The 144,179-nt window shown below is 28.3% G+C and overlaps 4 protein-coding genes across 14 annotated transcripts in view; 2 read left to right on the top strand and 2 right to left on the bottom strand.

Moving 5' to 3' along the window:
• LOC129968648 (monocarboxylate transporter 10-like) overlaps positions 1 to 52,882 on the top strand; it is a 61,243-nt gene extending 8,361 nt beyond the window's left edge. Inside the window, exons 2-9 of one of the 2 annotated variants that reach the window (XM_056082747.1) lie at positions 27,588 to 27,949; positions 38,686 to 38,805; positions 40,833 to 40,937; positions 41,268 to 41,408; positions 43,828 to 44,053; positions 46,203 to 46,309; positions 47,690 to 47,768; positions 50,549 to 52,882. In XM_056082747.1, the coding sequence (XP_055938722.1) occupies positions 27,588 to 27,949; positions 38,686 to 38,805; positions 40,833 to 40,937; positions 41,268 to 41,408; positions 43,828 to 44,053; positions 46,203 to 46,309; positions 47,690 to 47,768; positions 50,549 to 50,706 (1,298 nt within the window). In that variant the 3' untranslated portion in view covers positions 50,707 to 52,882. The remainder of the gene's footprint in view (positions 1 to 27,587; positions 27,950 to 38,685; positions 38,806 to 40,832; positions 40,938 to 41,267; positions 41,409 to 43,827; positions 44,054 to 46,202; positions 46,310 to 47,689; positions 47,769 to 50,548) is intronic. The other variant, XM_056082749.1, reaches the window with a different exon arrangement.
• Positions 52,883 to 54,730: 1,848 nt separating this feature from the next.
• Positions 54,731 to 70,901, bottom strand: LOC129968709 (heterogeneous nuclear ribonucleoprotein Q-like). 4 transcript variants are annotated; one of them, XR_008784442.1, is made up of 12 exons: positions 70,547 to 70,662; positions 68,093 to 68,241; positions 67,792 to 68,015; positions 66,424 to 66,534; positions 66,078 to 66,254; positions 64,412 to 64,547; positions 60,265 to 60,470; positions 59,592 to 59,887; positions 59,426 to 59,505; positions 59,131 to 59,333; positions 55,568 to 57,380; positions 54,731 to 54,927 (listed from the first exon to the last, which is right to left on the bottom strand). XR_008784442.1 is itself a non-coding variant. In XM_056082884.1 (12 exons), the coding sequence occupies exons 2-12, from the start codon at positions 68,238 to 68,240 to the stop codon at positions 54,902 to 54,904; spliced, it is 1,776 nt and encodes a 591-aa protein (XP_055938859.1). In that variant the 5' UTR covers position 68,241; positions 70,547 to 70,662; the 3' UTR covers positions 54,731 to 54,901. The 4 variants fall into 4 exon arrangements, 3 of the variants coding, with proteins under 3 accessions (XP_055938859.1, XP_055938858.1, XP_055938857.1); XM_056082884.1 differs by having other exon boundaries at positions 57,212 to 57,380; XM_056082883.1 differs by lacking the exon at positions 70,547 to 70,662 and adding an exon at positions 70,789 to 70,901 and having other exon boundaries at positions 54,731 to 57,380.
• A 226-nt stretch (positions 70,902 to 71,127) lies between these two features.
• On the top strand, positions 71,128 to 130,374 carry LOC129968868 (leucine--tRNA ligase, cytoplasmic-like). Of its 2 annotated transcripts, XM_056083178.1 has the most exons (28): positions 71,128 to 71,144; positions 85,594 to 85,645; positions 91,686 to 91,907; positions 93,661 to 93,741; positions 95,785 to 95,919; positions 100,253 to 100,414; positions 103,382 to 103,494; positions 103,603 to 103,666; positions 106,212 to 106,279; positions 108,124 to 108,349; positions 108,434 to 108,521; positions 109,724 to 109,854; positions 110,223 to 110,363; positions 110,577 to 110,654; positions 114,363 to 114,448; positions 117,470 to 117,618; positions 117,895 to 118,042; positions 118,617 to 118,887; positions 119,866 to 119,929; positions 122,537 to 122,717; positions 123,253 to 123,487; positions 123,641 to 123,769; positions 124,505 to 124,609; positions 125,673 to 125,780; positions 127,922 to 128,026; positions 128,132 to 128,227; positions 129,293 to 129,422; positions 130,128 to 130,374. In XM_056083178.1, exons 3-28 carry the CDS (start codon positions 91,695 to 91,697, stop codon positions 130,331 to 130,333), a joined length of 3,513 nt encoding a protein of 1,170 aa, XP_055939153.1. In that variant the 5' UTR covers positions 71,128 to 71,144; positions 85,594 to 85,645; positions 91,686 to 91,694; the 3' UTR covers positions 130,334 to 130,374. The 2 variants fall into 2 exon arrangements, with proteins under 2 accessions (XP_055939153.1, XP_055939152.1); XM_056083177.1 differs by lacking the exon at positions 71,128 to 71,144 and having other exon boundaries at positions 85,524 to 85,645.
• A 7,554-nt stretch (positions 130,375 to 137,928) lies between these two features.
• Positions 137,929 to 144,179, bottom strand: part of LOC129969323 (surfeit locus protein 4 homolog) — a 7,763-nt gene continuing 1,512 nt past the window's right edge. For 4 of the 6 annotated variants that reach the window (XM_056083845.1, XM_056083846.1, XM_056083849.1 and 1 more), the window contains exons 2-6: positions 144,024 to 144,097; positions 143,103 to 143,126; positions 140,940 to 141,203; positions 139,738 to 139,781; positions 137,929 to 138,602 (exon numbers count right to left, since the gene is read on the bottom strand). In XM_056083845.1, the coding sequence (XP_055939820.1) occupies positions 138,149 to 138,602; positions 139,738 to 139,781; positions 140,940 to 141,203; positions 143,103 to 143,126; positions 144,024 to 144,080 (843 nt within the window). In that variant the 5' untranslated portion in view covers positions 144,081 to 144,097 and the 3' untranslated portion in view covers positions 137,929 to 138,148. The remainder of the gene's footprint in view (positions 138,603 to 139,737; positions 139,782 to 140,939; positions 141,204 to 143,102; positions 143,127 to 144,023; positions 144,098 to 144,179) is intronic. The other 2 variants (XM_056083850.1, XM_056083851.1) reach the window with 1 other exon arrangement.

Below are 144,179 nucleotides of genomic sequence, written 5' to 3'. Positions count from 1 at the left end.
CATAAATCAGAATAAATCATGTCAAATAAAACACATTTAGAATTAATTATTTGTTATTAAGAATTCATTTGAATATTTATTTCACATTTTATAACACAAAACATGTTCTCCACGTGAAATCTGCTTGAAAACTGCAAGAGTTTTTTTTTATTTTAAATAATTGCTCAAAAATATTAAATGAATATATATTTAACATATGTAGCTAAATTCACTACGAAATAATGTTTTCATCCGTGCGCAGAATTTAAAAAAAGAAAATGAACGGGCGTGACCGTGTTTTTAACTCTTTAAAAGGTGACATCAAAGTGTTGTTGTACTTCTCCTTTTCTTTTTACTTCAAGGTCGTTTCAGAAAGAAGTTTGTGTTTCACTTTGATATATCATTCAAGCATGTTAAATTAAATTTATTTTGTTACCCAATATCTTTGCAGGTAAATACTGCTAAATTTCTTTTTTTTTAAAAAAAAGAAAAAAATCTACTTTAAAACATCGTTCCAATTTCAGGCTTGAATCGTCTGCCTTTATTTTCATTTAATAATAAAGCAGCAAATTTTATAATATTTTATTATTGTTGTAATGTATGGAAGTATAAATTCAGTAACGAAAAAGTATTACTGTTGCCAAATAAAATTAAAAATATTTTCAAAAATTCCTTTAAGTCAAAGAAAAGAATAGTACGGGAATAAAATTGGCATCACTGAAAAAGATTATTTTTTGAATTTTAAAGTGATGCTAAAATGATTTGTGAATTAAAACGCAGGGAAGTTATTAAAGGAAAAAATGTTAACTTTTTTATTAATCGCTTTCACATATGCGCAGTATAGAGAAAATATAGTAAATGTCAAAAAATAAGCTAACACGATGACAACAAATCGAAGAGAGCTAGTAGGAAAAAATACGGTACACAAATTTAACTACTATACTATAGGCACGTATCAAATTTTGAATCAAATCCAACTACGGGTTGACTGTCTGTCCGTCAGTACAGACGGACAGACAGTCAACCCGTTTATTTGAAAATCTAAATAAAAATTTGAAATCTTCTATCTTAACTACATATCAAATTTAGTAGCTTTAGGTTCAAAAAGTCTGTCCTGTAGAGAACTTTGAAAATTTTTGGTATCATATATAATATCTTCGTATAATATCTCGTATATCCTAATTTCCAGATGATAATCAGCTTATAAATATTACATCTTTAAAAAAATATTCCATGTATCTTTTATAGATGCGTTATTTTTATTAAATGGACTTTTTCATTCATAACAATTTAACGCTAACATTAATGTTAACATCTAATTCATAACATTCTTTCATCTGCTCGAGTTGGTTCAGTGAAATTACAAGGCCGTACGTGAGATAAAAGGCGATCTCTACAGCTGCAGAACTTAATTTCCGAGAAGTTCTGCCGAGATTACTGCTTTATCAGATCGCTCAGACTAGCTTGCAGATGGATGAGGAAGACACAAGGAAAAAATGACTTCTCTCTCCTTATTATTAATGCAGCATGAAATTGAAGTCTTTTTTTCAACAAATCACAGATAAAAGAAATGCTGTTTATTTTTTCAACCGTTATGTTTTATTTATTTATTGTCCAGAGTTGAGATTACGATGTTAATTCAGAAATGTGCACCTGCAAATATTTTTTTTTATCTGTTACTATACCAAGCATGAACAGATGTTCATTAAGAGGCTTTCATGTGAAGAATTTTTCCTCGCTCTTTTTAACTTGGCAAGTCGGGCTTTTTAGAGTGTAACGAATGTTAACTCTTTAAAGTAATTAACTTAGTTCTGGCATAGATAATCCCAGTGTTATACTTTAACAAAACCATCTGTTATTTTAAAACAAGTGAAATGCCATTTAAATAATCAGTGGGATAATATATTAAATAGTAAATCTGACAAAAAAAAAAGATAAGTTTTTCTTATTTGAACTATTTTGAAAATTTTGAACTAAATTGAAATTTGAGTTTGGCTTTTAAATAAGAGTTTAGAAATATTGCTATTTCCACGAAAAATTACAGAAAAAGTTCTAATTCTACATATTCTCTGTTCTAATTTTTTATTTCTATGCTTAATCTTTCGTTACATAATCATACATGTAATTGATTATAGTTGCTTCAACATAATTCTATAATGTTTGCATATTTGAAGTATCATTCGTATTAGAGAACTAGTAGCAATGCATAAAATGGTAAATGATTGTCGATACTGTAACTGCTTCTAGCTGAAAATGAAGATCACAGATAATTTTTATTTGAACTAAAAATAGTACCGTAACGTTCTTTTCGCCAAATGTCTTGAGGAAAGGATTAGTTTAATTTTTTTATGTAGATTAAGAAAATCGGATTGAATTTTTCAACGGGTTATACAGTGTAAACTTTCTGCAAAAAAAAAAAAAAAAAAAATCAAGGTAAAAAAATATAAATATTTTTTATATGAATTTCGCCAACTTTACAGTTTTTATTGTCATAGAAAATGTACAGATTATTTCATGATTATGGAATATACTCTGTTTATTTTTTTAATTTCTCGTATGCGAAGTATAAAAAGAACAAGAACTGGTAAGTCCGATTTCGAAATCTTGATAAATATCAAAGTATTAGATATCCTTGAGTCAAAAATAGTTTTGTTTTTGGAATTACTTGTTCTGTACTTCATAAGTTGATTCTGAATAAGAGAACTTGAAAATAGTTCGAGCTGGATTAATGATTTTCAGTGTGCAATCTGAAAGATGTCACAAGGACATATATCTGTTTATCAGTATTTACGTGTATATTTGAGAAAAATAACTCTAATATGTAGCATTAATAAATTGGAATTGCAAATTTTTAATTGGTCCTTTAGTAAAAATGTAATCAAAATTTCCAATGTTTTCTTCGATAACTACCGAATATATTATTGCACTAAAATTATTTTTACTCCAATTTAAAATTTTAAAACTAACTTCTTCAATGGTATCCGTTTTATTTTCCTTACATTTTTTTTTCATGAAATTTCAATAATTTTTTTTAAAATATATTTTTTAACCTGCCCTGCGCTTTACAACAATATGAAATACATATTTTTTGCACTATTTATTTAAATATAAATTTTAAAAATAAAATAAAGATAAATGAATCAAGCTTAGAATAACATCCTGCTATGATGTTTCTAACAAGAGGTTCGAAACTGTTTTAAATATTAGTTTTTACCGATATTGAAACATTTGACATACTCGTACATTTTCAGTTTCTGAGAATGAAAACTTCTTGTTTATGATCCGCAGTATAAAAAGCTACGGTATGAGGTATTTAAAGAGGGGGAAAAAGAATTAAAATATTTCGAAACTGTTGACGCATAAATATTCTTAAATTTTGTAAATATTTTGTACATCTAACGTCATTTAAATATTTCACATTTAGAAAGAGCTGAACAATACGGAAAAGAAAAAAGGATAGTACAACATGAAAGGTTTTAGCTTTTTTTCTTATGAAATATAATTTTATATTCATTATATCACACATTCAGTTTTTTATGAACATGCTATATAAATTGTCAAACTTTAATGAAAATTTTCTAAATGATATAAAATCAATTGTTTTTATTTTGATGTAAATTTTTGATCCTGTATTACCAAAAAGCGAATGTTATTAATAATATTTATATGATTGTAAGAATTGAAAAACCATTTTCCAACTATTTATTCTTTCTTATTCCATTTTTAAATTTAACAAATTCAATTTTAGCTATCCTAATTTTATAAAAAATATTTTTTTTCGCTTGAATTAAATATTATTTCATTAAATTTTAAAAATGTTTAATACAGCATTCTTCTCATGCAAACGTTATTTGAAAAAAGTTAATATAAAAATAAAAATAATGAACGTGACACAAAATCGTTTTTCTCGCACGTTCAGCCGAGATAAAACTGCTGAGCTGTCTAAATATAGACCTGAATGGGGAAAACAAGCAGTGACGCAACGGTCTAGTCTTCGAGCTGGGATTGGAAAACTCGCTGCAGTGCACGCAGTGAACACTTTCCGTTCGTCATATGCAGCGATTTGTATGAGATAATCACAGCCACGAGGTTGTAACTCCGCTCTTAACTCTTTGAGAGCACACAATTTCATTTAAAAAATAAAAATAAATTTATTTTTTGCTTTGTCATGTCTTAAGAGCTTGCCAAAGTAATCAACTGCTATAGAAATTGCATGATACAGAAACATCTCCAATATTCTACGGATTTTTTTAGCTGAATCGGAAAAATTCCAAATAGAAAATGTCATTTAATGAGTTGGTAGAGTTTGATCATTCAAATATTTAATTTCTTATTTATTTCTTAATCGATATTTTTTCCCTTTCATATGTGGTGGACGCTCCAATACATTTTGATCATCAAATGATATTTTAATATAATAATATTTACAAGCAGAATTTATTATCTATCAATTTCATGACACTTCATAGGGCTGACCACTGGAACTATAACCGTCAAATTTGACATTTCATGACTTCTTACTAACTAGATGCTCATTAAGAAAAAAAATAGAAGCTGACCTAAATGAAATCTAACCACCGGATATGTCTCCCAGAAACTTTCTCGCGTATTCTCAAATTAAGATCTTACCCCCCCCCCCTCTCTTCCTGTATAAAATTATGGACCTAGGGTAAGGTTAAAAATGTCTTACACAGTGTTAACGAACAATAGTTACAAAATATAGATCTTTGGTATATATTTAATATTTTTACTGTGTATTTTTTGATGCTTTTTGCCAACCAATTGGAACCAAAACTTGACATGGAATTACTGTTGTAATCACAAGGTAATATAGCGAATTTCAATGATTTAAGTCATTGTGTATTGCGTTTACATGCTTGTGAAAGCATAAAATTACAAACGGCCAACCCTATGATAGATTTGATTTAAAATTTGATAAGAATCCATATTTTATATGTTAAACTTGTGTATCAAATTCCATCTATCTAGCTTTTTGCGTTTTGGAATTATCGAATTCACTTGTAATCGAATAGCTGGACAGACAGACATCCTGCGAATGAATTTCGTTCCTAATTTGATTAGAATTTACAAATTTGTTCGTTATTCCATATACCAAATTTCATCCGTCTAGCTCAAAGCATTTCTTAGTTATAGTGTTCACAGACAGACTGACAGACAGATAGATATAATGCCAAAATTGTATTTTTCAAAATAAAGGAGTTCTGAAACGGGGAAATTTGTTAAAATCTAGAGCTCGAATTTTTTTACGATGACAATACGTCTTCTATACACTGTATAAGAGAAAGTAAAAAAAAAAAAAAATGTAAATCATTCATTTAATATATTGAATGCTATGGACTAATGGGTAATAAATTTTCTCCGTGCCCTTTTTTTTTTTGTAATTTGCATTTATTTGATTTTAAATATATTTTAAAATGTAGAATTCGGTTAAATTGATTTAATTTTATCAGTTTTTTAGTTCATATATGAAGATCATATATTTTATTATTTTACATCTGCGAAAACAACGCTTAAGAGGTATTTCTTTACAGGCCAAAATATCAGACATCCATATAAAATACATTATAATGTCAATCAGTTCAATGCTATGCAGTGGCAGTCAGTGATTAAGAAGATGAAATGTCCGTTGCACACATGTGTGCAATGTAGTCCTCTGGATAATGTTATCGTATGTGCGATATGCACACTATATGTTAAGTTAAATTTAGCTCTCTAAATTAGACACTTCCAATCCTAACTGGCTCGTTTTGAAGTGATTCCTATTACAGACTGTTGTTGCTAACCGATTTTTTTTATTGGTTTCTATGTCCTTGCAGACGTTAATTGGATGATAATTAATCTGTCTCCAACAAACATGGGTAACGCCTTCCAAAAAAAGTGTCATTTAAACATTTACTGTTCATTATAAGGGAAAGTATATGAATAAGAAAATCGTGTTCCTGCATTAATTAGGAGTTATGCAACTTCTCAACATGTGGTTTGTTAGCAAAATATTTTTTTTTGTTGGAATTTTCTTAGATTTATTTTTGGAAGTTCTGTTAAAAATAAAACTCAGGAGTTGTTATTCTGATATTCCGTTAATTTAGTATTACTTACTTTAATGAATTGTTAAATATATAAAAAGTTATATATTTAACAATTGAAGAGATATTAAACTATTAAAATATTCAAAGTTTGAAATAGAAATTAAAAAGACTAACGTTTTATTTAATTTTATGTTATGTATCAATTAATTAATAAATGTTGAATGGCACACATCACAGAAAATATTAAAAATTTTATTGCCATGTTTATTTATACGAAAAGCAATAAATTTTTCACATACAGTGGCTCAAAAAATTGAGAGTACACCTTGCGTTTACTTGATAAATGCGACTTTCAATATAAATAACACATTAACGGGAAGTGTAAACTTGTTTTTATTTTTACACATAACAAATGGTTTAATTTAGAGTAAAAATAAAGAAAAATCAACGAAAAATTTCTAAATTGAAAATTTTCAGAAGCATTTTAAATAAACTTACGCAGAATTTTGCCTCAAAAAATTGAGAATACACCAATGAAATTTTTGCAATATCACGCATAGAAACAAAGTGTCACTATTAAATTACATGTCATTTGGCTCTTATAATGGCCTCTAAACGTCATGGTACCGATTCGACCCATTTTTGGTGGTATCTGAAGATATTTTACCCCATTCTTCTTGCACCAATTGTTTTAAATGGGTTTTGTTTTTAATTTTGTATTTTTGAACCATTTTTTCGAGTATCCCCCAAGAATATTCAATGGCAGTAATGTCAGGGTACTGTGGTGGTGTGTGTAATTGTTGTTTACAATGAAAAAGACATCATATTTTGACGTTACGTGCATTCTGTTTGGGGTCGTTGTCCTGCTGGAAAATGGAATTTCCATCTAAACCCAAATTTTTAACACTTTCCTTTAGATTGTTTCTACCATATGGTTCATCCAACTTGTTGCAGAAACTTTTCAAATCATAGGCAGAAGTGTAAGTGCTGAAACTGTGCTAAATGCCATTAAACAAGCTGGATATAAAAGTAGCATTGTTAGAGAGAAACCGTTCACCACCTTGCAAATTCAGAAAAAGCATTTGAAGTTTACAAAAACTCATAAATTGAAGACCAATAACCTTTGGAAGAAATCTATATTTAGTAATGAAAGAAACCTCAACATTTTTCGCAGTGACAACCATCTTACTGCGTGATGATTTGAGGTTACATGGCTTCATTCGGGGTAGGAAATTTAATTTTTATAGATGGCATTATAAATGATACGGTTTACTTGGATATACTTGGCAGCAATCTAAAGGAAAGTACTAAAAATTTGGGTTTAGATGTAAATTTCATTTTCCAGTAAGACAACGACCCCAAACAGAATACACGTAACTTCAAAATATGGTGTCTTTTTCATTGTAAATAGCAGTTACACACACCACCACAGTACCCCGACATCAATGCCATTGAATATTCGTGGGCCATACCCAAAAAAGGGGTTCAAAGACACAAAATTAGAAACAAAACCCATTTAAAACAAGTGGTGCAAGAAGAATGGGGTAAAATATCTTCAAATACCACCAAAAATGGGTCAAATCGGTACCATGACTTTTAGAGGCCATTATAAGAGCCAAATGACATACAACTTAGCAGTGACACTTTGTTTCTATGCGAGATAATGCAAAAATTTCATTGGTGTATTCTCAATTTTTTGAGGCAAAAATCTGAGTATGTTTATTTAAAATGCTTCTGAAAATTTTCAATTTAGAAATTTTTCGTTGATTTTTCTTTATTTTTACTCTAAATTAAACCATTTGTTATGTGTAAAAATAAAATCATGTTTGCACTTCCCGTTAATGTGTTATTTATATTGAAAGTCGGATTTATGAAGTAAAAGTAAGGTGTACTCTCAATTTTTTGAGCCACTGTAATTATTTTGAGTGTGATTTTTTCGCTGTTTGGTGAACTGTCTGAATAATGCCTCTATTTCCTATGTTTGATATAAAGCAATTTGTCCATAACTCCGAATTCCTTCTCTAATTCTTGTAATTGTCAAACATAGACAGCATTTTTGAATGACAGACACGGTAAATATTAGAAACGAAAAAAAATATCGTTGTTGTTTTAAACATGTTTTTGAAATATTTGTTCTCTATCTTAAAATATTATCATTATTACTTGTTTCTTTAATGGTGCAAAGCATCACATATAAGAGAGTGTATCAAATATGTATAAGATTATGAATTAAACTTCCAATTTTTTTACCTGCCATTTTTTAATACTGTGTACCATTTGCATACTTGTACTCGATAGTCTGTCATTAAAAAAACTAAGAATTTAATCTGTGCAAAAATTCAATTTATTTGATATTTTCATTCGTTAAAAATTAATTAATCATCCATTGCACATTGCACTAGGTAATTCGTATTCATTCATTTTGTTTAAGAATAATTAATTGAGCCTATGAAAAATAAAACGACGCCAAACGATAATTTGAGCTTTAAACAACATATCATGGTCGCTATGACAACATATATTGAAATCGTTTGACGCCATTTAAAAGGCCTCGTTTATAATTGATTTGTCGTCGTATATACATTTCAGTATTAAATATTATAGGCGAAAATTTATGCATTTTAACTACTTATTGAAATGGAATTAAATATTTCATCTATATTTGCTTACTAATAACAAAATTTCGAGATAATTCTACGTAATACAAATTATAACGATATATCAATTTGAATTAGAAAGTTCCACAAATGTTAAAATAAATGTTGCATTTTCAAATTGAAATATAGTTTTAATCTATAAACTTTATAATTTTTATTGGTAATTACTACAGGGATTGGGGCAAAATCTTGGCTTCAAGATCTTATTACATCTAAAATCCGTTTTGTGTTCAAAGTTTATTTCCTAGAAAATTTATAATGTTCCAGCTTCTTACTGCTTTTGTGTATCGACTCGTCCCTCCCCCCCTTCATTTTGTGTATCGTTTGGATTTTTGTTGTATTTTTTATCCGAACACGTGTCATACCTCGCATCGTTTGAAAATGGGACAATATCTTAATCAAGAAATTAATTTTGATTTAATTAATTTTTGCATCTTGGTTATTAAAGTGAAAGAGGCTTAAGATATATGATACGTATTGCTATTAGTTCATTCCTAATTAAATTCGTTATTCCTTCATAAGAACATTTTTAATTAAAAATACATTTTAAATTTTTTTTATTATTAATGTTCTTATCTAACTTATTAAAAACATTATAAAGTTGCTATAAAATTTATAAATTGGCATCAGCTGATTTTTATTTTTTTTTATATATTTCAAAATAACAAAATTAGCCCTTAATAAATTTTGTATAAGCTGTAAGGTCTCATTTAGAAAAATAAATTTCCAAAATAATTATTTGAATTACGGAATAAATATTTATTCTACTCTCTGTTACAACTACTCAAAATGCTGTTTTATTCTAAAAAGAACGTCAACAATTAAAAAACATATTTTGTTCGATTTTAATAATGATAAAGCTCATGATCGCTATGAATATTTAAAATGATGCATTGGTTTCTTATGGCACATGAGATTTCTACTTGCTGTTGCCATTTTAGTGGACGATAAAAAGTAGTTATTGAATATAAACCTTCAATAATACGTTATTTGTAAGAAGAATAAGATATCCTGCTCTATTCTACACTGAATTCGTCAACAACAGTTATTACCACGTTTCAAGCAACAAAGAATAACAAAACATTTCTGCTTAACGCGCGAACAAAGAGTTTTTCCCGAGAGTAAAAATTCATCTTCATTTCTTGGCATCATCTCCTGACGTCTGCCAAGAGAAGAGGAAATGAGCGCGAGACGGCGCAAGGATGTTCGAATTCTGCGGAAAGAGGGTTAAGGACTCAGGCGACGACTCGTTCGGGGAACACCCTCGGAAATGATTTTCGCTTACAACTACCTACTCGTTTTCCCCTTTACCTGTACACGCGACATCATCTTCATGAAGAATCCCCCCCCCCCCTCTCAATTTGTACTAATCCGTGCACAGTTGGTTATGGTTGAAGATGCAGGTTGAATAGATAAGATCGTAATTGCCTCTGAGGAAGCAGTTATGACGCGGATCGAACTAACTGCCTTATTGTATGTAAATGTATTGCAGCTGTTTTTAAGTGATAACAGCTGAAATTATGAGTTGTGCGTGAGAAGAAAGAATTCGGGAAACGATATTCTTTTTGTCTTTTTAAAAATTTCTTTCTTTTTTTTATTGCAGATTATTAGTTATTACTGACCAACATATCTCACTGAGATCAATGGAATGCTATGTTTTTTGTAAGATTATACAGAATGCGGATGCTTCAATATTCATATAATGTTCTATTATTTCAATTGTTCTGAATGTCTTGGATGGAGATTCTGATTTCTTTTGATGCTGCAACTTCTCGGAACCTTAAAGTGTGTTGCTGTTAAGGTTTAAAAAGAATATCAAAAATAACAAATTTTTTTATGTATTATTTTGCAAATGATAAATTTTTTGTCCTTCTCGATGAAGGTTTAAAATGATGCATTAGCTTATATATTTTCATTCAAAAGAAATATGCACGTGTTGTAGTCAAAGAAATATATTAATTCAATTAAAGAAACTTGGCTCCTTATATTTTTACTCATTTGCATAAATTTACACTAAATGAAACCAGTTTGATATAAATCGTGTAACTAGATTTTCTAAAGCTATATCCGGGTTGAAGTCTACTCCAGAACACCTCTTGGATGTCAACAAAATCTATAAGATATATAAACAAATAAAAATAAAAATTTGTTACCTGTAACTTTTATTGGCTAGACTGTCTACTGACTGTGGTCTAATGCTCTATTGCAATTTTGCGATTGGAGAGTCATGCGTTAGTATTCTTACAAGCTGTGTATATAGACCCGATGTACTTGAAGTCAACCATCTAACTCTCCGACCCGCCACGAAGGCACACGGATTTAAACCATAAAACTGAATGACCGGACCGCCGCAACAGCAACATTGGCGGGAACTGTGGTTGAGTCCTAAGGGCCGTCACCGGCCACGGTACAACCCTCCCCGAAGGAAGTACGTGCCGTCATCGATGGGAGGAGTCAGATCCCCCACCTATTAGTGTGCCCCTCCAGGGTGGCGAGATCCAACCACCATGCCGGAAGCATCTCATCCTAATTTCGAGGTGGCCCCCGGGGGGGGGTCCCAATGTACTTGAAATCTGCTGACAGTCTAACATGTTAAGGCTATTGTGGATCCAAAGTGGCTGTTCAGGCCTCGTAATCCGACATACTACATTGGCGCGCAATACAATCAGACATTCCAGTACAGCCAACCTGAGTATAAACTTATTCCTTGATTCTTTGTCTCGGCTAAGTACAAATCCTTCTCAATATTTAGAGATACTGTTTGCACTGATTTAGAAATGAAAGGTAGAGTATAGAGCATAGTACCTGCCCCCTCTGTAAATTTGGTGCTATAAAAATGAAATAAATCCATTAGTATTTTTTTTTCGAGCCTATCTTTCTTATAACTGTCACTTGAAACATGTAAATCTTTTTTGTTTCTTCATCTTTATGGCGTCACTTCAATTAATATATATTAGCTTACTTTTGAATACTTTAAAAGTAAATACACATCTTGAAAAGATTTTTGTAAGCAGTTTGGCATTTGAGAATTGTATCAGAATCATTGAGGAGTCGAATGCTCTTAATTCAAAATAACTGTCACTTGATAAAGAATAAATATGACTTTCTCGGATTACCAAGCAGTAATTTGGGGATTGGGAGACGATATTGAATTCCTTGCCTCAGGCAACGTCGTGTCTCAAATGTTCGTATAGTCTGGAAGGCAGTGATGCAGTGGCGCATTAAATTCATATACTGTCATTAATGACGACCCGAGATCTTAATGAGTGAAAACATGTTTTCTTAGATGATCCCACTTCTTTTGTATTGCGTGTTGTTGATGAGAATTTCTACGCACTTATATTGTAGACTGCTTTTTGTTGAATAATGGAGTTTCAAAATTTAGAAGTAAAAATTTAAATCATAACAAAATAAACCATTTCAGTTTTTCTATAATCTTAATCTTCTTAATCAGTTCTATTATGAGAAAAAAAACATTTCTATTTACAAGTTTACAAAAAAAAAAAAAAAAAAAAAAAAGAATATTTTTATGTAAATTTGAGGATTTTAGTTTTTTATGAAGTTGGCAGTTTTTACTTTTTTCTCCTACATTTTAAATGGTATTTTGATTGTAAATTTTTAAAATTTGTTTTAAAATTCATGTTTAAATTTAAATGTTAATGTTATTAAAGAAAATTAAAAGTTCTTTTTGTTTCTGACAAGGCAAGGTTAAAAACAGAAGGATCTCGAAACAAGATTTTAATCTGACGTTTTCACCTTTCTTATAACCTCGTTCTGATTTTTAGTTCCAGTTTTACTTTTTTAAAGTGTAAATGCTTGCTCGAAGCCTTGATTCATAAGTTGTTTTTAAGGATTTCTTAGCCATTAATTCACTAGTAGAATTTAACTTGATTCTTAAGTAAGCGTAATTTTGTAAGTTTGAACTTTAATTTTTGAAATTCATGTCAAGTAGCAACAACTTTTTTTTAAAAACAGTTTTTAGAATATATTATGTAGAGAATAATTAATAGATAAGAATAGAGATAGAGAGAATAATAGAATTTATCGATTTAAGTTGTAATTGTAGAAAATGTTTATTGCTTAATTGCTTGGAAAATCAATCTATAAACGACATATCTATATTTGGGATAAAAAGTGTTTTGAAACAGAAGAGATTGTATTATTTTTCAGTTTATTAATTTATCAAATCTGAGCATTTCTGTATGCATTTAATGAGTTAAATCTTATAATAAGATAAATTTCTAATTATTATAAATTATATTAATTCTTTATTTATTATTCATTTATCTTTTCCCTGCTTCTAAAAAAAGTCAACGCATTAATGTTTTAAGTAAATTCGGTTATGTTCTGGCATATATGTATAATTTGCGGTTACGGTAAACATTTTTGAAAATTTTGAATAAAGGTATTAGAAATAAATTTATTTATTGAAAAAAATATCATTTTTGTTTCATATGTTCAGCAAATATATCTAATTTATAGAGATTCGGTTATTATGATTATTATTTCGTGACTAAGGCTTCTATAAATCAGTTAGAATTTTTTCTTCTAAGCTAACTAGTAAAAAAAAGCCTGTAATTAATCAAGTCAAATGTCCCTAACCTAGGTTCGCCTAAAAAGAAACCTGCAAGAAAATTTTTAACAAAAAGTTTCGCATAAGAACTAAAGCTTAGTTGGAAAACGGATGTACATTCCTTTTGTTCTGAAGATATAAGGAAAAGAAAATTTCACTCTTATTCATTATTAACCTCTTCACCTACGTATTTATTTATTCCTCTATTTGCTATTATTTCAAAATTAAATATATCTTTATTTTATCTTTATAGTTTATTGAAACAATGGCTTGTGGTTCCATAAATCTAAATATTTTTTTCAGGGAATTTTCCTACTGATTATGGCATATCCTATTTGGGGTATTTATTATTATTCCAATCCCTATAATAACATGAAGGGCACTTGAGATAGTGAAGCTTTACCAAGTGAATTTTGCGTTTTAAATGACTGAATATTTTCATTTAATTTCGGATTTAAATACTAAAAATTCAATAATTCTATACACGTGTCAGACATGACATTACAACGAAAGAGGTCAATAACTCTAATTTAATAAAGTTTGGAGCTGTATGGATAAAATAGTTGGAAGAGTGAGTAAGAAGTAAATGACGAGGTTCTGCCAAAAAAGTGTAAGCCTAAAAAAAGCAGCCAGTGTTAAGAGTTGAATTTCTTCTTTTTTTTCAATTCCTGACTTCTAATGCGATTACAGCTATTTAAAACTTCGTGTTATAATGAAGCGATGGTTGGCCTTATTTAATATTTTTTTTCTATCTTCATTGTTAAGAGAGCTATGGGGAAAGGAAAATTTCAAACATCTTACCATTTCCACAATATTTGAGTTGAGCGATTCAACTACGAACTCGATAGAGATTTTCACTCTTTCAAAAATGTATCTCTTGTCTGCTGTAATCTATCAAAATTACTCTGAATATCGCGTTCACCACATAACACACATTATGAACTTCTGGTAGAAAACCAACCCACAAGTTTTTTAAAGGACAGTTTAATTTTTCTTCAGAAGATAAAACTTATTTGTTTTTAAAAAATACTTGGTCAAACCTGAGACGAGTTTAGAAACGACATTCCGCACAATAAGGCAGAATGCAAGGGAAGACACCAATAAAATGTTTTCAGAAATTTTAGCGGACGAAATATTAAAATCTACATAAAAAAGAGTCTATTTTAGCCGCTTGATTTTCACTTGAAATTTCAACTTAATGTTGGATGGACAGTTACAAAAATAAGGAAAAGGAAATCGAAAACCTCACTCATTTCAGAAACTGAAGTGAAGTTTAAACTCAAGTGTAATTATTTCTCCAATGTAGTTAGTTTTTGCCAGATACATTGCAGAAACTGTTCAGAAATGTCTTACAGTGTATATCATCTAAAATCATTGCACTTTGTAGTCTTCATATGGAATTGATATCATATGGAAATACCCATAAAAAAATTGGGACTTCTCGATTAGCTTGTTGATTCCGGCTCGCAAAAAGTAACTCACAATTCATATTAGCAACTAAATTCCATTGATGTGCCTTCAGATGGAACGAAACGGAAAATGCTTTATTAAGTCAACCTATTAAGATAATTAATTAATCAAAATTCATTGAGTGTCCATTAAATGATTTTATTTGCTGATCACGTGATTTAGATGACATTATTATGCAATTTATTACAGAATGTTTATTTGTGACGTAAAGAGCTGAAAATAAGACTTCTTGCCCTTGATTTATTTGAACAGCCTTTATTACGTAACACTGAATAGCTATGATGAAATGATTTCGTCAGAAAGTGTTTTTTCAATTACTTCGAAAAGGTGGGTAACGTTCTAATTTTACTGCAGTTTTGACAACATGATGAAAAAATAGGTTTCTTGTTTTTTGGAAAGTATCCATTAAATTCACCGTCAAGCTCATAATGAAAACATTGAAGCATTTGGAGCATTTTAGGAACGAGAACGATTTCTTTTGCTGCTAAAGATTAATTTGCATCAATTAAATTTGTTTATATATGTAAAGAAGAATTACGGTGGATATTTTTTTCTTTTTATTTTCTGCATTGTTTTGCATTGCGTAATTTTGGAGCATTTTTTACTTTCTCTTATACATAGTATAGTGAAAGTATAAGAATCGTCAAAAATTTGAACTCCAGATTTTGACGAGATTATTCGTTTTAAGACCTCCCTGGGTTCGAAAAACGCATTTTTGGAAAATGTCCGCCTGTCTGTCTGTGACAAAGATAACTCAAAAACGCGTTGAGCTAGAAGTTTAAAATTTGGTATACGGTATTTACACCAAATTTGCAGATTTCCATTAAATTTTGAGCAAAATCCATTCAGAGAAAATCTGCCCGTTCGAATATAAGTTAACACTATAACTACAAAACGATGAGAGCTAGATAGATAAAGTTTGGTACACAGATTTGACATTTATAGTATAGACACCTGTCAAATTTTGAGCCAAAATCAACAAAGGATTGACTGTCTGTGGATTTGTACTTTGAGAAACATGTAAACGCGATAATTCAAAAATGCAGTGACTTAAATATATCAAATAAGGTATGTGATTTTGTGACTACGAGCGCAGTTTTGTACCAAATTAGTGTTTCAGTCAGTTGAGAAAAACGTGTCTAAAGCATAAATTTGATTCTCGGATATTATTAACCGCATGCCATGAATTAATCGCCAAATAACTCGCCAAGGATAACACGATAGATTCGATATACTAAATTCACGCCAAAAGCTAATATTTAGTAACGATTGAAAGCCAGTGCCATGCAAAGCGTTCTCTGGCGTGACAAATTTTTTTTAGAGAGCATGCGAGAAAGTTTGGTGAGTTTCAGTTATCTGGTAGAGTTGATTCGTGAAAGGTATTTTGGATAAGCATTAAACATATGCATTTACTTAGAAAGAAATGGAAAAATAAAAGAATGTCAATAAGGACTCGCTGTCAGAATTTCAGATCATCCTTTTTTTAATTCATTTCATGGCTTTTACATTTCCATTATCTGTTGCAAATGTATTTTAATTTATTTAGCAATCATATTATAATAAAATTTATTGCGGAAATAAATTACCTTTCCTAGAATTTCAACGCCAGTGTGAAAATAAATAAATGAAAAGTCTTGAAATTCCAAATTCATGGCAGAACAGGAAATGGGCAATTGTGCGCTCGTTTTGCAAAGCATGGATTCTTTTGATGCAAAACTAATTGGTCATCTCATATCCCAAACTGCACTTTTTTTTCTCCTTTTATCACTGACTGTTTAATTTCTCATAAAGGAGTATAAAGACCGTATTGTGTCGGCTTCCTAGCATAGGGGTAGCGGTAGCGCGTCTTCCCCGTGATCTGGGAGTCCTGGATTCGAGACCCGGTTTGGGCATAGTCTATCTGGGGGATGTGTGAATGTACCCTCCTGTAAAAAGGGGTTATGCAAGCGAATGAGTGGTGCGTGGGTAGCAAAGTCGTACTCTTGGCCCTAGTTGGCGCTACTAAAAAATTAAGAGACGCTCCCCCACCGGCTTAAAATCGCTGTTTTCGTAACAGCGGGCTTGTCCATGGCAAGTGCCATAAGAAACAACAAAACCGTATTGTAATTGTCAAAAAATTCGAATTTCTGCGAATCTCCACATTTCAGACTTTTCTAAAAAATACATTTTTGGGTGTATGTATCTGTCTGAAAACACAATAACTCAAAACTGCTGTAAGCTGGATGGGGGAAATTTGGTTTATGGTCTTAGTATAAGATTTGTAAAATTTCAATTCAATTTTCACTGAAATCCCTTCAGATGAATTCTGACTGGCTGCCTGTTTAAAGACTGGAGAACTCGATAACTTCAAAATGGGATGAGCTAAATAAATAACATTTGGCTCATAAATTTAGCATCTAAAATGTAGATCCTTACAAAACCTAAAGGTTGACCATCTTCCGGCTTTTATTTTTGCATTCATCTATTTAAATCAATGAAATTTGGTGCATGATCTTGTGACTACAACCGTAGCTCCGTGTCAAATTAAGGTTTCAATCGGTTGGGGAAAAAGGCGTCCAATATTCATAGTCACTCGATATATTCAGTAAAAATACTAGATTCACATCAAAGATATATATTTCGTAACTAATATTCGCCAGATCCCTGCACGGCATTCGTGATCTTAATCAAAGTCCATAATTTTATGTAGAGGGGGGACAAGGACATGATCTTTATTGAAGGGAATGCGAAAAAGCTTCGGAGAGAACACGCGAATTGGTTTTAGAGACTTTTCGAGCAATATTTTGTTTTCAAAATGTTTATTAATAGAAAGCTTAAATGATTTTAGAACACTTTGAAAAATATTTATACCTAACAGTTTTTCATCCATTATGTATTTGAATTTTTCCAAGGCAAAATACTTGCAAAGTGTGAGCAATACTCATATATGTGAACTATTACAAAACGTTCATATTTGAAATTTCTGTATAGATTAGCTTCAAATCTGGCAGTTGAATCATCTGCCGATAATTTATTTATCTGATCCGATGTAAATGAACTTTGAAGATAGGTGTTGGCGTTTGATTGTTAAACTTGCATCTACTGGTAAAAATTGACCGGATCAATCTGGTTCAAAATGCCTCGACCTGGGCTTGAACGATGAACTTTACATTCGTTTGTTCTTTGAACCAAGGCTGATTTGTTGTTATATAAAATTTCAACGATTTGAACATAAAATACGTTGCAGAGATGGATGATTTAATTTATAGTGTTACGCGACAAGTTAAATGCAACTTTTGATAATTCGTATGAATTTCAATAGTTGCTGTGCTAATTAATGATATATTGAAGAGAAGTGACAATAAATGACTATATAACATTGTAATTATTTGATCTGTACAAAAAGCAGCATGATTTGGCGATTATCTAGTTTTCTGGGGATATTGGTTATACTTAATATCTCTTAACTCCTTTAGATATAACTTCATATCTTTGATTACGCCAACTTGTCAGACATTAAAATTGTGATATTTTAATTGTCTTATATTCTGTACTTATATTTATGAAACTTCCTAATGGAGATCTGCCCCGTGATATTACAGCGCTATTAAAAATGCAAATATCCGGTTCAACTATCTCTAAAATTTGCGGCATTGTAACTTTACATTTTTATTCGTCTTTTAAACTTAAAAGATTTTAAAGAGAATCTTCTTCTTTAGCTCTCAATAATGAAAAGAAAATAATGCGATTCAATATTTAATGAGACAATGAAAATTGAGTTTAAGAGTAACAATATAAGTAATTAAAAATTAATAAAAAATTTTTTTAAATTAATTTTAATTTTTTTTTTAATCCGGTGCAAATTTCCGGAAAAATTTGCACAATTCGTATGTTGATATTATTAAAAAGACAGTTTTAAAAAATTCTAAAGTGGTGTAAAATTTATTTACATTTAGTAATATATTTGGAAATTATCACAGAGAAACGAAAAAAATTTGCTTAATTTTTTTATTAGCTAAAATTTTAATTAACTTTCAAAAACATCTCTCTCAGTTGCACAGTTTCGCCCTCAAAAGTATACGTTGCTAAATTTTGTAAATGTAGGCCTAGCGGTCAATTCTGTAGAACGCCAACACACACATACATTCATCTTTATTATTAACTAGCCGCCTTTGGCAGCCAGCCGGTTCGCCAATCTTAATGCTCATTAAAATTTTAATAATTAAATATTTTATGTAATTAATACTTTAATAGCTTCGTCATCAAATATTTTAAAGCTTCAAATTTTGATAGTCATGTAATTCACTCAAAATAATATAAAGTCCTTCAGCCATAACATAATATGTATCTCTCTCATTTTCTGTTAGTTCCGGTAGAATTTATGCTTAAAATTAAAATGGAAATGACTAAACTGCAATTAATATAATAATATTTTTTACTGAAACAAAGCATTTTTTTAATAATATGATTACTGATAATAGAGTCACTGAGCGTTTAAACTTTATGGGCACTAAAGAATATCTTTCTTAAGTTATGTAATATCTCAAGAATTTGTCAACAAAATTTTCTCAAAATTACTTAAAAAACGATGTACTTAAAACTATAAGCATATACAAAAAAATACATAACTAACATAAATACAATTTAATTACAAAAGCATGCAACTAACCTAAAAATAATTGAAATAATTGAAAACAGGTTAAAAAAATCTACTTAAAAAACGATGTACTTAAAACTATAAGCATATACAAAAATATATATAACTAACATAAATACAATTTACTTACAAAAGCATGCAACTAACCTAAAAATAATTTAAATCATCCGTTGATAACGGTTGTCATGGCAACAATCAGAATGCGCATGCGTGTATTTTCTTCGTCAGCTCCGGTAAGGCAAATGCGTGAATATTTCTACGCCAGTTGGGGTAGCGCTATGCAGATTATACATTTTTAATTTCCTTTATTCTGTGTTATTTTAATTCAAAAGTACTTCAGAATGAATCTGAAACATGGATTAATTAACAATGTTTAATTTTAAATGCATAAAACATTAAGAAAATAAACAGAATCGCTTGAAATAATCCGCCGAAAAATGTTAATCCTAGTCTCATTACTGTTGGGAGAAAAAAAAAATTGAAGCCTTACTCATTTGGCGGTGGGGAAAATGGAAGATTTTTTTGGCGGGAAAGTTAGTTTTTAATTAATAATTAAAATTCTAATTAAAATTTCAAAAAAAGGGACACCAGGTGCACATTCCCGACCTCTAAGGTATAAATGTACCAAATTTGATAGCTGTATGCCAAATGACCTGGCCTGTAGAGCGCCAACACACACACGCACACACACATTGAGCTTTATTATAAGTATAGATAAAGATAAATACTAATCTTCAAACTAAGTTCAGATGTTGTTTTTTTTTTTTTTGTCATCATGCTCTGATTGGGATTTCATCATATGAAATCTCAAACATCGATATGAATCACAATAACCAGGTTAAAAGATGAAGATCTGATGTAAAACTTTGATCGAAAGAAAATTAAAATCCAGTCATTTGCCCTCGATACCAAATATGGCAGTTGCTCCAAAAAGTGCAACATATCCATTCATTTGCCCTAAAAAAAATGAGAGGTCAACCTTTAATCTTTTTCGAAAAATAAAATTTCACCCAGGATCATTTTATAAGTTGTTGATAATTTCAGACTTCAATATTGCATATCACTCTGACAAACATCTAATATCTCACGCATGTTTATTTTCTCTGACAAAGGAAATATTACGGAAAAATCTTTTTGCATAAAAGAAAATATATAAATTATTTTTAGAAAAGATTATTTATTGCTTTTCGGATTATTACAGTAAAATTATCGCTTTTCCACATGATATTGGCAACATTTTTTACATGACGGAGCAATTTTTTTGATGAATAATTTTATTTAATTAAATAGATAAATCATTTACTGAATATCACATCATTCTGTTTTATTACTTTCAAAATGTATACGACGAAATTAGTCTTTATACAATGAATTTCGAAACTTTTCTTCATCACTAAAAAGTTTCTCCACCTGTGAATAAATTTTATCATTCAAATATAAGTAGACATACATATTTTAATTTATTAATTAGAATCTTAATTATTGTTTGTTATGGAATGACGGAAAACCTCATTTTCCTGTTCCAACAATATGATTAATATTCAAACAACCGAGACTCGAATCTTTCCTGAAGCATGAGTGGCCTGCAAAAATTGAAATAGCTCCTATGGAAAATATTCGGTAAAATCCTAAATGGACCCACCTCTTGGCGACTTATTTGAAATCTCGCCAAGTTGATTACTAATTGAATATTTGTTGTTATTATTATTATTTTTCAATTAAAAAACGATATTTAAAGGCCAGAAATAATAATAATATTTTTAAAAAAATTAACACTTACCATAAATGTGTTTAGTAAATAAATAAATAGGTTTAATAAAAAATAATAAAATAAATAAATAAAATGAAAAAAAAATAAAAATAAAAAAAATAAATAAATGTGTTTAAAACTAATAACTATACTGATTTATAGCGAGAGTCAATAATTTCAAATCATGCAGGGAATTTATTTCATTACATAAATCTAAATAACTGCTTCTTCTGCATAAGACAAAGTTAATGTAATGGAACAGATAAGAACCAATTTTGTCAATAATATTTGACAAAGAATTGATATTATCTTATTATTTTATAATTCATAAAAATTGTATTCTTTTCATAAATTTATTATTGGTAATTAAGCTAATATTGTTATTTTAATTGACATTTGCCTGTGATCCCAAGCAGCTCTTATTGTACCTAATGGAAAATCTGCGACTGAACATCTGTGTTGTATTTTATTATAAAGATTGGCCGCAAAAATATTCATTATAGGAACCTAGTTTTCACATTCCTTCTATAAACATTCTTAACTTTAATTTGGTAGTTCATGAAATATGGTTCGTTAATTGCTCCAGTTACCCATCATTTGATTCATTGCATCATATGACCATTTGGTATGTAAGAGCTATAATATATCATTCAGCTGTTTCTGTCAAAATGTAGTACATTGACCTCACGGCATCGAGTTACTGCTATTTGATCGTCAGGACTTCAGTACTGATCAGGAACTCTAAATGGCTCGGGCCCAAAGTTTTAGGGTTTAGCGGAATTTGGGGTCAGTCCCACATTTAGAAAGTGGCATCCGATACGTCTGTTTACATGGACTTTCGCCTCTGTGCACAAAATCGAGTCCAAGCACGCGCAAATGATTGATTGCTGTAAATAATGTCAATTGGATAACCTTATATTTGTTGATAAAGTTGAAATATGCTGTTGCTGTTTACTTGTCGGCGTATCTGTGTGCGCCCATTGTTTTGTGTTAAGATGGCATTAATTTGTATTTCCGCCTCGTGATGTCTTCGGAATTTGTGTTTGCGATAAAACAATATCAGCTTTTTATTTATAATCTTCAAGTAAACACGCAATTGATTGACAGCTATTTACTAACTAATACTGATTGCAGGTGTCAAAGAAACGATACAATGTTGTACGCAATGCCGGAAATAACTACAGAGCGTGGTTTGTTAAACATAAATCTCGTTCTATTCTGATTTACTGTTTTTGAATTCCTAAATATCCACATTGATCATTTTAAATATATAATTTTGCTGAACCAATGTCTGCAATTATCTAATGTTCATATATCCGTGAACTGTTTTGTTTTCTCTACTGCCTGATTAGGCGACACTATTTTTTTTTAGAAATATTTTATCGTTTTGATTATGCTAAAAGACCTCACACTGTGACGTAGCTATAGTGAAGCAGGTAAAGCACATGACGATAACGTCATTATTAAAGGCATACAAAAAATGAGGTTGTTGATTAGCAAAACAGCATCATTATATACCGGTTCTGTTCAATGCATTTGTGACGAAAAAAGTTAATCAAGTGCTATGAACGGCATTTTCAGAAGGTGCTCAAAAATGTTTGTTGTTTTGATTTAGCGAAAAGAGTTTATAACTGCTTAACAATGGTGATGCATATGCCACAGGTATCATTAAGAGGTGCACAGATATAAAGTTGTCGTTTTAATTCAGCTGAGAATCCGTAGTGGATGTAACTGCGGTGTGGCAATTAAAGCATGGGCATGAGTACTATATCAGAAAACTCACAAATATGAAGCTGATTCAGCTAAGAGTTCATAGACAGTAACGTGATTGTGATGCGACAAATAGAACACGTGCATGAGCACCATTATCAGGAGACGCACAAATATGTGCTTGTCTTTTTAATTCAGCTTAGAATTCATAGACAGGCCGTGGCTGTGATGTGGCAAGTAAAGCATGTGCATGAGCACCATTATCAAGAGGTTCACAAATATGAAATAGTCGTTTTAATTCAGCTAAGAGTCCACAGACAATGATGTAACTGCGATATGGCAAAAAATACATGTGTCATGAACGTCGTTGACAAGAAGTGCGCAAAAAATGAAGTTTGGATTGGTTGTATTCAGAAAACACTTTCAGTAACAAAACTCTTTACCAAAACTATAAGGGCTTATTTCGATAGCCATTTTCCTTACTCCTTCAAAAAAAATAGACAATACAGAGTAAATAGAATACTTCTTTGAGAAAAACAAACCATGTTCATTGTTGGATCACTGCTATGACACAAAAATAAAATGGCGGATAAAGTTAGAGACATAATTAAATCTAGCTTGAACTTTAGTTGTGTCGTGGTAGTCTGATTGGAATTTATCTGACGTAAGAAATTCTATTCAGTTGCTTTGTGACTTTGAGAAAAACGCTTTTTATTTTAATCACAGACATTTTATCGAAATAATGTTGGGACTAATGTTACCAAGTTAAGCACATAGTTATTTCTTGTGTAGTGGATGTTAATTAAGAAAGGGATTTTCAATATTTAGTTAGAAATTAAATGAATTAAAAATTAATTGTGAATTTTTTGCTTTTTTCCAAGAGTAATAGAGTAAAAAAAGCAATTTTAACATTTAAAATTAAACTGGCTTTTCATTGATGCCATTTTTTTATTCCTTGCACATATTCTCTTTTAATTTTAATATATTTTCAAAATGTTTCAATGTTGTATGTTGCAATGATTTTCTTTTTAAGAATATTTGATCAAATCTTTCACAAGCGTGCTTTATTGATTGTTAATAAAATGATTAAAACATTAATTTTTCTGGATATTGATTCCGTAGCAGTTCTTTAATTTTCATTTTTATCAGCTTAAAAAGATTTTAAGCTGACATTCTTTCTGCAAATTGCGTGATACAATGCACATAAAATTCAATAACTGATGCAATCAAAGTAGACGAATCAAACCTAAAACATTTATTACCATGCTTCGATATTTCGATTAGTGGTTTGAAAATTAAGCAGTACTTTTATAGTCACTATCAGATTATTTCATTTGTTCGGGATGGCCAATGTTGTACATTAGATATGATAGCATGATTTCTTAGGACAAATGAAATCATGATACCGATTGCTAAATTAGAAGATTCTGCGGCACTAAATCAGGAAAATGATTAAAATCTCTTTACAATCGTAAGAAAAAACACTTTTTCTCAGTAGCTTCAGAAACTTGCTATTTTTTTCTTTATTGTTAATATTTTAAATATTTTGAAAGTAATAGTTTTCCTATTTTATGAATTTTTTTTATTTATTTGGTATTTAAAAAAGTGGCACGAGTGGAGTGATTAAAATTTGATTTTCCTAGCTACCAAATAAATAAGTTTGCAAAAAAATAAAATAAATGAATTATAAAATATTTGGGGAAAAATTGGTAATCTAGTAAAATTATCTAGTAAATAAATAAAATCTATCTAGTATAACAACCTCACAATACTCACAATGTTAAGAATAACAACCTTTTAATACCAGAAGATTTTTGTACATCATATGTTTGCTTCAATAATATTGTATGCAAATGTGGATGTCATGCATTCTGGAGTTATAATCTGTATCTATATTAATAATAAAGATAAATGTGTGTGTGTTGTCGCTGTACCGGCTTGACCGTTTGATCTACATTTTCCAAACTTGGCACACATATATCCTGAAAAATGAGGATGGGCACCTCCAATCATTTTTTAAAAATTTAATTAGAATTTTTATTAATTAAAAATTAAACAAAATTGCATCATTTTTTCACATAATTTCCAAAAATATAATTGCAGAAAAATGAATTTTATACCATTAAAATAATTTTGAAATTGTTTTTTTAAATAATACCAATTTAATAGTCGATCGAATGTTTGTTGAATTTTAGCAATTTTAAAAGTCACCCCCCAACCTTCCTAATTTACAACAAAAGATTACATTGTTGCCCTGAAGCTCAAATTGTTTTCAGTATTTCATCAGCTATCTGATCGCGCGTTTTTTTTTTTCTTTCTTTGTTAAAAGTTAAAGATGAAAAATTCTATGTAATATCTATGAAGCTTATGTGACTTCTAAAAAAAAATGAAGTTACAATATCGTCAAATTTGGAAGATTAGTGAATCGGATATTTAAGTTTTTAACAGCCCTATAATTTCATGGTACTGTCTCCATCAGAAAGGTTCATTTACACAATACACAAAGTAAGAAAGTTAATTTAAGAAATACGGCTTTTATACCGGCCAATTTGCTCAATTATGGACACGAAGTTATATCTGAACAATTTATCTGAAAAGAAATATAACCTGTATTCCTGTCGAACCAGCTCGTTGCTGGAAGCGATTAGTAATCAACATTTTAACTAGATAGAACTAGGAAATATCATATATTTCATAAATATACAAATTATCACGTCCTCTCTATATTAAGTAGAAAAAAAAATTGAGAAATATGTATAGCTGTCAACTGATATTATAAGAGTACATGAAGTGACAATGGTTTTAATCCTATTTCCGACCGAGAGGCGAAGTCACCAAAATTAAAATGAACAGCAAAATGATTGTTCCCCAAACGAACTACAGTGTCCATGCTGGCTTGTAGTGGATAAATAAAAGCAAATACATCTTCACAAAGTACATAAAATAAAAAATATTAATCTAAAATAAATTATTAACATATAAAAAATATGTTGAAATGTGAAACTAAATTGTCCAGCTTACAGTGGCCTAGTAGAGGTTAAGTGGCGCTTGCGTACAACATGTTTTTCACCTCGTGTCACCATCAATAACCTTGTAAGTGTAAATTGCACCTAGGGAATGGTATCATTATTGCATCCTTTCATCACATTTTTCTTTTAAAGTAGCATATATGAAGTAATATTTATATTCCATAATGTTCGGGGTATCTATACCCTTTTTAACCATTGATCACTGCACTTCTGCTAGTTTATTGAAAGAAGGTCCTCATAATGAACTGTGCATAGGACACACAAATGCCTAAATCTACCACTGTCATTTCTTGCAAATTTTGTGTGCATTCTTTCATAGATTATTCTATAATCTTTCTGTGTGGCCATTTTCTGTGTGCTAATAAGGGTATTACAATTTATTGTGTATCGGAGCAATTGTAAAAGAACAATAAAAAACAAAATAATATTATAAAAAATGAAAAGAGAATATAAAAAATAAAAAATTTGAAAGTATAGTAAGTATAAATTATTTGAGTAACTAAGTAAAATTTAAAAAAAAAAAATGAAAGCATTACATTTTCAAGCTCCTAATTAACCGTTTTAATGATTATTTTATCCGTATCTCAGATAAATATAATTGGTATCGAATAAAACTAGTTCTGGATATACTTTAACAAGATTATTAAAAATAATAGGACAGAATTATTGAACAAATTGATTTTATCTTGTTGGTTGATCTGTTCGACAGGTTAAAGATGTTGGAAGCAATAATGAAAACTTGGATCATAATAATGTGTTCTAAAAGTCAGTCTTTCCTTAAAAGATAAAATATTAAAAGAAAAAATAACCCATAATTCAGTTTAATGAGCATGTTTAAAAAGTAGACAACGGATTTTAAAATAAGAATCAATAAGCTGTCTATTTTATCTTATCCAAGTTTCAACATGATTATCAGTTAAAATCATTGATCCACTCGATTGGAACACTTTCACCGTTATATCTTGAACGCCATCAAGAAAAAGGAAACTATCTGATAATTGGCTGAGAATTCAAGCGTCATTAATATTTATTTATCTTATCTCAGATTCTCATTTTCCTCTTAAAACATATTTTTCTCTTTGACTTTCATAATTTAATGTACGTTCTTTGAACTTTAATTAAATAATGGTAAGAGGGGAAGGGGAAGGGATGCACGTCATGTGAGTCCTTGCACGTGAACGTACTGAGAATGCCCTACGATTTTTTTTATTATTATTTTATTTATTCTTCATAAGTTTTGAATATCATTTTGAGTATATGGAACTTAGCAAAATTCTTTTAAACAGAAAATAGTGCAAGGATTTTATAACTTCTTCTTCAGAAGAAAAAATTTGCAAGAATTTCATTTTAACTTATAGATACTTTATGGATTTATTGAGCAACATATGTCTATATCAATTAATTTGATGAGACCTAAAATTCTACTTATTATTTAGTAAGATAACAATGACAAATTGCAACGGAAAACCAGAATAGAAAAACACTTCAGAAAGTGTTCCTTTTAATACAGTTAAAATGTATAACGCATTTTATGTGATTCCTCAGAATAAATTATTTTTTAATGCTTTCAACACAGACAATCTGTGTCTATAAACCATTGTTCAGTTTGCATATGAGTTTTGTTTGTATTTTTGCATTCTGTTTTTTATAGCTTAGATTCTCTTTTATGATTTAAGATATTTCATTCTCTTATGATATATATTTGCATATTAAAATTTTCCATCTTTTTTTTTCAGCATGGGTCGGCTCCGTGTCCATAGGGATGACATTCCTCTTGTCACCAGTGGCCAGCATTTTGACAGACAGATTGGGCATCCGGACGACGTGTTTCATAGGAGGACTCATGGCCACAATCGGTATGCTGCTAAGCTCTTTTGTGACCAGTCTGGAGCTTCTGTATTTGACGTACGGCGTTCTACTAGGCTCGGGAGCATCTCTCGCGTACACCCCTTCCCTGGTAGTGCTGGGCCACTACTTCCACAGGAGGCTGGGCTTCGTGAATGGACTCGTCACTGCGGGCAGTTCAGTCTTCACCATGATCATGCCTCTTCTCCTTTCTCACCTCCTAGACACAATTGAATTGTCCGCCACCCTACAGGTAAGATTATATTCTCCTGAAAAATAATAATAAAAAATAGATAATGAAGATGAAATAGTATTTTAGAATTCTGAATTCCTATTGTTGGTCCATAACTTGTTATAAAGATTATTTCTATATAAAGGGAAAGATAAATATTGTAGAAAAACTTTATGAAAAGATCAGGCATACACAAATGAATCATCTTAGCCACTGGAGTAAGTACCTAACAATGCAATTTAACTATAGCTAAAGGAGTTGCTAAGACACTGAAGCACCAAGTTGTAAGTTTAGAGCAGATTGATTTCTATTTCCTTTTTTTCTTTTTCTTTTTTTCTTTTCTTTTTTTTTTTTCCTTCCCCGGATGAAACTGAAGTTTCAGAGGACAACTGCTCATTATGAGTAATTGACACTTACGGGATTATGCAAACCAGTGAGCAAAACAACATGGTGCAAAAAACATATCAGCATTACTGTTTGGTTTGGTCTACTGGAATATTGTCTGTCCATATGGATTTTTAGCACAGTTCGTTGACAGAACTTAATGGATAATATTACAGAAAGTTTTGTCAGAATTATGCACAATAGGTATGCGTCATAATATAGTATCCTGCAATATATATTATCCCAATCTTTACATTATTGTACTATTAAAAAGATCCTCCCAGCTGTCTTATGTTACAATTATAACCATATTTTTCTATATAGATAAAATTCTTCTAATATATTTTCGTTTCCTTAAAACTTGCTGAAGACCTGTGTAAATAGCATGTTTAGATTATTCCAAGCAAAGCTTATATATGATTTATTTCATTATGTATGAGGGTAGTCCTTAGCTATAGATCATTTTCCTCAAATTAGAATTTTGTTTACCTTATCCTCCTATCATTCTAATAAAAAACAACAAAAAATAATAAACTGGGTAGTACAAAATTTATCAATCAGAAATGAAGTAGTCCTTAAACGCCTTAAAGTTGGAACAGTTCTTAAAATAAGATAAAAATTTTACTTTTTTTTTTAATAGTGCCAAAAATTTCTAAGAGAAAATAATTTTTATTGAAAAAAATTATTTCTATAGTATCCAAACGTAATGTGACTGCTCGAATATTGAACATTATTTTTTCCTAAAAGGGGACTTAGTAGCAATTGGGCGCTTTTTACGGTCTTCGGCAACGATCTGCAAAACAGGTTGTTTCTCATTTTCATCTTTTGTGAGTTGGTTATTTCTATTATATTCCTGTATTAGTTTGACATCTCTTATTGTAACATCGTTTACAATAAACATCTTATCAACTTTTTAAATTTCACTTTTGTATCAAGACCATTCTTCATGCTGAAGAGTCTTTGTCGAGGAAATCGTTTCTGATGGAAAAATCTCGTTACGAAAGTATTTGAATTAAGAAAACATTTGAATAATAGGTTTAATGAAAACCTGTTATTTTTAAAGGAGGAAAAATCATTTTGGTGCAGAATTGCACTCTGTAACTGATTTTGTTTTCGTCTTCTTCGTCACTTTTGTGTGCTTCTAGCATAGCTTGAGCCAAGTCCCCTATGGTTGGGACTTTGCCATCAAATAAGGATAGAGTCACAGTTCGAAAGCTAAGTAGCAGAGATAGCTTGAAATTTTTTTAACAGTAATCTTACTGATTTCTGTATCAATATACAGGGTGTTTATAAAGTCCCGGACCCATTTTGATGTTTAATAACTCATAAAATAATAAAGATATAAACACACTTATGACATTTATTGATGGAATAACTCATATATTTTCCTTTTCAGGTTTGAATATTTTTACTTTTGTAAATATCGTCTGCGCGTGTGGTTAATTTCAGATAATTTCATTTTCCTGTCTAAATAGCTGTACTTTTCTAAATATTGTCTGCTGATTAATTGCATTTTTCTCTCTTTTGTTTTTGTCAACTATTGCAATGTTATGTTTACTTTTGATGTGTTTGTTCTATGTAGTACTTTTGTATGTGATGTTTTATTCGAGCGGATATTAAGGAGAATGCATACACCACAAGAGAAAGCACAGATTTTATGGTGGTTCATAGAAATGAAATCGATATTGCAAGCACAGAGAAATTTCAGAAGAATTTACCAAAAAGATCCTCCATCCAAAAACAGCATCTTGCGGTGGAAAAAGAATTTTCTAGAAATTGGAAGTATCGAAGATAAGAAACGTTCCAGACGTCCTTGTACAAGTGATTTTGATGTTGAGCGTGTCAGAGAGACATTTTTACACAATCCTAGAATATCTGTGAGATCAGCGGCAACAGAATTGGATATGCCAATTTCGACGGTGTACAAGGTTATTAAGAAAAAATTAAGACTGCATGCATACAAAGTTCAAATTGTTCAAATTTTGGAACCGAACGATAGACCTAGGAGGATGGCCTTTGCAACAGATATGCTAAGGAGGATAGAAGATGCTGCTGATTTTCTGAAGAGCATAATGTTCTCCGATGAAGCATCATTTCATGTTTCTGGCATTGTTAATCGCCATAAAGTGCGCAAATGGCTCTGTGGATGCCGACATGCTTGTCGCTACCTGGCGTGAAATTGACTATCGACTTGATATTCTCCGTACGACGAAGGGGGCACACGTGGAAGTTCATTGACAAGGGTCATGAAACTTTTTGAGTCTATTTAACCATTTATGTTTTTAATTTAAATCTATCTTTATTATTTTATGAGTTATTAAACATCAAAAGGGGTCCGGGACTTTATAAACACCCTGTATAATGAAATTCGTAAAAGGAAGGACGATCGCCAACAATATAAACTACTAAAAATAAAATAACAATAAATAATTTTCTAAGAAATGACTTTTGGGTAAAAATTCTAAAATTTCACGATAAATGGGTAGTCACCACGCAGTTGTCCGATTGAGTTAAAATTTTGCATGTATCTTTTTTTATTGTTGATTGAAATAAATTGAAAGAAGGGGGGGGGGCGGAGCTAAACTCTTTAAAAAAATTGAAAAATAAGGACCGACTTTGAGTATGAGGGAAATCAAGTGATGACTCCGAATACAGAGCAGATACAATTCTTAATCATTTACTTTGTTCATTATGTTATTTAATATTGCTTCTACATTCATTACTTCGTTTAGACACAGTTTATAAACTAAAAATGTAAAGTAATAATGATGAATTTTAATAAGTTTACACGCTTGTTTTTGAACTTTTGACTCGAATAGATAAGAAAACCTTCAGAATTTTTCTTATTACTCTTGAGAACATTACTTAAAGAAGTGTACTAAATACGAATATATGATTCTCCACTTCATAATAATAATAATAATAATATAGTTTTAATAAAGTTATCTGATGCTGGCACTCATTTTATTTTAATCGGATCAATAGCAGAAGGATGTGGAATAAAGGGATATATCAAGGCCGGATCATAAAATTGGTAAAATATATAGCTGCTTAGGGACCTTTTCAATTATTAAGAACACGAGATCTCGATTTTTTTTTCCTCCGAAATGTTTACGGCTATCTAATTTTGCATATCTTTTTTTATGTATAAGAATCAGGTATTTGAACATAGTCAAATTAAAATCAGGTATCGTTTAAATTTCAGATCATTATTCTTACATTCTTACATGCATTGAACATTATTCTTCTTGCAAGTTGATTTTTTAACTTTTTCAAAATCACAATCAGTTAATGCGATTCATTTTTTTTTAGTTAGCTCACTAACACAAAGGGTTTTTCAAATTTTGTATCTGAATATTTAAAACGCATCAAAAAGCGTTGTACTTTATTTGTCATTTTGCTTAAAATTATTTTTAAATTTTATTTTTTATGCACGTGATTTTGAAACAAACTGTTATGAAAGTTCAACTAAAATTAAGGGCTTTATTATTTCAGTTTGTTGCAATGTATGTTGCTTAAAAATTGCATCGATAGAGGTTAAATTAAAATCGATAATATATATTTGATTTTAGAAGTTAGGAAAAGAAAAATTTGGTACAAATATTAGTACATCTCATTTTTTGTTATGAAACAGAGCGAGAGTGGGGAGTAATATGCCTTCCTCCGTAATTTCCTTGAATTATCTCGATATATTATAAATTATTATTTTTTTAATAAAATCTTTTTTGAATGAATATTTCCCGAATGTCTAATTTCTTATCATATAACTAATAACGCTTATTATTTTGAAATAAACTGCTAGGGAATCTATCAAAGAAAGTCAGACAGTACCTGTACTCAAATAACATACTCATGTAGGTGTTATTTTATGAGCTGTTTTTCTATGATGGTAATAAAAATAGACTCATCTACTGCGTCTTAATATTAAAATTATGCACTTGAGATTACGCAAATATTTTTTTTTTCCAATCAAGCCTTCAGATCCTGTTTTCGGTTTTCATGTGCTCACATGAAACACTTTTCTCAGGACAAGGTTGTTACATGCTTGCTTGCATCACCTCGAGATTATCCTTCGCCAGCCTTGACTTTTTCTTTCTCATCTTTCTTTGCTGATGAAAAGCGAGGTCCTTGAGCTGTATTTCTCCCATAAATAATGAATTAAGGTCATTTCCGCCAACGGATTGAACTGTCTCGCTTTCTACTGACGATTAATCGTCAGAAGCGGACTTTTAACGCTCTTCAAATGGTGGCACTGAAATTAAAAGTGAAAAATTCTTGCACAAATAGCGTCAATCATTGAGGTTTCACTCCATAGAATGTTGATAGAGATGAATAAATTATAAAGAAAAAATTTTGAACCTTGGAATTTTTAAAAAAATTATCTTGTTTGTTTAAGAAAATACTGATTAGTTTTCTAGACTTGCCGATTAACACGTCGAACTCCATATGAAATTGCTATCAGTTTTCGATATCTTACATTAATTTTTATCATAAATATTTTGTATTAATTTGTTAAATTCTTATCTCGATAAGTGTGTTCGTAATCTTGTCGATATAAAATGTCAAGAACCACCCTCCTATTTGATGAAAAAATGAATGAAAGTATGCATTTTCAAAGGCAGTTATATTGAAAATGAAATTTATAGCTATCTTCGGTTGCGAAACACATGTACTTTAAATATTCACAATATCTGAAATGCATGTGTATTAGATTTCTTTCCTTTAAAAATGGCGATATCAAATCTTAGGAAAATGGATATATTCTATATTTACTTACAAAATAGGAGAGAAACTCAGTTTGAGTGCAGTATGTCGCACAGAAAAAGTAGTACCCTCTCAAAGTAACAAGCAAAAAATGCAAGCCAGATTAATCTCTTTCCTGTGGAAGTCAACACTCAACTCACTTTTGTTTTGCAATATACTTTAATCCTCCCCTACCATCGCCAAACATTATAATATGTGTTCTGCATATGTCAATTATTCATAATATTTGAAAATAAATGAATTTAGTTTTTAAGAGGCTTGCTTTTTTAGAGGCTAAGGATCATAAGGGGAAAACCCATATACAAGGTATTCTATTAATGGACTGAGAAACTCAGAGGATTATAAGTAGACATCAAAAAGAATAAAAACTGCAATGGAACATGATGCCGCAAACCAATCATAGAGGGTGAAAATCGCAAAAAACATACGCACGTTTTGAATCCCGCTGAAACTACAAAAACTACTGGTGGTTATAATTAAACTTCCCCTATAAACAGCATGCTACAACGCAACGGGTGAACGGATTGCAACAAATTTCGGCTTATAGATTATATAAAATGCACTCACAGAATTTCGAAAAAAAAGAAAAAGTTTTAATTCCAAAATGTCCACCAGATGGCGCTTTTTCTGGAAAAAAACATTACATTTAACACAATAAACGACCAAAACGGAATACAGAAACAATATTTACATTTATTGACTAGTTTCTGATCACCTTGTCATCGAACCACATTAAGTAAAGGTAAGGAAAAAATAACAGTACTCTCTTGAGGGGAGGAAAACAGTTCAGTTTGGCGAAATAAGAACAGATTAGGATGAAATTGCATAAGAGGAGCAGTTGTTAACCGTTCCAGGATGATGTAGGGAAAGGTGCTCCATGTGACTACCTTCATTCATCAACAAAATTTCAAGTTGATGGACAATGTGTTCAACAGCAGATCGTAAGTGATCATTGTGATGCTTCGCACATGAAACGTTATGGAGTCTTTAAGACATTTAACGCTGCAACAAGATACCGTCATCATTACAGCCGGAAACATCGACATAAAACATGACAACGACTACAAACGTTTCTTACCTTAACCTGCTTTGCATAAAACTTCCTCTTCTTCGCAAACATGCAAATCTCGACATTTTTTTTCTTCTTTTCTTTCTAGAACAGACAACTTTTTCCGGTTTCGCATTTTATACCTCATAATTATTGTTCTGCATTGTTAATATTGCTTCTGTATTACGTTTTGGCCGTTTATTGTGTTAAATTTAATGTTTTTTGGAAAAGGCGTCCTCTGGTGAACATTTTGGAACTAATTTTTTTTTTCGAAATTCCGTGAGCGCATATCGTGTATAGTCTATACACCAAATTTCGTTGCAATCCGTTCACCCGTTTGCGTTGTAGGATGCTGTTTATAGGGGAAGTTTGATTATAACCAGCCTGTATAAATATAGTTTCAAAAAGATTTATTTTATTAATAGCTGATCCGGCAAACGTTGTTCTAACATATAGATTATTTCTAGTGAATATTTTTGTTGTTAATTAAAAAATAACGAATGTATTGTAACTGTGTGGGGATGGGATCTATGACAGAAAGAGGAATGGAGCGCTGTAGACGATGATCGCCGATAAAAAAAAAACACCAACCATTCATTTTTTTTCTCAATATATTAACGTAACGAACATATACATTGTTTGATCCCTTAAAAGTTAAACGTAAAGTGAAAAAAATAATAATTTTTTTATCCTAAAATATAAAAATGAAATAAAGAAAATCAATATTCATTTCGAAGAGCAATTGAGTGTACGATATTGTTTGTCAGTCCGTCTTTAGCTAACACAAATAAGCTTGATGGTTTGCCCACGCGCGAACATGCCACGTATAATTTGTCCGTGTGAAAAACATGGTGTGCCGAATCGGAGCCGCAAACAGACATCGTTTGACCTTGTGGCTTATTGATTGTCATTGCGAATGCCAATCTAATAGGAAATTGAACGCGTTTGAATTCAATTGGCATGTTTGTGAGAATCATTGGAATTAGTGGCAGCAAAACATTTTCGGCTCGGAATTTGCCATTTAAAATGCTGGCTTCGATGACGTTTTTCATCAATTTTTAATGACCAATCGCGTGCCATTGCACAGCCGTGATGGGTTCAAATTCTGAAGTAAAATAACCGGAGATCCAACTTTCAGTCATAGAAGGTGTGGTGACATGCCTGGCAAATCCAGTGAGTTCAAAAACTCTGTTGGATAATTTACAGCTTCGTTAGCATCGCAAACTGTATGATACCAAGTCACCCGGCAACTACTGCTGTATCTTGAAGTATAAATCGTCGACTTCCACGTTTTTTGGAATTATCCAAAAATGGCTCTTTCTGCCAGCCACGCAAGATTTATGTACTGTGTGCGTACATCGGGAAATATGTGGTCAATGAGAGCATTTTGCGAATCAACGATTGTGCAGAAATGAGTGGACAGTTTTAGGCATCATCCAGTATTTTCATAGACAGCAAATTTCCCATCGCCGATATCTAACAATTGGTCCGAGAATGTGTCGGCAAATGGATCTTGTAGAATTTGGACGCGCACATTTATTTTTAGCTGGATTTTTCCATCATTATGCCACAGTGGCGATGATTTCAAGCAAGCGTTGATCTCATCAGTATACATTGAACGTGGTATGACGGGATAGTGACACCCGAATTACCTAGCATTATGAAATATATTTTACGACCTATTCTCATACCTACCAAATACGCATAAAAAATTTCATAAAAATTGATCGAGCCGTTTTGGAGAAGTACGAACACAAACACCGTGACACGAGATTTTTATACATTAGATTATTATTTGATCATTAGAAGAATTGGTGGAAGTGGCGGCCGCTGATGTCTTTTCACAGTTTCTAACAATGTAAAAATAATTTCTGAACGAGCTGAAAATACTAGGATGTTTTTAATATTTTCGCAGCGACGACAATCCGCTCTATAACATCTTCCATAGTGTGCATAGACGTTGAATAAACAAGTGTTTAAGACGATCCCGAAGTCACACGGTGAGCTTGGTGGCGAAGCAATGGAATTCTCGCCTTCAGTACCACCTCCTGGATATGTAACATCGAGGTGATAATGTGCCTCTCAAGAAAAATGTGCAGGCCAGCATCAAGCATGAACCACGTCTCTTGCAGCACTACTACTGGCATACTTTGCAACATTTCCTGGAGAACGTGTTGCAGAAAAACATGGTGCGTTGCTCCATTCAGGTATTTTGATAGCAAGCATGCCCCCTTGTGAAAATCATGAGGTTTTGTACCTACGACATTAAACTGCTTTTGAGTTTTCCACAGTATATTGGCACGGAGATTATTCATCAAATGAGTTCATTAAATGTGTTGATAATGCCTTCTATACTAAGATCTTACAAGCGTTTTTTGCGATATTCATTCTCTCAACATGATTTGTGGCATCATGGTTTTTGTCATTTTGTTCTCCTTGATATCTACTAACAACTTTCTGTGTTTTTTGGTCATTAATAGAAAGTTCTGTATAAGAAACACATTTACAAGAAATTTCACATTCTTTTTACTGATTATATAAGGCTTATTTTACTGATCATTATAGCTTGTTTTTTCCTAAATTATGAAATCCCATATAAACCGAATTTTCAAATCAAAGCATTAATAAGTATGCCAAACTGTCTTGTAATAACATTGCATAAAGTTAGCTTAAGCTTGTGTCTCCATTTTTTAACCAGCATTAGTGACCACTTTATATTTTCCCTGCTTTACGAGTAGAAAAGATTTAGAGTCTTTCGCGGGTATTCATATTTTGAAAATGGAGAAGCAGATAATTCATATAAAAAGTTGTGTAAAGATGGCAAAAACTTCTGCTGGAACGTTTTAGTGTATCAATAAGCTTATTGAACGAATGAGTTACGAATAGTATCATTATTTCAATTTTGATAGAGTACCCATTCCAAACGATCCGAAAATTGGACACTCTTGTGGTGGTGTGTGTGGGGGGGATTTCACAATGAGGAAGTGCGTACTTTGATTCGTTTAAATAATCATGAGATAGACAAACATTATTTGGAGTTCATTTCACACAATTTTAACTGATAATATGCAGGCGCATTGCATCGCTGCAAGATCTTAGATTTGTCTTTTAGCTAAAGAGTGGAACACGGATCTTATCAAGCTAATCAGGAGTTATTGGATTACTAAAAAAGGGTTGAAATTTTTTTTAAAACATGTCATAATTCTCCAGATTTGGCTGAACTTTTTTTTTTGTTTTGTTTCCAAAATTTAAATTTACTTTAAAAGTTTGGGATTAAGAGCAACAAAAGAGGAAGAAGAAAATTTGTCGTAAGAATTACGAATGGTTTCAGAAATGTATTCCTTGTAGCCAGCCATCCAGCAATGAAGCAGTGTATAAACAAGGGACGATATCTTAAAACTTTTGAAGAGTCTTTTTTGACAATATATGAATTTACAAAATTGTGGATCTATATATGTGATTCTTAAATCTAAAAAGTAAGAAAGTCTATATTAATCTTTCAAGATATTAGCTGCTCATTTTTACGAAAAGGACAATAGTATTAAATGGCCGAAGATCTTGGAATAGTCGACACCTGTCCAGTGTTCGAATTTGCTAAGAAATAGCAAATTCGAACACTGGATTTGCTATTCCAAGATTCATAATTCATTCATAGATTTTTATTTATAAATTAAATAATAATATTAAAAGGTTGTTCATACTACATTTAGTTTTTGAAAAGTTCTCTAGTCCAATTTTATGGAGAATATGATCTCTCTAATATTTAACCAACTAGCTTGCGGTAAAAGGTGGTTTCTACTTTTATTGATCAAATTTATTGTGTTATTAATTTTTTGTGATCCAGGAAAAAAAATTCTGACAATAATTGATAGATGTGGGCAATAATAGAAGTTCAAAGCATGGCAGAAATAATAATAGATAACCGTTGACTTCTGAAGTATCGTTTTTGCTTTTTGTTTCATATGTTTTTCTAGAATGTATTATATATAAAATGAGCAAATGTCTCGGATAATTCGGAATCGTCTGAAATTTGACTCTTTGTCCTGGAATTTATCTTCTTCTTTAGAACGTTCAGGCTTCAAGTTTGCACAATTTGATTACTTCATCTCTCTGATTCCTACGAACTTTAAAACCCTGGAACTTCAGAACACTGAAATGCCTGAGTTTATCTTTCAAGAAGGAATTCTCCCCTTTTCATACATGCATTAATGACTCATATTCTTAAGGGGTTGGTGTTAAAAAGAGGAATTGGCTTTGCTATTGATATTTTTACAAGGAAATGGGTTCGATCTAGAGTCGAACCTCAAGCTCCTTTGTGGAAGCCACTCTAACAAACAAAATATGCACCGAGGGTATTCTTTTAATGATACATAACGAAAGGGGAAAAGTTCTTTTAGGATAAATGGGCGTTAGCCTTATTTTACTTGAATTGGCATTTCTGACATTTTAGAAGTAAAAGAGTTAAACTATAGAATTTAATATGCTACTATGCAGCATAAGCGAACAGTCTTTGTCGACCTGAGTTATATTTAAGATAATATTTCTTAATATTTTCTTTCAGCTTTTATCCTTGATGATGGCTTCTCTAATGCTGTGCGCCGTCACCTTTCGTCCACTTATTGTGCAACACCAAAGAATCTCGGAACAAGCGGAACACTCGTCAGAAGAAAGTCTGCCCAAAGTAAGTAGCAGGATAATAAAAAAGAAACTTTTTACATAATAATAATATTGATGTGGCCGTTTTTGGATATTCCCTATATTACAATAAAAGTCGAAGAAATTCAAACGGCTTCTTGTTAGAAAATTATAGATCTACTTACTATCAAATGTCTTAAATATCCATTAGTGCAATCTGAAGCAAAGTTTCTGTCAGTTTTATCTCTAATGGCCATATTGTAACAATAAAAATACTCCGCCATCACATATGCACGCATTAGTAGGAAGAGGGAGATCTAATAATTGACCATTAATTTATCATAAGCAAAAGGAATATTCGGTAGGGGGGTAACTATAAAATTTCGATGAAATGTTTCAAATTAATATATTTTCTGAATCATTTTCACCAAGAGAAGAAGTTGACAAAAACACTGGCTATATATAATTTCATGAGCTTAAAACTAAAACAAACGAGTAACTGCCTCTCTGGTCAAGGTCCGAATAAAGTTATTTTAAGAAGCTCTAACTGAGAGCACTGTACTATTGGATTCCCAGTCTTCATTCGAAAACTTTGATTCAGCTAAGCTTGAAACTGGAAACATTCAAACTTTATCAATTTCACTCACCATCAGTTACCCCGGATACAACTCAAAAAATTGAAATGAAAAGCTTCTGGAATAATGGTGCATTTCATGTGGCATATACAGAAACGATGTAGGGTTGATAACCCCCTACCGATGACGGGACGTGTTTCTTATAGGAGAGGTCGTAGTACGATCGGTGATGGATTTTGGGATTTAGGATTTAACCATAGTTCCCGCCAGTACTACCATGGTTTTACGGTCATCCAGATTTTTCCGAATGCCTTCATGACGGGGTGGATTAGCCTTTTGTGATTTTGTAGCTTAGTAGCTTAGCCATTGTAAGCGGCGTCCATAATTCTATTGTTATTAAAAGAGTAGTCTTTTTTCTCTAATTCAACATGTTTAAACATACATATTTTTTAAAGTACTATCTGAATATTTTTTTAATGTACGATGTTTTTAACATCAACCACCATTTCCCCGAGTCACTGGAATTGCCAAAAGGTCATGTAATCGCTCTCAGTAAGTTTAATGTTAAAACAGACAAAAAAAATACTATTAAATGATTTTTCCTATCACAATGCAGATTTATAATCTTAGTCAGACCTTAGGAGAGGAGATAGGAAGAATTATTTTATGCTTTTTATTGAATTTTAAAAACGCGATGTATTAAAAAGAATGAAATATGTTTTGCTTTTTAATCTCGTATGTCTTAAATTTAGCCATCGATTTTAAAGTACTTTCTCAGTAAACTGCACCGATGTCAAAATTTGTACCGAACAAACATAAAACACAGTTAATAATGTACTGTCATCCAATTCTGGGTTACGTTTAAAGTTTTTAGTCTCTTGCTCATCGGGAAGTTAGTTCAAAAATCGATTGCAAAATTTGTACCAGAGAGATAAATAAGAAAAGAATTAATAAAAACATGTTAAAAATGACAGAAAAGCGTATTAATATTTTGTTTTCAAAGAACCCTCTTAAGCTGATGTCCATTTTAGCGATGTTCTCCTTGTCACCTTCGAAGCGCTATTAGCTATTGCGCCTAAGAAAGTTGGAATTTCTGCTTTCTGTGGTGTGCTTCGAACCAAACATTCTGATCTCTTTTTCTCATGAGCTGATGCCTTGTTTGCAGCTCATTTCCAAATTTGGAAATGAATAATACAGTGTGATTTCAGGCTTTTGCGATATATTTGACATTCGTTTTTGATTGTCACTTTTTTTTTGTGCTCGAACATGCGAGAGTCGTTACAAAAATAAAGTTCTTACAGTGTAGGGTCAACGTTAATGTTGATTTCGTAATATTTTATTTGAAGTGTTATCTCCGGTTAATTGACAGCAGCACACACAGGGTAAATGTTTAAGATATATTGTTGTTTGCTAAAGAAAAAAATGTAGTACCTTCAGTGCGAAATATGAATGTTGGATTTTTCTATAGAAATGTATCAATGATTCATTTGTTTTTCAGGACAGCTGTCTGGATCTCACCATTTGGAGAAACCGGAAGTACCTTCTGTGGGTGTTCGCCATTCCCACCGCCTTATTCGGATATTTTGTGCCTTACGTACACTTGGTGAGTTTCCTTGCACAAACAAACTTTGAATAAACTGAATCGGTTTATATGACTCAGAATTTGTATTTAAAAGGAAATAAATTCTTGAATTTTACTCTGATAATAAACAGATTCCCTGTGCAATAAAAAGATTTTGCGATTGCATTCTTTATTTGCTCAATATAAAGCTATATTCGGCATTTGATGTGTTTAAGAGTCTTGCACAATGACACTATTTAAGAAAAAGAAATCTATGAAAATTATTTTAAAGTATTTTAAGCTGGTCATATTAATATTTATTGATTTTACTACCAAGACAATTCTCAGCATCAACTAAACTTTTTTCTACAGGTTCAACATGTGAAAGACATCCTTCCTAGTGCCAATGGGGAAATCCTCGTCACATGCATCGGCTTAACATCGGGAGTCGGCAGGATCATTTTCGGAAAACTAGCAGATTTTCCATTCATTAATAGAATCATGTTACAACAGGTCAGTTTTTATTGCTTTGTAAGTTTTGTTCTTCGTTGTGTGTCCGTATAGCAAAGCACTTTGTGGTAATACCAAATCGATGTTAAAAAAATGTAAATCAAATCAATGGGTCATTTGTTAAATATGTAGCGTTTTTCAATTAATCGCTTGTACTTGCAATTGGGTATTGATAAATGAAGTATTAATTATTTATGAACTCGAGATTATCTACATATTGGAATATGTTTGAAAAACTTATCCATATTAAAAAATCACCGCGGGCCCAATTTTACTTTGTTTCCGTTTAGGACCTCTTTATATCGAACTTGGGAAAATTCCATGAAAATTCGATATATGGAAACTTTGATAAACAGAAATAATTTTTAATGCACATTTTTATTATTTTCTTAATTAAAAACAGGTATACGTACATAATCGATTAGAATTAAAGTAGATCTAAAGAAAATATCTGAAAAATTTATTATTAGAACTTAAAAAAATAAGTAGTAATTTGTTACCAGTGTTCAAAAGAAAATGGATTTTCGTTCTAGGGAAACGAAACTAAATTATTCTTTATTTTTTAATAATATTAGTCCCTAATATCATTTTGAATACAATCCTTTGCAATGCCATTTCAAAATGTTCCGAAGGATAAAAATTTATTCAGGGATATTAAGAATGCATCTGAAACCTTATAGGATATTTTGGTATTCTTCCATTATTATGTAATCTGGATAGTTCTTCAGATTAATTCATCTTTGTTGTTATCATCATCTTTGGGTCCATTTTAATCAAAGCAATCGTCCATTACGACTTAATCGTTGGGATAATCAACTAAATTAAACTCTTTTTAAAACGTGACGGAAATTTTTACCATAATTGGCACTGTATTAACCATTTCGTGAAATATATGCAAATTTTACACAATATATAGAAACGATTATTTTTTATAGTCATAAAGATTATTTTATAGTTAGAAATCAGTCTTTTTAAAAAAATAAAAGTGCAAGATTTATGAAAAAAAGTTTCATTTATAGAAATTTTCGATAAATGGAGATTTGACTATATACACCTGAATATTGTTTAACACACTTATTTTAAAGAAGTAAAATCTTCCAGCGTTATCTAAAAATTACTTCATATGAGTAAATTAGTGAATCTAAAACTTCGCAATTTGTTGAATATTTTATTAAAACTTTATTCAATTTTTTTTCTAATTGCTGTCACTGTACGCTATATTCTAGAGATTTACTGGGGATTTTTGTGTATACTTGAATATTCTTTTTTAGTACTCACTGATTAGATCATCATTTCTAAACTACATGATTGTAATCATTCTTTTGATATCTGCAAAGTGAGTAAGAAGTCTTTAGAGAAAATGAACTTACACAAACGAGACATTTTTAAATAGAAATGATGACTGCAAGCACATTGGATAACCGCTAGAGGGGAAAAGATCATTAGAATTGGATGCCGCAGATTTAATTACAAATGCAGTTATATTTTCAAATTATATTGTGATATAATTTGTTTATAAAAAAATCCAAGAATAACATGGCGCAAAATGCATTGTTGCAAGTTTCATAACACCTATTATATTCATGAAATGCTCCTGGAATTGTATCATGAAATATTTTCGCCGTAACATATGGTTTAGTTTAGTTATATTAACGTCCCGTTTGAAGCAATACTAGGGCTATTTTGGGACGGACCTCGTAATTTTGAACCGCGGTCAGATGACAAGGACGACACCCGAGTTGGTACCCCTCTCTCCACACCACAACAGCGGGAGGACGTTTGGTCAGACAGGATTTAATGTGCAACAGACCCCCTTACACGACGGTTCTTCGGTGGAATCGGGGCTCGAACCTGAAACCCTCCGGTTCCGAAGCCGAGACCTTACCACCAGGCCACCGCGGCCTTCCCGTAACATATGGTTTTCAATATAAAAAAATACTATATATATATATATATATATATATATATATATATATATATATATATATATATATATATATTACGCACACCAGGATAAGCAGTAAAACCCCCGCAGTGCGGTTGCCAAGATTTCTATTTAAGCCACCTTATTGATGGAGACCTTGAAATAATAGATGAATACCTTATTTAGAAAGCAGCTTATTGCAGATGCTGCATCGATCTGTAAGTGGCTTGATGTATTTGAGTGCAATTGAGGGCGTATATGTAAACGTTGCAAACGTTCCTACTAATCATTCTATATGGATAGTGCATACTATCTGGCTTCTTATTCTTCCGGTTATTGCATCGCCGAAGTCACTTCTCTAGCGGCCACAGGTTATATTTGCAGCTGCAAATTTCTGTGCAGAACCGACTGCCTGGTCTATGCTAGAGTTTTCCTTGCATGTTTATCGGAAACTAAATGGAGCTGTTCTCTTTAACCCTCAGTATTACTTTTTCATAGGTTGCATTCTTATCCATTGGCATTCTGACGATGGTTCTGGTGGTCGCTCGCCACTTTGTCCTGCTGGTCATCGTATGCCTGTTCCTGGGATTGTTCGATGGATGCTTCATCTCACTGCTGGGCCCGATTGCCTTCGATGTCGTGGGACAGAAAGGTGCTTCCCAAGCCATTGGATTCCTTCTAGGATTCTGTTCCATTCCTCTCACTGTGGGACCACCTGTTGCAGGTTCGATTTTTTCCCCAACATTTTTATTTACTGTAGAGTTAATTTCGAACTTGGCAAAATTAGAGCATATCTCTGATGGGACTCTATTTTAGTTAGATAACTGCCTTTTCTAAATTGCGATCTGCAAAACCGTTTTATAGATATCCTTTTAAATAACCTGTAGGATTTTTTTTTCTTTTTTCATTTAGACAACTTCTTGTCTATCTTATGGGATTCCAATTATTTTGTCAAAATTTTACAGTGGAATGTAATAGAGCACAGCTAAATGATGAAAAAGAATCCATATTTTTCAGAAAAAGAATCACAATCATCTTGCCCATCTGATCAAAAATAAGGCGATTCATTGTCCAACATAATACTTTTAAACAACCTTGAAAATCAGGCGATGAATCCTGTTTTTTACTCTTAAATAAATAATTCGTTTAAATTTTAAGGATTAATTTGATTTTTTTAAACTGATTTCCGACACTTATCCTTCTGAATTTTCACTATGTATAATATAGAATATCTCCATACTGTTTCTGAAAACCTAGTATCATATCTTAATTATTATGCTTGTTATTAAATTCCGTGTGTGGGCTCATCTGCCATTGGTAAAGGAACCAAACTTACCGGATAATCGTGGGAGAGTTCCAATTTTTGACATTCTGTTTCGATTCGACTCTCAACTCGGTAAGAGGCTTATAAAATTTGGTTTTCTTTATATTTCATGCCTTAAAATAGGACAACTCAATTGAAATTTAATCTAGTATACAATTAATTACTGAGACAAAAAAGAATTGTTTGGTGCCTGAGATTTCTGAATCAATTTTGACTATAATTGATGCACTGGTTTCAAATGTAAAATCACTTTTCTCTCTGTAAACTCTATTTTTTAAAAATTCAGAATTGTTAAATTATGAAATAATTAAAATTTTGAAAAATTATTCCTCGAACAAAGGATTTTTACTGAAAAAAAGAAAGGAAGAAAGAATCTATTCTTACATATGATGAATAAAAGGGCATGATAGAATAGTTTTGGTCTTAGTGAAGAAGAAATTACATTAACAACAGTCATATGTGATCATAAATATAGTTAACTTTTTCCTCGTTCAGCAGAAGAAATACTTGAAACATCTTTTTTTTAATGCCTGCATAATATCAGTCCTTATACTTGTGTTCCTGGGAAAAAAAATTGCCTTTCATGAATCCTTAGTAGGATAAGACAGAATCAACTTGCTTTCAATGCATCTAGAATTAATAAAACAGTTCATAAAAACTGCTTATCAATATACATAGGATAAAAAATAGTTTTTATTAAGTAAAGAAGAACGTAAAGTTGAAATTTTTAGTGTCTTCAAATCAGACAGCTGATAAACAGTCCTGATTTCGTGAATTTCTGAATGAGACAAAGCGGAAAGCATTAATCCGATTTGTCTTTATTGTCAAGAACTTTCTGGACAATAACCATAAATCTGAAAACTATGTTGATCTAGTTAACAGTATGTTAATTGCCTTAGAGTCCTCGGTTGTAATAGGTAGAATTGGTTTGTTTTTTTTGGCACGCGGCCCACTTTGCAACAAGCTGTGTCGTTCACAAACTGCAGCATTTTCAGAGAACAGCCATTTAACTTTTTCCACGAAATTCTTAGTGATTTTAATGAATAACAATTTCAATACGACATAAAAACAATGGCAATGGAACAAAAACAATGGGAAACTGCCGTCAGTGCAGATTAAATACTCGTATGGCAGCGTATTACTGTTGGAAGCTGCAAAAAGATAAACAAATTTTATTCGCGAATATTATACAAAAGAAGCTTTTGGAGTGCAACAAATTAGCTTTTTCTTTTGTTTTTGTTCGATTCGTCTCACTTTAATTAGTTGTTGAAGATTTATAGGAAATTTTTTTGCTTTTCTGGTTAATTAATTTCTTTAAAAATTTAACATCTCTGTAATAAGCCAAATTTAATTTAAAAAACAAATGAGGAAAGGACCTATGTCATATTTGTTTACAGAAAATAACATACACATAATGTTAATTTTTTGAAAACATCTCCGATTAAGAAAAATATGCTTTGTCTTGTACTATCTAAAGAATCTACAAATAATAAAATATATTTAACTCAAAATTCTCTCATTATTTATCACTTTGACAATTCTTTTTTAGGCCTTTTGTATGATCACATGAAGAACTATAATGTAGCATTTCTCCTTGCTGGTGTTCCGCCTATCGTAGGTTCCTTGTTGCTGTGTCTCATTCACAGAATACGCCAAGTGAGTATAATTAACATTGTATGGAGAAGATACTGTATAAATTTACACATTTGAAGAACATTCCATAAGTAATGATGATACATATTGTATTCTGCATATCATAGCTGCAACTATTTTTATATCTCCGTTACCGAGAAATCAAAAGAAATGGCTAATTAATATTTTAACATGACTTCTGCTTCCATTTGCTGTTAATGTAGCGCAAATGTTCAATGTAATTCCAAATTTTACATGATAATGTTTTAAGATTGATATGATACTAATATATATGATCATGATAATGTTTAATGTTCTATAAAATGTGAGAAACAAAAATCATAATAGGCAGAGTGCAATACTGTAAAGAAGAATAAAATGTAGTCCTAGAATACTAAATTTAATTACTTCTCAGATAGCATGTGCTCCAACCAAAGATTAAAAAAAAATTTTTTTAGTTTTAATTAATTAAAATTTCACTGTTTTACATATTTTCGCATAAAAGCAATTTACGCCAATTCATATGCCGGAATAGCCTGGTTGGTAGGGCGTTGGATTGTGAGTTCGAACCTTGCCGGTTGAAGACTTTCCGTATACATGGTGGCTGGTGCGCGCATAAATCTGTCGTAGCCACAAAGTCTTCCAAGTTGAGACAATACCACTGAGTGGGGGTACTGGATCAGAGGTGATCGTTCTCTGATTCAGGTCTAAAATACGATCTGTGAATGAAAATTTATGAATGAAGTATGTCCCTTGAAACGGGCCGTGACGTATGTAAGACATACTCTTGGCCCTAGATGGCGCTACTGAAACTAGAGACGCTAAAACTCGACTTAAAATCGCAATCCTTCGTCAGTGGGCTTGTCTATGACAAGTGCCATAAGCAGCAGCAACAACAACAACAACTCAAAATATTTTCTTAAAAATTAAGTTTTTAGTGATATCAATTTTACTTCTGTGCAATTTTTCTTTAATTTTAATAATTTTTAAAAAAAATTAATTTGTAGTAATGTTTTTTTATTTTTAAAATGAAATTCAGACCAGTTTAATTGTTTCATCAAAGTTTCATTCACATGAAGTTGTCCATGATAAAGTTATGAAAAGTTTTTGAACATTATTTTCAGAATAGAATTTTTAATTCCTAAGCTTTAATTAATTAATCAATTATTGTTATTTATTTATTTTTTATTTTGTAAATTGGGCTGAAAGTGGATATATTTATAAAGCAACTTATGATGGAATCTAGTCAGATGAACGAATAAAGCTTAGACGGTGTTTTGGACTAGAAGTTCAAATTTCTGCTAGTATTTTTAAAACTACCTAGTCGTCATTTGTTAACAAAAAGCTCTAAAATGTTCTCCTTTTTTTTTCCCTCACCTATGCTAATTTGTCTCTTTTGTGCAGGCACCAGAAGAGTCATTAGATGAAGAAAAAGCCAAAGATGAACATAAAAAATCAGTTCCTGATCTCATTCAATCAAATGGTTTGTGCTATATTATTATATGAATTATACTTTATTCTCAAACATATTCAGGGGTGTTTGTGCTCCGGGGAAACCCCGGAATTCCGGGGATTTTGAACTTCGATACCCGGAAATTCCGGGGATCGTCGTTCAAAAGGAAGTAGGAATAATAATGAATTATTTATTTTGATCTGGGTAATTTTGTTTGCTTTGAAAGCAGAAAACGCAAGGTCAGTGTGTGTGGTGAAAACTTTTCCTTTCTTTCTCCAAAGGCAGTGATAATGCGTGAAAAGGGGGAAAAAACTTCTTTTTTGTTCTTTCCTTATTGCGAGTTATGACTCATTCCCCCGGTTCTCGGACATTCTCTTCTCGATTCTTTCGGCGCGGCAGAAAAAAAAGGGAGAGACTTCGTTCGACCAGATGTGCGATCACGTGACCTGGGTTCAAAGGTCTTAATTTTGCAAAAAAAGTAATTCATTGAACTTTTATAATTAGGTCATTCAATACTTCATAATCGTAATTTTTCATTCCCCCCCCCCTCTTCTCGAAACTCCAAAATGTCGGTAGTAAGTCCGTAAAAGTTTCCGGGGATTTTTTGGGGTCCCACAAACACCCCTGCATATTTCAAATTATTGATAATATTTTGATGGAAAAGTCTTTATATGAAATCAGCTTCCTTTTACATGCACGTTGACGACAGAAAATCGTGCTGAGTGCCACATTAAGTAATCTTCATCACTTGCATCAGATATAAAAGTGCGATGAATTTGTGATGTGAAATAAACATTCGAGCTTGAATTTACTACACATTGGTGATCAAAATATAGATAATATTATTATAAAATTATCACTCATTTAAAAATTTTCTAGGTTTGCAACTATTCTTTTGACACTATAAAACACTGTTAACAGAAACTACAAAAGTTTATTTCATTTTAAGGTACTTGACCGTTAGTTTGAAAGCATCCAAATGTGTCTTATGCTTGGTGTCATGCGAACGTCAAAGTATTTTTGACTCGCAAATATTTTCAGCAAAAAAAAAAGGGTGGGGCTGGGGCACTTTTTTGTGATTAGTGACAGTTTTTCAAGCTTTTAAACATCGTTATTCCAGATCATTTCCATAATTATCTTTGATTAGCAAGGTTGCTCGCTGCAAGGTTGTAAAGTTTTCTGTTTAAAATGTGTAACCGCGAAGAATATTATACCAAATATAATTAACAGGACCGGGAAACTATAAAAAATTAGACCGATATTTTTTTCAACTGTACATTTACTAGCTCAACAACTAATTATATATATATATATATATATATATATATATATATATATATATATATATATAATATAAAAATACTTGATTATATTTAAAAAAAATTATATGTTATGTTATTTGAGCTAATAAATGTACCGTTGAAAAAAATTTCGAAGTCTAATTTTTTATAGTTTCCCGATCCTGTTAATTATATTTGGTATAATATTCTTCGCGGTTTCACATTTTGAACAGAATACTGTACAACCTTGCAGCGATTAAAATGAAACTTTGTATTGCATTATTTGATACTAATCAATTATGGAAATGATCTGAAATAACGATGTTTAAATAGAAAATATTCAAAAGGTACCCATAAATTTCGTTAATACTGATATGTATGTACACTATATCGGAAAATCCATAATGATGAAATTACCTTATTCAACTTTAATCAATTTATACCTACCGTTTTCATTTTATCTTAAATTTATAAATATTAGAGAGTGAATTCGTTAGTTTCACCATTGACCGTTTATAAATATAAAATTTTATATCATCGATAATGAAAAAGATGAAGCTGACACAATTGTTTTATTATTATTTTTTTTCTTTTTTGCAACTGCTGTCTTTTTATAATTAACTTTCTCCATTTATTTCCCGCAAATTGCGTCGTATCGAATCTGAATAAAAGAATTAAACATTAAAATGAAATATTAATTCTTTTAAATATGGGTATTAGCATCAGTCATTCATTCAAGCATTTATTTCCGCAAAATGTAAATAAAATCTCCGTAATCAGTAAAATTTAAGCCGACAGTACAAAGAAGCAAGTGACCACTCTGGTGGAAAAATCGTATATGTCTTAGAATGAAATAACTTTCCTTATTTATTTCAGTTTCATTATATATAGGGTATCATATACAGGACTTTTAAAAAAATCTATCATATATCTCTATTAATAATTCGGATGAATTTGTGGATGAAAGGAATAAGAATGTGAAAGATCATACAACATATACATCATACAGACATATTGTTTGATGACGGATTCTAAAACCCTCCGCGCTTTTGCGCATGCGTTAGGATGGGTTTAATTCGTCAAAATAGGGGTGAGAGGAAAGATGAAAGGAGATGTTTACACTTAACAATAAAATAAAATCGGATTACTCACAAACTGAATTAAAATAATACGGTCAGAAACGACACGATATTCATATACACTTGGAAAAAAAAAAGTATCTAAGGTGAATATCAAGGTCAAAAAATGATGAATTCCGGAAATGTGCTCATCCTTCCATGTCTCTCCCCTTAATAAGATAGAATCGTCGAAAAGTGGTCGTCTCAGAATACTGAAACAAACAGTAAAATTTATTTTTAAAATGATACATAATTTATTATCGTTGAATGGACCCTCCTTCAAATTTCTTCGTTTAGTTATGAGATGAAATAGACAAAAAATTTGCCATTAATTACGGTGTCTTGTCACAGCTATTCAATTGTGTAAAAAAAAAAGTTTTCGAAATCTATTATGCATGATTATATTTTTCAGGTAACATGTTAGCTGAAATAGACTTTCTGTTTACAGATATTGTGATAAAAACCCAAGAAAAAATGGCCCTGAAAAGTAGCACTACTGATGAAATCAAAGACAGAGAGCATTCCGATGAGACAACTCATTTGAATCCTGCTCCACAAAATGCTATTTGACTGGAAAAATAGATGACAAATTATTTTTCTCTTCATCATAGCCGTGGTAACAGAGAAGTCACAGAAGCTGTGGACATCTGTTGCCCAAAATTGTGTTCGTTTACTGTACCATGACAACCGAATTGTTATTGTATTTGTTTAACTTAAATATTGCTCGTCCATCTGGCGTTCGGCTTCCTGTTGTTAAGGAAACGGATGCAATCTATTATCTTTTAAAGGCCATTTAGCTATATATAATTGTCAATTGTTTCCTTATTATTATATGTGGTGTTGAAAATTCAACAGTTTGCTATTAAAAATTTAAAATTAGCTACTGATTCTTAATTATAGTAAATTTTAAATAAGGTTCGATTTCGCTTAGCTTGTGGATTTATTTATGAAATATAAAGGGTTCTTGATATTTCTGTAATTTGAAACTCGTTTTAAGAAAAGAAATTTATTTATCAAATAGATATTTTATACAAATATGATGTTGTACTGTTTAATATGTACTTTTATTTATCCTTTTAAATACTTGAAGAGTTCAGTTAAAAAAAGAAAAAATATGAACAATATATTCGAAACTTTACCATTCTTATGTAAACCATTCACAGACAATAATAATGGAAGTACGTTGTACTACAAAAGCAAGAATGTGCTCGTTTTCTTAATAGTACATGCTTAACTGATATGATGACCATATTAACTATTGCTAAATTTATTAAGTTTCAGATAATTGTTAGACTGCCATGTTAATAGCAATAAAATAAAGTTCTCTATTTTAAAAAGGTATAAATATAATTTTTACTCTTTTGAAAAATTTTTAATTTGTGTGTTAATATTTTCAATACTGCCAGTTTTTCCAAGCAAAAATTCTTTTGTTTAAACTCACTTTTTGAAGGATTGTAAAATTGTTTACAGAAATTATGATTATGATTATGCATTTACAATGTAGCATTATAACATTTCTAGAATGTTTAGTATTATTTCTGGTAATTCAGAGATTTCTAGTTAAAGCAGGATGAAATGTCATTTACTAAAATTCTCTGACATATGAAAGGCTATATTTATATTTAAAAAAGGAACAACTGCTATGAAAGATTGATAGTTTTGCATTGCAAAGATGCAACTGGACAAAGCAATTATATATTTGTAATTCATATTTTTAATTAAATATGACTATTTTTTCACACAGTATGTAAATATAATATTTATTTTCTTGTCAGTGCTCTTACTTTTGTTTAATTATATTTTTAATATTTTATCTTTTTAAAAATTTAGTTTTCCAAACATGAATCAGCCCACACTAAAACTTAAAGCATATACTACCACACTGAAATGAATTCTGCAATACAAAAAAAAAAGTAGGTCAAATTTCAATCAAGTAATACAGAAAAACTTCACTCTGTAGTTAAATAAATTACATGAATTCTATAGTTGGAAACAAATTTGTCATTGTCTGTTTAATGATGCCATGATTGAAATATAGAAAATTAAAAGAATTAGTTCTTTTAGCTAAAACATTCTTGCCATTATAGTCCGATCTACAATAATAACTGATGCGCACATGATGAGACAGACAAGGTCCAAATGATATAAAATAATTATTTAAAAGAAGCGAAACATTTATAACCATAATTATTTAGAAGAACAGATAAAAGAAAATTTATCATAGCAATCCATTAATTTTAAAAAATAGATTCAGATATGTACAACTCATTTAAAAAATCATCTTGTGTTTCTCCTTTTCAAACATGCAAGCAATATTATTTATGAGTCGATAAATTACATATTATTGATTTCTTCTTTAATTATTCATCTAAAGCAATTTCTTTATTTGTGCAAACTTCTAATGGAAAACTTATATTTGGTTATCTTCGTAGAAATAAAATCAAAATTTGTATCATTAAAATATTTATTTCACATATAATATTTCTTTGTGAAAGGTTAAAATAAATTTATTTTAACCTAATTAGATAATCTATGCAATTGTATATATTGCAAAATACATTTTTTTCTTTCAAAATTATGTCAATGAGTGACTGATGCAGATAATCATTGAAGATTTGATCACTGAATTTCAGCAGGTGTAGCACAGAAAACCCAATATATTTTGTAAGTAAACTGTATGGATGCAAACTTTGATCTATTAAAAATGTTTTTATATTTATTTCAATAAATATGCTATTTTTATGTTTCTGTACTTTATATTCATTACAACACAAGCACGCAGATGGAAATCCATGGTTGAACAAGCATAGATGGCTATTCCTTCAAATTTTGTTGAAATCCATATGAATTACTTTTGTATTATAATTTGGTTTCATCTTTTTATAAATTAACATAAAACAAACACATAAAACCACAACTTGAAGATTTCTTTTGCTCAAAATATTAGAATTTTCCTCAGTATTTTAATTGATATAATCTTATTTGTTCAGTTCTAATAATCTGAAATTAATATTACATATTAAAAGAACATCAGAAGTGTTATAACAGAAATATAGTCAAGTTTGAATGATGGAACTAACCAGTTTTCACATGAAAGATATTCTGAAATTATGCCTACTGATGTGTAAATACATGAATCTATATTTTCAAAAGTGGAATATTGAAAAACATTCATATTAAGAAATACATTGGAATGCTTGGTTAAAAAAATGTATTATATAAAATATTCTTTTCCTATCACTTTGGAAAACTTAAAGGAAAAGATAATTCCGAGATATTTTTTTTATCAATGTCATTGCAGAACATTTGATTATACAGCATAAAGCAAATTTTTGTCCTATTACAATATGCAACATCCTCATGTAGGAATCTATGAATAAGTAAAGTTAACTGGGAAAGAAATTGATATTTCATAAGCAATGATATTACTCGAAACTTTTGGCATTTAATAGTATGCTGTTCATCAAAATGGAACATTATTTCCTGCTTTAGGAGACAGAAAAATATCCTTTATTAAGATCAAGAAACTGCAAATTTATCCAATAAACACTAAGGCTCATTTTAATACTTACAGCAGTAAAGGGAGGGGACACTACATTTTTTTTTGAAAATTAATTTTTTGCACACATTTTTTTTTAAAACTATACAAATCAAGAAAAGGAAAATGCACTACTTAAAATGTTATGTAAAAGGAGATTCTTGAATACAAAGGATAAAAGAATTAATTGTTCCATTGAACATGAAATCCACAATTATCAAGAAGTGTCTCATATTTAAAATCTTGTGCATTTAAGAAATTATCAGTCATTAGTTACAAGTAAGCGTGGAACTACTGTTAAAATAAGAATAACTGTTTGAGACTTAAGTTTAAACATTTTTAATAAACTAAAATTTGTATTTACAATATTAACATAATATCATTTCATAAACATTTGTTAGAAAAATGCACCCATTTTATAAAAAAAAAAATCTTCAACTATCAGAAATAATGTGAACTGTCTTTGGATATTATTTGATAAAGAAGTTCAATTACCAATTGTTTTTTAAACATTTTTCAGTTATTTAAATTTGCTTTTACTTATGCTTCAACCACCTGAATTATATCTTGCATGTTCTATATAACAATTCAAAATCATTTATTTAGCGAATTCTTTCCAAAAGTTTAACTTTCCAATAGTAATTTATTGTTACATAATCAATACTTCCTATCCAACAGACTTAAAACAATGAATCCATTACTAGACAAAAATTCAATTCTTGAATTCATTTAGTTATCTTTTGATTTTTAAGGGAAGTTACCAGTATAATTTTTTTTTCAATGTCAATGGTAAAGCTCTTTAGGAACTTATCTTTCAGTTATTATTTTAAGGCTCAAAAGTTAAGACCAACTATCACAAATATAATAAATTATAACTAATATTACAGAGACAGCAGTAATACAGTGGTTCCGTAATAAAAAGCAAAAACTGCATTGCCAAACATATTTTCAAATCTTTTGCACCCTATATTTGAAGTTATGCTTGGAGTGAAACACATCATTTGATTGTTACAAAAATGTTACTTTGAATGTCAAAATAAAGAATAAACTAAAATATACATAAAAACGAACATTTATTGTTCAATGTCAGTGGCAGGCAGCTGCATCACAGCATTCTCTTTAGCTAAAGTTAACAATAAAATAATTCAGCTGGACTGCCAAAGATGGATCACAATACAGTAAAAAACTACAGATCGTTTGAGTCTTCCAGCTCTTCTAGCGCACCTCTTACATTACATGGTTGTAAATATCCACTACACAAATAAAGGGAAGAAAAAATAATTAGATGTTTGGCACAAATGTGGCAGCATGGTCTTCTGCACCATTTGCGTCATTGCTCTCGGAGGAATGAATACACGATTCAAAACAAAATTATTATTTTTATCTAGACATAGGAATGAAACCAAAACTGAAAAGGGAATTTTCTTCTGTAGAAAGTGGGCATACGTATAAAAAGGACAAATACTGAAGAAGCAATGTCACAAACAAATAGTGTGTGCAGAAAAACATGCATGCATATTACAAAATAAATATATTACTTAAGTAACAGAATTAAAATAAAAGTAAAATACAATTAAAGGGATATATACAGAAAAAGGAAGATAACACAAGCAGATTTGGAGAATCTGATTATTATGCTAGTTTTTAAACCAAGAAATTAAAAAGGAAAATATGCAATGTGTGTTAGCATTCAGGAAGGCATATAAAAGTTACTAAATTAAGATAAATAATAATTGTGATTCAACTCAAAATGTTTAAATTAGAAATAACTTCAAAAGGAATTGGCTTGCCAAAAAAGAAAATTTGATTTAAATAAATTTCTAAAAGGCAGAATAAAGAAATTTAATCAACTGGCATTTTGTGAACACTAGGGAAATGTTTTAATTATTCTACCTCTACTTCAGGACTCTGTTTCAGGCAATATGTGGCATTTTAAGAATGGCAATGCTTCATCATTAATCCAAAGCTTAATTCAACCTTCTTTTTAATTCTATATCAAGCTCAGAAATCCTTAGCTTCTAAAAATAAAAATATGACTAGAGAGTACACAGAACTTCATGATGGTGATAAAATCAAAAATTTTAGCTCTGCTTAAAAAATGGCAGAAAAGATTGAAGATATAAACAAAAATTATTCAGTTTCTTCAAAGAATATGCTTTTCTCAAGAAACACCAACTGAAAATTAGCAGTTTTATCAATTCAAACAAATTTTTTCTGGATATATAAAAATGATGGTTCAAAGTCATATTTGTTGAACAAGAAAAAAATAATAAATCAGACTTTTTCAAAATTTGTAGAGAATTTGATGCTTTTAAAGCATTTAAATTATTCGTTGCCCAGATTTATTATTCAGATTTTTTTTTTTTTTTTTTTTTTTTTTTTTTGCAAGTATCAAAATTTATCTTCAACAAACAAAAATATCAGTTAACCTAACAACACACAAGAATGACGGTTTAATTTTTCAAATAACATATGGTATGCTGATATAAATATTAGTCAACAGTAATTTTTTATCACATCAAAAAAATGTAAAATGCTGAAGGGAAAAACATACCATGTTCATTTGCTCATTTGTTAAAAAAAGTCTTTATTGTAAATTATTAACATATCCTCTAGAGGATTTAACACATCTACATTTAGAGTAAATCAAAAACAAAAATACATTTTAGGAAGTCTCTCTCTCTCTTTTTTTTAAACTAACACTTGTCAGAATACACATGATATACATATACACTAACTCTTGTGTGTCAAATGATAATTTAAAATTAAATGCAATTATGATTCTAAATATGGGAAAACACTAAGTAAAATTTTATACAAGATTTATAATGATTACACAGAAGATAATTGGAATGAATAGATTTATATTAAAAAATCCCATTATAATTGGATGTTTTGCATATAAACACCAACATTCTTCACTCATATGCTCATGAAATTGACAAGATGCACTTGGACAGAACTCAATGAAAATTGTGCTTTCAAAAACATCAACAGCTTCTTAAAGTTACATTCATACACTCAAGATGATTATGAAGACAAACAGGAAGTTTGCTCAACAGGAGATCCGCATGGAATCGCATAGCCACAATACAGATAAAATAGTACCACTAGCAAGTTCTCTTTTTTTAATAGCAGACAAATAAAAATAAGTGACAGTTAGCCAGCAGAGTGGGGGGGCTCAGTGTGGGAACAGGCCAGGCCAGCAAGTGGATAAATTAGTAATTTAACAAAGTAACATTTCCCCAACCGAAATAAAATAAATGGGCACCGTTCCCACACGTGCCATTCCACTCTGCCCCCAGACTGCTTTAAAAAACTGAACTCATCAAGTCCTGATTAGAAAAAAAATATAAATTTATCCCCACTGCTGGCCAAAGGAGTCCTGGTACCACTCGACGTCGCCTCCAGAGGCGCCACGTGGTTGCTGGGGAATGGGTTGCGATCCCCATGAGTTGCCCATAGCCCCTCGGCTGTTCTGGAAGCGGCGCTTGGAGGCCCCCTGGTTCTGATGACCACTGTCAAACTTACGCTTACCCGCCACACTTCCCCTGGTTTTTCCACCACCCCGCCCTGTTGGTTTAGCAGCACCACGGCTAGGTCCGCGAGTAGCACCACGACCACGGTTCGGAACGCCCCTAGTACGAACAGGAGACACACGTGGAGGAGCAGGACGAGCAACTCTGCCTCTGGAAGGTGGAGGTATCTAAATGGAAATAAAAGCATTTTAGTTTTAAATTTAAAACCAAAGATTATTTTTGATAAAGCAAAAGAACATAAATTTGATTTAACTCTTTGCAGTGCATTATCTTTTAAATTTCAAACTCACACAAAAATTTTTGTAGATAACTATGTAGGCCTATATGAGTACACAGGTTAAATTTTGTGAAGATTGTTCTTATCAAATTTTGGGAGCGTTCCATCACTTGAAACACAGCACCGATAAAGTTCTGGAAAGTGCGACTAAGTGAACATTGCAGTAAAGTACAAAAATGAATAAAAACTTTAGAATTTGAATTTTAAAAATACATGTGCAGCAGATTTAGCACGACCCAAGGTGCACCACAAGGAGGAATGCTCAGATTTGCAATTGAAGGGCAATTTTTGAAGTACTTTTGTGTTTTGAAAAAAATTTAGTCTATTTCTCTGTGCCATTTTTAATATAATTTATATATATAAAAAATCTATAGTTATATTTAAAATAAAAATTGTGCTATTTCATATATATATAATTAAAAATATTTATACTATTATATAAAATGAACGTTAGTGAAGCTCAAAATAAAGAGCAGGAAACTCCATGCAGCTCTAAGTAAAGATTGAAAAGGCTACAGATAAAAAAAAAAAAAAAAAAAAAAAACACCCCGAAACTTTAGACCCATAGTAAGGGTTGGTCTTTTCCAAGAATTATGACCTTCTAAAATACTATTCTTTGAATTGAGTTCATTTCACATGAAAAAAGGAGAACAGTAAAGAGAGACAAAGGTGATATCTTCCTAGCATAGTGCAACATCGAGTAACATGATCAATGTAGCGTACCAGCTGATGGCACACCTAATTTTATCCAACGATTATATGCATGTTTCCTCTTTGAAAAATTTAAAGCTATAGAGAATAAAAAGTTTAAGATACAGCCAATAAAATAGCACTGTGATTATTTTTTCTAGAAAAAAAATTAACAAAATTCCTTGAAAAAAAGTTAAAAGATAGTGAGCTATATATGAAAATTATGGATCATCTTGATTTAAATTGTCAATTATTTAAAAAAAAAAAAAAAAAAAAGGTTAAAAGTGGTTTTTAACATATCCCCACCCCATTTATCGTTAACGATTTTAGAAACAAAGTGTTTCATGTAGTGAAACAATGCACTGCACAGGTTTAATGGATACTATTTGAGAAATACAGTTGAACGGTATTTGGGCAGATACGTCTAGCAGATTTAAAACAAAATTAAAAGAGTTCATTAACACTGCAAATTCATTAAATATTTCAATTTTACATTATACAATAACTTCAAACACAATTTAAATATTGTACAGAAGATAAATTATCAACAATTTTAGATATCATCTAAGGAATTGTATACGATATCTGTCTGAATATTAATCAAGTTTAAATTCTCATAATTTTCACATATCAAATTTTAATTAACTAATACATAGCTTATAATTTACAGCAAATTTAATTATTTCAGTCCAAAATGATACAGAAAAACCTATTATTTGAAATTATATTTTGAATTCATCTATATTGATAAAAACGCAGATTTGAGACGAAACTTAAAAAAAAATATCCAAAAATTCCTCAAGTCACTGCTGAAAAATTTACTTCTAATTATTATCAAGTACAAAACACTGCTTTTTGAATCGGATCCCTACACATCCTAAAGAATACAGCAGAATTCAATAAAAACTATGAAGACATCAATATAACTCAAGTTAATATATAACACTTACTCGCTCTTGGGGTGGAGGTGGAACTCGAGATGGTGGATATGGTCTTGGTGGAGTACTATAACCATAGTCATATCCATAGTCCTGGAAGGGGGGGACGTCATAAAAATCGTCATAGTATGGTGGGTCACCATAGCCGCCGCCGCCTCCACCACCACCACTGGCCGGAGGAAAGTCACCATAACCATAATAATCATAGTCATAGTCTAAAAATTTCAAAATAAAGAATTTAAAAAACTTTTTTTTAAAACTGACTTCACAAAAACAGAAAAAAAACAGCAGAACACTTTTATCCTACCAAAATTTCTGGGTGCATTGGGAGGCATTCTTCCACCTCGTACTCCTCCCCTAGGTGGAGTAGGAAGCATTCCAACCATCCTATGGAGGAAGGAAAAAATCAGCTTTATTTACTTAACATCTTAGAAAACCATTGCATTCTCCAACAAAGTAAAATGTATACATACATTCCACCTCGGCCTAAGGTTTGCATCATTCGCCTTTCTCTATTTCTCAGAACTTCTTCCTTTTTCTTTTTATCAGATGGAGGTTTTGCAAGCGAGACTTCAATGGTTGATCCACCAAACTGCTTACCATTTACATCCTCCATTGCTTTAACAGCAGGATCCCTTTCCGCAAAATGAATAAATGCATAATCTTTGATCTTTTTCACTCGTTCAACTTTACCATAATCTTCAAACATCTCTTTCAGTTTCTCTTCCGTTAATTCGGCAGTTAAATTACGAGCATATAATACTTTGACCTAGATAAAGGGACAAGAAGTACACCAAATTTAACCAATTTCTGTTCTTAATATCAAATAAAATGATATCCTAATTAATAAATTGATTCAGAAATAAATGCTGGACAAAATCTGAATATTGCTCTGAAGTTCCTTGCTTTCAAAACAAATTCCTACAATACAATAAAATCAATTTTTTACATCATGTTAAAAATATTAGATACATTATTTGCTATTTTGAATTTCAAAAATTTCATATGCCTGGTTTTAATTATTTTTTTAAATTCACATCATTACAAAAGATTTTGTAACAATTTAAAAACAAGATAAATACATAAAAAGACTGATTTCTCAAATCAATCCTAAATAAAAAAATCAAAGCCTTATTCAAGACTTACTTTGGACATAGTTTCTTGATCTGGTTCTTCTTGGGGATCAGCCCAATCTACAATAATATCACAACCCCACACCTTTGTTCGTCCAGTTCCCAGTTTTCTTTTAGCTAGAGAGGCTGCTTTATGGGATTCATATTCTAAAAAGCAAAATCCACGATTCTTCCTCTTATCATCAGGTGAGCTATAAATTATTACTTCAGTAAGACCAGCTAAAATAAAATGAAAAATTAAACTATAGCATGAGATTTGTCATATACACCGTTTAAGATAAAGGTTAAAGTTTGTCTAAACGCAATATTTAGAGATTATTAATAGTTTACACAGCTTCAATGAGAAGCTAAAAGGTTGTCAAATCACTTTATTCTGCAAAATGAAAGCAGAGCTGCAAAATCTATGCTCAGATATTTACACAAATCAGAAATGAATTTAAAAATGTTTTTCAATTTTTTTCCATCCTTATATTTCATTATGGATAACAAAAGCTTTTTATTCTTTGTAAGTATTACCACACATCTAATATGTAAAGTTTTGAAGCATGATCTCACACTAATAAAAGTACGATTATAAGCAAATCGTAAAAAACAAATAAAAGTTGATAATTGCTCAATTCCATCCAAACTAAATTTAGAGCAAACTATTTATACTAGAAGTAGGTCCTTCATGGAAGAACGGGCAATCTAAGAGAACAAACTAAATCAGGTCACAATTTTCTGAATGAGCCTTTCGTTCACGAACAACTGTGAGGACCCGGCTATTCCTGTTCATTAATTGTAATGGCTTGGCTATTTCCGTTCGCAAACGACAGTACGGAATTTGCTAATTTCATGCATGAACCTTCAGAAGAAGAGAGATGCTTTTGGTTATGTCCGCAAAAGAATGAGAAAGTGGTGGTGGTGGTGGGGGCAGATGTTTCAATGTCACTTAGCAGAAGACTGGTAGTTGACCTTGAGTGATTACACGGTGTCCAGCTGTTTTAGCACAACAAATTTTGGACATTCGTCTAGCAAAAATAAAGTGTTTTATGGGAGGTAAAAGTTTTCATTTCAAGGAATCAGAAAGTGGGGGAATTTTTTTTTTCTCTGTGGGAAGAAAGGAGGGAGGGTATCCTATTTTTTTTTTATAATGGAGATATCAGTGTTAATTATAAAAGATTTTTATTGAAAAAAGCGTAGGAATCGTTTACGACTTTGCTGCTGTGATACTTTTACCCTTTGTTTTAATAATAATTAAAAAACATATATCAGAAATTCTTTATGCTACAATATTGTCATAAAGTGAATTAAGTCGAATATTTTATATATATGTCTTTTTATTTCGCATGTTCTTTTATAATTAACTTTAAAATTATTATTAAAAAAATATGAAATAAATTTTACTTAAGTGACAAGCATTGCTATCATATCTATTACTACACAGAGGAGATGAATAAATTCACTTTTAAGGGCAAATAATGAGAGTTAATAATATTTAAAATTTATCCAATTATCTTTTTATTTAACTTCTGTTTTTGCCTAATGATTACTATTTGTGATACTAAAGTAAGTATTTGTAAGAAGGTTAGTTTAAACAAGTAATACAGAGTTTTATACTGCAATTAAGAATCGCAAATTGTTATAATTTATTTAAAATAAAGCATTTCCCGGATGAGAATATGAGTCTTTTTAAAAATTTAAAAGCAACTGAATTCTCAGTGCAGCTAAATAATTGAATCATTTCCTAGTTTTTGAGTTTTTATAACGGATTAAGATATTAAATTTAAAAAATTAGATATTATAATGTCATACCAGCTCCAATTAAGTTGCATGTTGTTGTGACTTATGGCAATTTACAAGTCCACTGTCAGTGATTTAAGCGTAGTGAGAGTCTTGTTTTTTCAGTAGCGGCAATTAAGCCAAGTCTAAGCAACTTCACGCATCAAATTCGCTTGCACAACCCCTTTTTTATGGGGATAGGGGCATTCACACACCTCACAGAAGAGCAACCATGCCCAAACCGGGACGCCCAGATCACTAGGAAGACATGCTACCACTATGCCAGAACACCGGCAAATGTAACGCTGTATACAATGTAAGGAGAACAAAATAAAAAAATTTCTTTACAAGATGCCTTTCTCTAAAAGAACCTTTTTAGATGCTCTTCTCTTTGTTTTAAAGACCTTTTTCAAAAATTGCTTTTAAAATGCTCCAAAATGACTTTGAATTTAAGCACTTTTCATGATGCTATGCATCCTGGAAATACAAGCACTGTATTTATTGTGCTGGCAACTGTTAAATAATTAAAAGTTGAATCATTTCAGGTTAATTCTTCTCCTGCTAATTTCCCCAGATGTTTGATTTCATATATCTCATAGACTGATCATAAAATTAAAGTTGTATAGTCTAAAAACATGTCAAATTATTTATTTGTAGTATGAATTACAGTGTATCAAGAGTAAGGGGCACTATATGTAATCACTTTTGTTTGTATCCATTATTTCTCTCTTTTGTACATTGCTCATTTTTGTAAATACCTTAAGCAATAAACTTATAACTATTGGCAATTAACTTATTAAGCAATAAACTTATAACTTATAACTATAAAAACTAACTACAGACTATTGGAGTTTCCTCTTAACAAGGAGTAATATGCAACAGATTCAGTTACGAGTTAAGAACATATATTAGTGACATTAAACTTCAATATCTTAGATCAATCAACTGTAAAAACATATGCTGAAAGAAATTCTGCTATCATTAACATGAAGACATCTATGTGAGTTCATGTTTTGCAGAATTTTGCTGCACAAAATGAAACTTAACTCTACTTTATAACAGATTCACCATTTAATTCCACTTAAATTAGCTATTAAAAACAAATTAAAACATTACAATAACTTTAAAACATAAAAAAAGACCCTACTTTAGAACTGAAATACAGATTTTTCTACAAACAGAACAAACAATAAAACATGACCAATAACAGTTATAATTTAAAATAATAAGGATGAAATACAATTAGACCATACTACCTCATTTAATATAAAGCTTGAATTTCAGTTAATTTCTTTTAATTATATTTAAAATATTAGGATTTTATAAATTTAAAAAATGCCAAAAAAATATATATTACTTTCAAATTCCTTGTATCATCTCCAAAACAAATTTTTCAAAATCTAGCTAATCAGTAACACTGTCAGACAGATTGAATTTGTTTAGAGGTTTGAAAATATATTGCATTTAAAACAAAGTGAAAAGCATTCAGTTAACAAAAGGAGAATGTAATTGTTCCAATAATAAGATAATGGACATAAATCAGCTAAACATGATACTTAATAATGTTGCATATAAAACTAAATGTTTTGGAGTTTCAACAACAATAAAGTGCACTGCAGCACTATGGTGGGGGAAATGATGTGCAAGTTGCAACATGAAAATCTTCAAGTGTTTCAAAATAACGTGCTCATTGCCAGCATTAAGAGAAGCTTTACATGAACATAGGTAGCTAAAAACAGCTGCAAAATGCAAATTTAAAAAGCCTCCATCAAGCATACAGGAATAAACATCAAAATGAACATAAATAAGTTTGAAACACTGTGTAAACCCATTAGAAAAAGAAATATTTTTTCATCAGCCATTTCTACAACTCAATACAATAACATTACTTGAAGTATTTTTATAAAATGTTTAAACACAGGCTTAAGTCCCCCCCCCTTTCACTAGTATGCAAAAACAGAAATTTTAACTTTATTTCAGTTCTAGTCTAACTAAGCTACGATTACTTTAGTTTCCCAATTTAACGATGCTTTAAATGAAGATATAACGAATTTACACATACCATTGCATATTTTTTTAAATTTGAACAAAGGTGGGGGTTTTCAAACAATTGTACAGATTTGTTAGTACGTGATAACACAGAAAAATCCACACTTGATTGCAAAAAGATTAATACATAACTTGTTATACAGTTTTTAGAAAATATGCTCTGAAAAATTACTAGTGAAATTTTTTTCTCAGTTCAGGAGAATGAAAAGTGACAGTTGCTCAATACAATTTAAACTAGTAAATAAGGCCAAGACAAGAATTTTGACCCAGAAAAAAAAATTTTGAAATTTTTCTTTTAAAAAACAGGAATTTACCTGTCAAATATTTATTTTTTGATTTTTCTTTCATACCTGATAATTTACCAAATTCTTCAAAGATCTCCTCTTTGCTCTTGCTCTTTGGGATGTTACCGACAAAAAGCCGAAGATTTGGAACTGATACATTGACTTTGAGATGTTTGCCACTTTTGATTTCGTAATTATCCAGCTGAAAGTAGAAACCGTAAAATTGCCAAAACATCAAAATTCAGAAATTGACACATGCCAAAAAATGGTTAATAATTTTGAATTTAATTACGAACATTTAAAAAAATATGAAGTTCAGTTCCGATATGATTTCAGGATTTATGGTGGCAAGAGCGAATTCTTTAAAAGAAATTTTAGAATACACAGAGGAGACCATAATGTATCATTTAATGATAACATTAAATGTTTCCTTGAAATACAAATTTCTTTCACTTGCTTATTTTTCATAAACAATATTCATGCCATATTGCTCAGTTAATATTTTTTTTATAAAATGTTAAAACTACAGAATAAACAATAAAAGCAGCTGAACATTATAATGTTAAAACAACGATAGCAGTTTCAAGCAACTAAACAGTAGCATGCAAGAACACAATTCAGATTAACCTATTTCCAGTTCAGAAAGTCTTAAAAAAAAAAAAAAAAAAAAAAATCAAGCACACACCAAGCAGAAACAGCATGCAACATAAAAATACATGGCAAAAAAAAAAAAAAAAAAAAAATCCCTACAGGGGGGAACAAGTCAAAGAAAATTCTTTTAGCATGATTCCTACTTCTCTCTCAACATGTGCAAATCACATCTAGTTTTATTTTCATTATGTTGCACTACAGTTTAAAAAAAAGCAAAAAAGAAAGCTGTATTTATGTAAGCTTTCTCTAACTTGCACATTTTATCCTTCAATTGTCAAAATGCATGAATATTTTCCTGCAAGTTGTGATTTATAATTTCTCCCATGGCAAATACATACCACATAAATATGAGCTCAAGACTAATTTAGATTTAATTATATTTATTATTAATTATAAACATATTAAACAAAATTTTTTTTAATATTTATGAAAAGATCAGATATACATTAAGTATTATTTAATAAAATATATCTACATAATCTGATAATAAAGAGTACCAGCCCCTTATTGGTATGCATCTGTTTTAATCTGTTTCTCATTACTTAACTTTCATATATTTAAACACTAACACTTTTCATAATTATATTAATAGTGCCCCCCTCCATCTGCATACTAATGCAACTATCCACACATTCAAGTAATAATTTTACTAACAATTTAAAAGTTTATAATGTTCAGCTAACCAAATAAAATAACATCATTTCCATTTTTACATTTTTAAAAAAAACTATTTTGTAATTAATGAATTTCTGAAAGTGGACAATATTGTAATTTCCTAATAGTGCATTCAAAGAAAATTTATCATATTCTACAACATTCATTAAAAAAAATTATGTTAATTTGAATGTGCTAACTTTTTATACATTTTTTAATAATGATATCTGCAAAATATTCAAATATATTTATGCATGAATAAGAAATGGATTTCAATTGTGAAATGGGACTTCAGCATTAGCTTGCAGGGCATAGCATTATATCTAAATTTTAAAGGAAAAGCAGGGTTAACTACATTGAGTAAAAAATATGAAAAATGCTGAGTAAAGAGCAGTATAAATATATAAGTATAACATGATGACTTTACCTGTTTTACAGCCGCTTGGGCAGCATCACGGGTACAGTAAGTAATAAAAGCATATCCACGATTTTGTCCTGACAATGGATCCATCATCAACCTTAGATCCCATATTTCACCACATTTTTCAAAAACAGGGATCAATTCGTCTTCAAAAATGGACTTAGGAATTTTCCCTACAAAAACCTATGTGACAATAATATTTATATTTAGTTTTACAACATATAATTGAAACTCAATATTCTATTAAGTTAAGTATTAAGAACAATATGTGACAATAATATTTATATTTAGTTTTACAACATATAATTGAAACTCAATATTCTATTAAGTTAAGTATTAAGAAATAACTTGCCTCGCAGCCACTTCCGGGAGGGGTTTGATCTCCCCAATTAGGAGGCGGCCCACCATACTTCCGTTGGCCAGTCGTAACATCCAAACTATAACCAGTCCGATCCAATATTGCCTTAAAAAAGATTCATTAATCAAGCATTACAATATATACTATCTAAATGTATAAAATGTCTTCAATATTACTTCAAAATAAAAAAAAATTAAAATACAACAAAAATTAAGTCAAACCTACATTATTACATCTCAAATGTAAAAATATTAACTTCTGTGATCACTAGGTATAAGATATTTAAGACCAAATGCTTTAAACCCTTTTGCGATGGGTGTGTCATATATGCATTATCATCCCATGAGTTCGATTTCCAGAAATGCACAAGTGGTACAAATGGCTACAAGAGATGTTCGTAGGGATCACCTATCAACATCTCTCATAGCCAGGTGTACCACCTGTACATTTCTGGAAATTGAACTCATGGAATGGTGATGCATATATGCGTTTGAAACTGGAATTTTTTTTTACTGCCACTAGATGGCTCCGTGTGTCCATTACTTTGGAAATAAATATAATTTTAGTATCCTGATCTTCAGTTTGCTTATATTCAGCCTGATTTTGGTATTTTACTCATCGGTTGTTACAAGGGTGGGGGTCAGAGTAATGTAATTAAACAGAACTGGGTTGTTTAACTTTCCACTTATTAGAATAATTCATGTTTCTGGTCTATCTCCAAATTCTTTCTTTCCTTCCTTTTGATTATTACTATGTAACAGCAACTAGTCTTTTAGGATTTTATTGCAAGTTCTGCTGAATTTTACTGCATAGCTTTTGGATATATTTTGAGCACTTTTCTTTTTATTACGGGAAACCTTGGGTTTGGTTTATACAGCAAGAAAATGCTATTTGTCAGAGAAAAATTGAGTTTGTATTTTGAATTAACTAATAATTTAAAAAGATAACAAAAATGACAATGCCTAGACTTCAAACTTTATTTGTTTGTGTGTGCCCCCCCCCCCTCTTTCAAAGTTAGGCTTAATGACACAAAACACTCATCCTGTATTTAAATTACAGAATACACTTCTTTGTCCCGATTATTTTTTCTCGGTACGAATCAATTGAATATTATATACACAAAGGAGGATAGTTTTTATCAAATATTAAAACTTAAAATGTATTAATGATATTCATTTTAACTTAAGAGCAGTTGCTTTTAAAAATTCGTAAAAACTGGACTAAGTAAATTCAGGACATAAAATATTTAAATATAAAAAAATAACTAGAAATATACTTTATTTTGATTGTACGAAATAGAAACATACAAAGAAAACTAAATTCTTCTTATTCCGATTTTCTAGATTGCAGGAGTAAACTTACTTTAATTTTTTCTTCATCGGGCCCTTTTGTAGTGACTGCAGGAGTTCCCATTTTTGTTTTTTGGCGGTAAGTCTTCATAATTCCACATAAATATGCACTTTTATTAGATACATGTTCAAGACTACTGTCCATAAATTCTTTTAAGACACTAAGAGCACCATCTACAGGAAATTCTTTCAATGCTTCCAATGCCCTTTCATCCAATTCTGAAAAAGATAATTTCCCTGGAAACAAAACAAGCTATTTAATGCAAATATATAACTGAATTAAAAAAAAAATTATCAATTTCTTTCTAACTTACCATTATCAAATAGTTCTTCTAATTTAGTTACTACGCTTTCATTTAAACCATAATCGGATAGTTCTTTGCTTTTGTTATCTGTGTCCATGGCTTCACCATTTTGTTCGTCAGTCATTTCATGATCGTTCATTTCGTTTCCTTCAGCCATACTGTAATTAATAAAAAATAAGTAATTATTAAACAGTTAAAGATAAGTGGCATAAATCTAGTCAATATATGATTAAAACATAAAATGTAAATATATGCAGTTGGATTCGCAGAATAACTGATCAAAAATCGCAGATTGATTGATTGAAAATTTGAATTTTTGTACAAATTGAAAATTTTTAGCTCCGAGTGCATAAAATGGCTAATATGGACTTCTTAATGCTTATTAATGGGGGGAAACCATGAGTACACTGAATTAAAAAAAAAATAGAGCAATCATGATTTTAGTCCTATCTTTACACTTTCATTTTGTAAAAGATATTTTGAAAACATTTTTATTTGCAGCTAAAATGTAAGATGCAACCATTCTGCACAATATTTTCATATCATAACACGTAACTGACAGAAATTATATTTTGTCTTCCATACAGACAAAACTGCAAATTTTTGCACCAAAATATCAAGTCTTGGCAACAGCATTCGGTCAGAAAAAACGGTGGCCGATTGTTAAAAAAAAATTAATATAAAAAATGGAGCTTAAGGATTTCAATTTGTCTACAATACATTTTTTTCTGATATATTACGATTAATATAACACAAATTTTCAAATCCCTTTCAATTCAAACAGCTGTTTTTAATTTTTGATATTGAGGGAAAAAAAAGAAGAAAGAACAAGTTGTTCTTTCAAGTTCAAGAAACAAGTTGCTAGAGCAATCGGCTAAGGTTTGAGTACATCATTCTGAACAAAAAATTCATTGCAAAAGATTCATTTAAATAATCTAATAAAATAACATTCAAAATAAAAGGGATTCAATGCAAATATAATCTAAATAGGTATAAGAAATTAACTCGCCTCAGTAATATAACAAAATTTATAACTACAGAAATTTCTGAACACCTAACTTTAGCTTCCTGTTTATACACTTATTCCCTAATTAACAATCTCTCAAGTTGAAAATATATCAACTTGTACAAATTAACAATATTTTCATAACAATTTTAATTATAAAAGTAACATTTACATCACAGGACAGGTACTATTTATTTATACATCATTTAAGTTGATGAAAATAAAAAGTTCTCATTGAAAAAACATGAAGCATAATCATTTATGACAATTTAAATCAATGCCTTTTAACTGACAACTAAACAAGTGAAAAACACATTCTACATGAATAATTTAATTATTTGTCTAAATCATCCATTCCAGAATTCAAACTTCAGGAATAAATATGGGGGAAAAAAACCTTATAAAAATTCACAAATATTATTGAAGTTCATAAAACAGATTACAGGTTAGATAGCTAAATTAGCAGAGGTCACTAATCTTACAGTATGGCAAAATTATAAATATTAAAAATCAATATGTACCAACATATATTATTACAGCACATAAACTATTGGTGTATGGTAAAAATTAAAACATAATTACTCTAGAAACATTATTTAAAAAATAAACATATTCTAATAAATCAAATATGAAAATCTCCAAGTACAATATTAATGAAATAGATGAAACTATCAATTATACCATATATACACACAACAATAAATTTGAAGAAATAAAAATTTAGCTGAATTTACAGAAATAAACTCTAATAAATTACATAAAAATTATCACATAAGGGGCAGAAAACAAGCTAGACAATCAGTTCTTAAAACTGACATCTGTCAAAACATTACTCTTTAAAAATTAGGGGATATAGTCAATACAAACAATAATATAAACATAACTGACAGTTCACTTGAATGAATAAATAGATTAATGGAACTCCTCATTCTCAATTCATATCAAAAATCTGACTTGTAGGTAAGCAATCCAAAACAGAGCTCAACAGTTTCAATACGGTAGCAGATCGAATAAGAAAAATAATTAAAAAATTAAAGCTATAAATTTTAATATATTACCAAAGAAATATTTTTACAAATTGCTAAATTCTTTATATATGATGGAATATATAATGCAAAATATGTGCAAACAAACACGTACTAAAAACACTACTTAAAAACAATGCATTCTTATTTAGAAACCATTCAGTTTCGTTTTTAACCTGCATACAATACAAAATTAAGATACATCTTCAAATACATGATTGCCTCAGAAACAAATTCTTGATTTTTTTTTGACAAAACAACATGGCTATGCATAAAGAAAGTAATTTACTTAAGAAACCATTGGCCATTTTAAAATCATATTCAGTTCAGTTATATTATAAATCCAATAAATCAAAATAAAACACTTTAGAAACGCTTTAATTGCATGTCAAAGAAAGAAATTTCAAAGAAAAAAAACCCAATATAACTAACCTTTCAAGATGGTATAAATTGAAAAATATCAAACAAAAAAAATAGTAGAACAAAGAAAGATCGCTTAAAATGTTAACAGCGCGAGATGCCGGCTTCTTCAAACGGATGAAACGTGCTTTACATACGGGGCTTCCCGACTTAAGACACGGTCTAATTTTTAAAGAAGTTAATTAAAAGTCTGAATAAAACCACATTTTAAGACATTTTTATCGTATCGTTTTAAAAAAGAAATATGAACTTACCTTGTTACCTAAATGCTTTGCACTATTAATGGATAAGAAAATTCGATTTACAAAACAAAGAAAATACCGGTACCGGCAAATTAAGTTATTTGATTTGATTGGATAGAAATTTTTGTTCCCAAAATTACAGTTAAGGGCATTTATTGTATTTTAATTGTTTAAAAGGAATTAATGGAATAAATAATTCTTAATATTTTTCAAATGTTCATTATTATTTCTAAATCATTGTTTACATTATTGTTTCTAAAGGCTTTTTCGTTCCTTTGCTGGAACTATTTATGTTCTTAAAAATTAGGATCAGCAAGAAAACAGCCATACCTTACTTTATGCTATCAACACGCATGAACACATGTGTCGGGTAGAGTTAACCGGAGGACGTATTGGAGGATCAAGCTAGGTTCCAATTAGTGCCTGTAGACGGCGCCAGCAGTCTACAGCCATCTATAGGCGCTAACAAGAACTATCGCAATTGCAGGATTAGCTATAATAGGGGTTATAAGATTTGGCAAATAAGCACATTTGTGGCGAATTATGCCAATCTTTTTCTTTTCCTATTATGCGATTTTGTTTTTTATTTTATTCCGCCAAAACTTGGAATCGTCAAACTGTTTCGTTTCTTTTACTCTTTCTGAAACTTTACTCGTTTCTTTTACACTCTTCCAGAAATTCATCTGATAATTTTTTTTATTTTAAATTGATTTTGATGTAAATAAATTCTTTATTATTATTAAAATGTATTTATTTATTAAGAATTTTTTTAAGTCATTTGTTAAAAATTATTATTTATTAAATAACTTATTGAAAATATCAATGTATTTATTTATTATTTTTTATTTATTTTATTTTTGTATAACTATTTTTCATTTGAGAGAAAACGTCTCCAACAGTCGAAAATAATAGAAATATTTTCATGCGAAATTTGAATAAATAGATGCTTTTATGTTATTGCGATTCGAAATAACATTTGACTGCAAGGACTCTCCATATAATATATATATAAATTTTTTACTAAATGCAAATTTTTTTTCTAATAAAAGAGAACGTGCGTGTGTGTATGCAGAGAAGAATAAATATGTTTTGGAGGGTAGGAAAGTGTAATGTTTGGTAAAGTAATTTTTTTTTTAAAAACAGCAAAAAAGTTTGAAGTTTTTCTGCAATAACTTTCGAAAATGTTTCCAAATTAAAAAAAGATTTTAATTCATCTTTAAAATAAAAGTTTATTTAGACATATATCTTTTTAATTATAAAATCTTATAATATTCTTTATTTTAACAAATTTTTAAATTTTGATTTACAGCAATATTGTAAATGAAAGACAAATCATTTTCATTTTTCAATCAAAGCTGAACGATTTTTCTTTATTAAAAAATATGAGATAAAATTATTCATACTTTTAATATAATAAAATTTATAGGCTGGCATGCTATCAATAAATTGCATCTTTCGAGGCAAGTTGTTGGACTTAGAGCTTCCAAATTTGGCTGGCAATTAGCTATTTCTTACATAGCAATATTAAGAAATCTTGTTTCAAAAATTAAATTAAAATTTTAATAAAAAATTAACAAAATTCCAACATTTTCTTTATAACTTCAAAATATATCACTGATCAAAAACATTTTAAATTTTTAAAAAATGAATTTTTCAGTTATCTTTTTTTTTAACTCCATTTAATATTTTATTTCTTTGATCTTATTATTTTTCAAAATACTTTTAAACATATTTTTCAAAAATATTTTTCACTGGTTTAGTAAACTATACTTCTATATGAGCACATTGCAGTGATATTCAATACAATTTTATGCGCATATTATTGTCATTTTAATTTTTTAAAGATAATATAAAACTAAGCAATTAAAATCTATAATCTTGGCTTTCTATAATATTTTGGATGAAGATTCAAATCTACTTTATTATTTTCATTTCTTTTATTTATTTTTTATTTATTTTATTTCCTTTATTTTAGGTTAACATAAAATTAAAAATTAGGTGTAACTGGAGCATCTTTTTTTTTTTTCCTAATAAAATACACTTGATTTTTTTATTTGACCAGCTTTTTATGGCTTTTTTTTATCATTTAATAAAAAGCAATTTTAAAAATTAACTTTCTATTAGTTTTAATATATTTACTTCTTAGCTCAGTCATTAAATAAGTCCTCTATCAACGCAAGATAATTCTTTTCGAAGGTTATGTTAATTATTTATATATTATAGTTTGCTTAAACAGTAATTCTCATAAAAAACTAAGAATTAAAGAAGAATTAAACTAAAATTAAGTATTAAAAAAATTCTTATAAACAGTATTTTTTATAATAATTTACAACTATATGTAACTTGTTATTTTTTTTGCAATTCATGCATTAATTTAACAAAAATTAAATTTATTGCAAATACTTTAATTGACATAATTAAAATAATACTAAATGTATGATGGACAGACCAGCTGGTCACCGAAAGCAGCTGATACATCCCTAATTATTTCGATTTCGTTTCCAAAGTATACATCTAACAATAATCATCCTTATAATGTAAATGTGTTTTCAATGTGAAACAAAACAGTCTTCTTATATCATTGGGGAACGCGGTGTTTATTTATTAAATAGTTAGCTAACATTAGAGCTCATATTTCTTCTTCGGCTCTAGCCATGTCATACATGGAATACCTGCTTAGTTATGCACCGACTCCTCTTAAAATCCAAAATTAATATTTATTGACTGATTCTCTATTTAGCATTTTTGTTCAGCTGCCGGGTATGCGCCTATATTGTTATATTAATGTTGAATGTGTAGCATGGACCTTTAATTTTTCTATAAATTTCTACATATCTTTTCTAATCAACTACTATTCTTTGAATAATCTACATTTATTCTCTGAAAATGTAATGAACTTGTTTGTAGATTATTTGATGAAAATAAGCTGGAATGTATAAACCCCTTCAAACCCATAATGGGATTTATGATATTTGATTTTATCAAGCACTGTGTTTTAATTTTGTTCAATTAAATCCTATTACTCCTTCCAATGATTAATACATTAATCTTATCTGGTATCAATAACATCATGTAATTGATCATGACCACTTGTTATCTGCTAGGAGAGAACAGATTAAGGAAAAAAAGGTCTTTGACGGCAGATCAAAAAGATCCTTATATTTTCTATACACTACTTATATTCTCTTTTCAAATTTATCACAGAAATTATACAAAAAATAAATATTAAGGTGATTCAAACCTTTAATTCGAAATATCGTAGTATAATAATATTTTAGGTTTCATTTTAATCTATCTTTATATTATTCTTTTTCCTTAATTACAACAGCAATAAAGTAAATAAAAATGGTGTTTAATATCGACAATATCAAACACATTCTTGAGCATAAGACCAAGAATTAAGCAGGATCGGTCTTTAGTCGATTGCTTCCAATTGGGCGACGTTCATAAGGTCTCTTTCATATTTCCTGCATACAGGGTTAATTTTTCTTCCGCCTTGCCATGGACCTTAACAAACATAAAAGAATCCTAGTAGTCTTTTTAAGAAGGGTATTGTATGTTCGTAACATAAAATTTACAGCTACTTTGTCTATTTAGTAGGGAAAAAAATGGGGAGGGGGCACGAGAAGGGTATTGGGACCAGACATTTCCGTACGAGTTAAACGTCCAATAAATCATTCTTAGCTCATTGAAAAGAGGGGCTAGGGAGTGATTAGTCTTTGCTAAAAACACATAAGGCTGCTGGTAAGAATGTTTAGTGAGAAAATGTATTGGTATTTTAACTAAATTTTGATATTTAAACATAAGGAAAAAGCTTCTGTCTGTTTGTACATGTGCTGACTTTACAAACCAGCCTTTTTGACATGTATCAATGAAATTTGGCAAATATTTAGTTTGGTGGGAAAAAATGTGCTTTTCAGAGCGATTAAAATGTTTTTAATTAATTAAAAATTAAGCGAAATATTGGTTTTTATTCGGGATAACTTTTTAAAAGTTTACAGTAGAAAAATAGTTTTTATAGCATTATAAAATTAATATATATATATATATATATATATATATATATATATATATATATATATATATATATATATATATATATATATATATATATATATATATCCTTTTAATGATACCAAATTTGTTTATCATACAATTTTTCTTACAATATTTAATAAATTTTTTGAAATATATTTTAAACGTATTTTGCAAAAATATATTATATTTCACTGTTGAAAAAAAAAAAAAAAAAAAAAAAAGCTCAAAGCCGTTTTCAATGTTACTGCTAATTTTGTATCAGCTTTTTTTTTTTTTTTTTTTTCCTGTTTCCATCATTGTTACCAGTTTTTTGTCTATCATTGTTTCTATCTTTTTTTAGAATTTACAATTTAGAAGAATTCGGAAAGTTAAAACTCTTCAGCAACGGAAATTACTAACTTCTATTCCACTTAACATGCTATTTACTAATGGATCTGTGGGGAAACTTTTCAATAGTAGAAAATAAACATTTCAAGGCATTTCTTCTTTAAAAAATAATTAGCATTTTATGCATTGGATTCTGGTTCATTATAAAAGTGGTGTTTTCTATAAAATTTGAATAAAGGAATTTTTAAATAAAAGCCTTTTAACTAGGAAATGTGAATTTATGAAATTATTATTCTGCACTGAATTTATTCAAAAACAAGATATTTGTTCTTAATTCGAATTCTCCTGTAATCCTAAAGGGTTATTTTTAAAAATTTTATTTTAACTTTTGAGAGCTCAAATGCTTACAAAAATAAGTATTTTTTAAAATTTTTAAAACTTTTTTCCATTATGGTAGATATGGATATTCTATCAACATTTTTCTTTATTAATCACCATTTTAACAAGACACATTTATCCATATGTCATTAATGGGAACATTTGGAATAATATAGTTTTTTTCGTGAAATAATTTGCAGAAGGGGAAAAAAATCCCAATCTTTTTTGAATGAAAATATGATAGTTGAATGCTTTGTGAGGAAATTGAAGAATGCCTTTGGAAATAAAATAAAATTAAAAATAAAAATAAAAACCATGAAAATTTTGAATTTCTGGCTTGTGATAACAGATAAGACGCATTTCAAATTTATATATTCATCTACGGATTCTCTTGACAGTTTCAGTTTCTTTAGCATTTGTAGAAAGAAAGTTTTCCAACTTGAAATTAATTACGATCATTAAATCATTAATTATAAAACATACTTACGATCATTAAATCATTAATTATAAAACAAACTTACGATCATTAATTCAGCAAGGACGCTTAAATTGTTGAGCAGTTATATCGATTGGATCTGAAATCAGCTGGATTTCAGATTTATATAAAAAGTTCGCAAAAGGAAATAAAAACAAGAAAAATTGCTCCCTAATAATAAACGACAATAATGATCTATGAATTTTCAATTATTTTTTATGTAAGTCCTAAAAATTATTTATTTCTGACAATGTTTTTGCATTTCAATTTTCTTTTTGTACCAAATAAAGAATTTTCATAAATCTTTGTTAAGTCACTGAAATAAATAGTATAGTGACCTATTTACTTATCACAAATAGTATACAAATTTTTGTTCATTTGTTGTGGTGCATTCATGAATTAAAAATTAAAGCATATGTTTTAAAGTATATATAAATTTACGAGTATGTTTGGTTTATTAATCAGTGTGAAAAACACGTTTTAATCATTTTCTATTTAGCGTTAATTTCTATTTGTGATTTCCATTCTATTGCTGAGTTATATCTATAGCAACATTTTATTTAATACTAGTCACCGACTAACTGGCTAGCCAACGTTAATGGCCGCTAAAATTTTCAATTAAATACTTTACGTAACTGGGTCTTAATAGCTTCTTAAGCAAATTATTTATTAGCTTCAAATTTTGATAGATAGTCTATAATAAATATTATATTAGAAGACTTCTATGATTCTATTCATTTTACTATGCATTTTCCTTATTTTCTGCCAACGCCACTAAACCATCGTGGATGCACTTTGATATTTTTAGTCTTTTAACAATACAATCTAATTTCTAAACTAGAGCAAAACCAAAATTGGCATTTTTCTTCATATTAAAAATATTTTAAATGTAAATTTTTCAGATTTTTTTTTTTTTTTTTTTGCAGAATTAGATAATTATATTGCTTACTTTCCTGAGATCAGCTTTTCCAGTCATAATTTTTTTAAAGGACAGAATAATAATTCGCACAGTAAAACGAAAACTGAACATTTTTTTGCAAATTTAATAATAACTTTGGTGTTCATCAAGAATTCTTATGCTTTTGTATGATTATTCTTGATACGTTTAATATTTGCTCAGAATTCTTAAGATTTTTGCTGGAAAATGTGCCTAAAATATTTTTAGAAAATTGATTAAATATGAAAAAAATATTTATACTGCAAAAAATTACAATCATTGAAAAAAAAATTTCTGAATATATAAAAATAACATTTATACTGTAATATTTTCGAAAGTTATCGAGGGAAAAAAACATCAAGAACTTGCTTAATTTATAATTAATTAAAATTTTAAAAAATTGCTCCGAAGTGCACATTTTATCCGTCCAACATAGTAAGTGCGTACTAAGTTTGGTAGCTATATGTCTTACGGTTTGACTAATAGAGCGTCAAAACCCAGATATACAGACGCGCAAACACATAGTCATCTTTATTATTAGTAGAGATCGCTCTACTAATAATACGCTTTATTATTAGTAGATAATGCATTTCATGTTTGTAAAGATGAAGTTTTGTTATGGAATTTTTATTCACCCTCTCAAGTGACAGAGTTCAAAATTGCACTACACGTTTGTATTCTCGATGACTATACATAATTTTGCTAGAAATTAACTTGTCAATTTACTTAATTTTTAATTTCACATGAGTAGTGTCATCCGGTACTGAATATGAAAAAAAAAAAACAATTTATTTTTAAATTACATAATGCATATAATCTGCACTAATTATAAAGATAAATTTGTGTGTGTTTGTATTGCTACTGTACAGGGAAAATCGTTTGATCTATAACAACCAAATTTTGCACATATATTCAGTGCGGAAATTTGAAATTTCGGTGGGATTTTTTGAATTTTCAGTTAATTAAAATTTGTGAAATTTTGGTGTTTTTGCAATAATTTCTGAAAATATTATAGCAGAAAAAAAATTTGCACAGCATCTTAAAATTCAAAAAATTATCTTTTTAATGATGAAAATTTTTTTGCCATACAATTTATTTTTTATTTTTTAAAAGTTTTTAAGTTTATTTTACAGCATTGTATTTTATTACTGAAGAGAAACTGAAACCATTTACATTGTTGCTCCTAATACCTCATCTTAGCCTTTTCCCACTGATATGACCAAGATATGAAGGTTTGGTTTATTTTCCCATGTTGAGTTGACTTAAATATGAGGCATGCTTTTAATAATTTTTCTATGTATATTTTGTTATATTATATAAAAAAAAGTTCGCCCTTTTGTGACCAAAACTGAGTGAATTATGACAATTTGAATGTCATTGTTTTATAAAAACGCGGAACTCCATTGACTGCCTCGGAGATACAAAATCAGTGCCCTGAGTTTCCCCAAGATTGATCAATCTAAAATAATTACATTTTTGATTGTCCTAAAATAAGGATATTCAAGGCTTTATAACTCGGTCAGATTTGCCGCAAAGATGGAAACGTTAGATGGTCAAGATTATTTTACTGAATAGGATTCCTAGGTCTGAAGGATCGTATAAAATTTAGACTTCATAATCGTTTACAGAAGTACTTTTTTAATTGAAATAAAATAAAATATTACGTCATTTAAATCTTTTAGAAAGCAAAATTAAAAATAAAATTTTATGACGAGGCCAAAAAAAATATTATTGAATTATGTTTTTTATTTAATTCATAAAATATGTAAATATTCTGTAATACAAATTAGATATTAATTCTGAACTCATATATTTTTTAAAGACGTGTTTGGTTTTTAAAAAATGTATTTATTGAAGTTTTATCAATTCCGGCTTCAATTTCAAGTTTACATTTTACGGGAGCTCATAGAAAATTAGAGAAAGGCATCGAAGAACGAACAGAATAAGGAAAGGCTTCTATAATAGTATCGGTGATATGTTTATAAAAATTTGAAGCTTAAAAACATTTTGCTTGAGAATCTATTAAGAGAGCAAGTTACATAAAATATTTAATTGAAAAGGAAATGTTAATTCTAGGCAAACCAGCTAGTTGCCAAAGGGGAATAGTAACAATAATTTAAAAATTTAAAAAAAATCAATTAATTTTTTTAAAAATCTGCTTTTAATTCACTAATTAGAATATCTTTTAAAAAATGTTTATTTTTACAAAAGTTATTTTATATAACTGGTAAAAATTGTCTAGAAATAAGTATTATAGAAAATAGTTTCAGATTGGGCCTCGCGTTTTCTAAGATCAACCCTGTAACAAAGGTACTAGAAAGTATTATTATAAAATATTCTTTAAAATATTTTCAAATATTTAATCAAAATATGAAAAGAAATTACACAGAAATAAAATTGATATCACTGAATAATTAATATTTTGAATTTTAAAATGGCATAAGAATGACTTCTATGCAACAATACGCTCCGAAGTTATTGAGACGAAGGGTTAAAACGTCAATAAATTTTTAAAGTAAAAAACCTATTTGCAATTTTAAAAACTTTTCTTAGTGAACATTTATTATTCAAATTACGAACCAACTTTCGGTCGAACGGTCTAGCCTTCAGAAATCTCGAATATGTTTTTGCCTTATAAATGTTCTAACTTAATTCAGAGACAACATCCAATCTATAAATTTAATCATGTTAAAATTTTTGTAAATAATGCAACATCCTTTTCAGAAAAATTAGACATATCAACCGAATGAAAAATTGAGCCCAATAAAAAAAAAATAATAATAAAAGAATAAATAAAAATCGATATTTTAACTTGAATTTATTTTTGCAAACGATTGCCTTTATTTGAGAAGCTACTTTTAAGCGATTTCTTTCTTTGATGAATACAATACCAAACAAGAAAGAGGAAAATATAAAACTCATGTTATTAAAATTTTTTGGTTAAAAATCTTGATCATTAAGCAGATTAATAAAAATTTTGCTATATGCTGCCTTCCAAATAGCTCTTCTCGGTCCTTTTTAATGAATATTAAATCAACAGAATAACGTTAGAGTAAGATGCTTATACCCGTTCGTAATTTCAGTCTTACTGAAGAATAATATAATTATTAATGTGTTTATCTATATGTTAACATGAGTTACAAGACAGACTGCCGCCCCAAAGCTTAACATTTAGCAAACGTGATTTAAAGGATAAAAATGTGTACTTTTAGGCAATTTATCAAAATTTACAACTATAATTTTAATTAATCTCTCTCTCTCTATATATATATATATTTATACATACTATATATTGAAATAAAACTCATTCGACATGGTTGTATAAAAAATGGTTTTGTCCATTATTGCTATCAAAACATTAACTATATTAAAATGCAGCTCAAAACAGCGAACTCAAAAACTGACTAAAATACATCGATAAAAAAGTATTAAATAAGAAATAAATCGTAATAATAATTCCAATATTCTTTATCAAGTGTTTGTAATATTTATGTGCTACAAGGGAAAAATAGATTCAGTTTAATCAACTTTACTTAAAAATCATCCGTTCAAAATGGATATTCACAGACCAATGCGAATGTCAAATACTTTGTTATATCATTTGTGTAAACAAATAACTATCTGTTTAATTATTCCTTAAATTGTCTTTTTTTTTAATTCAATAAAAATTTATTCATTTGCCTTTATAAAATGAAGGCATTTGTTTGAAGGAAATTAGATCATGAGTTCACTGAATTTTCCCATCTCCAGGCATGGGTTAAAGTGTAATTATCAAGTTTCGCGTGGGAAAAATGTGGATTATCCCATAAAAAAAGAATCATTATCCATCAATCACTCACATTATAAGAATGAGAAATATGCATTCCCTACAGCTTTTCTAACTGTTTACCAAGTTTTCTCTAAAAGCTAATTAAATTCCGTTAATCCTACAATTTTAGCACATATGATACTAGATAAGAGCGCATCTGCTTACCACCACCCGGTGGTTTTGTTGCCGTAAGCAAATTGGGGTAGCTTTTCAAAAGCAGCAGAGATAGATAAGTAGATGGAAGTGGAAAAATCATTTACAGAACTGTCATAAGTATCTATTTTTCTTTCTTTATGCTCATAAAAGCATCGGTTACTGCGCTATCTAAGAAATACTTTTCTGCAAATAAGCTTTCTTTGAGAAACTACATTTAAGCAATTTTATTTTGAGGATTAAAATGCGAAAGAAAAAGGAGAAAAATATCAAAATAATGTTTATTAAAATTAATTGATAAAAAAAAACCCTTCACTTTTAAATAGAATAATAGATGAATAAAAATTTTACAAGATCCTGCATTCCGGTGGATATCAAATCAAAGAATAACATTAGGTCAATATACAGATATGCAATTGTAATTTCAATCTTACTGAAGAAATATATAGTTGTTCATATATTTATCTATACTTTAACATGAATTATAAGACAGACTGCCGACTCCAGAAACTGAAAATCTATCAAACATGCTTTAAAAGATGAAAGCGTGTGCTTTGATGCAATGCATCAAAATTTCCAGTTATAATTTTAACTAAACAAAATGTTGATGTTTTCCTCTTATAATTCCCAAATATATTATTGTACAAAAATGATACTAACATCATTTTCCAAACTTAATATCAAAATCCTTTTATTGATATCAATTTCATTATCATACAATTGTCTTTTTAATATAAATAAACTAAAAAAATATTTTAGAATGTATTTCTACAATAATTTTTATTATTGTAATAAAATTCATTTCATTCCCAAGACTATCAAAATTTAACTAATCAAGTAAAGATGAATTTATTCTTTTGTCATTAATTTAAACTTGTTTTTTCTGTCACTCAACATTACGCGTTTGTTTGTATGCAATATAGTGATTACAAAAAAAAAAGTATGACAGCAATAATATTATTTGATAACAATAATCTTTGAAAAAAAAAATGGAATATGTTTGCAGTAGTAGCTGAAAAATCTACAAACGAGGTAAACAATTCCTTATGACATCTTGAAACAACACAATTTCTCGTACCCTTCAAGATATTTTATTTGTTCAATAAAAATGCTTAGGTAAATTAACACAGCTATATTCGAAATTTTGTTAAAATACCATTTTATCATTCAGATTTAGTATTTAAAACTTCAAAAAATACATGTGGAAATTATGAAGCATTAACCAAGGTTTCTTTTATTTGCAAAATAATTATTTTTCTTCAAAAGTAAAATTTTCTTTTAGTGCGAGTTGATTAGTGATGGCATTCAGGTATCTAATTTTAAGGATAAATATCCACAATGGTAATTTATTTTTCAATTAATTGTATTCATATAAAAAAACTATATGATCTTATATACTAATGTTATAAAGAGGCAGAAAAAGTATAAAGATAAAAGAGAGAAAGGGAGGGAAGCATATCAATTTTTTTATTTCATCAAAAAACAAAGAATAACACATCATACATTTAACATACTTAATTTAAATTCTTTTTAGTTACAATGAATAATAATGAGGTACACGATTTTGTAAAAAGTAATTTTAACTAAATAAAAAAGAAAGATTTTTTTTAAAAATGATATTGGAAACAAAAGTGAAAGATATTGTTTACAGTTTTTTTCCTTCCAATTTTCAAGCTGTGGTTTAAGCATTAATAAGAATCATGTTTTAGAGGTAGAATTTGAATTTTGAGAGGAGTTGCATAGATTATCAGCTTTGATACAATATCTTGAGAATATATTATATCATATATTCCAATTGTAAATGATTGTGCTTTCTCTTTGTTCATTAAGTTTTTTTTTTTTTTTTCCTGTCTAGTTCTCTTTAGAAGTCCCCAATTATATGATACATATCCAAGTTCAACTGCTCTTTCATATGCTAAAAGATTTCTTTTTTCTTCTTTTGTGAATACAATGGCCCAGGAAGTTCTTTCAGTTGCATTTAAAATGTACAAAACTACTTTGATTTTTAAAATACTGGTTTCATACAAACTCCTTCATCAAAACAATGATCAGAACATATTTTGTGATCCTTCTGATATTATTTATTCTCTGTCCATCCTTTTTTCTGTAATGAATAAAATCTGTCTTCAGTTGATTGCCATCTATTTTCTTTTATTGATCCAATTGATATATGTAAGTTAAACCACTCAGACAGTTTTAACCTACTTGTGTCAGTAGTTTAAAATTTTTACTGAAGGTGAATTGAATCAATACTAATTTATTTTTGGAAATTAGCCTTTCTTTACGTTTTAGTAATGGGGACAATGGAAGTTGATTTAAAGTCTCCAAGTGACTAAAGTCATATTCTCCAAGTTATTAAATTCCTATTGAACAAATGAATTTGCAGATAATTTGATTCAGAGATTATTATTATTTTTATTATTGATTCTAAATTGTAAATATTTTTTTTTCAATTTAACATAAACAGTGTTAAAATTCATTATTCCATTGTAGTTATTCATTACTTTAAAAAAAAAAAATTATTTTCCAGTTTTTTTTTCCTAAAACATTTTTTTTTCTATATCCTCATAGAAATTGTCTTTTTTAATAATTTAGTCAAAACCTTAATTTTAAAAGATAAAGTATATATATAAACTATATAAGTTTTATAGGTTTTAAGGATTTTTATCATCCTTTATAATTTTTTTTACACAATATCTCAGAACTATTCATTACTTGGTATTTATCCACTCATTTGAATAAGTTAAAACAATATTAGTATAGCATTTTTTAAGGTGGAGTAAATGTTTATTCTGTTAATGGTTTGGTTAACTAATATACATTTGTATATTACAATAATGAATGTTTGTGAAGCAAATCATTTTTATTTCATGAATTATTATTGAAAATCAAAATGAGAAGAAATTAAGGTTCAAAAAACTAAGAAAAAGAAAAATTTCTTGAGAAAATATAAGTGTTGAATAAAATATGACTTAAATATTATGCAAAAATTAACAAATGATATTTTACAATTTAATTGAAAATTCTATTGACTAATTTAGAATACACTAATATTTTTATATTAAATTAAAAAATAATTTTTATTTTTTGAAATTAAAAATTACATTCCAAATTTTCTTTAAAAGTTTTAACTTCTGTGCATTATTATAAAAGTAGAAAATTCAACATTTAGAACAAATTTATCCACGATATTAGAATTTTTAATACAAATTTTCTTTTAAAATATTATTACACCAATCATATAATTAAAAATAATTGATTCTATTACCTTTTCAAATTTAGTTTGGCTACTTTCAATCAAAATTCTGATTTTTAACATTAAAAGAAGAATTAAATTGCTGTATGCATAAATAAATGTATTAAGCATTTATGAAAAAAAAAAAAAAATTAGAATAAGAAATATATGTATTGAAAAAGTACTTTTTAAAATCATGTAATATTAATCAGCTTATGCATATAATTTTTAATTCAATATAAATCTTATTTTAACAAAACAGAAATTAGTTTTTATTAAATAGAAAATATTGAATATTTTGATGATTCCTTTGAGGATTTTTGGTTATCATACTTTCTTAAAGGAGAATAAGCCATATTTTATCAAAAACTTAACTAAAATAATGTATATATATCTTTACAATGCATATTTTTACAAGTATGAATTATTCAATTTGAAAACAAATTTTAAAGAGTTCATGCACATTATCAACATTAAAAAAAAAAAAAAAAAAAGAATGGACAAAACTGCAAGAAAGAGATTACAGATTTTTATTATTGCAATTTTTAGACCACAAAATATAAATGCTTTATTGCTACTATAAATACTAGCAAATAACAAAATCAAAGCATGCCTGCAGTTATAAAAAATGTTTTAAATGTTCTATAACACTAATTTATTACTTAATTAGGTAAAAAAATATATATAATTTTTTAAAAGCATCATTTAAAAAAATTTGTAGCTAATTTTTTAAAAAAAACATTTAGCTTTGTACAACAACAAACAAACAAAATATGGGCATTAAAATTAATAGTATAAAAAAACTAAAATACTTTCCAATGAATACAGCCAAATTGCAAGAAATAAAATGAAAACTACATCGAATTTGTATTCCGAATAAAGCATCATTTTTAGCTTCCATTAAGAATTTAAATGAAACTTGTAAGTTCATTCCATTACTTTGTGAAATCTTTAAATTTCATTTAACAAACCAATAGAAGATAGAATTTAATTATGAGTTAACATATTAGTTTCTTGCTATTTAATTAATTATAAATAGAAGGCGCCTGTAGAAAATTCAGCTTTCCCAAGTTCTCAGCCACAGTCAACATTAATTTCTAGTCAAAAATTAGATTCATAAAACTTAATTATGAGCAAAAATAAATATAATATATATAACACGGTATTATTCTTTTATTAAAAAAGATCGTGCATAAATAAGGTCTGCCTTCATCATAGATCCAACCGACATTCGTCCACACTCCACCCTATACATTCCAAAAATGCGCTTCATTCTTGGCGGGTAAATAAATTTTCAAATTTTGGCGAAAAAAGCTTTTCCAAAAGCAACCATACATCGATTCCCCCATTTCCATCACTATCGGAATGAAATCCGTCCTCCAGTATGCTTCCCCCCACTGCTCCCCCCTTTCAACTTCAAATGGGGGGTTCAAGCGTCCTCCGGTTAACGAGTCTCCACATGTGTCCGAATGAAATTTTGCAGTTTCTGTCAACATTTGTATTTCTTAAATTTATAATGTAAGTTAAACGAATTATTTGTGTTATTGTGTAGATTATTATTTTACAAATAATTGGTTTCCATCTATTAATTTTATTTTTCTTTGAAAAAAATAATTTTAATTTTCAAAAAGATATTTTAATTTAATTTTCAATAATGCTTTCAAAATAACTTTTATTAGTTTTTTTTTTTTTTTTTAAATACACCGTCTTCTTAAATAAATGATTTATTGATTACTTATTACTGCTTTTTATATTTAAAGACGGAATTTTTAATTTCATATCTGGAATTAATTTTTAAAAAATAAATTGTGCAGAAAAATAAAATTTCCATTCTCTAGTTGTTCATTATTTTAAAATAAAACAAAATTTATTATAATTGTTGATCTGAAGATTCTAGTGTCAATTTTTTCACAGAAATTACCACATTTTTACTTCATTACTATTGCAACATATTGTATCATATTTCTTCTAATTTAAATATTTTTTTTAAATTTAATTGTAAAGTAATTTATTTTTAATTGTTCTTATTCAACCTATGTACATTTCAATCATGTATATATATATATATATATATGTTTGGAGAGATAGTGTGTTTATTCGCTCAATTTTTCAATTAGAACATTTACCATTTGAATTAAGTAATGAAAAACTCATTTTATTTTTATAAATCAGAATATTATGTTGCAACTTCTAATTTAATTTAATATTTCAGTTATAAAATAACATTAAAATAATCACTGGTATTACATCTGATGGTTATTATAAGTTGCTATATAAAAGAAAGTGTTGCTATATTGAATAAAACTATTTTCAAACTATTGAATTAAAACTGGATTTCTGAAACTTTGTATAAATATTCGCTAACTATATCTATGAATACATAAACAATATTACCTTCCAAAGTGTATACAGAAACAGAAATCTGAAATTAAGATAAATAAAAGTTTAATGATTATGCTTATTTAAAATATATTGATTAACCCTTTAAAACACAGTTCTTTTAAAAGTCAAAACAACTAAAAGTAAAGATAATAAAAGATAAATCTCTCCCCCTCCCCCTTTTTGCAATCAAGTGTTTGATTACACTGTGGTGGTTCCTATATCACAATATCTCTACTGTTCAAACTATTATTGATTAATGAAGAGTTGTGTATAAATTGTGATAACTTTATATATTTTCTAGATTTTTTACTGCGATCTATAATTAAAACATGTTAATTCATGATAGACATATTTGATACAATTATAACTTTAAAATGGTACTTGCATGATCATTTAAATTAAAAATCTTTCCTGCATCATAACATTTAATCATTCAAAAGTTCTTTTTTTTTTAAATTTAAAATTAATCAATCAAAATAAATCACTGTAAACAATATATTATTAAAATTTAAGAGAATATTTAATTTATTTAAACTTTAATAAATTAATTTATAAAGTAATTGTTTAGATTTACTTATTAGTATTTAAAGAGAGTAAAGTTCCAAAGTTGAAAACTTACTAAGGTATATGTTGTTATGTAAAAAAATAACTTTATTTCCAAAGTAAATTACAATTTTTTTTTTTTTTAATTTTTGAATTTAAAGTGACAGCAAAGCACAATATGTAACATAAGAAAGAGAATATTTACGTGGACAAAATATTCTATCTAATGATTTACAAATATTGTAAATGTATTATCCAACATAACCAAAGTCTCATTTTTTTTTTCAAATGCTTTTTGCAAGCCCAAAATTGTTGCTAAACATAAAATTTGAAGACCAAAAGAATATCTATTTTTATTATGTTCATGAATTTTAGCTAGAGATTTTAGTAATTAGCAAGTAGAAAGCTTAATGTAAATCAAATATTTTTCCTTAAACTCTTTCTTTTGACATCAATCAGCAGCGTCTGTGGGATAGGAAACAACCATTGTCAAAAAGATCAGTTCTTTCTGCACTGTTTTATGGCCCTTATTTAAAAGTGGGAAAGGAAGTAAGCATATGGCATTTCGATTGTCCTGGCGATGTCTAAATGACTAGCTGTCTCAATCAAAGTGGAAGTCAGAAGGTTAAATGAAAATTACTTTCTAATATGTTTTATAATCCTGTAATATAGAGCTGGTCTGTTCTGCTCTATGCAAGTGAAATTGAATTTTTAACGTGGACACTCGGCGTTCTCTGAATATGTTCGAGATCTTTGGCTCAAGTACAAGAGGGGATGTTGGTGAACCAAATTCAATTTTGAATTATACAAACTCTATAGGCAACCACAGATAACACTGGTAATCCAGAGCAATAGGTTAAGAGGACTCGGCCATATCTGGAGATGCCCTGAAAACAGGACACTCAAAATATCCACTTTTAATATTCCTATGGGATGCCAGTCCAGAGAAAGACCTCCAACTAGATGGCTGGATGATGTGGAAAGAGACCTGAATGTTCTGAGGATAAAGAACTAGAAGACAGTTGTGAGGGATAAAAAGTGCTGGAAAGTGTGTATGGTTGAGGCAAAGGGTTGTTGTGCTCATGAAGAAGGAGGAAAAGAATGTAGAACTGACAAAAACCTTGTTGTTACATTTCCAAAGTTTTTTTAATATTTCCTATCTTGGTTAGCAGCTCATAGTTTTAAATGTTCAGAATTTTAGAATAAAAGCATGTTTTACTCTATTAATTTCTTTTTATGAATAAATTGATTAAAATTTTTACTATACCTTATATTTTTTTTATTAATTTTTTGTGCAATTTGTGATAAATTGAGTGAGTTAATGAATGTGAACATATAGAGAAAATATAAAAATGAGTATATTTCTCTATTATGTACTATCGTGTATCTCTAATAATAGATCTTGGTACAATATTCTATTAGATTACTTGCACTATTTTAACTATATGGTTTATCTTAATGTACACACATGCAGCAAGATCTTTTGTTAAATTGATATCATTCATTTGTGCATCCAGAATCTTTTTATTTAAGCCATAGATTTCCCATGATGGGGGTGGGGGCTGGACTTCAGATGTGAGAATGAGAATCTTCAGGTATTATGGTAGTTTCTTATTGTCCTGGCAGGTACAGAAATGGTGTGGGGTAAGCTATCGCCTGCCATTGATGAGATGATCTACCTAAGGGGCTTTATTGTAGCTGGCTGGTAATGTTCCTTAGGACTCAGTCTTCATATCTGCGCTACTGCTATCATGGTCTAATTATTCAAAATTTTCATTTGTCTTTGGATTGGTTATTTATGATTAACATGTTGGAGTGGCTGTTTACCATTCTTGCAGCCATAAAGTATAATTGTAATAATGCTCCTGATAAAAATATTTTGAAGATAAGTATATTTATTAAAATATGAAAGCTACCTAAATCATAGCATTAAAATGTTTTAAATATGCTGCTTGAGATGGTATTTATTATCATTTATATACTTAAATTTTAAATTCATTGAAATAATTATTTCTATTATATGGTAACTGATAATTTTTAGCTTTAATATTATGAAAATTTCAGAGAGGACATATATCAAATTAGGTTTAAAAAATATGATCATTAGATAAAAAAAATTATTAAAAAAATTCTTATGATCATTAGATTAGAAATTTTTTTTGTGTGTTGTTTTAGTTGTTCCTTAAAAGAACCAATCAAATGAATTATCTGATATCTGAAAAGGTTTAAACTGATAAAATGTTTTGAAGTACATAAGGGTTTTTTTTCCCCCTTTACATTTTTATCATCTATTTTTAATCATTAGTTGTATAGAAATCTACATGCAAAGATGTTGAAAATGCAATATTATTAAGCACTTTTAATATAACCATGCTTCGTTAAGAAATATAAATGTATTTTTAAAAGCAGAAATAGAATATATTTGACAATTTTTAGACAGTTAAAATTTTGATTGATTGATAATTTGCCTTATAATAAAAAGTTTGATAGTAAATCATGAAAAAAATCTTGGATGTGATAATAATTTTCCAGTTGCAATAAATGTTTTAAATTCTAGTCTGTTGTAATGCTAGTTCCTATTATATAGAGCCATAAGAGTGATTGCATTGGCCATGAATGGTATCATTTAAATTATATTTATGCCCTGTATTGAAGTAATACATCTAATTTTTAGAAGGGCCTTGTAATTTTTTTGTCAGATAATGAAAAGAACAACTGTGCTAGTTCCTCCTCGCCTTCTTCTTTTCTACTGCTAAGAAGACATTTGATCTTAATGAATTTAGCATATTTACATGATAATTTAATTATGCTTTTAATCTCAACCTCTGGTCCTGAAGATGTGACTTTACCTCTAGATCACTGCTTGCCCTTGTGCTTAAGAAAATTGTATAATAATCATAGTTTTTCTAATTTTGGGGATGTAGAAAGATTTCATTAAAATTAAAAGAATTCTATTCATTATTGGTGTTGAAAATGGAAGAAATTTCAAATATACCTCAGTAATAGATTAGTCTTATTTATTATATATGGTAATATATTAAATGCCTTGAAGTAATAAATAATATCATATACAGGGTGGTTATAATTAAAGTTCCACTTTGAAATTATCATAAAAGGAAAACTACTGGACCAAATGTTATCAAACTTGGTAATAATTTAAAGGAGGTCATGGGAATTTCTTCTCTGCCAAATAAATAAAGTTCAAAAACTCGCCACCAGAGATGAAAGGGCTTTGTATCAATATTGTTAAGCAAAATTGGAGATGAAGACATCTGTTTAAAATGTGTTTAATCGTTTCCAAAACATGTTATAAAGCATGTTCAATGTGTGTTATCTCAAAAGCACTGTTTATGGTGATAATCTAAACAATTTGGCGGAACTGAAAGATGCAATACTCTGACATGTGCGTAACATTCCTCCTGAAATGCTAAGAGCTACATTTGAGAATGCAGTAATGTGATTTAACTTGCTTTCAGAAAATGGTGGACGCCACATTTAACATGCTTTGTAACACGTTTCAGAAGCGATGAAACACATTTTAAACCGATGTCTTCATGCCCAATATTGCATACAGTGTCATTTCACCCCTGGTGATGAGTTTTTAAACTTTTGAGGAAGGGGGCAGGAAAGAAATTCCCATGACCTCCTTTAAACTATTAACAACATTTGGTCCAGTAGTTTTCCTTTTATATCCATTTCAAAGTGGAACTTTAATTATAACCACCCTGTATATTAAAACCACATTCAGAACTATTTACATATATCTCATCTAATTGTCTTTAATGTGCATTACAGAAACATATTTTTTATGAATCATGTTAATTTTCTACAACCGCTATATTTTTTTTAATTACTCTTTCTGAATTAATATTTTATAATTATACTTTTTAATAGTCTAAATTAGTCGTATAATAACTTCACACTTCTGAGTAACATTACTATCATTAACCTGAATGACAAGCATATTTAGTTCTAAAGTAATAATTTTATATGAATTGTTATTTCTAATTGAATTTTGAAAATTATAATTTGATTCATGATAATTAAATTGATTTTATTCTATTTAATGATTGTAATTTTATGATAAATTCAGGAATATGCATAAAAGTTAAAAGAACATTAAATCTTATATTACTCATATCAGATCTTTGAAATGTTACAAACTGTGTGCCCACTTAGGAATTGTTTCATTATATGTGATCAATTCAGCATGATGCCTTTAATTTTAAAATTAATTAATTTTTTTTAAGTGAGAATATTCATTTTGAAAAAATGCATATTTTTATCTAAAAAGTATATAGCATTAGTTAAAACTGGAAATTTTTCTATCAGATTTACTTTGCATTGAGAAAGCTTAATTGGTGTTCTCTCCTCTTTCAGGAAATAATATGAACTAATAATTATTCTGTAAAAATTAGACAAATTGAATTTGATATGGTAATTTAAAAATTTACCTTTTCTTCTCATATGTTACACAATGCACATTAACAGAATTATAGTCAATTATTAGTGAATTAAAATTGATTGAAAACTTGTTAAGTTGCATGAAGCCATTTGTTGAAAATTTGTTTTAAATGAGTAATAACATATTATTCCACCTCCTTTCTTTCTTTCTTTTTTTTTTTTTTTTTAGATTGTAATTATGGCTAAGGAACGAAAAGGCACATTTAAAGTTAACACTCTTTTAGAAATTGAAAAAACAGTTCAAGCTGATTGGGAAAAGCAAAACGTCTTTGAAGAAGATGCACCCATATCTAATGATAATGGGATTGAAAAATATTTTACAACTTTCCCCTATCCTTATATGAATGGCCGACTTCATCTAGGCCATACATTTTCTTTGTCAAAATGTGAGGTAAGTTACTTAGTTTTGTAATAATTATATTTCTTTTAATAAATTAATTTTGCTGAAAATTTGTTTTTAAACATCAGAATTAAAAAAAAAACTTATTTCAAACTTTTAATGATTATTATGCATTACTCATATTTAAAATGATTTTATATTGTAAATATGAAATCATTTATTCCATTGTTTATTTATTTTTATTGCAGGTATATTTCTCATTCTTAGTTTATTATTTTTTTAAAAAAAATGATAGATTAGATGGTGTCTGCAATAAAAAAAAATTCAATTCACGAACAACATATTTTTTTTCCTTGAACTTGTGTTGAACTTAAAGATTTAGCAGTAAGTAGTACCAGCATAGGAAATAACAATATTTTGAGTTATATGACTTATTTTAGAACAAAAAAAAATTGCAAAAGAAAATTAAGTTTAAATCTATTTTAATACAGTTATCTAAGATCTGTCCATTACCAGTAGATGCCATAAAATAAGAGTATTGCAAGTGTATAATCAGCCATATTTGCTTTAGTTGTCATATTGATAATGAAACTTAAAATCTATTGTATTATATATGGTAATGCGTTTCCTCTGAGAAATAGGTTTCAATAGAAGATTTTTTTTTCTTTAAATTAATTATTGTATAAGAAAAGTTTATTATTGAGTAAATTACCTTGAATCTGGTAATCCCTTCATTACCTTGAAACTGGATTCGATGAAAGTCTGTTCTTGATGGTATAACTGCATGTAATTAAAAAAAAAAAAAAAAAAAAAAGCAAGCAAGGTTAAACACTTCTAAAATTCTAAGTAGAGAAATTTTCATACATGCAATAATATATTTTTATAATTTACAGATAAATCTTTTCAGTAATGTGCATAAAAATAATAGCATAGCTAGTCTTTCACCTATATGAATTTCTTGTCATACACATTCTATAATCTGTGATATCAGAATGGCAAACCTTATTTCTTAATTGTGTCATACCACAACTTTCTAATGTCAGTACTTTTAAGTAAATTAATTTTATTTCTAAATACAAAAGTAATAAATTTATTCTATATATGATCTTTTACCATAAGGCCTCATATAATTTATAACAGTGGAACTTTGCTGAAACAGAAAGGTATTTTTTCTATTAAAAAATTAAACAACATTTAAAAATTACTATGGATTAAAGGGACAGATTATCAAATGTTCATTTGATGGCATGCAGAATATTTGCCAAAGTATTCAATAAATGTGTATATAATTAAACTTCATTACATCATGCAATGACTTAGATAAACATTGCTTTTCAAAGCAAGTAAAATCTGTAGTCTTTTGTATACCTACTTCCTTGCATTATTAATGTTTTGTTCTGCTTGATCTCATCATCGTCATTTTCTTTTCCTTTTCTTTCTCAGTATATATTTGATTATTTCATCATCATCAAGCAAAAAGTCTGTTTTTAGATTTTGCTAAAAACTAACTTCTTTTAATCATGAAATTCAATTTTAGATGTTAGGTACTGGCATTAAATAAGTTATATATATATATATTAAAAATTGATTTTTTAAAATGACTTTTCTTTCTTTTATTCTTTTAAATCATATAAGCATTAACTTTGAAATCAAATTTAAATTCTCAAAAATACCGGTTACAAGAAATTATATACCTTCTTAAAAATGTATGCATATATATGCTCATTTTTGTTAGATTTTAATGTTCTGTTTGTTATTTGTTTAATGTTCTAATTTTTTCATTATATTTTTGAAAATAATTTAGTTTTCTGTTGGATATCAAAGACTGAAAGGCAAAAAGTGTCTTTTTCCTTTTGGACTTCATGCCACTGGTATGCCAATTAAGGTAAATTTATGGATTTTCCCTTTATTTTCTATAATTATTGAAATAATTTACATTACTATTTTATATTTCTCCAAATAGTTAAGATAATTAGCACATAATAAAAGCTTCAACCTTGCATGCTATTAGCTCTACTAAAAGCCTGCTTCTATTTAAAAAATATTAACAACCTAATTATTGTTTCTGTTTTAGGACATTTTTATATTTATGAGCTAAATTTAAGTTATTCATAGATACTAAAAATTTGATACTAAATTTGTATTGAATCCATAAAAATTCCAAGTATTTTATAGATTTGTAAAAACAATAAATTGACACATTTCTAAAATGAGAAATACTGTTCAACGTATACCATATATAAAATACAATATTTAAAGGGTTGAAAAGACTTTATCACTGTCTCCCCATTTCAAACTTCTTAGTCAATTGTAGTCTCCCAAATCTGTAAAAATAATTCACTTATTCTTTCTTATAGTATTTTTTATTGAAGTAAACTATATCGTATACAAAATTTAATTTCTTTGAGTGAAATTTATTATTTGCTGTTAAATGAAAAATATTTTAAATAAGTTTGACCTTCATTGTAAAATGGGAAAAAATAAAAATCTTAGTTCTCAGTTAAAGGCAATTAAATTCTCTTTTGCAATCCTTTCTTCATTATTTTTTTATTAAAGTATATAGAAAATTGTTTATAGACCAGTCTTTTTAAAATTATCATCAATGTCCAAGCTTTGCAATGAATGTCTTGGCTTGAGTTTAACTTTTATGGATTGTCTTCTACAATTTTTTTCGTGTTAGCGATTTTATAAACTTGTCAATTAATTAGAAAATTTTAGATTTAAAATAAAAACCTTCTATTTATTGTAAATTCTTTCTTGGTGTATTCTAATATTTATAAAACAAAGAAAAAAAGTTATCAGTAAAATGGAAGACAAGTGTAGATTACATGTGTTCGTCATATCCTTCGTGTTTAATAAAAGTCGTTTGTTACTGAGTCCTGTTGATTGCATTTCTTCATCAACTAGCAAATTGAAAGAGCCCTAAATTCATAACAATATATTATATGTAAAACATAATACAATTTTGTGCAGTTTTGTGGCTGAAGAGAAAGGAGATACTTTTAATTTTTAAACTTCACTTTTATGCATTCCGGGAGGCATAATTTATATAGAAGTAAGAATCGACAATGTACCTCAATCCACAAGAGTGAAAAGAGCATACAAAGTATTTATACCATGATTATATACTATGAGATTCTGATAGGGATTTCTTTACATGTGTCGATTTCGGTAAGGGTGAAATAGATATCTTTTGAAAGAATTTGTTTAGGTTGACAGATTTTAATTCTTTCACTCAGAGTGTGGGAACATGTCAATTTCAGCAATTTTAGAGCTCATGTAGCATGAATTAAATGAAAAAAGGGTGGAATTAGATCAGGAAATAAGAGAACATTGTTGAATGAAGTTAATATAGGCCAAATTAAGATAAAAAAATTATAGAATTTAATTTCGATTTTGAGATGTCATCACACACACACACATATTACATTCTATATTATCTATTGTGCAACTTATTCGATTTTCTCTTTCTAACTATACACACTTTAATAGAGTTTGTAATAGATAAATCATACAGTTCAATAGGATGATAATCTGTTATTGTTGCATTATCAAAAAATCCTTTTAATAAAGTTGATGATATGCTACTGTTTTACATTAGAAGTAGGTAAAATGGTTTTCATATACCTGGATATTAAATTAGCAGAAGCATGGATATTAAATTAGTGACATTATATTGATTGTCTGATTTGTAAATATTAATATGAATATTTATTAAATAAATATAGTTTTCTAATAATTATTGTAGAAAATTCAATTTAATTATGCATCAAAAATTGCATTTTATTTTTCTTCAAAAACCATTTTATTCATAAAAAGTGAGAGTAAAATTGGGGAAATTAAATTTGCATGTAATTTCATAAACTTTTGCTGAAAACCAATATTTTATGACAGTATATGTTAAAACTGTTTTCTAATTGTTTGGTAGGCTTGTGCAGACAAGTTAAAATGGGAAATGGAAACATATGGTTGTCCTCCTAAATTTCCCTCAGAGAATGTCCAAAATGAAGTTTCAGATGAGAATGAAATCAAACTGCCAACTGATAAAGCTAAAGGAAAAAAGGTATTTAATTTCACTGTAATCTCTTTTGTTTACCTGTGTATAGAACACTGTGTATTTAATTAACAAAGAATATATTAAAGGAATTATTTTTCTATTTAAATAATTAACAGAGATATTTTGGTATATGTGTGTTTAAAAAAATGAGTGAAATTTTGTTGCATTCATATCTACTAAATACTCGTTGTTGCTCATCCAGATGTACCATTTGAATGAATTATCATAGAAAATACTTTTTTTAAAAAAAAAGATCTCTATGGTTCTTACAAGTTTTGTGAATTTGTAAGTCCTAAATCTTTCATTGTGCATTCTCTTCTCCCCTTTAATGGATTCTTATCAATAAAATCATTAAATGATATATGTTTAATTTCAGTTTACATTTATTGTTCAGGGTTTGATGAAATTAATTTTTTAAGGTCAATCACTTTTTTTTCAAAAATCTAATGCAAACATGTTTATAAATGGCTTATGAATTGTAGTTCAATTCTCTTTTCTTTCTTTTTGTTTTTGTTTATTAGTCAAATAAAATCTTAGTGGTATATTAAATAAATTACTTTAATATCAGAAATTAAGATTCACAATCTCTCTAAAAAAACAGATTGAAGCAAAAAGAATTTTACCTGTGCATTATTAACTAGAAATGATTGAAGGCCAGTTTATGTAATTGTAGACAAAGTAGAGTTTTTTCTTTTCTTTTTTTCTTTTGCATATCTAATTTTTATGAAAAAATATTAGTCAATACTTTTCAGTCTTGTTCTTATGCTACTGGTTCATTTGTCAAATACTATATACTTTATCTGGCTTAAATATTATTCATTCAAGTTCTTATGATATTTTTTTTTGTTTGTTTTTTGTTTACAGTATTTTTTTGAGTGGGTTTAGGAAATTTTTGAAATCATTTGTTAAATAATTATGGTTGGCAAATATATTAGTATTGAAAAATTCATTTTGTGTGTTGAAGTGAATAAAAATAAAAGATTATCATAAAATGGTCACGTTAAAAATTTTGCGATACTGTTTCTTTTTTAATATATGTCATTTAAAAAGTTTTTTTTAAAATTAAAAAAAAATAATGAAAAATAAAAACACACTAATGAATTTTTTTCTATGGTAGTATTTTTGTATTCTTAAGGGATTATAATAAATATTCTTGAAGCTGCCTAAAAATATTTTTAAATGAAAAATATTATTTTCTTTAACAAGAACTGGCATAAATATGTTTTTTCATGCAATCTGCTGTTATGAAAACTTACCCTATTGAATATCTGTTTGTAATTCTGATGGATTTTAGCATTGGTTTTTGGTGACAGATTAAAAGAGCAATTAGTCCTTTTGTAAAATAGAGCAATTGTTTCTATGTTTGCTAGGTGAATGCAGATTTTTATGTTTTGTTTCACAAAATAGTTTACATATTTTAAAGTTTTTTTTTTATGAAAAAATAATGGAGTCACTACAGACAAATATCTGATTATTTCTATTACTAAATTAATCTGAGTAAAAGCAAATAATTTAGGCTAATTGACTTTAAAAAAACTCATAAAATATCTGTTACATTAAATATATATAGCAGTTGCCAAAGTAGTGGAAACCTTTTGAAATAAATGTGTTTTGTAAATATTTGGTTAATTGATAAAAATAGTTGATTAATTGATAAAAACATAAATTGATAAAACATAGCTTTTCTTCATTAGAATATAGCCAATGAACATGAATATTTAGATACCAAAAAGGATGGCATCTTGTTATCACTGAAATTCTGCTATAAACACTATGACTTATAGCTGGTCAGTTTTTCGTAATTTTTATGATTGTTAGCAAGTTAATCTTGTTTTTTTTTTATGCATGTGTATGTTCTTCCATTTTGTGAATTATTAAAACATTAAAAAAAGAAAGAAAGAAATAGTACAAAGAGTTGACTTCTCCTAAAACTTGCTAGAAAGTTTTATTATTGCTTAATTATAATGAAATTAGAACAAAATCTAGAATTCTAACTGTAAGCATTGTTTCTAAATTTTTGAACAAACACGAAGAAGCTCAATCACTAAAAAAGCCAAACAGGAAAAGATACATTAGATCAAGTGAGGATAGAATTATTAAAAGATAGTGTCTGCATGAGAGAGAGAAAAGTCATCTGGATACATGCAAAGTGAAATGTCACAATACAGTAGGAACTGAGTGTGAGGGCATTTGAATTACATTGAAAGAATATGAACTAAATGTTAGAACGAAAGCCATTTTTAATCCAAAACAAGAATAAAAAAAGATTAAACTGTGCAGAAGACCATGTTAGCTGAACTGCATTATAATAGAACAATGTGATTCATTGTGATGAGATCAAAATCTTACTATTGATTATTGATGATCTTAAAAAGAATAATAAAAGAAGATTCCTAATCTGATTGATTGCTTTACACCTATAGTTAGTGTTATGATGGAATGAATATGATGGATCATGGATAGAATTTGTGTAATTAATAGAAATATAAATTCATACTATATAAATGAAATCTTTTCTACATGATCTTTTCTTATTTATATTTCAGCAGGATTCAGCTCCGTGTTGCCATTTTATGTAAACACTGGTTTCTAGCAATCATTTTCATTGCTATAATGACCTGGGAATACCTCAGATTTGAACCCAAACAAAAATTTATGGAACAGGGTAAAAACACTTGTTACACAGAAGTAACCCTAACATTAAAATCCAAGTAAACTAAACTCAGTGGCACAACAGCCAAGGAACCGTTGACCTATAGCCTGTCATGCTATACGCCAAGGCCTACAGGGCCCAATCTGCTTTCTTGACCAAGGGCCCTGAGGTACAAAGTATATGTCCCAGTTAGGCAGTCAGTCTCATGCGGAACCCCCAGTATTTATTTCCCAAGTGTGCTTGGTTCTCAGTTTATCGACCCATGGGAGGTATGAAAGGCTGACTCGACCTTGCCCAGCTCGAGGATCAAACCTCATTCCTGTGCATAGGGAGCGTGAGGTGCTACCACTACGCCACCAGGCGTCTTAAAATCCAAGTAATTGAAGCAATAATTTAATTAGGGTGTCTCACAATAACCAAGGTCATAATGAGGCCAAAAGTTGCTCAATTAATTATTAATTGTCATTAGTAAGAATTTTAGTATATGTCATTGTTTCTGTTGATTGATTGATTGATTGAAATGGGGCTGATTGAAACAAACAATTGATTGAAACAAAGGCCATTATCTCCTAATTCCAAAAGAGTTCATTCAATAGATGTTAAAAAAACTTCAAAGATTGGAGAAGGATCCGAAGATACTGCTTATTAGAAACAGCTATTTGAATAAAAGTTTATCATTATTTCTATATTTTATCTTTCTCCTTTATAACTATAAATATCCTTTCTAAAAATTATTTTATGAAGTTCTTGGTTATTGTGTAACCTTATAGTATTTATCTTAATAAAACTGCTGTTTTGTGCTTTCCTTTTTTTTTTTTTTTTAAGATCTCCACAATTTTAGCCATTACTGTATTTAAAGATGAAAATGACTGAAGTGAAAAAGATAAAAATATGAAGTGAGCTTTTATATAATATAAATTGAGTTGCAATACTGGAGTACTGGGTCATGGATCATTGAACAAAAATGTTCAGTGATCCATAAAAACAGTTTGCAAAATTGCTGTTTGAAAATGATGACACACATACCTTTATGGAATTTAGGAGTGGGAGTGGATGATCAAAATTTTAATATAGTTTTGAAATAATATCAATATTTAAATATTTATATAATTTCTAATTCTTTCTTTCCTAGATTTGAGTCTTGTTTCTGAATTCTATAATTTTTTTAAAGACAATTTTGAAAAAATGTGAATCTTAATTAGTCCTCCTAAATAGAGGTAGAGAATGTTGCTTGTGAATATTTAGCTACCAGGAAAAATTGTGAGGATCAAATATCTACATAGCTGATATGTTAGTTTTTAAAATTGCAGACAATGAAAAAAAAAATGTAAAGCTGATAGTACATTATGGTGTTTTAAATATTAAAGACTGTCACAGAGTTATTTAATGATAACCTAGGTTCTTTTATTTTATTATGCTTTAAAAATATCTTAATTAAATGCACTTAACATATTAATTTGCATTCATTTATTTATGAAAATTAATACGAAATGAATTATTATAATCATAATGAAATATTTATAATCTTCACTTAATTACATAAAAGTAAATTTTTAAAATCATATAATTCTTTTTTCAGTGATTTAGAGCTGTAAGTAATATATTTTTGTTTTTCCTTCTACTTCCAATGTGATACTGTAAATTTTATGTTATGTTTATATTTTCTTATGTATACTATATTTGTAGAGTAAGTTAACAGCGAAAACTGGAGCAGCTACTTATCAATGGCAGATAATGCAATCATTGGGTCTAGAAGATGATGAGATTCAGAAATTTGCAGATACAGAGTATTGGTTGGAATATTTCCCTCCTCTCGCTATTCAAGATCTTAAGTCAATGGGTGTAAAAGTAAGATTATATCAAGAATTTGTTGATCAAATTTATAATTCATATTTTAGAAGGCATAATGGATTTTCAAGAATTTAGTGTATGCAATTATTTTATTGTTGACTTTTTTCTTATTTTATTTTTTTTGCACCTCTAAACAATCCCCCCTTCCCTTCTGATTCACAGTAATTTTTTTGGTGTTGGTTTTTTTATAATATATATATGTAATGATATCTCTAAAATCTAATTTAAATCTTAATTTTTATCTTAATTCAGCTCATATTAAATCCATTCTAATTATTCTCTTATTTCTTGATCTCATTCCACTTTCTTTATTTAATTAATTTAACAGGAGCTCTGTAAAAATGCTTAAATCAACAGTTCCCATGCTCCGAGTGAAGGATAAGAAATTGTCAAGCTAAGCAAATTCTTTTTAAAAGATACCTAAATCAAACATGTGTAAAGAAATCCCTATTAGAATCTCATAGTATAAATAACTCATGAAAAATATTTTCCTCCTCTTTTATGCTCTTCCGCTCTTGTATTGCTGATGAATGGACAGCAGTTTGCCCACGCCTGTTGTACATAAATCATGCCTCCCAAGATGGAATAAAGCAAAGTTTAAAAATTAATAGTGTCTTTTCTCTTTTTGGCCTCTGCTTAAAAAATTATGTTTATATATATATATATATAATACTGGACAGTTAGTATATTAAGCCTTGCAAATTAGTAATATTTGTATTTCTTAAATTAAGGTATTAAGTTTTAAATATAAATTATAAGGATGCATAATTTTTATGTTCTTTTCTGTTTCATAAAGGAAAAGATTTGAAAAGATTTTTTACATTATGTGGATATTTGAGGTAGAAGTATCAGCTCGGTAATTGTTTTTCTCATTTCCCAAGGGTTCAGATTGGCAAAATAGTTCTTTTGTAACTTCAAAATACACATTTTATCTAACTAAATCTAAATTCAGAATAGTATTTATTTGGTAATAATATGAAACTCAAATCAAATTAACCTGGTGACAGTTTTGTTGACTATTAAATACCAATGAACTCAAAAAATTTATTTTCAAACGATCTTCCATATACATATTGTGAAAATTTTGGAAATGAGGTGCCAATGCATGTGTCTTTTGTATGATCCAATTGTGATTAGTAATTATGAGGTCCAATAATGTTCCACCCTAGTTTAATTTTAATTAAGACTGATGTAAATTTCAAACAAAAGAAAAATCTTTTTATTTGTTTCCAATGAAAAATTATTTATATTGTTACCACATTAAAAGTAGTTTTAGAATTTTGCATCCATACTTTTATATTTTTGGAGAATATAATTTAAATAAGCATTCATTCAGAGAATTTAAAAATTGAAACATGATCATCTATAGGTGATTTCAACATTCTGCAAATTATTTTATGAGATGTAAAATGAGAGGCAGTAGAGGATAAGAGGGGGGGGGGACTATGTGCATATAACAAAAAAAGGGGAGGTAAAAAGGGAGAACATGAGTTTGTAGTTACAAATGAGGCCCCATAACTTTTTCCTTTATTTTCAAAAGCAATATGCATGAGGAAAGCTAAGATTGATTTTTTTTTTTTTTTTTAAAGCTGGGATTCATTTCTGTATGAATTTCTAAAAATAAAGAATTGATCATTGTTATTTAGGACATATGTTCTTATCATTAAAAACATTTCAGATTTTTATTCTTGATGTCAGTTGCTTCTCTTGTTTTGTTTATGAAATGAAAACAAGATATTTATATTAGTTATTATTGTTTATCAATTTTTTTTTGTGCCTTATTTATAATAATTGAAAAAGAAATGATTCTGGCAATAAAAATTGCCATATTTTATATATAATCATTAAAATTATCTGCAAGCACCACAATTTCAGGTACTGTAATATCTTTGTTCGTGGCTGTTTCTCTTGAAAGTGCTAAATTGGTAATAATGAAGTTTACTGAGTATAGAAGACGCCACCCTTAACAAAATGCAAGTTTAGTGTAGCTCAATTTAAATATTTGATCCTCGCCTTAAAGAAAAATGAAAAAAAATCATAAAATGCAAATTGTGGCGATTTAAATATACAACACATCCATCAAAATTTTTTGAGCATTCTATATTTCTATTTTATTGTTAAATGAGCAGGTGTCTTTAATAAAGTACGAATTTTGTCTTTTCATGTCCAATATTTGTACTTTTGCCAAAGAAAAACTAGAAAGTCATAATATGTGAATTATAGTAGATCCTCATATTTTAAAATTTGTTAAAAGGATATGGGGTCAATCATCATGTTAATTATCTTCAGTAATAAATTTCATGTATTATTACTCTAATGTAATGTAAAAGTTTACATTGATGAACTTAATTGCAAAAGTTTAGTATTTTTTATTATTTGATTGTAAACACTCCATTTATGATGCATTAACTTTTTAATTAAAAAAATGCTTTTTTATGAGGGCATACATTATTATTATTTGTATGGCACAGAATTTAAAAGTGTCAGTGATCTCTTTATTAGATGTTGAGAAGCTGGTGAAAATTAAAAATTACAATAGCTGCTTCCCCTATAGAATTAGGCTCCCTTGTATTTCAAATTTAGTATTTAATTGTTACAGAACTCTTTACTTCTTTAAATAAGTAGCCTCTCAGCCTTTAATGCCCTTATTATTGCATACTTTTTTAATATTAAAATTTTATAACTTAAAGCATTTGCATTCTTTTTTGAGGATTTTATATAGTAGCATTATTCTTCATCCGTAATGATAAAACAAAACCACCATTAGAAAAACATAATCAAAGAAAAATAGATCATATTTTATCAAGATTTCAATTTGTGAGAAATTTCTTGATTCATATTTATATTTAAAAAAATATTTTGCTCTTTTCAATATTTTTTGACATAAAAATAAATTTAGGTTTGTTAAGCTAAACATGGGACTAAATACTTATTTTAATTTTTGTATTCATTTTATCTGTGCAGGTAGATTGGCGTCGCACATTTATCACTACAGATCGGAATCCATATTACGATTCTTTTGTTCGGTGGCAATTTCTCAGACTGAAAGAAAGAGGAAAGATCCAATTTGGAAAAAGGTGTGCTATTGAGAATTATAATTGTAACATTTGAAATATATCTAACAATGCATTTCCAAAAAAATATGCTTTAAATATTTATTTATTTTATATTCTTATTTTTGTTAGGTACACCATATTTTCACCGAAAGACAACCAGCCTTGTATGGATCATGATCGTAGTTCTGGAGAGGTAATTAACTAATTTTAAAAGATTGTAATATTTTGTATATTACAATCAGTATGTAATTTTGATGTTTATTATTTTTTATGATTAGTTAATAATTTTATCATTGTAGCAAATTATTCAATTCTTAGAACTGCTAGCAGCATTATTTCATATACGGTTTTCAGAAAGTATTAATTCTGTTGTACTGTAACAGATTTGGTAAAAGAAATTTATTTATTAACATTAAATGCGTTTGATGTACAAATATGTCATTCCAAATCTTCTTTATGGTACAATTGATTGGTTATTTTTAATCTGATAAAAATGAAATCTTCACTTTATTATGATTTTTTGCAAAATTATTTGCAGTTTTTGCTTTCAATATGTGTATGTGCCATTACTTGTCTTTAAAAAAAGAAATGTTAGGAACTTTATAAAATAAATTCTGCAATTTAATAGTTATATGAAATTTGATGACTACTTATCTTAAATATTTTTGAGAAGTAATTAAAAATACATTGTTCTGTATATAGTCAAGGTAAGGAATTGATTTGATTTCTGTGTTAATTTTCATGTGTTACACAGGGTGATGGTACTGTCTTGGGCCAAATTTTGAGGAGGATTCAGTTTTTGTTAAAACAATTTTTTTGTATAGGAATATATGGTCAGAAGTGACAGTTTGCAGCATGAATACATAAATGAAACATGAAGAGAAAAAAAATGTTTATTTACCACATTATTGCAAATTCTTTGTAGCAGTGTTTATAATCAATGCTCAAAATCGTGATCACTAGTAAGAGTAACACAAAGGTGCTAGGTAGCTGTAATTGGCTTGCAATGCTGGGAGTAGCGTGTAGTAGTTAGCTTGGTCATCCATGATTGGATGCATCTACAGGAAAATGTCATCTGCAATTGTGTTTTCAACACTGGTGAAAAATTTTAATAAACGAGAAAAAACAAACATTCATCTAATGTGAAATTTGTGAAAAGGATCCATTCTGACATAAAAATTGGAAGAACTATATGTCCTCCAATCATGGTAGAAACCATCTGGAATGATTATGGATTAAACATCCCATGTTTATACAGTAGCTATTTTACATCAGGTTTATGTGAGTTAACCACAGTTTGGAGAGTTTTAAATTGTGTTCTTAAATGTTTACATCAATTCCATATGCAGAAACTCCAAGCTTTGCTTGCAAGTAATTATTTTTTATATGTAGAATTCTGTCTAATGTTTCTTACGGCAATCTGCCTTTTTTCAATTTATTGCTGTCATATATAAACCTCAGGAAAGTGTTTTCTACGTGCACAATACTCATGTGTAGCCAACAGAAAATCTACATATACATGTACATTCTAAAAAACCATTCTTAGTGTATGTTTGGACTGGTATTGTGAACAATTTCTTCAGGTTCATATCTTCTATAATCACAATTCAGTGGCTCTTATTATAGTATTTCTCTGGAAGAAATTCTACCAAATTGCTGCAACATGTTGTTTGTAATCAAATGTGATTTTATCATAAGAATGTGTCTGCCCATTTCAAAATGATTGTCTATAATAATGTAGATGCCAGTATTGTGGGTTAATAGATTGGACATGGTGGGCTGAATTTTTTGTCAGATTTATCATACATCAATTTCTTCTTATAGTTCTGCTGAAAACCATAATTTGCAATATCCCAGTTGATTCAGTTGTGGGTCTCATTGCTCAACAATCCATTCTGGCTGCAAACATGCACAAAATGTCTAGCATCTTTGAAACTCATCACAAATACTCCTTTGACACTACCAAACATATATTATTGTTAGTGGTCATAATTTTGAGTATTTATTGTAATAATATACAATCTATTTCTTATTTTTTTAAATTCCCACACTGTCTTCATACTCTTTATTGAAGAAATATGAGATAAGAACTAAATTTAAATAGTTTTTTTCAATCTCAAATTTTATGTATTTTTTCAAGTGTTTTTTTTAAATTAATGTTATTTTATTTTAGTTTATTTAGTTACTTTTTAAATAATCTGTAGAACTTCACGACATCATTTCTACTTAACTTACAAATAATTCATTTATCTAAAAGCTTCTATTTCTTATATATCTGATTTATGTTGTGTCATTTTCTAGTGATCCCAGATGTGTGCGATTATTTTAAAATTTTGGCTTTAAGTGTTAAAGGTTAAAAAATTTTAAAATGAAAACACTTTTTTTTTTTACTGTAATAAAATAAAAACTCTTTATGTGATTTGGGGGAAAATGGAAAATGCTCAATTATATAATTCAGGATGCCTTGTTAACTATTAAAATGCAGACATTTATTATTTATTCGCAATACAACATTTGTTTATTATTCAAATAATCACAAAAATTAAAGTTTTTTTTTTTTTAATTTTTAAAAAATTCTGTTCATTCAAAATGCTGCTTATGAATATTGAGTTAATTCTGCCATTAACTGATTATGAAATACAATGCTATAAAAAGGCATGATACTTTTTCCTTTGTTGATGTTATTTCACTTTAATGTTTTTTACAAACATATTAATTTTTTTCATTCTTTATTGCAGGGTGTTGGACCACAAGAATATACTTTAATAAAGCTTAGAGTGTTACCACCTCTTCCACAGAAACTAAGGTATATTCTCTGTTAAATTTTCTGGTGTTTAAGATTTAGTCTTTATACTGATTAAATCAGAAATCTCTTGTTAAATGTATACAGAATTTTATAGTTAGTTGGTAAAATAAATTTACTAAATTTTTTTTTTAATTGCTGATTTCAAAAAGTTGTTGTGATTTCATTAGTTGAACATAATGGCTTTAAAAAATAATATATATTTCTTATACTTTTATGATGCTTGTTTACTGTTTACTTAAAATCTTTGAGTTATCTGAATATTGTCTAACAAATTTTATGTATTATTTGCTGTTATAGTTGCTTCATATTTATTTTATTGAATATTGGAATTTAAATAAATGTTTAGTTGAGTAATTTGCTGTTTATATTTTTTCCCACTATTTTTTTAAATAACTTTGTATAGGTAGTCAATGAAATGTAATTGTGAAAATGCTGTAACTCTTGATACACTTTGTTATTTTGCATATATGATATTTACACAGTTATAGTAAAGCATTTTTGGGGATGGAGGAGGAAGCTTTTTTTTATTTTGAGCAGTGCATTTTTTATTTCAAATAATAATGATTTTAATTAATTTTAATGCATACTTTAAATTAGTTTTTCAGTTCCTTTTCTTATATTTGTTTTTACATTTATAAAAATTCTCACAGCTGTGGTTGAGCAATACAATCGCAATTTATGGCAAGATTAAAATTATTTTCTTATCAATTCAAGAAAAGATGCTTCAGTGTAATAAAAATAAGTATAATCATTCCCTATTTATTAGTATTATTAAAAGTTACTTTAACATAGTTGCATTCATCCTTGCTTTATTACCAACTAAATTATTTGGAAAAAAAAGAAGGGGAAAAAATTCATGCTTGTAAGTCTTGAAAATTATAGTACCTATTAAAATCAAAGAAATTATATGTACCCTCTCTGAAATTATTTTATTTTTTAGCATTAAAAAGCAGAGTTAAAGGGAGATTGCCAAAATGTGAGGAATTGTAATTTATTCTATCGCACCTGTCTAAAGAAACATTGTGGTATTTTTAAAAGAAAATACACTTTTTTATGTAATTTTGTTCATTGAAGCTGGTCTTGTTTTATATAAAATCAAGGCTTCTTAAATTATGAATTGTAATTCCAAGCAGAAACTGTAGAATAATATTAAGGCTGTTTAAATTTTGATTCTTTCTCTTGAATTCATCAACAATAGGAACTAAAAACCAATGAAAGAAAAATTTGTATTGAAGGGATTAATTCAAATTTAATTAGTAATTGAAGCTATTCTGTAAAAAAAAAAAAAAAAAAAAAAAAAACCTTCTTTATTGAGAAAATAACAAAAATTTCGTTTTCTAACTTCAATGGTACCACATATCTCAGAAGAAATATCTTTAAATATAAAAATATGGCAAGAAATTTTTTTTGAAATTCTTTGCATGATAGCTGCACATTTGTGATGGAAAAATTTGTTGTTTAAAAGAAATACAGTTAATCTGAATAGATATTTTTCTTATGTGCAACCAAATAAATATTTGAGTAGCAAAAAAAAAAAAAAAAAAAAAAAAAATTATAGGGAAATTATTTCTCTCCAATTGTTTTTTCTTGAGATTCATTTAAAGATTGAAAGTGTTTGTTTCAAAATTATGTTATGTTGTTGATATACTTAAGTATTAAATGTGAAATAAAATTTATTATTGGTTTACATAATAAAAAAAACTGCTGCTATATAACAGCACTTGTACACTAGCCACCCAAATTTCATTGATATTATACTTGAAGAAATATTCGTTTTAAATGTTATCAAATCAAAAGAAATATTTATTATTAGATGTATAATTTTTTAAAATTATCTCTTACAGTACTTTCACAGGTTTCTCTGTGTTTCTTGTGGCAGCTACATTGAGACCAGAAACAATGTATGGTCAAACTAATTGCTGGGTAAGACCTGATATGAAATATGTAGCATTCCAAATAGTCAATGGCGATATTTACATTTGTACGCATCGAGCTGCACGTAACATGAGTTATCAAGGCTTTACCAGTGAAAATGGGAAAGTGTCTGTTTTGATGGAATTAGAGGGCAAGGTGTGTATTTCTTGGAATATCCTTGATATACTTTTTTAAAAATATATTACAGTAATAAACAGAGTTATTATTATTTTTTTTAAGGATATCCTTGGTATACCTCTCCAAGCTCCTCTAACATCATATAAAACTGTTTATACATTGCCGATGCTTACAATTAAGGAAGACAAAGGTAATTCTAAAGATATTTTAATAAATTTTGAGCATATTTTACTAATTAAAAAACTGATTGTTTCATTATTTTGTGTATTGATTAATTGTTTTATTATTGGTAATTTTAAATTGTTCAAATACATAATTTTTTCATGCTTTAATACCTTGTTTATATATTCCATCAAAAATATTTGAACATTTCTTATTGCTCATAATCTACAAATGTTAAGACCAGGATTGCATAATTTGCAAGAATAGTTTCAATTATGTGAAATTCTAAACAGTTTTAATGTTTCATTTCCTATTTAATTGCATAATTTTATTCCATTGTTGAAATCTCTGGGAAGAAAGCTTCTGTTTATTATCTGTGCATTATATCTGAGAAATAAGAATGTGAAGTTTCAGTATCTTTCAGAGGAATAAGAATGTGAAGATAATCTACAACTAGATTACAGATTACTGAGACATCTACTTTTTTAATCGTACTGTTATGTATTGGGATTTTAAGACTCCCACAAATTTTGAAAGCCCTTGAATTATATTTTACTCTACTGAAGAGTGCTTGATTTTTTTTGTTTGGTCTTTGAAAAATAAGTAAAATTTGCAGCTAATATTTTGATTTGCAGACAGAAAAAAATAAATCCTTTGAAAAGGGTGCTCTATGATTTCAAATGGCATTATAATAGTCAATTTTCAAAAAAAAAAAAAAAAAAGTGAAAATTAACTTTGAAATTATATTTTGTCTCCATTATTAAGTCTGAACAGATCTTCTGATAACTAATTACAATCAGGAAGACTGCTGTTTTGTGTTTTTCAAAAGCCAGTCGTCGGTGCTTCATGAATTTGGGTGGATTTTACAAAATCATTATAAGTTAAGAAACTGGCATATGTGAAAGCAGTTTGCATGTTTCATTAATTTTTCAATTTCTTTTTTCTGAAATAAGAAAAATATGCAATTAAATTTCTCATAATTGTGTATGCAATTGAATAAGCTCAAAAATTGCTGATTCCCATTTCTTTTAAAATGATGCAATTTGCATATTTTCAAAAATTAAATTTTGTATTGCCTTCTATTGTATAAATTTTTGTACATCAAAAATCATCTCACTTGAACAATTCTAAACATGTAAATTACACTTTTACACACTAATTTCTTCTATAAAGAAAAATTTACGAAAATTTTTTTACATCCTGTAAAAATGTATTTTAAAATATTTTTAGGCACTGGAATTGTTACTAGTGTACCTTCTGACTCGCCAGATGATTATGCTGCTTTGAGAGATTTGAAGAAGAAGCCCGATTTGAGAAAAAAGTTCAATATAACTGATGAGATGGTTTTGAATTATGAACCTGTATGTATAATATTTAATAATGCTTTTCTGTTTTATTATTGTTATTGCTGCCATTGTTTCTGATTATCAGGAGCCAAGCATTGGCTTTATTGGCATATAAAGCATATATATTTTCTTCTTTGTCTTATAGAATTAAAATGTTGTACAATTTAACATTTTATAAGATTTTTTTTTTTTTACACTATTCTTTAAAAGCTTTTACCTTGAAATAAAATTACTTATTGTAAAATTTCGCTTGGTAAGTATATGAACTTATTTCTATAGTTACAATTCTATGTTATACGTGTCTAATTTTTTTTTGCTTCATAAGGTCAAACAGGTCACTTTACATTATTAAATGTCCATTATATGTCACTTTTATTATGTAGATTCCAATCTTGAATATTCCTGGTTTTGGTGATTTAGCTGCTGTTACAGTTTGTGATGAATTGAAAATACAAAGTCAAAATGACAGAGAAAAACTTGCTCTTGCAAAGGATAAAGTGTATTTAAAAGGCTTTTATGAAGGTGTAAGTAAAACTTTCTGGTTCCAATAATGCATTTTGTTTCACTCTGAACTGTGTTTTATTATAAAATATTGAAAGTTTAAAGCTTAAAATGATTTGTGTTCCTTTCCTCCCCTCTTCTATTCAATGTCAACCATCAGTTATTTAAAAAAAAAAAAAAATAGTGCATTGTTGTATGTTATTATGATACTGACTCGTTTTACTTGTTAATTTCAGGTTTTATTAGTTGGCAATTACAAGGGACAAAAAATACAAGATGCCAAGAAAGCAATTCAGAAAGACATGCTGAACAAGGTATTTCTTTAAAAAAATTTTATATGAAGGTTTTTTTTTTTTTTTTTCATGTGCTTGTGTGCGTTAATGATACAGTGACAGTATTATGCAGTTAATATTTCAGTATCTGAAGTAGAACAGAATCAAAATTGTCTCTATTTACATTTTAAGAAATGTTATTAGTATAATTAATTGCCTGTAGATATACAAACAAAGAGACTTTCATAATAGTTGACATTATAATTTGGTTTACTATATTAGAATATTACTATATTATGTGGTTATAATATTAACTTCAAGTAAAATTAAACTATAATGAAATATAATTAGTATTTCAAAGAAATAGATTAGTCATCAGAGTACGTTAGTGATTAATATTCCTTAAATTTTAAAAATAATTTATTACACAATATTGAAAACAGCTATTGAAACAATTGATGTTTTAATAAAAAAAAAATTAATGTTTTTTTTAGTATACAATGAACTCTATATTTTCCAAATTTAAACCTTTATTCAGCTCTTCTTTGCTATTTCAGAAAGATATTTTAAAAATAGAGTATAATACAGTGCTTTATTAAATAAAAGAAGCGGTGTAGATAATATTGGGAAATTTAGGCGCTTGTTTGTGAAAGAGTTGTAGTAACATTACTTTTTTAATAAAGAATGTTCAAATTTAAAATGTAGGAAACTTTCTTTCTATTATTAAAAGAATTGAGAATGTACTTCTCTTGACTTTTTCTTGTACTCTCAAACCAAAATGGAATGTATCGGTTGTCAAAAATTGATTAGACATGTTAATACTTTCATATACATAAAATAATGATCAATAAAAAAATTCCTAAAAGCATCTAAAATGATTTTTGACTATGATGTAATTTCACTATTTTTATTAGTAAATTTATTTATTTAGTTTTTCTTTTGAATGTTTTCTGGTTTCGGGTACGTAAAGTTTATTTAAATCAGTTTTGCTACAAATTAAAATTTTAGAAATGTTTAATTGTTGAGTTGTGTGTGTGTGTGTGTGTGTGTTTTTTTCTACATTTTCCAAAAATTTATTTAAATTTTTTAATGCATAGATATTTAATAATTTTTCTGGGGATGTTCCAACACTTGTGTAAAGTAAATAAATACAATAATTAAAAATGTATAAAATAGTTTCTTTCACGTTTAAAACGTCTTTTGGTGAATATGATCCCATTTTGGATAATAATTTTATGTTGAAAGAAATCAATTTTGTGTGTAAATTAAGTTCCTCTTTCCATTCATAGATTTGGTACAAATTTAGATATTGATATACAAGGTGTTTACAAAGGAAAGGTAAAGGTAGATACTGTGGGTATAAATGAAGATTTTATTCAAAATATACGTCATAGGCCTCAGCACAACAATCCCATTGATTAACAATCCCTTGCTCCCTGAATTCCTCCGGCCGTAACGAGCCCCAGTCTTTCACAGCGTCCTTGAGTTCGCCATCTGAGTTGAAGCGCTTACCTTTCAGATGTTTTTTCAGAGGACCAAACACATGAAAAGAGCAGGACGACATGTCCTGGCTGTAGGGCGGATAGTCGAACTGCACCCACTTGAACTTAGTCAGTTCCGCGTGTGTGTCCTTGGAGATATGTGGACGCGCGTTATCATAGAGCAGAACCACACATTCCGTGAGTAGCCCCGGTCTTTTGTTCTTGAAGGACCTGCGTAGTCTTCGGAGTGTCTCACAGTACACATCGGTGTTAATGGTTCTTCTGTGCTCGAGGAATTCAACGAGTAGCGACCTTGGACATCGAAAAAGACGGTGAGCAACACCTTGCCTGCTGACGCCACGGCTTTGAATTTTTTAGTGGGAGGTGACGACATATGCTTCCACTGCATGCTATCCCGCTTTGTGTCTGGCTCGTAGTGATAGCACCAACTCTCATCACCTGTGACGATCCGCTCCAGAAAAGCGGGGTCTTCATGATACCGAAAGATGTTAAACGCAGTTCCTTGTGCTAGTCGGTCAGCTACTTCGGAACCCACTGCGCGCGCACCTTCCGATAACGTAATTTGTCGTGAACAATTGTCCACACTATTCCAATGCTGACATCCATTATTCGCAATGTGACACTTCGATGACTTCTCACTAGGTGGTCCACTTTGTCGATGAGATCGGCCGTGATGACTGTGTTTGCCTGGCCTGGTCTCGGATCATCAACCAAACTCTCACGGCCTGCATGCCATTTTCTCCCTGACTGGTCCGACACACAGTCTTCCTCGTATACGGTGACCATCCGGTGATGAATAGCGGCCGGTGTAACAGAAATCGGATAACGCCGCGTTGGTCCTCAGTCGTCGAATATTGCAATGTGAACGTCAACTTGTCTTCACTGCACTGCCTGTCAATTGGACGGCGCTCTGCATAAGAGCCTCTGCTCTCTCCTTCACATGCGGGCGTCCGCGCATGCTTCGATCTATGTTAGAGACTGTAATCGCATCATTAAATGTTTCGCTACGTTCTCCCTTAGCGGCATAGGCAAATATGTTAACGGTTATGTTGTTACAACGTTTCGTACCTTTTCATTTTAACACCCCTTGTAGAATCATAGTATGAAGAGAACATTTTGTCTTTAATCTCTGTTTTCGAATTATTGTGTTCACATGCACACAAGCAGACGTAGTTGAATTTCATTCTTTTGCATATTTGAATTATTGCAGTCTAACACATGGAAAAGAAAAAAAAAAGACTTAGGGAATTTTAAAATGATATAAAAAATATTCAGTTCAAATTTTTGGTATCTACAGTATTTGTTATACCTTGAGTACTATAATGCTATATATTGAAGAAAATAACAGCAAAAGAAATGTATCAAATTCATACTTCTTCAGTTCGTCTGCATTTAGGTAGATAAATTATGTATGTGTTTCAAACCATGATGAAATTCTTTAATTATTATATGAAGGTGAAGTTTGACAAAAAAAAAATCAAAATTTATTTGAATTTTAGTTTTAAATAATATTTTTAATAATTTAATGATAATATCTAATTGTATTAAATGTCTGGAAGCCATTTTTTTTTTCTGCATTTAAAGCTAAATGGAGAGATGTGTGTCAAATAATTAAAAAAAAAAATTTTTATTGCAATTTTTGGTATACATACATAATTTTTATATTTCCCACAAAATACAAATTAATAAAATTAGGCTACATGAATCATAATATATATAAACATATAAAAATAGAGGAAACTAATACAAGGTACTTTTAAAGAAAAAATATATGGTATTGCAGATATTTTAGTGCTTGCTAATTATTATATTTGAAATAATTGAAAGGCAAAGCAAAACTAAACTAAGAGAAGCTCAATGAAAATCTTTTATAAAATTAAGAATCTACATAAACTAAATGTATGTAACTGTATTATAAATTTTATAGATGCAATAAAATTATACAAACCATGGATATAGAAGGAGAAGCATGATTGAAGAGAGTAAACAAGATTTATGGTTTATTTAAACAGGTACCAAAACTTAAAAGTGTAGAATTCATGTGGCATAGGTTAACAAAATAATAAATTTAATAATATTGTTATTAATTGATAATCTGCATTAGAATTATACATTTCATCTGAGGTGCTGTAGCTTATAAATACTAATAGTTTCAAATTTCTAAAGAAACTACTATTGCATATTATTGTTATTACATCACATATACATCTAAAACATTACTATTAATTATAAAACTCGTCTTTTCCAGAATGAAGCTGTTTTGTACATGGAACCTGAAAAGAAAATTATATCAAGATCTGGTGATGAATGTGTAGTTGCTCTATGTGATCAATGGTTTGTATTAAATTCTTGTTAATCATTTTTAATGTTATTTATTACTTTTTCAAAGATCATATTGCATAATCCTTCTCTTTGTAATGATACTATTCTCGAATTTTGATTTTTGTTTTGATTTGTTTAACTTAATTAATTAATGTTGATAGAGTATTATCTTATAATATTTTTATTTAAAACTAATTAAATATGTATAACATTTTATTTCTAATATGCCTTTATTTATATATCATTATGAGTTTGTGATGTTGCATCCCAGCATGATGGTTTTCATGGTGATAGGGAGGATAATTTTAGATAGCTCTAATGCATGTTGCAATGGCTGCTGTGTCAATGGCCCCCAGCCTCGGCGACAAAATAAAAATTTCCAAAGTCTATTTGAATCTTGTTGATATATCCAATAGGATATGAGTTCTGATGATCTTTCTAGAACTTTTTTTGTCTTGTCATGAAAGCTGTGTGTGTGTGTGTAATGATATTTTAACTCTAATTTCAATTTAATTAATTTTCAAGATTTTCTCTTAATTTAGCCCATAGTAACTTCATTCTAAAATATTCTCTTATTTCGTGATCCAATTCCACTGTCTCTACTTAATTAATTCAAGAGAAGCTTTGTTGAATCAGCTGAAATCTAACTTTCCCACACTACGTGTGACGAGATAACATACCGCTGATCAAGCAAATTCTTTTTTAAAATCTCCCTGTGTTTCCCCTACCTTGTCCACCCGTATAACGAAAATCCCTATCGAAATCTCATAATACATTAGCACTGTAAAGAAGTATTTTTCCCTATCAAAATCATAGGTTATATAAGACCAGGGATAAAATGTCCAAGAGCTCTTCCCTCATTCCTTTCTGTGTCGTTCTGTGTGCTCGTCGCTTGTACATATGCTTGCTTCTTCAAAATGAAATAAAACGACGTCACGAAATTAAAAGTATCTTCATTGTCTTCAAACTGCATCATGCTTCACAACAAATAATATTACACACACACACACGATGAATCAAGTGCTGAGAAATCAGTCAGTACTAAATCTATATTGAGTCAAGCATTGATTAATCTGTGAGCCAACAGTCAGTTTCAGCTTAAGTGAATTGACAGTAATGATTAGTAGACATTCAGAAGCAAGAATAGTCGTGCAAAGTCTCTTTTCTGCAGAGTTTTTTCTAGCTGTTTTGTACTTGTTGTGATTGTTTACTACTGATTTGCTGCTTTCATGATGCTGTGTCTGCTTTAGCTGTGTTTTGTTGTCTATGTGTAAAATAGTCATTTTTTATTGGTTTATTTTGCTATACATCCACTGAACTGTAATGTTGATTTCTGAAATTTTAAACTGTATATATATATATATATATATATATATATATATATATATATATATATATATATATATATATATATATATATATATATAATTTTAGTTGAATCTTTGTATATCAAAATTGATAATCTAAAATAAAATATTTGTGAAGAAATTTTGATAAACTGAAATATAAATTGAATGTTTTTATCATTTCATTTCTAAAACAATTATTCAAAATTAATGTAATTAGTAAATTTGCTAACAGTATATATATATTTAATATATCCTGAAATACAAGAAAGGAATCTAAATTTTTATTCATTTTTTTAGAGAATGTAGTCTCTAATTTCTTTTTGAAAATGTTCTTGTACAGAAAGGAAGTTAATTTTTTTCACTAGTTACACTGAATTTAAAATAAATTTCATTCTGAATTAGGAAAGAGATGCATAGAGCAAAAGCAGATGAGTTACCTGCTAATATTTAATCTTTTTCCATTAGCAACTTCTGATCTTTTATTAATTTTTATTTTAGTAAAAATTAATGAAGCAATTCTTCTTATTTATATTTTTTCTTACAAATGACACCCATAGTTGCATTTTGACTGCAATAAGTATGCATAAGATTTTTTTATGTTAAACTCCTTTTTTTCAATACAAAGAAACGTTAGTTGATATACAGAAACTGCTTTTCTAATGAAAATCCAAGATACCTGAAAAAGGTTTTAAACATAGAAGTTTGACTTTATTTTAAAAGTATAATATTTAAAGTACTTGCTACTATATATAAATTATTTCAATTTTTTTAAAAGTTGTTCTGATGTCTATATAAGAAAGAATAGTGTTCAACTGATCACTTTATTTTGTGCTGGCATCTGGTAACAAAATTTCTAAATTTGTCAGTTTTAATATAAAAATAATCCACTAATTACCTAATTTAGCTTGTTGCTGTTTGAAAGAAATGTACAAGTATTTATATGTTTTCAAAAATTAAATCTTTAAAAAACTATTTTTTATCACTGATTTTTTTTAATTATAAATATTATGAAGAAACACATTAATATGTGCATACTACAGATAGATTAATAATCTTATTTTGTGCGAATTCTAGTTTTTCTATTCTAAACCAAAAATAAACTATAGAACTTGAAATGTGAAACTATAATATGTTATATGTTTTACTACTGTGATGTATTATTCCTTTAACCAGATGAGAGTACAATATATTTCGAAAAAATTAAGAATGCTTGATCCAAAACGTTCCCCCCCCCCTTAGTTTGTGAAGTAGCTAGAAATTTGTACATGCTGTCTTTGGTCATTTAACCTACTGCAAGGAATTTTCATTCCAATCTGAAAAAAACATTATAATTGCAGATATGTAACTATGTTCATGGAGACTGAAGTAAATTTACCCCCTTTTCATTCCTATGTATACTGGAAGTTTATTCGTGAAGAATGATTGATTAAAATATTTTATCATACCTCAATCTATAATTAAGAAATAATTCTATATCTTAATTATTGGTGATTTTATATTTAATTATTTAGGAAAATTCAAGTTATAAATATTTGACCACATATTTATCATCTCTGCATATTTAGTTTTATATTGTGTTTTTTAAGCTTTGGACTTGTGAGGGATTCACTCTTCTTGTTCCTTTTCCTTTGATGAATCAGCAATTTTTTAATATAGCTTATAAAATTGCTATTATCTTTTTTAGGTATTTAGACTATGGTGAACCATCTTGGAAGAGTCAAGCTTTAGAAGGACTGAAGAATATGAATCTTTACCATGAGGAAGTACGGAAGAACTTCGAAGCAACATTTGATTGGCTGAAAGAACATGCCTGCTCCAGATCATATGGTTTAGGTAATAAAATGAAATGATTCTATAATTTTAAATTTAGTTTTTATATATCCTGTTTTTGAAGACTAGGAATCTTCATATTACATTTTTGTGTTTACTTATTTTAAATAATTTTATTTGTAATTATTCCATGATGTTGTAAAACATTATTTTAATGTCATCATTTCAAATACTTGCAATGGTATTGCTAATTGTAGCAGCAATGTTGTACTGATAATGTTAATAGTTTCTATTCCCATTACATTTTTTCTGAAATTTACCTTTTGGCTTATGTTTCAGGTACTAAACTGCCATGGGATGAAAGTTGGTTAATTGAATCCTTGTCTGACTCCACCATTTATATGGCGTATTACACTGTTGCCCATTTACTACATGGTGGAGTAAAGGGTAGCATTGATGGGAGGAAAGGATCTCCCCTAGCTATAAAGTAAAATAAATTATTTCTATTTCTTACATGAACTTTTTATTTTTCAATATGTATCATTGGTATCAGTTATAATACATTATAAATTTTTAAAAGAATGCACTTTTTTTTTAAACAAAAATATCCATTTTTAGTTTGTTATTAAAAATTATTATTCAGTGATTTTGATTAATAATAAACAATATGTAAATTATAACCTGAAAATTCATTTTTATCTGTCTACAGCTTCACTTAGGTAAAATTTAAAATAAAAGTTTTTCTTTTAAAAAAAAATTAGACAAATTGACCTTTAATACTTAAAGGTATTTCATGCACCAAAATTAAAAAATTCTATGAATAATCTGTTTTTGAAATGTAATATTTATTATTAATAAATGCAGCTGCATGTTAATAAAATATAGCAAATGCCAAATAAAAAATGAACAAATTTTTGTTCAGATCAGAAACATTTTTTTTTTTTAAATTTACTACAACATTTCTGTTACTTTATCTATTGATCCATTGTTATCTGTAACAAAATTTCATATAAAATATGTTTAACAACAGTGAATAAAGTTTTAATGTTATATATTTTTAGACCAAATGATTTGACTCCTGAAGTGTGGGACTACATATTTTTCAAAGATGCTCCTTATCCTAAAACAAAAATGGAGAAAAGTGTTTTGTTGAAGCTGAAGCGAGAATTTGAGTTTTGGTATCCAGTTGATGTCCGAACTTCAGGAAAAGACCTTGTCCCCAATCATTTGACTTATTTCATTTATAATCATTGTGCCATATGGCCTAATCATCCTGATAAGTGGCCCAAATCCATCAGAGCTAATGGTCATCTTCTTTTAAATTCAGAAAAGGTTTGTTATGAATTGAAGTATTTATTTCCCAATAATTTTGTGTTAATATTTTTATTTACTTTACGGAAATACTATAATTATTACTTAATGATGATATTCCCAATATCACAATTATTTCAAAGATCCTTCAGGTTTAAATTACTAATTCCTGGTCTAAGTCTCCAAAGTTAATTTTATTCTGTGTGATTTATCAAAAACAATAATCATAACTTGTATCACATTATTAGATCTTGAGCAGAACTTTTTCATTTTGAATAATCTTCATTGTATTTTGTTTTTGTGCTGTATAGGGCTGATTGGTTTAGTAGTTTTAACATGATCATAAATTATCAAGTAAAACAAATGTGTATAATATATTGCAATGTCATTTTTTAATTATTATCATTCTTTACATTTATAGTACTCAAAGGTTATAAATCCAACTTCAAAAATATAATTTTTTTCAACAAATTTCCACATTTTTTAATGCTGATTTAAAAGAAAGTGTATAATAGTTTATGTATCACATATAATAACTTATAGCTGCAAGCCCATAAATTTTTCTTCCTAATTTCCGGTAAGTCCTAATTTTTGCTGCAAAACCATTTTTCTTGGAGAATGTAATGAAACTTGTTTGTTCAATAATCTATATAGCCCTGTTTCTAAACAATATTCTCAAAGTTTGCCGTTGTTTATATGCTTGGAAAAATTTGGACTTCTTGTGAACTGATGGCTGGTATTATTCAATACCTTGTAAATTTTCTAATTTCTAGAAAATAATGATAAAAATGTATCAAAACATTTTCCATTCAATTAAAAATAAACTTATATATAATGTAAAAAAAAAAATAGTGATTAAAAATCCTTTAATGCTCTGAGTGCAATTGATAGAAAAATATAATAATAATTAGAAATTGTTACATGAATCCTTAGCAATTTTTAAAAAAAAAATTCAAAATATTATATTTTGCTGATATTTTATATATTTTTAATTTTTAGATGTCTAAATCTACTGGAAACTTTCTTACACTTTCTCAAGCCATTGAAAAGTATTCTGCCGATGGTATGATTCTGGTTTATTATTAATTTCAATTAAGCTGCATATACTAAATTATACTATATATTGTATGCATTACTGTTATTTTGTACACAGTTAATTTGTCTCATGTAGCTTCTCTTTATACCTACCTTTGTTTAAAGGAGTTCAAACTACCAATAATATATTTTGAATTTTATTATCCTTGCGTAATTTCAAAGATTCATATAAAATTAATTTCTTTACTTACAAAGGGCTCAAATTGTACATTATTTTAGAGTTCAATAAATTTATTTCAAACTTAAGTTAAAAATATTTAACAAAATACGATTCAAATAAGCTGCACACAAAGAATTCTGTTTGTATTTTTTTTCTCTATTCTTTGTATTATTTTATTAAAATATAACCTATTTTTTATTTGCTGTCATAATGTTGCTTAGGTTAGATTGTCAACCTTTGAAAATGGGCTGTGCAATAAATTTAGAATTTTAATGTATTTATGACACATTGCAGTTCCTGCTAAACAAGAGTGGGGAATTGAGATAAATTAATTGGTTTAATTTAGCATTTTGTTACACTGTTTGGCCAATTAGCATACAGCATCGGCATTGTAGAACAATTTACATTTCACTTCTGTTACTAAACTGATTGCCTTCCATTGGCGTTTTGCCTTTTCAAGATAAGATGCATTTCCAAATTCCTGTGCAATTTTCGATATATGCTACATGTTATCAAAATTTTAAAGTCAAACTTCTTCCTTGTTGAAATTTTTATTTTTCTCCTTTGATTAATTCTTGAGTAATGCAAAAATAAATAAATAATAATAATAATAATATTTTTAACTTTTTTTTTTTTTTTTTTTTTTTTTTACACACACAAAACCTAACTTTACCATTGTTTTAATCTGTGTGTTTTAAGTTTAAAAAGAATTTTAATGAATGCATACACCTTCAACCAAATGAATGTATCCATTTATTAAAATAATTATGGAAATTCGATTATTCAAATAATTTTCAAATTAAATTGAGGCAAAAGATTTATTTTGAATTTAATTCAGGGGGATTAATGATAGGTGATTTGCAAAGATACATTTAAATTCCATGATAACATTTGAGTATAGATTTCATTTTATGAAAGAGTGTTTAAAATATCGCTTAAAAGGGCACAGCATGGAATTATTCACTTCATATCCAAATTTGGTGTCCTCTGAAATGATGGCTTTGAATTTCCTTCTCCTCATATTAGTTTTTATTTATTTATTTTGCTGCCTCCCCCCCCCTTCCTCTTTACTTGAAGATTGGTTAAGCCAATCCAAGAATATGTTGGTTGTGTTATTTTAAATCTAAGAGAATTATTTGAAAATATTGAATTAGTCAAGAATGTCTAGAAACTTGCATTATTTTGATGTATTAGTTTAATATATTTAACAAATATAATATTTATTAAATATATCACAATGGATTATTGTAAATCTAAAATAACTTGGAAATCATGAATTCTTTTATAGAACTAAGCATGTTTTGATAGCTGGTATTATTACTTTAGAAAATGAATTACTGATTAACTGAAAAATTCAGTTGTTCATGAAACATTATATTGAAATCAAACATTTTTAGATTGCTGCTAAAATTTTAAAATAATTGTATGAAAAAAAGGGAAAGAAACTTAATTGCTAATAAAAATTATCTTTATAGTTATAAGTTATTTGTACAATAAAAAATAGTACATAAAATTTGTCTGATTAAATGTATTGCTATATTTGATGGAAGATTTTTGTTATAAATAATTAACTTTAATGTTGCTTTTATGCCCTGTTTTATTTTACGTGATAATTTCTAATAATAAAAGAAATGATAATTTCTTATTGTGGCTCAGGTAAAATAAGCTTTTATTATATATTACTGATTTTTATGCATTTGAGGGAGGAGGAGGGCAATGATTTTTATAGTTATTTTGTAAAGCATCTGTTTTCACAGATTGATAATTCAGTTGTCTCGTGTAGCATAGGATATAAGATGTATTATGATGATCATTTCAATATGATTGTAGTGTATTTAAAAATAATTAATATATTTTGAAATAAAACTATGACTAAAATTAAAGTTCTCTATTTCAGTTGCCTTATTTCTTCACATAGTACCTATGATTATGATTTATTCAGCTTTCTGCATCTGTCATCTTAAGTTGATATACTGTGAAAATTAATTTATATTTCAATATTAATTAAACATTCTTTTACACTGACTTAAGTTACTCTTTAAAAAGTCATTTGTATCTAATAAAGATTTCTACCATAAAAAGTAAAAATTTCTCAATGTTTTGATTTATTTTACATCTATTTTTTAATAATTGATTAGATTATTATTATCCAACCTTCAGTTCAGTTTCAATAGATGGACCTGTTTGAATTCTTATGAATAATTTTAGCCCTTTATTAGATATTTTTTATTAGACTTTTTTCTTTTACTTAATAAAAATCAAAAGCATATTTATTCTTGAATTATAGAAATAACGTGAAATTAGCCTAAATTTCAGAAAAAGGAAAAACTGTATGTCATAGTCACAAAATATTTATTTTATAACACAGATTAGAAAATATTTTAGCTCTGAATTAAATATATTTTTATTTGACAGGCATGAGAATGTCTCTGGCTGATGCTGGCGATGGAATTGAAGATGCAAATTTTGTGGAAAATATGGCTGATGCAGGAGTGTTGCGATTATATTCATTTTTGGAATGGGTTAAAGAAATGATGGCCACCAAAGACCAGTTAAGAAGCGGCAAAGAAACTTACAATGATAAAGTGTTTGTCAAGTATGAATATCACTTATATTATTAAAATATTTGTCAGTGTTTAATTTCTGAAATTAGTGCTTAATTAACATTAAAGAAATAGTTTAGTTTAATTTTGTTATATTTGTTTTTGATTTATACACTATATTTATAGTTAAACATATATTAATCATACATTATAATATTTAGAAAAGTCATAAATTCTAAAATTTTAATAAATGAATTCTATATGGATATTGTGAATCAATAAAATAACAGTACTTAGTTCAAATCTGATTGATTAATATGGCGTACTTTACAATAAATTAGAGCATATGTTATTTCTTTAAATTATTTTAATGGTTTTAATAGCAATTTTATATTGAAAAAATATAACTTAAGTCATTAGATACTGACAATTAGCACATTAAAAATATAATTTACAATAAGATTGGATAATATGATTAAAATCCACTTATTTATATTTGATTTAAATTATTGCTAATATAGATAGATGCTATGTAATACTTTATTTTAAAATATCTTTTTTTTCCCCTAAAACCTTCTGTTTTTGTAGTGAAATCAATCACCTAATTAGAGAAAGTGAACGAAACTATGAGGAAATGCTCTACAAAGAAGCCCTACGAACATGCTTCTTTGAATTCCAAGCTGCCCGAGACAAATACAGGGAACTTACAGTAAAGGAACAAATGAATCGAGATCTTGTTTTGAAATTTATTGAAATTCAGCTTCTTCTTCTTAGTCCTATTTGTCCACATTTGTGTGAACATTTATGGAAACTTCTTGGAAAGGTGATTCTTTTGTTCTTTGTAATATTCTAATGAATTCTGACTTAAACTATGAACACTATTTTGCTTTCCTATATTTTTCATTCTAAAATATTTTTTCCACTAAAATTAAAGTCTGTAGGCAGTGTTTTAATTTCTTTTTGCATTATTTTGCAGAAGGAAAGCATTATGAAAGCAAAATGGCCAAAAGCTGCTCCTGTTGACAGTGTTCTCTTAAAAGCATCAGCATATTTCATGGATGTCGTCCATACTTTCAGACTGAGGCAAAAGAATTTAAAAGGAAAGGTAATAAGTGAAGTTATATTATTATTATTATTTTCACTGTGGTCTTACAGTAAATTTAAAAGTTTGCCTTCATGCTGACTTTTCAGTTTCATTCCTCTTGACTTTTTAATACAGAAAATTGGCATTTAAACATATAAATATTAGAGAATTTATTTAAAAATTGTAGAAGAAAATGCCATTTTCAGTTTATTAAGAAGAAAAATTTTTATGACTGTAATGTTTCTCTTACTATTAACGTAAATGTGTGAACATAATGAATTAAATTTTTAGTAGAAGCATTTTTAATTTCATACCGTTTGTGAAGAGTACTGTTTTAAATTTTAAATAAACATATTTATAAAAATATTGTTAAAATTAAGGGCCAGAATTGCTAGATAATCAAATTGAAAAATGCCAGTATCTTACTTACTTTTTAATAAATGGAAATTTTAGAAATCATCCTGTGGGTATTTTAAAGTATATGTAAATCCCAAATTCAATAATTACAGTAGAGATTTAAATTATATCAAGAGCTAACAGACTTGTTACTCAACTTTCCTTTCCTTTTTTTTTTTTTTTTTTTTTTTTTTTAGTATTAAAAATAAATATTTTTATTGTTGCTTTTTATTGTGAAATCCTTACATTATAAAATAATTACAATTTTTTTTACATAATTTGAAGCAATATGGACTGTCTAATTTTTGCAGTGTTTACTTCTAATTCTTTTTACAATTTGTTTTCTCAAATTTATAATAGAAAGGAGTTCCAGTGACTAAGCCTACACATGCTATAATTTGGGTTGCAAGAACATTCCCACCATGGCAATCTCTTGTTTTACAGACATTGCAGAAATTATATAAGGTAATATATATATATAGTAAAAAGTGTTAAGAATGAATTATTTAATACAGATTTATTTCTAATATTGAAAATTTCTATTTTAAGAAAATTATTTTTAAAGATCATTATTTTGTAAAGTTTAAATTTATACTTTATTTTAATTGTACTTTAATTTATCCTTTAACTTATTCTTTGCTATAGATAAGATATTAGGTCTGCCATTAATATTTGTTGAGTGCTTACTATGAATTACCTTGTTAACTAGTTTAATTTATCTTTCTAATGTTTACCTCAGAGGATAATCAACAAATACATCCAAAGTTTAATCTCTATTCCGTTAATAGTGTCAAATCACATTTAAGTGAAACCAAGAAAAATATGAAAATATTTCAAATAATTGTAAATTTTTATGATTGAACAAGATGTAAATTTGGAATTCTTTGAAAGCAAATTTAATTTTTAGCAAATGGCATTTTAAAAAATTTAGCTCAAAGAAATTTATCAAATTTGAATTGATTCGATTGCTTGTGGGATATTTTGACATCATAAGATACCATCACAAATTTCCTTCAAAGTTTTCTCTGTCTTGTATTCAAAGGGTTTTTTTTTCTCTCTCTCTCTCTCTTTCTTTCAAGATTTAATCTCTGTGTCATTAATAATGCCAAATTGCATTTAAATGAAAACAAGAAAATATGAAATTATTTCTAATAATTGCAACTTTTTTGCTACTGAACAAGATGTAAGTTTGGAATCCTTTGAAAGCAAATTTAATTTTTAACAAATGGCATTTTGAAAATTTTAAGATACCATCACAAATTTCATTGAAAGTTTTCAATATCCCTTTGAAATTATTTTCTACTTATGCCTAGTTTAAAAACTATGATTAATTTAATCATTTGATGGAAACAATTTACTTTTATAAAAAGAAATGTAAGGAAGTGTTCCTTTCTAAAGAACACAAAAATTTTGTGATAAAAATTATCTCTTTTGATTATATGAATTTTTAATTCTTCTTTTGGAAACTAAGATTTTAGATGAATTTATAATTTTTCTTTTGAATTGTCTTGATACTGGTTCTTCTTAGGAACCTGAGGGTCTTCCTGAAAACAAAATAATAGCTGTTGAACTTGGCAAGCTCTCTGAATTGAAGAAGTATATGAAAAAAGTGATGCCTTTTGCTCAAGTCATGAAGGTAAAGCCTTTTTATTTTTGAAAACTTTAAGAAAAAAAATTATTTAATGCAAATATATATGAAGTATATAATAATATTTTTAGACAGAATTATGAAAATTTTGTGTATTAAATCAAGAGGACTGTAGTCTTTAAATTCTTGATAAAATTTTGAATGCTATTTAGCTGTTCAAGAGCGTTTTGTGTTTGGAAGAACTATTTTAAAAACTTTCTTCTGTGATTATACATAATAATAATGCAATTAATTTTATTAGAAAAAAGAATAAAGTCTAAAAATTTTTTGATAAAACACTAACTGATAAAAAAAAAAGTCTGGTTATCCATTTATTTTAAAGTGATTTTAATATTTACTGACTTGAAAAGACTATTTTTAAATTGTTATTTCTATTTATTAGAGATTCCAGTATAAATATTTAACGATTATCATCATGGTAAAAATTTATTTCTGATACTATTATTATTATTGAGATTACTATTTTGGAAAAATAAAATTTTATTATTAAGGATAGATATGTAAAAAAATTGCATTAGATATGCAACTTTTTTTTCAGATTTTATTATTATTATTAAAGTTGAAAAAACTTGGACCAGTTTGTGTTAGCAAAGATTTATCTAATTCTGTTGGGTGTGTGTATGCATTTTTTTTAATTATTATTATTTTTAAATAAATCAACAAATGCAAGAAACACATTCTAATTTTAAATTTTTAAAAACCATTTAATTAATTAATGACTACTCTACAGAATATTTCACACAATGCTTTAAAATTTTCTTAAAGAAACAAAAGGAATTAGTTAGTTTTGATGTATAAGTTAAGTATATTCCTAAGCTTTCTTTTTATCATAACCTTGAGGATATAAGACACTGTATCTATTAACCTTTAAAGTTTCATAACTTATGCTATAAATAATGGAATTGCATTTCTAATTCTGTTATAATGTATAGCATTTGACAGAAATTGTTGCAAATTGCTTTATGAATAGATGAGGGCTAAATTAGTTTATTTAATCATTGTACATGGATTTTACTCCTTAATAGAGTTAAAGCTATATGATTCGTCCAAATATTATCTGTTTCCAGAATTAATAATTATTTAATTGCAAATTTCATTGGCATTTATGTCAATGATAAAATAATGTGTTATTGAATTCAAAAACATAGAAATTAGTTCAAATCTTTTTTTTTTTTTTTTTTTTTTTTTTTTTATTTGCAACTTGCAATTGTTTTTTGTTTGTTTTTGTTGTTGTCATTTTTTTTTCTCTCATTACAATTAGCTAACTTTATAATAAAAAAAGTTTCATAGTTTTTACATTACATTAAATCCAATCATTTTCCTACATAACATTTGGCATGACTTGCATGATTTAAATTAATGTAAAGTTGCATGTTAATAATTACAAAACTAAAATGCTTTTAGTTTTGTAATTATTCATGCTTAAAAAATTAAAAGTATTAGCAAAAAAGTATTTTATGAAGATAAATGCTTACTTTATAATCTCAGGTAAACCATTGCATTAATTATTCTTTTGTTGTTGAATTATTCACTTCATAAGGCTCTTTATTTTTTTAAATTTTTTTGCTTTAAATAAATATATATTTTTAAATATATATATATATATATATATATATATATATATATATATATATATATATATATATATATATATGCTTAAATTCCTTAGATATAACCAAATTTTTAATTTTTGAGTTTTAAATTAATATGTAGAATTCTAGTCATTAATAAAAGTTTGTTGTGTACTTTAACAATCATACTGAAATTTTAGACATATAAATTATTTTTAAAAACAAATTGCAAGCAATATTTATGTTCAAACATCTGCATTAATTCAAAAATATTGATTTTCTTTTAGAATATAGACAATTTTTTTTATTTGGAAACAAATTTTAACTATAAATTTTCATCAGAAACTATTATTTGATTTCAGAGCAAAACTTCAGTAATGAAATTTAACATTTTTTTATTGAATTTATATTAAAATAATTTCTTTTATTATCTCTTATTGTAAGCAGAATATTTTATTTATTATTGTAATAATCATGAATCAAACTCATTAAGATTTTTTCCCCTGCCTATCTTTATATGAAATAGTTTGGGTTCCATAAATTCTGTATTTATTTCAGGAAAAAACAAAAAGTCTTGGAATCAGTGCTTTGAATCTTTTCTTGGATTTTGATGAAATGGCTGTCCTCAAAGAAAATAAAGAGTATCTCCTAAGTACTTTAGATGTGAGTATTATATACATGAAATTTACATGCTTGCTGTATTTAAAGGGTTTCATAGTCAATCATTTCTTTATTTGAGTTATCCTTTTTTTTTTTTTTTTTTTTTAGTTAGAAGAGCTATTATTTAAATACACAGATGAATCTGATGATAAAACACTTGAAGATTGCTGTCCAGGTGAACCAATTATTGTGTACTCTACAGCGGTAAGTGTATGTTTTAATACATATACATTATTATGTATAGTATATCGTGATCTTAGAAAATTGCAATTTTTCTCTTATTATTGCATTAATTAATCTGTTGGAATATCTTATGATAAATAAACATAAAGTGATTTTTTAAAAAAAGTTTAATGCGAATTTTTTAAATTATCATTGCTAAAGAAATAAAAAAAATTTAATGTAAAATATTTGTTGAATATAAAAAATTTTAATTTTTTAAAAATTTTATTATTATTATATAAGTACTATTTTGAGCTTCACAATTTCAAAACAGAATGATTTAAGTCTTTAAAAAGCTATTCAGAGAAAAAGCAAGGAATCATAAAACTATGCATTTTTACAAACTTTTTCCTTTTTCAATTATTGAATCGTTTTTCAACTCATTTGTTGCTAAATATCTGAATCTTTTTTTAATGTGAAGCTATTTGTTGAAGAACCTGTCTTGAAACTTTGCAGGAACATTTTTTACTAGTTTTTGATTTGTAACTGTTCATTTCCAGTTAACTTTTATATACTTCTAAAATAAATTATTCTATGCAAATTAATTTAGTAAGATGTGTCTGAATACAAACAATGATAGAGTGTATAGTATTTAATAATATTTCAAGAAAAACTTTATTGAAATATTATGAAAGACATTATTAATTAATAGTTGTGTGTTTTGTTATTTTCTTAACTTTGTTTTTTGTTTGTAACTTTGTTTTTTTCTTATTCTGTACACCTTCATTAAATTTCTTATTCAAAAATGTCTGTGTGCAAATGATTCAAAAATATTTATGTGTTAGCTGTTTGAATTTTTGCAGTCCTAAATTTTTTGTTTGTTTATTTAAAAGATATGATTTTAATTAATCTCTTGTCTTAAATAAATGGAATGTTGCTTTTAAATGCTGAAAACTGTATTGAGTGTTGAAATGAAAGTTATCTTAGAAATGACAAATAGTTTCTATGCTATATATTTTAATAAATTAGAAAAAAAAATTCATATGAACAAATCTTATTCTATTGTAATAATGTTTCTTATGTATAATTTGTTTTTCTTATTTTTAGCCATCTGTTACACTGAAATTAATTAATCAACAACCCTGTAGTGGATACATGGAAATCGAACTTCCTGTCTATGATGGTACCACTGTCCCTGGCTTAATTTCTAGAATTCGTAAAACACAAAAAGTACCAGGTAAATTAAAAACTGCTCCTCTGTATCTTCCTCTTTGCATTTAATAAGAAATTTAAACAATATTGTATGAAATATGATAAAATAGATTTGATACTACTTGTTATTTAAGTTATAATTATTTAAATTATTTTCATGAATTAAAGAGAAAATTGGAAAAAGTTCAATTTATGTAAATTAACAAGATTTAAAACATATTTTTAGAGAAAAATTTAGATTCCCTTTGGGAATGGGAATGTGTATCTCAGAGCAATTTTTTTTTTTGAAATTTTAATTTTTATTAATTAAAAATTAAGTTGACGTTTGGTGTTTTTCCATGACAACTTCCAAAAATATTAATGCACATACCTGACTTTTACACCATTTTAAAATTTAAAAAAAAAATCTTTTTATTGATAGCAATTTAGAAATTATTCAAATTTTTCCTGAATTTTGTCATTTTTTAAAAAAATTTTTAATTTTAAACAATATATATTATTGATATGAAATTCAAACCATTTTTATTATTTCATCAAATATTTAATTATATGATTTTCTTTCATTGCTAAAAACTAGAGAAAGTTGGAAGGTAAATAAACTAGACATTTACATTTTTAATAGTGCTATAATACACCAACTCGTAGCTGAAGCAACTAGTATATGATGTTAGTAAAATTGTTTCAATTTTACCATTATTTTTTTAAAAGTTTTAATATTTTTATTTTACAGAAAGCAGACAAGTGAAATTGTACAGGTATAATGATATACTTGTGGGACCTAGAACTATCCCAGTTTTGGGAAAAACAGAAAATGGAAAATCCCTCTTAAAAGAAGAATCTAAGTTCTCTATAGAACTTGAGAAAGCAAACATCATTCTAGTGGAAAATGGAAAGAAATTCGAAATCGGTTCACAAGTTTCTTATGTAGTAGAATGATTATTTATTGCTTTAATAAAATAAAGGACTAATAATTTTTATTTATTGGAATTATAACTTTTTTTACATGAAGCATATGGACTCAGTGAATAGGAAATAATAATTTATACCATTGCACAATTCCGAAAATGACAAACATTTTTTAATATAATTTATGTACTTGTGAATTGGTGTATTTGTTGTGATTCCAGTTTTAATATTTTTGTAAATCAAATCATTTTAAATAAAAGTTATATCTTTTTTTAAAAACTGGAATAAATTATAAGTTTTGTACAATCTGAAATATCCTGTCAAATTTGATTTGAATTTTCCTTGCAACTGATTATCATGTGTTCATCTGTAATAAAAACATTTTAATACTGATGTAATTGTAGTTTATGAATTTCCTAAATGATGTCTTAAATAAATGTCCATATATTTCTATGTATTTTTTAATAATATTTTTCAACCAAGGAAAATTTTGGGGATTAGAATTAGAAGAAAGACTCAACTATTTAATTTTAATTGCATCAAATTAAAGTAGTAAATGAAGTGTCCTTCATCAAGATAAATATGCATCTATTTGGCAAGAGCAATATTTTATGCATAATGTATTAAGGTCAATGAATCTTATATTTTTGCAATATATCATAATGCTCTGTTGAATTATTCCTATTTGTTTAAAGGAATTGGTATATTAAAATTTAGTGTTAAATAGTTGAAATCAATATTATGTATCATGGGATTCTGTGTTTAAAACAAAATTGGTTTTAACTTCTTGAAATCTTTCCAAACATGTAAGAGCCAGATTGAAGTGCATGTTCCTTATAAATTAAACAGAAGGATACAATTAATACACTCATAAAATATTGCAAAAAAATATATAAGAATAATAATCCGATTGTGCCTTCCTCTTTCAAAATACTGCAAACATATAAAAACTGAAAAGACCAATAAAAATGTTGTGCAGGACAGGATTGTTTTAAATAATCTGCACAATTCTCTGCTATTTACTTGACTGTCGTTAATAGGTCGAAATACACAACCCATGGACTTAGCATGCGGTAATATCTACAGTTGGCATCACAAAACTTGAACAAGTTCCTGAAATAAACATTCAGTTATCCAGAACAGACAATATCCCATAACTACTGAATAAGAGAAAATTTATTGTGGACTACTAATCAATGACAGCTTTCTGTGTTCAATAACATGTACCTCAAACTAAAAATCAAATTTTTCATTAATTATTAGTGCATAAGGCTTCTAATGGGGTTTTTTTTTTTTTTTTTTTTGCATCTTTTGCTTTAAAAAAAGATGAAATACCCATTAGCTAGAGTTTCATATATCACATGGGGGAAATTTTTAGAATTGCCCACTTTTTTTTTCTTTGGCAGATCTAAAAGATTAGATTTTTAAAATAAATAATATTTTGATTGAAAATCCCATTTTTTGTATAAAATAGAAAATAATTAAATAATATATTTAATGAAATATTCTTTCATTTAAAATTACAAGCAAAATAATGATAATTTTGTATAAAGAGTGGTATAATCACTACTCAAAACAGTTATGGTTATTTTAATTTTTCATTGCATGCTGTATCAAATTGATGCGTAATTTATTTTTCATGGTAATAATGAATAAAATTTAAAAAAAAGATTTTTAATAAAGAATAGAAAGATTTTTTCCTCCCGAAATTCTATTTTGATTCCCCTCCCCCCTTCTTTTCTCTTTTGTTATATGTGAGCTTCCCATGCCAAAAACATTTTTTTTTTTTTATGAAACTAAAAAAAAAATCATGCATTGAAGTGTTAATTGCAAAGACGGAAAATTTTATTTGCCTAATATATTATCCATAGACATAAGTTATGAGAAATTGAGATTAAATAGAAAATGAGGATCAATGGAATTTTATTCTTTTTATCTAAAAATAATAATAATAAAATAATGCATTTTATATATGTCATAAAAACTGAAAAAGTATGTTATTTCTTCAACTGAAAGATAAGGCATGATTCACCCTGGCTGAAGTAATACTGTTCTTTAAAATGTAATCAGGACCAACAATATCCTTGAAAAGACAAAGGGCTACAAGATCTTAATTTTTAATCAAATGGTGATCAAGAGCTTCTGTCAAAATTTTGTGAGCTCGTCCAAAAGAATGCTTGAATGTTGGTGAGTATACAATGGATCCTTGGTTGACTCCACATGAATGTTTATTGGAAATAGTGGTTCGATTAAATTTGGATTCATCAGTGAACTGAATGATTATTCTTATTTTAGGATAGATGTCCGTTTTCCATGCTAAATAGGCTTTTATGTGTTCACTTTCAGTTACAAGTATGAGATCATGAAACCTTCTGTTTACTTTTTCAGAGTTAATTTTGGCCTCGAATTCGTTTTTAGGACGACAACGATAGTCTACATAGGATTGATTTGGCCGGCGAATTTTTGGAAAGTACGGATATTCAGAATATGGTTTGGCCAACCAGATCTTAAAACCTTAACATTTTAGAGTAGGTCAGGGACACGATTTAGGAGAGCGATTGCAATTTGTCTTCCCTACCCAGAATGTGCAGGATCTGGAAATTACATTGCTGGTGTAATGGTAACTACTATTAAAGAGATTCAGGAAAGAGAACTTTCTAATAACCAGCATTAATCCCTTGAATTACAAGCTATTTTCATTTAGTATTACTCAGACAGGGAATTGAATTTTCTTAGAGGAATGCTTGATATAGAAATTTACGATTTTTCTCTCATAAATAAAAATGTTTATAAAAAACAATTTCTGACGAATACATCTCGGCATTTTCGGTTTGCTTAAGAAAGTTCAGAAAGAGCTAGGCTCGTCATTTCAGTTTAAGGGGTTAGTTTACATTGAAAAAACAGCATAATTGTAAGAAAAAACACACCATTCATCTTTATTTTTCTTATGTTAATCGTCTGTTTTACACTTCCCAAGATGGTAACCTGAACGCATGATCATGTGTATGATTAGAAATGCTAAAGTATATTATTTTGCTTTATTGACCTATGTGCATACTTTATTTCATTAAAATCTGCCAAATAATCGATCAAAAGTAAACATTTTCTTAATTTTGAACACTGTATGTCCCAACTTCATCAGCGATTCGAAGATATATGAGGTGGTACATTCCAAAGATGGTCCACAAACAGGATGCGCAGTATTCTTTGCAACAATAGCATCATTTTGATGCAGATTCCAAAACTCTGCTATCACGCTGTTTTGAATTAAAGAAATAAATTAAGAAACGGTTAAAATACTCGATTAACGGTCCATTATTACCATTGGATGAGTTGTAAAGAATGTGGAAGATTGAAAAACGGATCATTTCAGAGTCGAATGTAATAGTTTACAAAACATTTGAAGCTAATACAATACATGGTTGTACTGTTGTCGGATGTTCAATGCATTCAAGACCAAAACATTACATTCATTTTCAAAAGATCCTGGTATTAGGAAATTTTGAGTTTTCAGTTGAAAATATTTTTACCACTGCAAATGCTCGAATTTAAATCTCGGCATTTCAGCAAGAATAATTATTCCTTTAAATTAAAAAAATAGATTGTTTGACATTCTCACAGAAGGATGGGCCAGTATTAAATTAGCTGTTGGATTAAAATGTATCATTATTTAAGAAGAATGACTGATGTCTCCCAACTTTCAAAAACATACTTTGGAAACAGAATAAGTTATCACCATTGAAACAGAAATTTCAAGATTAGAGTATGGTATTTCATATTGAGTCTGTCTGTTTTACAAAAACAAGAAAAATATAGTTTTGTTGCAAAAAATATCAAATATTTTAATGAAAAGGCATAAAAAATATCAAACAATCAATTCAACTGAACAAAAAAGAAAAATTTGTTTTCTCAGAATCAAGGGGGGGGGGGGAAATGCTTATTGAAAAAGGGAAAAAAAAATTGTGGAAAATGGACAAAAACTGTCATATGTAGAGCCATTACTTTAAAAACCATTTCCATAGCATGTTACAAATTTTAAAGTGATACTTTTGGTTTTTCTATATTCATGTGTTTCAACTTTGAAAAGATTGGTTAAAAATTCATTTTAATGTTAACATTCAAGTATAAAGATTTATTTCTTGAATCATTTATATCTAAATATTTAATGCTTTATGGTTGAGTTTTCAAATCACTTAACAAGAAAGTATATTTTTAAGCTTTAAAATGTACTTTCTTCATTCAATGATTTAAAAATTAATAAAAGAATTAAAAAATAACTTATTTTGATATAAGTAATTCAGGAAATGAACTACCATGCATTAAAGAATTAATGAAAATTCAGTGTTCTAAATTTTCTTCATTGTAATAAATCTGTGTATACTATTTTAATGAAATGAATTGATAACAGAATTCCTATGAACAGGAGAAATGTTGTAATATGGAGTCTCATTGGAATATCCAAAATTGTGAAAGAACTAATAACTAATATCTGTTTGAGATTATGAACTTGCATTTGGCTAATATGGTTAAATGTAACACTCAAAGCAAAGAAAATTTTAAAAAGGTAGATAAAGTGAGAGAACAAATGGAATGCATCACACTGTTAGCCTTCTAAAATATGAATACATTTTGGCCCTAATCAATGATATACAAGTTTTTATTAAAAGTTGTTCTATTTAAAATATAAAATAACCATTTTTCCAATCAGTTATATATAATGTGCATGTTATCATATTGGTCAGAAGTTTATAAATGTGTGAATAAAAATGCAATACTTGTATATATGATATATACATGAATAAATCAGGTAGAGAATTATGTGATGAAAGCAATTATGTAAAAAATAAGCTATTTTGATTGATGATTAGTGAAAATTACAAATTTGTTTTAAGAAGGATCTCAAAAATAGATTTCAATTTTACTTAGATTTAAGCTAAAATCCATTTTTGTTTATCATAAGTATTCCCATTATTATGTTTCTTCAGAATCATCTGCTGTTTAAATTAGAGATAACTTTTATTCTTAAAGTTTAAGGCTCCAATGCTTTAGCAACATTGCCAAAGTATTGGAGGTGGGAGTCTGCTACGATCCTCCTGCGTGTCATGTGCAAAATACAATTGTGATAGGAAAAGAGCAGCATTCTGCTCGTTGTTCATTGCCATCCATTAAGGACTTTTTCAAAAACTAAGGTTTTACTCTTATCTTAGAGTTACCTTTTCATATCTGTGTCATCATTTATCGGTAAAAAATTAAATCAATTTGAGTAAATTTTCTTAAGAATTAGACCTGATGATTTATCTTAATGCTTTGTTTATATTTCCTGCATTTAAGTTAGGCATCACCGAATTGAAGTTAAAATGTGAACAGTTAATATCTTTAGTTTTTCTGTAATAAATTCTTGAAATGTGCAGTGCTGTATATAAGCATATATAAACTATCAGTACAGAGCCTTCTATTTTAACTCAACACATTACCAGAAACTGCTTCTATGATTCAACAGGCCACAGTTACATTCACATTCTACTTGTCTTGAGATAAATGGAAGGCTTAGTACTCAATAAGTGAGAAAATACATATTGTAACAGTGAGTTGTGGTATAAAGATTTTGTCTTCTGATATCGATGGGTAAAAATAAACGTTTTCATGGAACTCTAGCCTATCCGGCTTTTTTGTTATCCGACCTGCCCTTCTGCCACATTAGACCGGATACTCAAGAGTGTATTGCATGTGCATGTATCAGAATGAATTTAACTGTTATCAATCTCTATCATATTCTATGATTTTTTTTGTGAGTATTATGAAGCATTTTCTTTCAATATAGTTGAAGCAGATATCAAAGGCTGCTTATTTAATTCAGTAGAAAATTTACCATTGCAAATAAAGGCCCTTTATTAAATGGATCTGTTTCAATTATTGGGGGCTATATTCCAAATCATTACCAATTCCTAATTAGGAAAAAAAAGCAAATATAACACTCAAAATTCTAAAACTTATGTAACAATTGTCTTTGATAAATATACTATATCAGTGACAGGTAATTATTTGTTAGTTATTATCTTGAACAGCCGAACAAAGTTCAGCAAAGTTCTGATACACAAAAACAAATATACTGCATCTAAAACGATATATTTTGTTTCTAACAACTATATATACTCTTGGATAATGTGTTTTTGGATTAATTTGAAATGCACACAAATATACATGAAATGCATACATGAACGCATGTTGCTTAATAGGAAAAATTAAATTATTTTTAGCTTTGCAACAATGGAAAAACAGCTACTTGATCAATTAATATCTTATGAATATATTTACAACAAGTCTGAATTTTATATCCAATGTTTCTTTCATTCCCATACTAAAAATAGGTACGATTCAGTTGAAAAAAAAAATTATAAAAACGTAAAATTTTAAGAAAATCTCATTTTAAATAATGCTCCTTAAATTTTTATCATAAAAATACTTCTTTCAATTGATATCTGAACAGATATTTGATTACATCCATTCAAATATACAAAGAATCAGGAGTATTAATTAGTCTATATAATGCTCGAGTACAGAATTCTTTGTTTCATCTTAGGAATAATGCAAGCTTATTAATAAACAAAGTATTTCAAATCCTGTACTTTTTTTTCTTTTTTACCTAACTGTAAACTACATTTCTATAATAATCAGGTGTAGGTAATAAGGACTTCAATGAATACAGTACCCGCAATTCAAAACAAATTACTCTGACAAATTATCAGTTCCATTCTCATGTTTTAATGCCTCCTCCCATCAAATTGTCTTTATTATGTTCAGAATATACTAGACACACTATAAATGCCTGATAAATATTTACTGAACATTGTTTCATCCCAGTTAATAAGCTAACAGTCTAATGCTACATACGTTGGTTTTAAGATATGAGTATTTTTTCAAATCATTGAATAATGTTCAAAATTAATTCATTGACAAAACATCTAGCACTTTGCTACTTCCGGTTTACATTTTAAACACAGAGAAATATATTCAATAAATAATTATAGCGGATATTTAACAAACTTTCACACCTCTTGTTTACATTGTTTTTCACACAGTTTGACTACTACTTCACAAAGTAAACCATCACTAAATTTTTTAAAAAATTTATATTTTAATTTGCAACATTTTATTTTTAAGTACTATTGTAAGCTATTCATTCATAAGTTCTGCATTTCTTTACAAACTTAATTCTTATGTTAAAATCATATTTGCCTTGAAAATACCCAAAATATATAAATAAATATACTATAAAACTATTTGTTTATTCAATATTTTGTGCAATGTGTATGACGTATGTTCACTGTAGTGCTTCGTATGGAAAAATTTGGTAGATGTCAATGCTTTAAATATATTAACAGAGTTCAAATTAATTTACATAATTTTAGAATGAAATAAGATATGCTCAGAATGAATGAAATATTTATATCAAAATGTACTGTATTATATATAATTAAAAGTGATTTATATAATATTGAATAGTAATTTAATAATGAATTTTTCCCCCTGCAATACTCATTGGTTTAAATAAATATTTCAAATCCAATTTATTTTCCAATAATTTCTTAGACATGTATTTGAATACTAAAAATAAAACAAATATATGAGAATGATAAGATAAATTTAATGTTGCCGAAATGGACACATTTTACACTGATGGACACCTTAAAACATGCTAAGTACTAAAAAAAAAAGTCAAAATAGCACAAAAAACGATTATTTTGTTTAAAAATATAAAACTCTTCAAAATTTGTTTTATTTAGACACCATGAGAACTTAAGGGAAAAAAATGGTACACCTGACAAAATGCCAAAGAAAAAAAATTCACCATTTTTTCTTGTGCTCATCCATACTGACACCTCCTGGACCCAAATAAACAACCATTAGCAACCCACCAATCACGGAAAGAGTTTGGAAAAAGTCATATTTGAGGAAATCCCTCATTGGCTTATAGGAGGGGAGTGTCCACCATGCATTTGAATAAAAGTTGACGGCACTCAACCACAGAACTAAGACAAGAGCAGACAGCTTTGTCTTGTATCCCACTGTGACTAGAACCATAAGAGCTGAGGCCACAATGTTTTGGATGACTTGGACAACGCTGAGTTCTAGCTTCAGGACTGTGATGAACATGCAAACTAAAAGAATGCGCCCACTCAACTGCAGGTAATTTTTAGGCTTGTTTTCTCCAAGAGTGGGAATGCCAGCAAAAAGACTTTTTCCTTCAACTCTTCTTTCAGCTATTAATAATAGCAGAGCTCCCACAAGTGAAAGGTTTCTAATTAAAAAAGAAAAGAAATTCAATATTTAGTTTTAAGTATTGGAGTATAATAGCATTTTAGATTCGATTCATCTATATTTTGAATAATTTTTAAATTATACATGTCACAATTTGCAGATAATTTGCCATCCTATAATCATTATGCTAAAAATAAACAATTTTTTAAAGCATCACAAGCTGATTATATCTGTATATATGTGCATTGAATAGCACCCTAAACAAGTCACATTGGTTAAAAAATGTTTTTTTAAAAATAAAAAGACTAGTAACAATATAAACTTTTATTGTCATTTCAATCTTAAGATTTATTAAGATATCTTAAGATTATTTAAGATATTAACACTAGAACTACTGGATCAATCAAAATGACTGGTCAATTTCTAGTAGAATTTATGTCTATGCTGATCTCTGATAATTTAGTATTAAAAGCATAAAGCTTCATCCATGACTTTCTTTTAATTAAAATTAATTTTTACACTCCTTACTGATTAAGTTCCAAAGTTACCCTTATTATGAAAATAATAAAACTGTTTATCACTGAATTGAAGTAAAAATAGGAATTATATCAATTATCTTTAAAAATAAGAATTTCTATAGATTGATACATATACATACAGCATACATACTGATTGTCACACTTTATTCATTTAAATATTTTTTTTAAAAAAGCTATAAGATCATTACATTTATCAATAAAGTAACTACTTTTTCAGTTTTAAGTTAAAGCCCTTATTCCAAGATAATATTTATATTAAAAGTTCTCAGTAATATCTTAGTTACTGGTAAATTTACTGACCTTTCCCAGACTGAATTTTACAAACAGAAATTACACATGATTTTATTAAAAATCTGCAAAAATGTTTTACTTAAATGTGCCACTTCATAAAAAAAAAAGAAAGAAAACTTTAGGAATGAAATACATTACTATCTCATACATATCTGGCAATCTATGTTCAAGTGATTTTTCACACATCTCATAAGATATTATATCATAATTTAAAATTTGATTAATCTAAATCAGTATATATGGATTCAGATTGAGTCATTAACAAAGAAAAAAAGATAGCCTCATTTTTTTTTATAGAGATAATAGCTTCATCATAAAATACTTAGAAAATGAAATTACACTTACCTTAAAAGAAAATGCAGATCCCATAAGATGCTATATGCTACAGTCTGAAAAAAATAAAAAGTTTGTTAAAAAATTATGTAAAAATAGTGAATGCATAAGGAATAAACTTTCCACAAATTAAAATATTGACAGTTTACAGTCTAAAGTGATCAGGTCAAAAAGGAAAAAAGCATGTTAATACATTGTTTTAAAATATCTATGCAACAAGAAAAATCATACATATCGATATGCTGCTGTTATACAATATATAATGTAGATATATTGAAATGCATGTTTTTAATGTATTCACAAATGATATTTTAAAGCACGATCAAAATTGTTTTTGATTTAATTACATTTAATTATATACTGATGATGATTTAAAAATAATTTTCTTTACAAAACCCTAAACAAAGATTTTTTTCCCCAAAAAAAATCTTATAATTATCTATTTTACTTTTCTAAATTATACATATATATATAAATCATGCTTTAAAGAAGCAAACATATAGTTTAATGATTTTCATAATTTCAAAGAAATATTCCAATTTTTATCTTTTGTCAAAATTTCTTTGTCCAAGCACATGAAGACCACATAGCAGCATATCAAAAAGAAAAGTAATAGGCAGGAAAGAGACTATGAGAAAAAATATATGCAATTTTAGAAAATAATTTACTGAACAGCATTTTGGTTCTGTGGAAAAACTAATAGCCGGCACAACTTAAAAGTTACAGTGAAGTTGTTCGAGTGATAGGAAATTTTTAGAGAACAGATTAATTAGGAACTTCTATTATATATACATAAAGTGGAAACAGAATGTGAAACTTGAAAAACTTCATCAGAAGAAGAAAGTACTTTCTGTAGGCAATATCAGACAATTAAGTAAAATAATACTGTCTTTATATATATATATATTTATTTTTACTTTTTTTCCCTCTTTTGCCTGTATATTATTTTGTCTATATTATATATTAAAAACATAAAAATGAAAAAAGGACATAGATAATCAAAAAAATAGTAATGAGATTAAACTAATGAAATAGTTCAATAAAAATTGAGGCAAATATATCTGGTTAATTATTATATAAAACTTGTCAAAATAATCTCAAGCTTTAAAATTAACATTTTTTCTATGTATTAAAATAAAATAATAAACTAAAACATAAAGACAAGTTGGTTGTTATCTAAACAGTGAATGAGAAACAAACTTCTAATTGCTCACCTGCAAGAAAACTATGAAAAACAGAAGAGCACAAGCAGCATCAACTTTGAATCGTGCAATTACCATGATTGATCCAGCTAATTGGCCAACTAAATTGACCAAAACAAAAAGCGATCCTAAAAACCACCCAATCCCCCATGAAACATTCATGTAATCCCTTTGTTCATTCCATTGCATCCACATGCGAATGCCATCCTCAATGAACGTACTGACAAGGCATAGCCGAGCCAATGTGGGAAGAATGTGTTTACCATACCGCAACACCTGTTAACGGAAGAACAAATTAAAAATATTAGCAACACATCAGAAGATAAAAAAAATTTTTAAATATTACCAATCTGAATTTATCTAGAGCCATATTAAGAAGACTTTAAAATTCACTACATATACAATAGATGAAGAATGTTGATGTTATGATACAAACTGCCATTTATTAAGCTTACAAATAAAATAAAATTAGCTTCAAACAAACATGCTTTATATGATAAATTTGTAACATCTCATGTAATAAAGTTCTATTTTGTTCACATTTTTAGTCAGCAAGATTTATATTAAAAAGAATGTTATTGCCTGTAAAACAAATGTTCAAATTTTATTAACTAAAAATAATGATCATAAAATTACTTTAAATAATTTTAAGATATTTTTAATCCCAACAATATTTTTAATTATAAAAGGGAAAATAAATAAGTTGTAATAACAGCAGTTATTCAAATATTTTATGAACATCATGCAGTTCTCAATGGTAAAACAGCCAGTAAGCAAGATTTTACTTTTTAGAAATACTATCTATAAATTTTAATTTAAAATAACATACATAATGAGTTCACCCATCAATTCTACATTAAAAATATAAAGCTTTTGGGAGAGAAATAACATCTTATTATACTGATTACAAGAACAAAACAATGGAAATATTTATCATTATATACAAAAATTTCTAAAGAAAATAAACATCATAAAAATTACTTTTTTTAAAAAAAAAAATCTAATGAAGGCAAGCACATCATATAAAAACATTTTTTTTAACTTCAGAACCATTTTTATCATATCAAACATAACTAAAAGCAAATGTATAGCAAATGATAAATATACTCAAATCAAATTATAGTAATTTATTTTATATCTTTCAAGAATGAATTTGAAATATTTAACCCTTTCACTGCATAATTCTTTTATAAAAAAAAAAAAAAAAAAAAAAAAAAAAAAAGAATTTTTTTGGTACTTTACTTACAATACTTTTGGAAGGAATACTATAAACCTTAGGTATTTTTATCCTTGTGCATGCACTGCATTATTGCATAGTCATCAATTCTTTAGAGCACATGTTAGATAATTAAATTTTAAAAAAATGAGATTCATATCAGAAAATAAGAAAAGTTTTAAAATAAAATAATATGGGCTAATTTAAGATAAAAATTTGGAATTATTATTTAAACTAGATTAAGAGATATCATCTATTGCAGATGCATGGCCAAAAAGAAGACATTTTGAATTAAGTTAAAATTATTTTACTATGAGAAGGCATGATTTGTACATGGAAGCAAAGTTGGAATGCATGCATATGCACCAAAACAAAAGAAAGCTGTTTGAAATTTTTCCATTACGGCTTTGACTGTAAAATTCTCATAGGTATTTGACATGTGTCAAGTCAGTTGAAAAGGAATCTTGGGCATCTTTTATCTATACAGATTTTTATCCTTTCATTTGAAATGAGAGAATTTAAAATATCTGCAATTTCTTAGAGCATATGTTAGAAACAAGTAAATAAAAAGTTGGATTTGAATCAGGACATAAGAAAATTTCTAGAATAACTTAAAATAGTTTAATTTAAGATAAAAATTAGAAAATTAACATCCAAGTTAAATATCATTGCAAACACACATACAAACATCTATGAAGATGAAAATTTCAATACAAAAGAAGATAAATTATTAACATTTTTTTTTTAATTTTACATATAATGGCAAATATCTAATAAAAAAAATACTTTGAAAATTCCATATAAATAATTTTTTAATTGATCTTAATACAATAATCAGAAATTCTTAACTAAAAAATTATAAGCTTTCCATGAATGATTTTCATAAGGATACTATTGAACTTTTGAAAATTTATGCAGCAATCAACAATATATTGAAATAATCTAATTAATATTCATACCTTAAAACTGTTGCAGTTAGAAACCTACAAAATATCAAAATAATTCAACTATGTTTCTTCAATCAATACAAGAAAAAATTGCAGGAGCTGCACTGTGAGAGTTCAATACAATTTGACTTATTTTATTAAAATTTAATCCTAGTTAACAAATATTTTTCTTAAATGGGGTTTTTAAAATGCTGCATTAACAACTGGGAGTTCCAAGTTTTATTGAATAAAATGAAGTCAATTTCACTTCTAAAACAATTTAATGAAAGGTCCTTTACATTTTTAAAATTAGCAAAACAGTATATGAAAATATGAAAATTTAAAATATTAAATAAATGTATTAATTTTTTTAAGATAATCAATAGTGAAAATAAAACTGCCAAAAAAAGATAACTTATTACAACTTACAATATGTACAACAAAACTTAATGCATTAAAATTACTATTATGCAGCAAAACAACTTGTTTACACATTCAGTAATGTTCTACTTTACAATTAAACTGACCACACCCAAGAGTCTGACACAAATACAAGAGGTAGGAAATTTTAAAATTATATTTTAAGAAAATAAAGAAATTTCCTTAAAGAACACTTATAAGGACTTTTATTTAACAAATTTTTAAGTAACAAGCGATGACAACATTCATTTAAAAATATAACACTTAAAATTCATGAAAAATATTGAAATTTGGTAAACAAAACGCTACCTTCATTTACAATTTTGAGTTAACTATTCATTTTAAATCAAGAAATTTAAAAACATGTATCCATAGAGAAATTGTGTAATAATGACAACAGTTCAAATCTCAGGCTCAGTTATTAAAGATCAAACAAATAGAAAACATAATACAAACTTACAAATTTTTTCTGGAAATATTAAATCAAATAAGTATTAAAATTATATTTCAGAATAAAAAAAAGGGAATATTTACCTCATCTACAAAATCTTCAGCTATTTGTAACACCTGTCTTTGGTCAACCCGTGCCATTTTTCACAGGCGAACCGCTAGAATGAAATGCGATTACATAAAAATATTATTCAAAAAATGCAAAAAATATTTTAGACAAATAATATAACTTAAATTTGC

Source organism: Argiope bruennichi, chromosome 5, assembly GCF_947563725.1.
Source record: "Argiope bruennichi chromosome 5, qqArgBrue1.1, whole genome shotgun sequence".
Taxonomy (NCBI): domain Eukaryota; kingdom Metazoa; phylum Arthropoda; class Arachnida; order Araneae; family Araneidae; genus Argiope; species Argiope bruennichi.
Note: the sequence above shows the minus strand (reverse complement) of the source record. Positions and strands in the feature narration are given on the sequence as shown.

Excerpts from the sequence above, each read along its gene's own strand:
- LOC129968709 (XM_056082883.1), bottom strand. The coding sequence starts at position 68,240 with ATGGCTGAAGGAAACGAAATGAACGATCATGAAATGACTGACGAACAA. Across the intron at positions 60,471-64,411 it reads AGAATTTGGTAAATTATCAG|CTGGTCTTACTGAAGTAATA; the intron begins GTATGAAAGAAA and ends ATTTTATTTTAG. Across the intron at positions 59,888-60,264 it reads ATCAAGAAACTATGTCCAAA|GTCAAAGTATTATATGCTCG; the intron begins GTAAGTCTTGAA and ends CCCTTTATCTAG.
- LOC129968868 (XM_056083178.1), top strand. The coding sequence starts at position 91,695 with ATGGCTAAGGAACGAAAAGGCACATTTAAAGTTAACACTCTTTTAGAA. Across the intron at positions 103,667-106,211 it reads ATGATCGTAGTTCTGGAGAG|GGTGTTGGACCACAAGAATA; the intron begins GTAATTAACTAA and ends TCTTTATTGCAG. Across the intron at positions 110,364-110,576 it reads TAAAAGGCTTTTATGAAGGT|GTTTTATTAGTTGGCAATTA; the intron begins GTAAGTAAAACT and ends TGTTAATTTCAG.